Consider the following 144,179-nt stretch of genomic DNA (forward strand, 5'->3'; position numbering starts at 1 on the left):
AAGATTATCCCATATCCTGTATCTTAGCCTTATCACATAGACTGTATTTAAATTCAAAACAGAAAGTTAAACAATAGAGTCCCATATGCACTTCTACACTAATTTAACATATGAAGTTTGGCAAATTAACTTCAGCATCTTCTTCTATACCATGCATGACATACAAGAAATTTTGCCAGGCTTCCCTATTTTATGAAGCTTCTCTGACACATAAATCTCATGACTGATATGAAAGACATATTTTTAAACTTAGATTTGCTTTACTTTAGTTTCATGTTAACTCCATGTTGTGTGCGAAAGGTATTTTTAAAGTAGAATAAAAACATTTTCTCAAAATATGATCCTTGAGTAAAAAGTATTGGCACAACCTGAAAACTTACTAGAAGTGAAAATTCTCATGCCCCACCCCAGACTTCCTGAACCAGAAATGTTGGGGTGGTGGAGAGCAATATTCACTTAATAAATCCTTTTGGTTCTTCTGATGTATGCTACTATTTGAGAACCACTGACATAAAATATTGCACAAATATGCTCACATGCCATGAAACAAAATGGGCATGTTCTCACACAGAAAATAGGTCTTATTCATAGCCAGAAAATTAGACATTCTTCCCTGGCATTTTCCTTTCCACAATACATGAAACTTCAGATCTTATTTTCTTAGAGGAATAATTATTTTCAGATATATTTGGCACTCTATATGAGAAGATCCAGGAATCATTTCTTGGGAAGAGAATAGGAAATTTCATTTCCTGCTGGTTGGCATTTTGATAAAGCAATTTTGCTTGAGAGAATTGATGTCAGAATACTGACCTGCACATCACCATAAATTTGTGTCAATTTACTCAATGAATCATCTCCAATGTCAACAGTCTTCCCTATACTCAAATGCTCTTAAACATTATAAATTCTTGGTCCCAAAAGGATAAACAGTAAAGATGTTATGAGGCCAAAAACAGAACACAAATGACAGAGGAGGTAAGGATGTTTCTTTCTCAGCTGATACAAAATAATACACAAAAATACTTTCCTGCATAATATATTTCAACATATGATATCATCAAAAGAGATAATAGAAATAGATTTGCTTAGTGCCTTTCAACTAAAAAAAAAATCAATACATTATAGCCTGTTAACATCTTTTAGTCTGATTCCCCTTTCATTGGATTTCATCACATTTTCCTATGGCTTGCTTGGTTCAAGTTTTCACAATCAGCATGAGTAGCCATATTGATTTTGTCCTTTGGACTGAAATTTTCCTATAGGTCAGTCCTATAAAGATGAACTGTAGGGGTGAACATTCAATTGAGGAAGCATTGCTCTTTCAACCCAGCTTCTATCCAGGTGTAAAAAATCAAGAGTCTACTGACCAAGCTCCAAGTCTGGCCACTGGCTGACCATGTACTTCTAATTACTTTCCTGGGATTCAGTTTCCTTAACTATAAAAGGGGATCTAATAGTGACTTCTATAGAAAGGGGTCTCTTGCTTGGCTTTCTATAACCAATCATTTTATTTTAATCTCTTCAGTGTTTTTCACAAAGCATCTCCCACATTCTGCCCATATTAGTCCTATGTCCAAATATATAAATATGATAAATCCACTGCTATTTAGTCCAAAAGCCAGTCATAAAATTAAATGCCTAAAGATTAATGAAGTTAACACAATGTTTGCTGGGTATAAAAAAAATGCATGCTAAGTGCTTGGCCTGCCACAAAGCAAACACAACCTAGTTACAATTGACTTTAAAAGCTTCTAAGCATTGCTAACAAAATGTTCAGAAAAAACATCAGTACTTGTTGTGAAACTCTGAAGCCACCAGTTTGCTTTCCTTAATTTAATCTTGGAGTACCACATAGTCCCTGGGAAGATTTTTACTGAAAAAAATATCACAACCGATGTTTCTCGACTTTTTTTCCTACCAAATATGTACCACCTCTCCCTTTCTCTCTCCCACTTTTCCATCCCTATCATACTATTTGTACCACTGGGTCAAGAGATTATCTTACTTTATTTTGTAGTGAAGGTGCACTGGTGAAAGGTCTGTTATTAACACCTTATATTACTTTGTAATCTTCTGGGGCTTGTTGAAGACAGGGTGTTAAGTTGCCCAGGCTGATCTCTAGACCCTAGGTTTAAGTGATCCACTTGTCTTAGCCTCCTGAGTAGCAGGGACTACAGGTGTATACCACTCAGCCAGACTTATTTTGCCAGAGCTGACATTGAGGGTTGCTCTTTGTCTTGCCCATAATTTGGACCTATGCCTGGAATATTTCTAAATTAGCATGGAAGAAGGAACTTCTAGAAATATACTTTTATTAATTGAATTACAACCACCACTTATAAGAAACTTGTATGTTTCTTATAAAGCCATGTCCACCTTTATAGATGACCCTTCACATTTCCAAAGTTGACATCTCTGGGCTCTACAGATAGCAGCCTCCTTTTGAAAACAGGATCCAGTAAAATAGGGTTTAAAAATGGGATCCAGTGAAGTAGGAAATTTGCTATGGACAAAAAGGCAGATATTGGATAGGAAAAAAAAGAGAGAAATATGCTTGTGTTGGGAGATTAGGAAGGAAAAAGCAGGCCTCCAGACTTTTCAAACACTATAGAACACTGATTCCTGTCTAAAATGTTTTTCCATCCTTACGTCCTTATTTACTAGAAGCCGTCATCAGGCTATGATTAACCACACTGATCACTAACTCCTCCCTCCTAACAAGACCAGCAATCAGTCCTCTTAGAGGAAGACTGATTGCCCCCATTGTGAAGGCCTAAATATTCCAGATGGCTTTGCAGAGATTCTTGGGTTTTGTCCAGTTCCGTGGACGGCTCCACTTATTCATCCACAATGGCCTGTGTACAAGTCCTCCCTGCAAGTGTTATTATGCATCCTTTGTCTAGCAATCGTCACCATCCTGAGTATATATTTTCCTCTTCCACGGAGAGCCACAGTGGCAATTTCAGAGGCTGCATCCACATTTCCTGTGCATTAGACTTTTCTCTCAGTCAGCACCAAGCTATACAAAGTCTTTGATGAAGCACATAAGTCAATAACAAAAATAATAATAATAATCTCTGCCGGGTCTCAAGAAAGCCTCCAACTTAGCATCTTTTCTTTTTGTCTGGAGACAGAGAGCTTTTCGTGAGTCATTATGACTACTGTTTAAAGTATCATCATCATTATTAGGATGTCGCTATAGAGAGAAAAGAAAGAAGAAAAAAAAAAAACCCAGAGATCTAAAAACTATCATTGGCAAGGCATACATTTTTTAGATGAGGAAAGAACAGCTGTGGAGATTATGGTGAAAATAAGTGTTCTTCTGTTGACTAGGATGCTTCAGTAGGGATGAAAATACTACCAGAAGCCACAGGTTCTATGCTGCAGGGGCGTATTGGCATCCCTTCATAGACCACACAGACTTAGCATTCCCAGTCATGCCAAGAACCTCAGACCTGATATGGTCAATGGGACTCTGCCTCAGGAAAGTCAGAGACACTGGCAGAGACAATCAGATTCCTTGCTGGCTTCCATAAATTGTCTCTTTCGAATATCCTTGCAAAAGGGCCTGCTGCTGGGTACTTGTCATTTAAAGTATTAATAAAAACTTGGTAAATCCTCGAATATCTTCCATTAGTCCCATCTAAAGTTGCCCACAGAGGAAATACTGGCATGAATTTACTCTAGTAATTGGCCTACCACCATATTCGCATGCCATCAAGGAATTAAAATAGATTAGCCCCTCCAAAATTATATAAATCAGTTAATATGATCTGACAGGAAACTATCGATAATGCTTCCAAAGCCTAGCAGACTGGATCATGGGTGTAATTTAGAGACTATGTTTGAGCCCTGATATTTTTACCAGGTCAATATAGATTACTGAATTAATAATGCCTTCTTCCTGCAAATTCTCTTAAAATGACAGGCCTAACCAAAATGATCTCCAAGAGATCTAGAATTCTGTGTAACAGAATTCTGTGTCACAATTCCTTGATCAAGTCATTTTAGGCCTCAAACCCTCAGTTTCCTTATTTATGAAAATAAATATATCTTTTCTACCTCTCAAATAAAAGTTCAGGTTGTTAATACAATTTTTGAATATAAAATTTCAGAATATTTTTCTTTTGGCAGTGTCGTATAATATCAATTGCCAGTATTTCATAGGTAAAAGGAATTAAGGGTTCTGGGGTTAGAGTATCTGAATTCAAATCTCAGCTTCTGTCCTTTTAAACTGTTGTCATAAAAAAGGCACTTATAACCTGTCTTAGCATAAATTCCTTTGTTTGAATAAGGTGGGGGGAAGGTTTATTCTAAGCACTAAATGAGAAAATCTATCCAAAGCATTTACTATAGTTTCTAGCACTTAGCAAACACTTAAAAATGATAATGATTATTACCTTTATAGATGAGATAATCAGACCAGTAGAGATAAAATCAGGAAACCAGGTGACAACAAAAGCAATGACAGGAACAATGATTTCAGCTGTTGAGAATGTCATGCATGGGGACTATGCTGAGTACTTTGTATGTATTTGTCCTCTGTCCCCTTACTTACAACCTCTCCTCCTCTTCACTGTATTAACAACCATCATGCAAAAAGATTGATTTGGGATTATTTTGTGAATAAAATTATTTTATAACTAATGACACTTTGTTGTGCCCTCTCTCATTGGAGAAACTACCTGGTGGATATTTATCAAAATTCTTTTTATTCCCATTTTTATTCCAAGAGATGGGAAGTTATTAAATTGCATAGCAAATCTTCTGACTCCGAGTCTGGTATTTGTTATTCTTTCACATTCTGTTGCAAAGACTCGCCAGGTGAGCAAATGGCATAGTGCTAATTACTGATGGGCAACTGAAATGGAGTGGTGTCCTATCAAGGAAATCTGAGTGTGCAGACAGCTGGGTGTCTTTTGCATCTTCCCCAACGCAAGGATATTCTGGCCAAGAAGTTATGTTATTCATCAGATGCCAGAGGGTTGAATTTTTATGTAAGCTCAATACTGAGTTGGCTGGCCAAAAGAAGGCAAATAAAAATTGCATGAAGTTTGGAGTAGGCTGGGGGGTAGGTGGCAGGAGTCTCCCTGCTGACTTGGCCTTTGCTGCATGAAAGAGAAAGCCGAACCTCAGCAGGCTTTGTGTGCATCCTTGAGAAACTCATTTAACAAAAATATATATATATATAAACCTTCTGGATGAAGGAAAATTCATGAGCCTACAAAAGCTGGAGAAGCTGACCATCCTTCTTGTTGTTGTTGTTGTTTTTCCTTTAGAAAGAAATGTGAGAAATAGAAACTTTCTCTTTCCCATTGTTCATCCAAAAATATACTCAATGCCCACTTCATCTCCAGCTATATCCTAGGCACTAGGAAACAGAAGAAATATATATTCTTATGCTCAAATAATTAAATACATACAGTACTAATGCCGAGCTATGAAAAAAGCAAAAGGGATAGCCCCAGTCCTGAGAAGCTCACACCTAACAGGAGAGCAGACAGACAGACACTAATGTCAAACTGCAGTACTACAGTTCTAGTGCTTGGCTAAGAAGTATAATAGGTACTGAGAGGAGGAAGAAGATGAGGGAAGATGTGTGGGGAAAGTCAGGGAGGACTTCACAAAGGAGGGACATTTGACAGCACCGTGAGAATATTTGAATATCAAAGTATTTTAGGAAGAAACAAAATGAAGAAATGCTGAAGAATTCAAGAAAGATTTTATGGTGGAGGGAGGGCCCATACCATAGCAACACCATTTTTTATTTTTTTAAAGAGAGAGGTAGGGAGGGAGGGAAAGAGAGAGAGAGAGAGAGAGGGAGAATTTTTTTAATATTTATTTTTTAGTTCTCGGCAGACACAACATTTTTGTTTGTATGTGGTGCTGAGGATAGAACCCCGGCCGCACGCATGCCAGGCGAGCGCGCTACTGATTGAGCCACATCCCCAGCCCCACCACTTTTTATTTTTAAGTTAACATTTCAATGGAGGCTATTGGAGGCCGGTGGGAGTAGTGGAGAGGGAAGAAAATGATTATTATATGATGCAGTGATTACTGCTAATGAGGTACAGCCACATCAGGCACAGAGTGTAGAGCTGGCACTGAAAGTCAGATACCAGCTTCAAATCTCAACGTCACCATTTCTGAGATTTGCAAGCTTCCTTAATTCAAATCTCTCAACTTCAGTTTCCTCAATTGTAAAAGAAGCTAATACAATGAACTTGGGGTTGATGGTACCATACTAGAAGCATATTAATGGTCTCTAAAGTGTAAAGGTAGCTAGTGTTTGGAGGAAAAAAGAGGAGAGAATCTTCAAAGATTTATAGGAACATAAATTTATTCATTGGAATAAAAAATAGACAAAGAAAATAACACAATTTCAATTGCACTATTTAACTGGATATTGCATACATTGAGCGAACGTTCCTTTCTGAGGGCACAGCTAAGCACCAAGCAGAGAAGGAAAAGAAAATGTCAAAAGAAGGCTTTATCCCCAGTTTATTGTGAGCTCTTGAACTGGTGGTTTTGTCATTGGAATCAAAGTGGCCAGTTTTCACGGGCTAAGAGAAAATGTATTTGCATAGGAGTCATGAATTTTAACTAGCCTTTTCTGTCCAGGAAAATAAGTTGTACCAGTGTCCCCTATGGAACAGCCCTGCCTAAAGTAAAAGCAAGAAAGCTAATCAAAACTGTATTCTTCCCAATGCTCTTCCTATTCCCCCAAATCTTAGAATTACCCTTGAATATTTTTCTCTATCATCCCACATTGGTTTTATCGGAAAATACTACCTGCTCTACTTTTCAAGTGTGCCCAGATTCTGACATTTGTCCACCTCACCCTCATGTCTCACTGTGGTAGAAAAGGTCCCTTTTCTACTCTCCTGGCTGGACAATCTCTCTTCCACACCACAGCTGAACAGGTTATTCCAAACTGCGTCATGTGGCTCTTTTGCTAGGATACCATGAAGTCTTCCCACTAAGACCTGTCCTTCTGACTTCCCCCTGCCCACTTGTCCTTCTGACTTTTCTTTTTTTTTTTTTATTGGTTGTTCAAAACATTACAATGCTCTCGACATATCATATTTCATACATTTGACTCAAGTGGGTTATGAACTCCCATTTTTACCATGTATATAGATTGCAGAATCACATCGGTTATATATCCACCTTTTTCTACATCACAGATCCCCAGCACCTTTCTCATGACTTTCATACCAAATCTTTCTTCTACTAGATCACTCTTCTCCTACATGTTATCCTGATCTACTTTTTCATCTTGTTTATGTTCTAATAAAATAGTGATGTTCAGTAAGAGTCCTTCCCCAATGAACATCCTTATAAAAGTAACCAAGCCCCTCCATCGCCTGTCTCTCCCCCTCCTTGATTTTCTTTCACTGCTTATCATTCATGGGGTGAAAACATTATTTTCAATTATATATTTTTTATGATGAGGCAGAAGCTTCAGAAGAACTAACACTTATCTATGTTCCCTGTTGTATTTTCAGTATCCAGTACATATGCCCAAATGTGTTTTGGTTGAATAAACAACCACACAGTCAGTTTTGGGAGTTGGATGTGGTAACTTCAATCTATCTGTCTAACCATCTAACTTCAGGCTCAGAATATTAAAGACCCACCAACCATGTAATACAAAAATCTATTTTAAGATATTGCTGTTCATTGACTTAACACTAAAATGGGAGGCTAAGAAACTGAAATGTTTATTAATATATAAATTGATGTTGAATGAAAGATACAATATTAAATATGTCCAAGAATATTGGGTTTTACAGTATCCTGCTTTATAATAATAAAAGATAGAAGAAAAATTTCAAGCTCCAAGTTAAAGATTTTAGAAAGGAAACTAAGAGCTCCTAGTTTCAGTAGTCACTTCAGAAATCTATTTTTATCTCATTAAAAGTGAAGGTCAACATTTACTGTAAAATTACTGCTGAAGCTGTTAAATACACTCATCTGCTATCTTAATTTATTTAAGCTTACAAGTACGTTAATCTTAGGAAAACATTGAAGATTGTGGAAGTATAAAGTGGCATATAGCCAAACTAATTTGAATTTGTTTTAATTTATCACATGATTAGGGAAAAACATGTAACTAGCTTAAAACTATCTTCCTACAGATATGATTTCTTTGAGAGTAAGGTGATATTTCAGACTTTTGAAAAAGTGGATAGAAAGAAAGATACTAGGTAGGTAAATAACAGTAGAGTTGTGCTGTAGTTAGGATATGAGGTTAATGAAAGAATATTCAGAGGTGAAATAAATCACATTTTAAGAGCTATATCCTAGTTTAAATGGATTGACTGGGTGGTAACTATAGGCAGGTAGGGTGTGGCTGAAGAATTGGATCACTGGGGGTGTACCCTGGAAAGGTGCATCTTTCCTGTGGCCCCTCCACCCAACCCCTCTCTGCTTTCTTGCTGCTATTAACTGACCAGGTCCACTGGTCCCTTCACCCAGGATGGTTATGCCTCACCTCTGGCTGGGAGCAATGGAGTCCATCATCTATGGACTGACACCTCTGAAACTGTGAGCCCCAGATGAACTCTTCCTCCTCTCAGTTGTTCTTGTCAGGTGTTTTGGTCAAAGAGATGAAAAAGCTAACTAAAACAAGAAGTTTCCACGTCATAGAAAATACTGTGAGGGTTGTTTGAAAATCACTGCCATATGGAAAATACTAACATCCTCTTCAAAAAAAAATTTTTAGCCTTGTAGTAACCTATCAAGAAGGTATTCTTAACTCCATTTTTCTTTACAGATAAGATACTCAGGTGAGGTTACATATTCATGATCTCATAGCTAGAATTTTGCAGAATTAAAACTAAATCAAGCCTCCTGACCAGACATTGTGTATTTTTTCCCCAATCCATCATAATCAAAGGTCTCTTCCATCTCTAAACCAATAATGGCCATCTAGGATTAGACAAGGACTGCAAATTGACAATGCATGTTCTGGATCTGGCTCAGACAAAATTCTATAAATGTATACAGATGACTAGCATTTTATACAGACCAAGAAATTCCACGTCAAAACTAGGTTTTTGGCTTCACTTGAAAACTCCAAAATGTCAGGCAACAAATGAAGCTGGGAGGGAGTCCCAAAGATGCTCTGAGGACTGCTAATATCTCCAGTCAATTATCTCCATTTTTGGTAACTGGCAGTTTTCATAGGCATTTTAAACTTTGAGACCACTGGATTACAGGAGCATTATTTCATATTCATTGGGGTATCCTGGTTCTTTTCCTAAAAATTGAATGGAGACACTGGATGAAATGTGATCAAGCTAAATTAACAAGAATACACCCATCCAAATAATGTCTGAGGCAGAATTGGGACTAAATAATCAACTTACACTTCTGTTTATTCTGATACCTATATTCCCCTGTCTTCTTGGTAGAAATAGGCCAGGAAAAGCAATATTTACCAAAGAGTGGTCCACTGCAGAAGCATTTGGAAAGCTTGTTAAAAGGATTTTTCTGAGTCTCAATTTGAGATGCATTTGGTTATGTCTAACAAACTAATCTCCATGCTAGGATCTCAGACCATGTTTGGGCCCAGTTACTTCCAGTTGGAGCTGTGCTCTAAGAGATGGCATTTACATAGGGGGTAATAAGAAAGATGTGACATCTACACATAATAGATGTAATACGAAAGGGGTCTTGGAAACACAATATGGCAGACCTGATTCACTCCCAGATAATGAGGTTTTCAGGAGGCCACTAATAGCTAAAATATAAAAGTAAAAACTTTTTGCAGGAAAATAAGGGAAACTGAGAAACACACATAGTCCTCTGTGTGGATATGGCAACAACCTTAGACAGCAATTTTTGTTTTTTAGCAGTGGCGGTGGGCAGGGCTAAGGATTGAACTCAGGGGCACTCAACCACTGAGCCACATCCCCAGCCCTATTTTGTATTTTATTTAGAGACAGGGTCTCACTGAGTTTCTTAGCACCTCCCATTGCTGATGCTGGCTTTGAACCCATGATCCTCCTGTCTCAGCCTCCAGAGCTGCTGGGATGACAGGCCTGCACTACCATGCCTGGATAGACAGCAATTTTTGACATGCATTAGCAACCATAAATGAGATCTTGATCAATCAGTTCTAATGTGATCTCATTCCAAGTTTAATATTTAGCAGCATCTCTTAAAATCCCAAAAAACTTTGGTCACAGAGATGAAATTATTCTTTTGGGTTTTTTTGGAAGGAATGAAAATAATTCACAGATGACAAAACAATTCCAAAGCTGATTTTCAATCTTTCATTAGCAAGGAGGAAGCTCCTCCCCAACCAAGCCCTGGTGCATCACAGGAGCCACAGGTAAGCTTTTTGATGTCTACTGCTAGAAGAACTGTCACAAGACCTGGGAGTAAGATATACATTAAGGTATTTTCATACCCCTGGGATTCTAGTCTTTTATTTTCTATTTGAAAAGTAATAGAAATCGTAATTCCTGAATTTGGAAGCTTGCTTATAAGCCAGTGATGGAACAAAGCCAAGCCCGCCTTTCTTGCATGGATGGATTTCACCCCCACAAGACTTAAAGGAAAATGTGCCAGATAGCTAAGGCATGCCCTTAACCACCTTCCTACCACATGGTGTGATGTCGATGTCAGCCCTACTAAAGTAGTGAACTTGATTCTTACTTCACTATTTAAATATTCAACAAGAATAAGAACACGATTTGTTTGCCATGCAGGTAGTTAGAAAGCAATTTCGTTCCCCACTCATAAGTGCAGTGAAGACACCTCCAAGGAATAAGACCACACATAGGCTGAACCATACCTACTTAGTTCCCACCTTGAGTAGGCATGCACTGCCCCCTGGTGGCCATGAAAAGAACGCAGTGAAGTGTCCACAATAGGAGTAACTTCAGAGAGTCTGGGAAACACCCAGCAGCACAGGGCCTTTGGCATGATTGATGGTACTGACTTACACAGCTATTTTTTTTCCCTGCTCACCTGGCAATTGCAGTAATTTTCAGGGGTAAGCTTGTTTGACAAAGTGGAAAATCTCAAAACATACACTCCTCCTTTCAGACATGGACAATCTCCCATGATATCGAATCTTTCATGTATCTATCATAGGAACATTCATTTATTCGGCAAATATTTTCTGATTGCCTATCAAGTTTGAAGATTTTTTTCTGATTATTGGGAATATAAGTGGTAAAAACTAGACCTGATCTCTCTCACTTGTTTTGGTGCTTTGTGAGCATTGACAATATCTATGTTAAAAAGGATTATGGTCAAAGTTTACTAATTGCAAAAAAAAAAAAAAAAACAGTCTCTGATTCATATTTAATTCTCTCTATAAACATGGAAAATAAAGCAAGAAAGCATGGTATCATTACCACAAGCTGATCCACCACCCTAAATCATAAACTACTTTTATTGGAAGGTATTCAGAACAAGGACATCGAACCCTTCTTTTGAGTGTTCACAGAATGCACGTGTGATCAAGAATATGAGCTCTGGCTTCCAAGGTCAGGATGCTACATTCTAGCCCTATGGTCTGTGCAAGTCCTATCATTCTGAATCTTTGGGTCGTCCTCATAAATGGGTATGGTAACATTAATTTTTAAATTTGCAGTGAGATTAAAGGGATCAAAAGCCAAAATACCCAGCAGAAGAGCAACGGACAGGACAGTTTCATATAGGCAAGAGGAGCCAGCAGATCAGAGGTGGCAACAGAATTGCCCCACAAACCACTGCTCCTTGTACCTCGACTTCTCATTTTTTATGTAGAGGGAGAAACGCATGAATTTCACAATGTTTCAGAACAAACAGAACTGTGACTTTCAGTTCACATTGTACTTTTGCGTTCTTTCCAAAGGTTTGTCACATTCCAAATCATCACATTTCCTCCTTCCTCAGCACATCATGAGAGCAAGCTTAGGTGTTATACTCAGTCATTTGGGAGGGAAACATGAAGATACATGGCCTCCCGATACTGTTGCCATGGTTAAGGAGATTGGCCCACGTTTGGGCTCAATAAATGTTAGTAGTTAATATTAGAACACATTATTATTCATCTTTCAAAAGTAATACAGGCAACAGTTATTGTCACTTATTACGAATAACATAATTATCACTATGGCTGCTATCACTACTACTCTGAGCACATTTGTTTAAAATGTCCCTCAAGCAACAGTCCATGGTATCTCAAAAATCTGTGAGCTTAGACTAAAGTGTATCATGTCCACATCCTTTTGGACACTGCCTCTAAGAAGTTGATCCCAGATGGAGTCAGGACACAGAATAAAAGTTAAATCCCCCAGGTTTTATAATAAGTGGCTGAGGCAAGCCCATCACAGATGTGTGGTTAGCCTCTCACTCTTACTTAGCCTTCAAAGGTGGAGTGACAAGTCATCAAGTGGTTCGTGGAGGTAAAGTTGAAAGGAGGGCAAGGGTCATCTATTCAGGGGTCACTCATTCATGAGCCAGGTAGATGCATACACGAATGAACGATTTGTCAAAGAGGACCATAATGTACCAAGGAATAAATAAACCCCTGCCCTTGGAGGGCAGCCACAAATCAGAACTGCCTAGTTGTTTTCATGCAAGATCATGAACATGCTCTTATCAGATGTACAGATATTCCAAGAGAAACTGAAACTCTGGAATTTATGCAACATTTTCCATTTTTTGAAACATGCCTTCTTTGTATGCTGGACAAACACATCAGATAGAATAAGAAGGTTCGGCCTACAGATCTCCCATCTGCCATTCCAATCCAGTTAGGTCCCCACAATTTAAAAAAGCAGGACCCATATTTAGAGAGGGAAAGGGACTAGTAAGTTCTCAAGCTCAATCCACAGGCAGGATTGGAGCAGACAATAGAATAATATGCACCTAGAATTATAGAGGTGCCAGTGATTTATCCCTCATCTATTATCTTCATTCCCTCACATATCTTGCTATATCTGGCTTTTATGAAAAATCTCAAGCAAAAGGACACAGAGAATATTTCATGTGTGGTTGTCTCTATGGGTTTCCAGAAAGTAAGTCATAATTTCAGAAACAAAAAACAAGCAATGACTGGAAAAACGAAAACCCAGCATGCCGGTTTGAGTAAGAATGCAGCCCAGATGGATCCAAGGCACTTGGAGGAAAGAAGGATGTATTTAAGCTGAATGATGATGATTATTATTTGTGCTTCTACAAGAAGTTTACATATGGAAAGAGTTATTCAGTTAATGTAATGAGATTTGTGGCCATAATCATCTTTAAATAGGAGAAAGGAATTATAAAGGAACTTAATTACCAATCTAAAATTCCTACTGGGATTTGGGAACTGTGTGTGATATAGCCCCATTTTGAGAAATAACTAGCCAGTGACTTGGAAAAGTCACTTTGCCTCTATAGTCCTCTGGGGTTGATCCATCTCTCTTACCCTGAACTTCAAAATTATTCAACTTCTTTCCTGATGATTAAAACATTATCTAGCAGAGGGGGGATAGTAGAGGATAGGAAAGGCAGCAGAATACAACAGACACCAGAATGGCAATATGTAAATCAATGGTTGTGCAACTGATGTGATTCTGCAATCTGTATATGGGGTAAAAATGGGAGCTCATATCCCACTTGAATCAAAGTGTGAAATATGATATATCAAGAACTATGTAATGTTTTGAACAACCTACAATAAAAATTAATTAAAAAAAAAAAAACATTATCTAGCAAATCTGGCACCTGGGATAAACAACAAAAGCTCAGTGTAATACTGGAGAGATTCATGAAGGACAATCAGTGGGCTCCTGCCCTTGATCTTGGGTGTTGGACTCTGTTTGGGGAGATGCCAGGAGAGAATCATACATAAAACCTTAGCACGTTAAACATATTATTCTTAACAAGTCTGTATCTTTTCAATTTTCAGGTCTCCGAGCCAGTGGACAGCTATATTGGGCAGAAGCTAGTTTTTAGGCCTCTATCTCAAACACTAGCATGAGGTTTTTACTATTCTAAGAACAACTGCTTTATTTTAACCTGTCATACAGCTGGGCAAGAGGGAACTCGGGAGTCCTTGACTCCCAAATATGGAAACAAGCACAGAAACATCTATGGACGTGCCGGAGTCATGGAGCAGGTGGGCATCTGACAGTCCAATATAGGAACTGGCTCCACTCCAAGCTCTGCCCTGCAGCAGCAGCAAATGCTCCTGTGTTGGGAATCAGCTTCCTCCAAGCTCTGCTATCAAAGGGACTTTGGTGACAGTGTTCTAACCTCACACTGGTCACCTTTCACCCTACTGCATGTTTCTAATTGGTACAAGAAAAAGAGAAAAGAAGGGAATGGCTCTTTAAAGCTGGGGCTGAGGAAGGAGGAGTGAGAGAAGGATTAATTGCCTCCCAGCTGTCAGAACAGTAATTAAATTCATGTTGTTGACTCCAGGCTTGCTTCGATTATGTGAAATGAATCTCCAAATACATCCACATCGCCACTGCATTTGCTTTCATGCTGAAAGCAAGATGACCTGAACCACATGCGAAGCGTGTGGCATGCGGGTCCTTGGTCAGCGTCCAACTTGAAGCAGCTTCTCGTTGCTGAGCAGGGTCAGGGGCTCTCTTTCATTGTTCCTCTTAAATCAAAAACACTGGACTTCTGTGTTCATGCGGGGCCATCTTTGAAGGTAATGACGTGAAAGCCTTGGGGAGAATTTTCAAAAGAACACCGGAGCATATTCTTTGCAGGCTCAGGAAGCATAAACCATGGTAAGGGGAAAATAGGGTTTTTAACTGAGGATGGTGAATTATAGATCGAAAATCCCTAGGACCCAGGCTTGGGGGGTCTAGACTCCAGGACAGATTCTGATGTTTACCATGTTTACTTTAAAGATAATATAATTTGTCTCTGGACCTCAGATTAAACTCCCTATCCCTTATGGGAGAATACAATTAGACTACAGTGATTGCCTATTCAGCCTTAACTGTCTTGGGTTCTCCGATCTACTCATTTGCTATTAAAATCCATGTATGTCCATGGGCTGGGATTGTGGCTCAGTGGTAGAGCATTGCCTAGCATGTGCAGGACCTGGGCTTGATTCTCAACACCACATAAAAATTAAGGCATTGTGTTGTGTCCATCTACAAAAAAAAAAAAAAAAAAAAAAAAAAAAAAAAAAAGATTAATTTTCTCTCTCCCTCTTTAAAAAAAAAAAAAAGTCCATGTATGTCTAAATATCCAGGCTCCTTCTCTAATAACATTTGTACTGACTGAATGACTTAAATTTTCATTTAGCCTCCAGGAACCTAAGAGAAGGGATATGAGTCTGTGGTAGTGGAAAATAATAGCCACATGCGCTCAAGAACTTTGATGATTGTAGCCTCTACAAACATGTTCTTCCTATGCCTAGGATTCATTTTGGTGGGAAAACTCCTGCTGTCAGAGTGAAACTTAAAGCATAAACTCTTCAGGAGAAAGAACTCAAAATTGAAATTCCCAAGAAAAAGATGATGTCTTAATATCAAGGAGTGGAGGTGCCATAAAAAGGGGGAAGAGGTCATGAGGAAAAGCAGTGCATGCCCCAGACAAACTTGCAGAAAAAAAACTGGTTGAGCAGATGCTATTTCATTTGTTTTCTGCAAGAAAGAACACAGAGACACTAGCCAGGCTACTCATCAGAAGAATAAGAACAATGATCCCTACACAGAACTATATTGCAAACATATAAAAAGGATGCAATATACTTTCAGATGTATGACTTCACTGGCAAGGTGATGTTGAATATTTGTGGGATTGAATTAAAAAAACAAATAACTTTTTCATTAGAATGCATAGAAGCCAGGCACTCTAATAAGTGCTATAAAGCTCTTATGCATCACCTCATTTAATCCCTTACCAGCCTTGTGATGTAAATACTCTGCCCACCCTTTACCCCTAACATCATCATTTTGTAGAATAAGGAGTTGAGAGGATGTCATTAAAGCAAGGGAAAGCACTTGGAAAATTATGAATCCCATTTACACTTAAGATTTTATGATCTCAGAAACGACATTCTCTGGGGACCCAAGATGGCAGGCCAGAGGGAGGTAGCATTCTGTGTCACTCTGTGACCTGGTTCTCAACTAGTGGGAATACTGCTTTGCTGAGAGTGATAGAGGACCCCCCACACACACCCATAGTTGATTCCACACAGGAATCATGCCCTCTGTGCCATGCAGGCCCTGGGCCTCATTGTTAGAAAAGGACTCCCAATTACTCATCCACACAGGTCTTGCAGGTGGCCTTAGCAGGACCACTGACATCAGCATCTGTGCAGAATTTCCAGATGCCTCTCCCATGAAGGACACTCAGTCCTTACCCATGCACAGGAACTCCAGCTGACACTCCCATCTGGACCCCCATCTACTCATGTGGGGCTCTCCCGGTGGCCTCCGTCTTGGGACTCGGCAGCTGCACCTGGGGACATCACAGGCTCTGAAGAAAGCCAACAACCACAACACTGCATGCCGCAGAGATCATCTCTAACGCACTGCAAAATGCCATTGCCTGGCTCCCCCACCTGACCCCAAACCCCATCGCTGAAAGCAGCAGCCTCCATGTGGGGTCATCTCTGTCACCATCTTTAGTCAGGATAACTACCAGTTTGGAACACCAGATAGCCAGGTATCCGCAGTTTTCTATTTTCCCCCAATCCCCAGCAATCACTAACTCAGCAGAATGACTCTCCAATTGAAAACAGCCCTCCGCAACAGGTGTGCAGCCACCAGGGGGCAACACACAAGACCCTGAGAGAAAGGTTCCTGATTAGGAAATAGAAAGGAGGAGAGTGAGGGAGATACACTTTAGAGACTAGTTTAGAGGGCAGGAACTGTGGGGTCTACAGGTGAGATGAGGCAACAAGACCTGGCGCCCACATCTCAGGAGCAGATCCCAAAGGAGATCCGTGAGGTGCAGTCTCCCAATGGGATTGGTGGGTGCCATACCCCACTTTGAGATGCTCGGCACCCAAGACAAACCAAATACCCTGGTAACCCCTACAATCCTGAGGGCGGAGATACCAACTAAGAACAGACAACACCACCTTTGGATGAGAAGAGAAGCAGGAAAGACACCGATCACCAATCCAAACAATCCTTGTTTCTCCCTTTGAGATTTTTTTTCTTTTTTCTCCCTCTTCATTCTCCCACCCTCATATCCCCAACATATGTGAAACCAAGTACTTTGCATGAATTAGGATATTGAGGACTGAGACGACTGAATAGTATATTACAGTTGTGTTGTATACTCTTTTAAAATTTTTGTGTCTGCAATTTTTACTATTTTCACATTTTTAAATTTTTCTTAATATACATGTGCGTTTGTCTTATGTACTCTATTGTCTTCCCTCTTACTTGTCTACCCCAAATTACTACCTCTCTATTCTGCTACTAACCTTCTTCTTTTGATTTCTCTTTCACACTTCCTAAGATGTAATAACTCTATATCCTCACCTCCTATCTCCTTAGCATAGCTTCCTAAACCTCACCCCGGATTCCTTGTTTACCATCAAAAACAGTAAACCCTTTTACAAACTTATAGATTATATTGTAGATTGCTGGGAGCCATCAGCCAAGTAGGTATGACAAATTCCTTGCCAGCTTACTCCCATGCTGTCTAGTGGAAGGACTTCTGAAAGGTGACCTTGCTCAAGGACCAGGGCAGGATCCGTGTTTAGGGTGTTCCCCCTTTAGAATAGGGCGGTTTAGCATAATAGGAGATTAGGGTGTTCCCCCTTTAGAATAGGGCAGTTTAACATAATAGGAGATTAGGGTGTTCCCCCTTTAGAATAGGGCGTATCCTGCTGCTGAGTTCCTCTTGAGTGCTTAGGGTCAGACAGTATATTTTGGGAGACAGAAGCCCATGCGGAGTGGATTTGGGCAGAGTAGTGGATTTGAGAGAAATGGATTTGTGCAGAGAACGTGGATTCCCCCAGAACGTGTTTGTAGACGGCCGGTGTGAGTTCGGGAAAAAGAATTGCTGTTTGAATCTACAAGCTGTGTGGAGACTCGTGATTTGTGCCCAGCCAGAGACTGTGGCAGTAGATAATAATTGAATTCACAATTTCTGTACATTGTGACCAAACTGTAAACATCTTAATAACAACTATTTGTTTTTAGGTGCTATTTTATATTGGGATCTGTTAACATTTGTCATTTCCTTCAAAGTTGAGGTATTGGAATCCTACAGTAATGCCTCAGATCCACATTGCTAGAAAGAAAGACACATGGACAACATGAAAAGACAAGGGAAGAAAATGACCCAAACAAACCAAGATACTACATTATTAGAATCCATGACCAGCACAGCAGATGAAATTACAGAGAAGGAGTTCAAGATGTACATAATTAAAATGTTCTGTGAATTAAAGGATGATATAAGAGAGCAAATACAGGTAGCAAAAGATCATTTCAACAAAGAGCTACATATGCAAATACAGGAAGCAAAAAATCACTTCAATAGGGGATAGAGGTTCTAAAGAAAAACCAAACAGAAATCCTTGAAATGAAATAAATAATACAAAAATTAAAAGCTAAATTGAAACCATTACCAGCAGATGAGACCACATAGAAGATAGGACATCAGACAATAAAGACAAAATATATAATATTGAAAAGAATTTAGATCACACAGTGGAAATGGTAAGAAACTATAAGCAGAACATTCAAGAAATATGGGATAGCATAAAAAGACCAATTATTGGGATAGAGGAAGGCATAGAGTTACAAACCAAAAGAATTAACAAAATAATATAAGAAAATGTTCCAAACATGAAGGACGAATTGGAAAACCAAATTCAAGAGGCTTACAAGACACCAAATGTACAAAATCACAACAGATCCACACCAAGGCACATCATAATGAAATTAACTAACATACAGATTAAGGAGAGAACATTAAAAGCCACAGGAGAAAGGAATCATATTACATATAGGGAGAAACCAATTGGGTTATGTACAAATTTTTCAACCCAAACCTTGAAAGCTAGAAGATCCTGGAACAATATATATCAAGCTCTGAAATAAAATAGATGCCAACCAAGAATCTTATATCCAGCAGAATTAAGCTTTAGATTTGGTAATGATACAAAAATATTCCATGATAAACAAAAGTTAAAAGAATTTACACCTAGAAAACCTGCACTATAGAACATCCTTGGAAAAATATTACATAGAGAGGAAATGAAAAACAACAATGAAAATTAGCAGAGGGAAATATTACACTAAAGAAAAAGCTAATCAAAGGAAAAACCAAGTAAAGTTAAATAATAAAAATAAACAAAAATGGCTGGGAGTACAAATCACATCTCATTAATATCCCTGAATATTAATGGCCTAAACTCACCAATCAAAAGACATAGGCTAGCTATTGGATTATAAAAAGACCCAACAATATGCTGCCTCCAAGAGACTCATCTCATAGGAAAAGACATCCACAGATTGAAGGTGAAAGGCTGAGAAAAATCATACCACTCACTTGGACTGTAGAAGAAAGCAGGGGTTTCCATCCTCACACCAAATAGAGTTCAAACTAAGGTCAATCAAAAAGGATAAAGAAGAACATTACATACTGCTCAAGGGAACCATACATCAATAAAGCATAACAATTATAAATATGTATGCCCCAAACAATGGAGCAGCTATGTTCATCAAACAAACTCTTCTCAAGTTCAAGAGTCAAATAGACCACAACACAATAATTCTGGGTGACTTTAATACACCTCTTTCACCAGTGGATAGATCTTTCAAACAAAAGTTGAAAAAGACATTATAGAACTCTATAATATAATCAATAATATAGATTTAACTGATATATATAGAATATTCCATCCTTCAATAAATGAATACACATTATTCTTAGCAGCACATGGCTCTTTCTCTAAAATAGATCATATAATATGCCACAAAGCAACTCTTAATACAAAAAAGTAGAGATTCTATCCTTCATTCTATCAGATCACAATGGAATGAAATTAGAAATCAATGATAAAATAAAAAAGAAAAACTATTCCAATACCGGGAGACTAAGTAATATACTACTGAATGAACAATTCTTACAAAAGACATTAAGGTGGAGATTAAAATAGAAATAAGTGAGAACACTGATACAATATATCAAAATATTTGGGACACTATGAAGGCAGTAGTAAGAGGAACTTTCATTACATCGAGTTCATTCTGTAAAGGGAGAAAAAAAATCAACAAATAAATGACCTAACTCTACATCTCAAAGCCCTAGAAAAAGAAGAACAAAGAAACAACAAAAGAAGTAGAAGACAGGCAATAATTAAAAGCCAGATGAAATCAAAGAAATTGAAACAAAAGAAATAATTGAAAAAGTTGACAAAACAAAAAGTTGGCTCTTTGAAAAAATAAATAAAATTGACAAACCCTTAGCTATGCTAACAAAGAGAAGGAGAAAGAAAAATTACTAACATACATGATGAAAAAGGAAATATCACAACAGACACTATAGAAATACAGAAGAATTAGAAATTATTTTGAAAACTTGTACTCTAATAAAATTCAAAATATTGAAGCCATTGACAAATTTCTAGAGGCATATGAGTTGCCTAAATTGAATTGGATGATATACACAATTTAAACAGATCAATTTCAAGGCAGGAAATAGAAGATGCCATCAGAAGCCTACCAACCAAGAAAAGCCCAGGACCAGATGGATACACAGCTGAGTTCTACAAGACCTTTAAAGAAGAACTAATACCAGTACTTCTCAAATTATTTCATGAAATAGAAAAAGAAGGAGCACTTCCAAACACATTCTATGAGACCAATATCACCCTGATTCCAAAACCAGGCAAAAACACATCAAAGAAAGAAAACTTTAGACCAATATCACTAATGAGCATAGATGCAAAAATTCTCAATAAGATTCTGGCAAATTGAATACAAAAACATCAAAAAGATAGCACACTACGATCAAGTGGGGTTTATCCCAGGGATGCAAGATTGGTTTAACATATGGTTCAATAAGCATAATCCATCATATCAATAGATTTAAAGATAAAAATCATATGATCATCTTAATTGGTACAGAAAAAGCATTTGACAAAATACAGTATGGCTTCATGTTCAAAACATTAGAAAAACTAGGGATAACAGGAACATAACATCATAAAAGCTATCAACGCTAAGCTCCAGGCCAACATCATTCTAAATGGAGAAAAATTGAAACCATTCCCTCTAAAAACTGGAACAAGATAGCAATGCCTTCTTTGACCACTTCTACTTAACATGATTCTTGAAACACAGGCAAGAGCAATTAGACAGATGAAAGAAATTTAAGGGATACAGATAAGAAAAGAACCCAAATTAGCACTATTTGCTGACAATATTATTCTATACCTAGGAGACCCAAAAAAATCACCAGAAATCTTATTAAATAAATTCAGCAAAGTAGCAGAATACAAAATCAACACCCATAAATCAAAGGCATTTTTGTATATCAGTGACAAATTCTCTGAAAGTGAAAATGAGGAAAACTACCCCATTTACAATAGCATAAAATATAAAATTGGGGCTGGAGATGTGGCTCAAGCGGTAGCGTGGTCACCTGGCATGCGTGCAGCCTGGGTTCAATCCTCAGCACCACATACAAAGATGTTGTGTCCGCCGAAAACTAAAAAATAAATAATAAAATTCTCTCTCTCTCTCTCTCTCTCTCTCTCTCTCTCTCTCTCTCTAATAAATAAATAAATAAATAAATTGGGAATCCACCTTATGAAAAAGGTGAAAGATTTCTACAATGAAAACTACAGAACACTAAAGAAAGAAATTAAAACAGACATTAGAAGATGAAGAGATCTACCTTGTTCTTGAATAGGCAGAATTAATATTGTCAAAATGACCCTAATACCAAAAGCAATATACAGATTTAATGCAATTCCAATCAAAATCCCAATGACATTCCTCTTAGAAATAGAAAAAGCAGTCATGAAATTCATCTGGAAAAATAAGAGACCCAAAATAGCCAAAACAATCCTTAGCAGGAAGAGTGAAGCAGATGGCATCACTATACCAGACCTTAAACTATACTACAGAGCAATAGTAACAAAACAGCATTATATTGGCTCCAAAACAGACTGGTAGACCAATGGTACAGATTAGAGGACACAGAGACTAAACCACAAAACTACAGTTATCTTATCTTAGACAAAGTTGCCATAAACATGCATTGGAGAAAAAATAGTCTCTTCAACAAATTGTGCTGGAAATACTGGATATCCATATGCATCAAAATAAAATTAAACCCCTATCTCTCACCATGCACAAAAATCAACTCAAAGAAGATTAAGGACCTAGGAATTAAACCAGAGACACTGCACCCATTAGAAGTAAAAGTAGGCCCAAATCTCCATCATGTCAGATTAAGCCCCAACTTCCTTAATAAGATTCCTATAGCACAAGAAATAAAATCAAGAATCAATAAATGGGGTGGATTAAAACTAAAAATTTCTTCTCGGCAAAAGAAGCAATCTGTGGGCTGGGGATGTGGCTCAAGCGATAGCGTATTCGCCTGGCATGCGTGTGGCCTGGGTTCAATCTTCAGCACCACATACAAACAAAGATGTTGTGCCCGCCGAAAACTAAAAAATAAATATTAAAAAATTCTCTCTCTCTCTCTCTGTCTCTCACTCTCTCTTTAAAAAAAGAAAAAGAAAAAGAAAAAGAAATACAGACTATTAAAAAAAAAAAAAGAAGCAATCTGTGAGGTGAACAGAGAGCCTACATGTTGGGAGCACAATTTGAACATCAGATAGAGCACTAATCTCTAGGGTATATAAAGAACGTAAAAAGCTAAACGCCAAAAAAACAAATGGCCCAATCAATAAATTGGTCAAAGAAACTAAACAGATACCTCTCATAAGATGATATACAATCAATCAACAAATACATGAAAAAATGTTCAACATCTCTAGCAATTAGAGAAATGCAAATCAAAACTACTCTAATCTCATTCCAGTCAGAATGGCAGCTATAAAGAACACAAACAACAATAAATGATGGTGAGGATGTGGGGGAAAAAGATATGCTCATACACTGCTGGTGGGACTGCAAATTAGTGCAGCCAATATGGAAAAATGTCTGGAGATTTCTTGGAAAATTGGGAATGGAACCACCATTTGACCCAGCTATCCCTCTCCTGGATCTATACCCAAAGGACTTAAAAACAGCATACTACAGGGACACAGCCACATCCATGTTTATAGCAGCACAATTCACAATAGCTAAATTGTGGAACCAACCTAGATGCCCTTCAGTAAATGAATGGTTAAAGAAAATGTGGTATATATACATAATGAAATATTACTCAGCAGTAAAAGAGAATAAGATCATGGCATTTGCAGGTAAATGTATAGAGTTTGAGAATATAATGCTAAGTGAAGTTAGCCAGTTCCAAAAAGTCAAATGCTGAATGTTTTCTTTGATATAAGGAGGCTAATTCATAGTGGGGTAGGGAGGAGATTATGGGGGGAGTAGACGAACTCTAGATAGGGCAAAGGGGTAGGAGGGGAAGGGAGCGGGCAGGGAGGTAAAAAGGATGGTGAAATGAGATGGACATTATTTCCCTAAATACATGCATGAAGACAGGAATGTTGTGAATATACTTTATATACAACCAAAGATATGAAAAATAGTGCTCTCTGTGTAATATAAATTGTAATGCATTCTGCTGTAATATATAACAAATTAAAATTTAAAAAGGAAAAAAAAAGAAATGATATTATCTAAAGAAAATTGTGAAGGATGAATGAGATTACATAAGGGACCAATCAAATACAAATCAATAGACAAGCAAAAGGAAGTCTACTAGACTAGAGGAAGAGAAGCAGGGAAGGGGAAAATGGGAAGGGAAAGTGGGAGGAAATACAAGAGAGCATGAACAGAAAGTGATTACCATGCATTTAGGAGCTTATTGGGATGAAACCAGCTACTATATATAAAACCATAAAAATCTGATAAAAAAAAAATTTATAAAACTACATTCTCACTTAACAAGAACCCTACAATATGAGTCAACTTCCTGTCACTGGATTCATTAAGCAGAGGAATTAGAATGTGATTCCTACACAGAACTATTGCAAACATCTAAGAAGGATGCAAAATTTTTTCAGGTGTACATTTCCCTGGCAAGGTAATGGCAAATATTTGTGGGATTGGATGAAAAAACTAATAACTTCTTCAGAAAAATGCATATAAACCAGGCACTGGCTGGGTTCTTAAGGAACCAAGAATTACCAAGATAGAGCATCAAGTTTTTTGTATGAAGTAGGAGCCCTCTCAGGGAGACTTCTAAGGCTCCTTCTGAGAATACAGATTCTACGTAGATGGGTTGGACAGTGGTTTAAATGCCAAATGAATTAGTAACATTCCTTAATGGCTGAGCAGAGCAGCGGTTGGAGACCGAGTCACATTTCCAGTAAGATTATTGTCTTTCATGACATTTTTCCATTTTTTTTCTTTTGCAAAACCTCTTCACTGAAATATGGTTGAAATACAAAAGGCTGTATATATTTAAGGTGCACTACAGGTCAGTATACACCTATGAAGCCATCACAATCTGTGCCGTAAACCTTCCTATCAACTTCAAAAGCTTTCTTCTGTACACATTTTTTTTTTTTGGTATGATAAGACACTTAACATAAGATCTGTCCTCTTAGCAAATTTTAAGCTACATAATCTAGTATTGTTAGCTATAAGCACTATGCTTTAAAGTAAAGCTCAAGGACTTGTTAATATTGCATAACTGGAACTTTTTACTCTTAGATTCAAACCTATGTCCCCAATACCTACACTCCTGGCAACAACATTGGACTTTGCTTCTATGTTTGAAGACATTAGATTTTTTTTTCACACAAATAACATAATGGTTGTCCTGCATCTGCCGTTTCACTTATCATAACATCCTCCAGTTCTATCCATGTTGTTAAAAATGGCAAGATTTCCTTCTTAAAGGTGGAATAAAAAGCATTGTGTATCTGAACTATGTTTTCTTTACCAACTCAACCTCCAATAGAAATTTAAACTTCTTCCACGTCTTGGTTATTGTGGTGAATGCTGCAATGAACACAGGAGTATTGATATTTTTTCAAGACTCTGATTTCAACTCCCTGGATTATATACAACATAAATGAGATTAATAGGTCATATATGGCAGAAAATTGTCCTAATTTTTTAGATAAATCTATACTGTTTTTTCCACAATGGATTCACTGATTTGCATTCAGCAAAATCTGTTCAAGATTCTGGTTTTTTTTCCATGTATTCACCAGCATTTTTATTTTTGTTCATTTTTGATAACTATCATTCTAACAGTTGTGAGGTAGAACCTCATTTGGTTTGGGTTTTCATTTCCTTCATGATTAGTGATGCCAAGTACCTTTCCAAATAACCATGGCCATTTATACATCTCCTTTGCAGAAATTTTTATTAAACTCTTTGGCCCATTTTAAAACTGCATTGCTTTTTTGCTATTGAGTTAAGAATATATTTTGAATATTAAGTCTTTATCACAAGTATATTTGTGAATATTTTTCCCATTCTTTAGGTGGCCTTTATCATTTTGTTAATTACTTTTGCAGCAATGTTTAATTTTACTTTCTATATCTTTATAAATTGCTCAATTACCACTCAATTCTCCATAACATGCATTTCCCCCTCCCCAGGTTATTTATCAATTATCCACCATGGGTCATGGTGATCAATCCCTGTGCCCTCTCATTAACCCAATTTTCTTACCTGTGATCTGCAATAAAACCATGACTAACATCACTTCCCTGGCTCTGTGTTATAGGCCCCGCATATCTGCCACCAGTTAATAAGAATAAAAAGGTAATTAATCCACTTAGGCACCATAACTGTTTCAAGAAGAAAAATATCCATTGTTCCTATTTTTAGAAGCTCTAAGATTAACCTTTGTGAAAAAAGTAAATGTGTTTTTAAATGGAAAAGTAACATCCACCCCTCTCATTTTCAATTCAGGGCCCGATTTTAATCTGCAGGCATTCTTTAAGCACCTACTATGGGTATAGGTACTTAAAAATAATGAATTTTGAAGAATTACGGCAAAGTCTCATGTTTTGTGTGTGATGTGGATGGGAAATAGATTCTTGCAAGCAATTTTATAATCAATAAAGCATCTCTTTTTAATCTAAAATTTAAAGAAAAATAAAATGAACTTTCTTTCCTGGAAAATTTCTACATAGCAGTAACATTCTCATCTCCCTATCCAGAAATCATTTACTTAAGTAAATTCCCTTCCCGGTAACTCAGCCCTTGCTTGACTGTGTGGCAATTCCCAGGCTGCACCATGACACTTATCTCTCCAGGGAGCATCCTGCCTTTTGCATCATGGATGCTTGTGGAAATCTTGAGCCTCTTCCCATCTATGCATTTTGCACCACTCTCAAAACACACTCACCCACACATACACACTTACCATGACACATGATCCAGTCATGGTTTCTGCAATTGAAGAGCACTGGCCTTTACCCCATGCTGTGAATTGCTACTTTTTATCTTCTAAATTCTTTTTTTTTCCATTCCAAAACAGAGAGATTTATTTAGGCACTCTCTCATTCTTTGTTAATCACACATTCTTCTTTGTAGGGATCATGGGATGCATGAGCAGGCAGCCTAAGGGGCCCCAATGGCTGATGTCCAGAGATTCCCCCAGGCCTTGGCTGGCATTGGTGATGTGGCTCTAAACCTGTGGTTCCCAGGCACAGCTGGAGCCCTTCCAGGTCTGAAGTGCATCCTGACCTTGGTCTGACTGAAATGGAAAAGTTTCCTTATCTTCTAAGTTCTGAGGAAAAGGTATGCTAGGTTACCCATAAATTTGGTTGCCGACAGTTCCCCCCAGCAAGAGGTGGATCTATTTGAACCTGACCAGCCTGTTGACTTGCTTTGAGCAACAGAACACTCCAGCGGAGATGCTCTGCCAGTTCTGGGGTGAGCCCTTAGCAAGTCTGGCTGTTTCACTTACACTTTATGATCCTTCTTGCTGCACTGAGGCCTGGAAGATGGGAGGTTCTCTTACTCATGCAACCCCACTTAGGACTCCAGGTGAATATAAACCAAATCAAGTCAGCATATACCATATGAAAAAGGACCAGCATAGTCCAATAAACCTGCTATTCATGAAAATAGTTGCTGTAAGCCACTCATGTTTGAGTGGTTAGAAAAAATTTAGAATCATATGTGATGAGGATAAATGAGATCTCAACATGTGTTATTCATACAGTGACCCATTCTTCCTGTAAATTAAATATGTCTGCTGTAGTGAGAGAATCTGATATCTATTTTAAATGGTCTCAAAACTTATTTCTCACCTTATTTACAGCCATCTTCTCTATGATTGCCCACCCTAAACCCTTTGTCCATCACAGAACAGGGACCTTCTCTTGGTCTTTTGGATGAGCCAGACTCTCCCTTATTTCACTTCAGGACCTTTGCATATAAGGTACTGTCCTTGCTTAGACTATGATACTCCTCCTCCTCTTGTCTCTCCCTTTAATTTAGTAATGTCTACTCCTCCTTTCGCTCTCAGCATACAGATTTCTTTTTCTGGCAAACCTTCCCCGTTCCTCAGTCTAACCTACTACTTCCTCCCCAGCACCCTATACGGCTCCATCCTTATTCACTCTGCTGTCCCTTTGTCAGCCTCTTTGCACACTCACAGAGCTCTCTGCATACACAGGGCACACCATCTCCCCTCGCTGTAAGCATGGTCTCAGTTTAGTGGCACTTAGGGCTGACTTGGTGATCCTGGAGAGGGGGCTCCCTGCAGAACAGGCAGCCTCCCCTCTCACAGGCCCTGCTTTTCATCTCCTCACATCACTGTTGACCGGAACTTAGCGCCTCCTCCATAAAGACCTTCTGTTCCATCAAAGGCCGCTGGGTCATCAATCACACAGGGTTTATGCTAATCATCAGTTTTCCCTTGGCTTCCACAAAAAAGGAAGAATTTCTCTTGGGCGTATGTAGAGCAATCTCTTCATGTACACCAAGCCTTCATTTTGTTTCCTCACTCAAGTGCATATGTTGGTGATAATTATTTGTCAAGCTCAAATCCCAGAGGTGACTCACATTTAAATAGGAACTGACTTCTTTTACAAAATGATATCTAAACTCTGGTGATAGAATTTCAGTAGACATCCTGATGCTGGCCAGGATGTGGGGTTGGCAGAGTTATTGAATCCTCTAAAATCTTAACTGGTAGGTGTCTGTCCAGTATCTTGGAGCCTCAGGTTCAGAAAGAAGCCCTAATGCTATGTTTATGATTCTGTGACTACTTTTCAGAGTGTTTTTAAATCTCTACCTCTCAAGCATTTCTGGGTGTGTATCTCTCTGATGGAAGTTGTCATTCTTTCTTATAATTTTTTTTTGTTGTTGTTCTCAATGGACTTTTATTTTACTTGTTTATATGTGGTGCCGAGAATCGAACCCTGTGCCTCCCACATGCTAGGCAAGTGCTCTACCACCGAGCCACAACTCCAGTCCTGAAGGTGGTATTCTTAAGTAGGTAAAATAACTTTTTAAATGGATTGTCTCTTTTCACTCCTGTTCTTTTATAGTTGATTCTCAACATAGAGCAGCTACAGTAACTTTTTTTTTTATTGGACGCCATTTTTCTGTCCTAGTCTCCAATAGCCTATTTCATTATGAGTAAAAGCAAGCTACATGAAGATAGTGAGAAGCCTCTAGGGTGCCCCTGATTACCATGCTGACCTGACTTACTACTCTCACCTCATCCACCACTTTCCAGGCTCAATACCTCTAATCATCCTCACCTACACAGAATTTCTCTCACCTCTTAGATTTTCCAATGGTTCTCTTCCTGGCCAGCCACATCTCAACTCCTTTACCCATTTCCACCTGGATCAATTCTCACCTCTCTCAATCTCCTCTCAAAAAGCCCCTTTCTCAATGAGGTCATCCTTGACCATTCTTTTTAAAATAATACCCTTGCAACATTTTTAATATCCTATTACTTTTCTTCCTACTTTCTTTAGCTCCTCTTTAATCTACAACAAAATTTACGTGCTTATTAGGTTGATCATCTCAGGCTCCAGGATGCAAGTAGTCTTAATGAAGACACATTGAGAGTTTGGCTATGTTTTTACTATCACATATCTATCATGTAGATCGTGTTGCTCAATAAATAATGGTTGAATAAATGAAATAAGTACTTTCACGTATGCTTTCACCAACTTATTACTGTTTTGAGAGTTTATGAAACTCCTAAAACCAAACTCCATTAGTCCCAGCTAATGACAGAATAATTATTCTTGCATTATCCAATTCATGTCTACAATTGACATCCTGTTATTTCAAAAACCCATCTCTAAGTTTTGGGCTACTTGGTAAATCCTCTTAAAATCATTTGACAATTTCCATCCTACCACTCATTCTTCTTACCCTGTATCCTTGATCCCTAAAATGACTTTTTTTGACAGCCTCATTTTGGCATCTAGGATTTGACAGTCTCCTGCATCCACAATGAGCAAGAAACCACTTCAGATATTAAATAACAGCAAAGGAAAAAGACTGTGGTGGGCTAGATAGTGTACATTTTTAAAAGCTAAGGCATTTGTAATAATGAAGAGTTAAAATAGGCAGGGTTTATTGGTGGAGTAGATAAGGCAGAGATCTGTGAGGGAAGTCAAAATGGTGGCCACCATTCTTTACCTAACAAATACACGTCCCTCATCAAATCAGTCCATATTTTTAAAAAAATATTTAAATTTACAGATTAAGAACTGTATGGTGGAAAGAGTACAACACTGCTGATCAGGAAGCCTGCATTCTGTTCTCATTTCTACTCCTGGGGCCATGCAGCCTTCCCCTGTTCAAGTGGTCCTGTGGCTTCTTCCACCAGAGACACATAATTCACAATCCACCTATCTCTGAAAAATAGGAGAATTCAGCTTGAATGTGGGAGCCAGGCTGGTGCTGCTGACAAAAGGAAGATCCCTGACATTCTAGCAAGAGGCCCCCGAATATACTGATTCCATTTGGCAGAAGCCAAGTAGTCGATGAAAACTCCTCTTTCAAGATATGACACGTTCCGTGTGAGCTGTCAGAAGGGAAGTTTACGGAAGGACAAGTACTGTCAAGGATCTAAGCCATCTGGAATGGCCCAATTCCCCATGGGCACCATGTGACTTGGGAGTCTTTATGAGAGGGAAGAAGAGTGATGAATCCAGGTCCCGTGATCAGTTAACTGAAGTAATTAAATCATGGTGCTAAAAAGATTTAGATGAGAAATTTGATTTTCACCACATTGTCAGGTGTAATGCTGTATACTGCATATATCTTGGAAAAATGACCATGCAAAATCTACTCACTCTTCTTCCACCACTCTGCTTTCCACCATGGGGTCTGCTGTTCAGGGTGTGAATCTCAGATCCTCCATTGCTCAAACCCATGGGTGGTTCTTGAGCAGGCATGTAAAATGTGACCCAAAACAGAAAAAACAAAAGTTATGGGAATTTGGGGTTGGAACCAAAGTGAATCCACCCTCCTACCCCCATCTTCTAGATTTAAATGTCAAAGATGTAATTCCAGGAGGTAACCCACTTTTCTGACACCTCTGCCACAGAAAATTCACATAGACAGTGGTGAACTGAGAGGAGAATCCAGGTTTCCTGACTGCCACCCTGTGCCCTTTCTACCATGTGCTACTGAATCTTTAAATTATGGATTGCTCTTTTTAAAATATCAACTGAATAAATGAGTAAATAAATGGATAATGTGATAACAGAACCAATCCAGAAGAAAAGAATATGAGTGATGGTTTATTGTTTCATTATTGGAATCCTGAAGTCAGTCCTGCCTCTGAACTTTTTAGTTAGAGGAGTCAATAAATTCTGTTGGCTTTTAGATTCCTTTGACTTTCATTCTGAGCACTTGCAGTGCAAAGATTCTTAATTGATGCATGGGCTTTTCTGAATGCAGAGTTTTCCCTTAAACCTTTCCCATGGCTTTGCGAGCACAGAACACTGAATATTAAAGAAGAAGCAGAGAAGAATCTGCACTCCACTTCCCCCAGCAGGGAGAAGGAGGGCAAAGTGACCCAGGCCCTGTCCACAATTCCCCAGTCTCCAGGGGATCAGAGGTGGCTGCAGACTCCCTATAAGCAAAAGGCAGACAATGAGGCATGTCATTCCCTCTCAGGGTGGTGGTGAGAATGGCATGAGATACTTGTGAATGAGTGTTGCCAAGTCTGAAGCCTGTGGCACTCTCTGGCAGTAGGACTGTGAGCAGTCTATGCTCCAGTGACAGTGATTGAGAATCACACTGAGCAGTGAGCCACTTATCACCAACATTGAAAAAAAACGTGTGTGTTTGGTGCTGGAGCAGGCGGGATGGAAAGGTCAAATGCTGATTTAAGTCAGTAGTGGTCATTAGAGATCAATAATTGGCACATTTGTAATACATGCTGTTATTTTACTAAGAAGTTCTACAGGAAAAAAAATGTATGACCTTTTACATTGATTTTTCTCCATTTAAAGAAGCTGTCCTTGACTATAAACATTACTGTACCATGATTCTACAAATAAAAGCACATAAACGGAAACATAGACAATCTAAAGGCAAGTTTCTAAGATTCTTAAATCAATTTTTAAAGTTAATGAAGCTGACAAAAACATTTGAAAAACACAGCTATTTGCCAGCACCCCAACCATGGACACCTCATCTACACAGTCACATATCTCCCCGTGTAAGTCATTAACCTCACAGTCTGAATGCCAGTATTTTAGAGGGGGAAAAAAAAAACCCTCCAAATCAGAGATTGACAGCTCAAAAATAGTCAGGATATTTTAAGTCAATTTCTTATTTAGTTCTGAATTTCCAGGGTTTTTTCCTCAAAATATTTCAAGAAATAAGTGCTTTGGACCTTGTAAGTTAGCTACCTCCTAGCAGTGTATATTAAAAGAGAGAAAGGGAGAGGGAGAAGGAGTGAGGAAGGTAGGGATGGACAGAGCATAATTTTATCCCACGTTTAATCACTCACGATCTCTGTTGCAGAAACATTTCTTAACTGTCAGTTTTGTTTTGTTTTAACTTCTTGCAAGGTTAACCTTGGGTTCCATGGCAGGTGCTGATGTTCTCCTGTGGAATCATGTCAGTGGAGAGATGATCAAATGTGGTGGGTAGACGCTGTGATGTGCTCTTTTAGACTCCATGGGCAAAGAAGAAGAAATGGACCCTGTGATGAAAAACAGGGACCAGGACGTGCCTCAGGAGATGGCACTGGGTTCCCTACAGGACAGATCACACTGCCTGAATTTGGCTTGAAAGGGCTCCTGTTTCCTCTTTGATTTCCCCTTACACACACATATTGATTACCAAGCTTTGGGCAATTTCTTCAAGCATGCTAACACATTGGCCTTATCGCAGACTTGACCTTCATGCACCACCCAGATCTACACAGGATGGGATTCAATACATGACTGTCACGTAAATGAGACGGAGAGTCTTGAGCTGGCCCACGGTTTGTGGTTCACACTCTTATTTAAGAATGTCTCTGAGAAACTTTAAAAGTGGAGAAGGGGAGTCATTTTACCCCCAGAAGAGAAAATAATGAAGACAAAGCAAACATACACGGAGCCAAGAGGACTTAGCAGAGCAGGATCTAAAAATTACCACAAGCTTCACCACAGTTGGCTTTTGCCTTGACTGACTCATCATGAGAAGAGCAGTAGTGAGGGAGGAAAGGCAGGTTACAGAATGGTCATATCTATGTATTGTTTGATTAGACAACAGGGTAGAATGGAGTTACGGTCCAGACAAGCCCCTGGGGAGGACAAGCCCTTGGGGAGATGGGAGAAGAGCAGGCAGAGGCAGGAGATCTTTAGAGCAAGCGATGCCTCACCAAATAATGGCACAGACTCTTTGTTCTGAGGTTCTTTCACCTCAAAGTAATTGCACACCTGCAACTTTCTGGTAGTGCTACAACAAATTATAGCACTTGACATGCATATTTGGAGCTATTTTTTTATTATCTTAAAGAGACTCATAAGATATGATATCTTCTTAAACTGTTGACATTCAAGGCTAGGATATAAATATCTGAAATGATCTAGTGGCACATGAAAAGTTCCCCACTAGGAAATATTGTTGCAAAACTGGCCCTATCATTATTTGCCAGTGAGACCCAGGTAACATCTCTGTCTTATGTCCTTATGTTTACACTGAGCAATTTGTCCACATGGACACACATGAAAATGTGTGATTAAATGCATGAAAATCAATGTACATATACATCTAATTATATATAAATATATTTAAATATCATGTAACAGGTACTCGGAAAGCCTATAAAGCACTCTTTCTTTTCATGGAAAATTAGAACAGACAGACAATGCATTAGAGCAGCAGATTTATATTTTCTGTTTAGCAGAGAAAACCATGGCCCAAAGTAGTGGTGTCATTTTTCTACAAAATGGATATTTGCTCCCCTTCTTATGGTGTAATTTTCCTGTGGTTAGTCCATCCCATTCCCAATATTACAGCATGAGGCTCCAGAGTGATCATCCACACTCTCAACTCTAAGGATGATCCAATAACCCAGGAATGGGGCCATATACAGAATATAGAATATCTGGAACAATGAAGAGGAGACTTCAGCCACAGACAACCATAACAACTACAGAGGTAAGAACTGAAGGATAACCACCCTGCCCAGGAGGAAAAAAAATTAGTGAATCCTTCCCACTGGCTGCAGGGATGGGTTCAGAAATGGTAACAAGAAGCAAGCCAGGACAATGTGCAGGGCTGAGACTCTTGGGGAAAAGAAAATTCCTCCTTATTTGGAGGTTTATTGAACTATGAGAGAGGGGATGCTAACATGATTACAGTTATCACTATGTAAATTCTGAGAAGGATGCCAATACAGAGAAGGAAAATAAAAAGAGATGCAGAAACATAAGTTCCTTCTAATAGTGCTTGGTCTCCTGATCAGTTGCACCTAAAGGCTGCCCATGTGAACCAATAATTCCCACTTCTTTTGCTGAATCCAGTTTAACTTTGGTTTTTGTTATTTGCAACCAGTAGGTCCTGAGGAATTGGCAAGTTTACTTAGGAAAAGTGACAGCCAGCACTCAAAACCAACTGTGTCTCCTTCTGTAAAATTGAAGTATCATTTCCACCATATCAGTAGTTCTCATTTAAGGGAATGCAGAAGACTTAGGTGACGGAATAGCTTGCAGGTCATTTTAAAACATAGAGATTAATACATGTGAAAGTCCCTGACCCCAGGGAAACCAAAATGGAAGGGAAGCTGGATGTTGGAGGTAAAAAGGGTAAAAGAAGAGAACAGAAGCAAATTTATTTTGAGAAATCTCCCTTAAGTGATTGATCTCTCTAGCTCTGAAACAACTCTAAGTCATGTGCTGCTTTGCTACATTAAGTGCCAAGGGCTCAATTACGATGCAGAAGTGAGGCTGCAGTTGAAAGCACTGCCTTCCACTTTACAAAGCAAATAGCTGCCTGCTCAGCTGCTACCAGTGAGCAAGGCAGTGGAGACACTTCCCTCTTCAAGGAAATGATTGACTTCTCTGGGTCCCTGGAATGAAATTAATTTTTAGAATTGCAGGAACTAAGTGCACAACAATCATGCTTTTGAAGAGGGAAATGCACCCATGACTGCTGGAGGGCCACTTTGTCTTCTTACCAGCAGAAGTGACAACATCTTCACAGACGGAGAACAAGCAAAGTGCTGGGCCTGTCAGCTCTGCACAAATTTCATGTTCCTTGGATGTTTACATAATTTTGCATGCATTGTAATGCTGCAGCTATCTTGTCTATAACTTTCAACACAAAGGAGGGAGCAAAAAATAGTTTTAAATATTACCTACCATGAAAACCATGGTTACAAATAAGGCATTAGATTGAGGGGGCCAAAGCAAACCTCCATGCAGGTCTGTGCCTAAAGCAAGATGGCAAACAGGGTGATCCTGAGGACTTAGTAGGGCCTGTGAAGAACACCAAACAGCTGTGAAGCCCATCCAGATCCAATGGGAAATTATGCCATGATTGATTAGTGATGTCTGTCAGGGTCACAGAAACGGACAGTGGTAGTCTAAGGGCAACTTCTTTATCCTTTCTGTGCTAAACCAACCACATCTAAGAAAGTTGTTCTATTTTTCAACTTGAACACTCCTTCATAAGTGCTCTCAAATAATTATTTTGGAGTTTGGCCATTTTTTAAGCAACTACCTGGCTTATTTTATAACATAACAATTTAATGACTGTTATCTATCAACAACGAACTTTCTCTCCCCATTTTTCACCTAAAAATAAGTAAATGGAATTGATGGCAAGTTATGACTTTTACCTTTAGGGAGAAACACTATTTTATTCTGGGAAAAGCTACTTTATAGAGACTTAAAATTCTTGAGACCAATCTTGCTTCTTCCAACTGTGATCCTGCATCTTTGTACTGACCACTTGGCCTTCTGAGCTTCAGGTTCATCATCTGTGCCCTGGAGAGAGACTATGTAGAGATGGTCCAATCAAATAATGTATATAAAAATAATTGGAAAAGCACTACAAAGTACAAATTCTGGAGAACTTGTAATATAAAGTTGAAACATAATTTCCAATTACAGAACGCCAAAGCTCTCTATATTTCTTTTACAATTAAATAAACTCATTCCTACCATGCAGGGTGTGGACAATTCAGGTCAGTATTGCTCAGTGACTTATTGGACACTTGTGCTCATTACCCTGTTGAGCATTGTCGTAAATACCACACCCTGCATGGGGCCTGATAGGGCTCTCTTCACATGCTCCCTTCCCATCTGTATACCTGGTCTGTGTATCATTCTCATATGTGAGAGTCAACTAAATTAACCACTCCTCCAATGCGCCATGAAACAGACTTCTCATAAGGTGTTAGCTAATAGGTATGACACATTTCTAAAAAACTTTGGAAAATAGCGTTCAAGCATATTTCCTTCCTTTGTTATACTAATTTATCAGTGCTTTTATGATGTTAATATGCCCCATAGCACTCAAAATAGAAAACCTCTATTCTACTTCCCAAACTTTATGACACACTTATTAGCGTAATCGATCCAATTGACCCACAGAATACAATTTTGGCACACTGTCTTGTAAAACAGAGTACTCTGCAAGCAAACATATCTTAATGAGTTGGGGTTAAATCACAAAATTTTTTTCCCTTACACATAGAGCAGGTCAACCTGGTGCCTTTCGGATATGTTATAGTGCTACATTTAGAAAAATGACAGTCAGCTTCACAAAATCTAATTAAGGAATCGGGATATCTTTGAGTAAAATACCTCCATTCAACCTGTTTTTTTTTTTTTTTTTTAAATTGCTCTGTACACATTGATTTCATCTATAGCCCCTTTATCTGAGGAAAGCATCTGACCACACTCTGAAATTGCAAAACTGTCCTCAACCCACCACAAGCAGGGGCTTATCTTTTCCATTCCACTTGCCTTATCTTTTCCCCCTTTAAGAGAACTCCCTGCTCACTCCGAACTAAATCCACGTAGCCCATCTGTGCTCCATCAATCTCCCTCCCACAGCCCCACTTCTACAGTGAAGCCCAGGAGTAGCAGAAGTTGCCTTGGGGAACCAGGAAGGTAGAAGACCCGTGTTCGCTCATCCTCCAGCCCACTTCCTGAAGACCTTCTCTTCATTAATTTCATGCAAGTTTAATCTGGTCCTTCTTCCCTTTTCACAGTTCAGCTCTCATTTCCAACCTGTTCTCGTGGACTACATTCCAAGCACACTCACTGGAGAGCCACCTCCAGGATTCAGTCCATTCTCTGACATTAGATGGAGAGAAACGGGGAGAGTTTGTCTGGAAAGCAGTAGAGATGTAGTTGTGGACAGACACAGCCACCACAGCACAAGTGTTCCTTCTCAAAAGAAGCCAGGTAAGTCCCCCAAAGTACTGGCCAAACACAATATAATTATTTACTTGAGACTACTGAGGAGCATTTCCAAAGAGTTCAGATTGCTAGTTCAGTTAAGCGAGGCACCACCCTTAGATCAGCATGACCTCAAGTGGGAACATGGGCTTGCAGGAATGGTCTAGGCCCCAATCCTCTTCTTGCATGGAACCCCTGATCACAAGGGAGTTGACTTTATTAGGTCTAATGTCCACTACCACTATGGCCACTTGGATCAAATGTCACACTTCCCAGGGAGGTTCCCATGCTTTCATTATCAAAAATGTTCCTTCTCCAAATGCCATGGTTTTATTCTCTTTTATTGCTGAGAAGATAATGCTAAGTGAAGTTAGCTAATACCAAAAATACAAATACCGAATGTTGTCTCTGATAGAAGGAGGCTGACTCATAGTGGGGTAGGGAGGGGGAGCATGGGAGGAATAGACGAACTCTAGATACGGCAGAGAGGTGGGAGGGAAGGGAGAGGGCAGGGGATTAGCAATGATGGTGGAACGTGATGGACATCATCACCCGAATTACATGTATGAAGACACAAATTGGGTGTCAACATACTTTATATACAACCAGAGATATGAAAAATTGTGGTATATATGTGTAATAACAATTGTAATGCAAAAAAGCCAAAGTACATGTATAAAGACATGAATTGGCATGAACATAGTTTATACACAAAGATTTGAAAAATTGTGCTCTACAGGTGTAATCAGAATTGTAATGCATTCCACTGTCGTGTATTTAAAAAAGTAAAATCAATTAAATAAAAAATAAATTAATAAAAAAAAAGTTCCTAAAGAGCAGGGAAGTCTACAGCACCTCAGAATTCACAGGAGCCCAAAACAAGATAAAATGTCAGCAACTACAAAGGAAACCAGCAGCTCCATGTGGCCCTTCTTCTCCCTTCACATGGACAAGGGCTCACTTCCTGTTGAGTTAATTGGGTGTCCACACAATGACAGGCAACTTGGTAGAAAACACACATGAACCAAAACAGACTGTCAAAGGCCTTGAGGACACCAATCAAAATAACTACAGAATTTCTATACTGGGGCACTTTAGGGTGACAATGGAGATAAATGGGGATGACCCAGAAAAGGGGGGTGGTTAAATGATTATCCTGAATTTTAGTTGGCATAAGAAAATCATCGCTAGGTTATGTTATTTCTTAAAGGGCAAAATTTGGTACACTTGAAAGACATTATGGAAAGGCGACATTTCCCTGAGCCTCTGCTTGATTCTGTCTTTAGAAGCAGGTCTTCTAGCTGGGGAGGTAGAGGACCACATAGGTTACAATAGAAAAAAGAGTTTTATAAACAAGGAACAGCATGCTATACTCAGGGAAACCAAAAAAAGGGACTGGCCAAAGAATACTTTAACCTACATCCAGAAGAGACAATACTTTAAACTGCTATTAGACAGGCATATTATAAACACACACACACACACACACACACACAGTATTCTCCCTGTTGGCCTAGTGAAACACACACTTCATAGGAAAGCATGGTGTCTTTAAGTAATAATAATAATAATAATAGACTGGATTGATAGGTTCCTTTTTATATTCAAATCTCTTTTATAGAACTGAACTGGAAACAAAAGTATAAGTTCTTATACTGTTGCCCCTCAACAAATAATACGTCTTTGAATCTCTCTTAAGGTCTATTATTCTTAATTTCCTTATCCATAAAATGGGAGAGTCAATCAAACTGAAATCCAACCATCTAATGTAAAATGTTTGGTCACTGATGCTCAGTTTACAAAGTGGAACTCCATACGACTTCGACATAACTAGTGACATTGTAGGCATCTTGGTTTGTGTAAATGCACTCCCGGATGCTCACACAGAGATGAAGCAATCTCAGTCTACCTTTCCCAGAACACAGCCCTGTTGTTAAGAACCACACAGCTGTGTCAGCCAGGTCGTCCCCATGGGCTGTAGAATAATACCATTTCACAGTGTGGAACAGTGTTCTTAGTATTTTGAGTCATGGTTAAATAATCAACCTCTGAGTTTCAGTATCAGCTTTGTTAGTGAGGCTGCATAAAGAATCAATTACTCACTCTAGGTCTCACCTCCTTAAACAGAGATAATCATAAACACCCTACAAATTTGGGGACAGGTTCAATGATGTAGTGTACTTAAAATACTTAGTTTCTAGCACCTACTTCCTGCCCAGTACATAGAAGGTGTTTTCAACATTATTGTAATTTTTAAGGTTTATGCAGCATCTATCATAACTGCTGGTGCATAGCACTCAGTGAACTGATGCTGAGCTAGGTACCCAATCCTACGCTCCCTTCACTTCCAGATAAACCCTCCTTGAATATTAAAGATCATTGCCTTTTCATCATTCGCCTTCCTTTAAATTCGCACCTGGTTCTGGTGTTCTCAGAGACTTGTTCATCCAGCAAGTTGATGCAGCACTCGGTAAGTGATCGACACTTCTCTACACACTTTAAAATATTAACACTCAGTATTTCCACAGCCCTTCGAATCAGATGACCTTCTCATTTGAGAGAATGAGATGGGGAGACTGGGGCACAGCAAGGAAAAGGGACATGCTCCTAAGCATGATCCAGCAGGTGGCACATGCCAGGTTTGGATGCAGATGCAGGCTGCCTGACAGGGAATCCGCATACTCACCAAAACTCACTGCCAGCCTCTGCCCTGTCCTTCTCTGATATGACCTTCCCAAGGGCATCATGGGTCCCCTTACTGTCCCCCAGCAGTGAATTTCCTCATTCCAAACCTGCCACCCTGCCTGCACTTCCTAACCCATCACATAGCCTCTCCAGGTGTCCTGAATCTGAGACACCTGTCAAGGCTTATTGAAATTTTCTCCCCATATTGTGTTTAGTTTTTCCTTCTAGTGAGCACTCAGATTTCTCCTGTCTTGTCCCCTACACTTGCAAGCAAAGTGGATCTGAGGGCATGTCCTCACCTCTTGCTTGTAGGACTCAACCTCCCAAGGCTCCTCAGGAAACTAGTTACCACGAGAGCTGATCTACAGCTCCCTGATGCATTGTTTTCTCATGGTCATTTCTCTAAGACAGCCCTGGAAACTTCTTGTGAGTTGAAACAGTAGCATGGGAAGCATTTCTCTGATCTCCTCCTCCATCCCCACCCCAGCCAGCAATTCTGGAAATAGACCCAGCGCTCTCATTTGGCATAAGTTAGTGTAGAGTGACACCTGGTGGCTAGATCCTTAAACGCTTCACAAATACTGTGCTTCCAGGGAAATCGTGTTCCTTAAAGAAAAGATGTGTTGACCTTCCAAGTATAGGTCAGAATTGAGCCACTCTCCAAGACATCAGGAAAGATCAGCTGAGATCAGACGAGCAGAAACCCCTGGACACTCAGTACATCCTACGGTAATATGGAGCACTTTCCTAAAAAGGGAAGATCATTGATACCGAGACCGGAGCCAGAGCCACAGCTCCATTCTCTGGTGATAGCTGTTAGTGCCTAGAGAACAGGAAGCCCTTCTGTCTCTCTGGTTTTAATTTCCCTAATACTTTTTTTTAATGGCAGGGTCAACTTGACCTTGATGCTATTTATTCTTCTATCAAAAAAAAATGTGTCATCTGCAAATAAACACAAAATGATCTCCAAAATTCCAGTGCAAAGATGTTCCCACATCCCACTTAAACACCATCTTTCTTCTACAAACACATAATGACATGGATCACAATAAAGAGGCTAAAAGTTCTCTCATCTTAGAAGTAACAAAAGGACCACTCAAAAGTACTGACAGTTTCTAACTTATTTCTCTAAGTGTCACCTTATGCTATCACATGCCAAAGAGGAGGAGATATTTGCAGCCCTGCTGCACCTTCTGCCCCAGGATGCCTCTGAGGAGGGAAGGGTGAGGATTTCACAAAGCCCCCATAGGGACAGCCACCATAGCTGGGGGCATGGAATCATGAACCTGCCCAACTTGTAAGATTTTAATGTCCTTCTCTCATCTTTCTGCCTGATCTGCTTAACTACTCCACCTGTGACAAGAGGAGCCCAAGGGCAAGTGGCTCAAGGACAAGTCTGACACACCTTCCCCCTGATGTCTATTTCTTCACTGGCACTTAAGTTGGAATTAGGCTCAAACCTGAGGCAGGGTAAAGCCAAACACAGAGAAATATGGGAGCTCTGATGTTAGACTGGATGAATGTGCTCTATTCCCGGAAAATGAGATTGTTTACTATCACTAAAAATGACATCAGAGGCTATGGGACATACTTAAGGTAAGGTCTGGGCTCAAAAAGGAGGTGTGACAGTATGTCGTAATGGGGAGGGAGGAAAGAGGGAAGTCATTTTCTGTTTATGGCTTTCCAATCCAGTTCATTCAATAAATCATGCTTACTGTTCTGTGTCACATAGAACGCCTATTTTGAAATATGAGTAAGCAAAGGAAATAACCAGACACAGAAACGCTGAAAGAATGGAAGAGACATGGAATGCAAGACCTGGTGAAGGAAATCATACACTGCAACTGTTTTCCCCTATTAGGAAAATTGAAGAAAATATCAATAATCTGAAACAGGAAATAAATTACATGACCCAATGAAAAAAAAAAAAAACTAAAAATGGAATAGAATAGTGCTCTGACACAAACCCTATAATAGGGAAGGATCTACACCAAGCAGAATTGTCATTCATGAAAAATAATTGTCAGTGACCAGAGAGAGGCAGGCTTCAAAACATCACAAGAACTCACATGTCCTTGGATGGTTCTTGGGACAAGTCTTCTGCAGCTGGGCCCAGAAGATGTTTGGAAAACAAACATCAAAATAAGGGTCAGTAAAGAAAATCTAAATGAGCAGCAGGAAGGAGGTGAGAGAAGAAAATTGTGTGGATAATCACTCTTCTAAAAACAAAGAAACAAATATGAGAAAAGAAAAATGTATTTAAATTTATGTTGAAAGAGAATTGTGCAGAAATGAAGGTAAGACACTAGCTAAACTTCCATCAGGTTTCTTACCTTCCAGGGAAATAGAGTAGTGATTGCTACAAATATTCCAATTCAGTTGCTATTCTTCAGCATTTAAAGCTTCTTACAATCATAGGGTACAGAAGGAAATGGTTACTGAAACAGAAAGGGTATAGTAGCCCTGGATCAGTTTAGTTGAGAGCAGATAATAGAACTATGCCCGTTTAGTTTGGACAGAAAATTATGTACTTTTAAAATGTTGAATTTGAAAAATGGAAAATACACATTTATTTTCTCTGCACTTCTCCCCTGAACTCCAATCTCCTTCTAGTGCCTGCCTTGTTTCTCCACACAATTATCCACTCAACAGAGCAAAACTTTCAAAACCAAAATCCTGATGTTATTCCTGGAGCCTAAGTCTTAATTCCTCAATATAAGTTATGAAAGCTGTATTTTCAGGTTACTCAGGGGAAAAAGTAAAGGTGGATAGGATGGGGAGAGGAACGAAAGAAAAACCCAAAGAGAGTCATCTTTGACCCCTCCCACTCTTTCTTGCTACTAATCCCAACATCAGGACTATTTGCAAATCTCATTGACCTTGCTGGGAAAGTAACACTTGGGAATCCCACTTGATTAATAACCAACTCCCGGCTGTCATCCTTTTCACACCACTGCCATTTCTTAGCAGCATTGTTAAAACAGCTTCCTAAGTGTGTCTCGCTTTCATTCCTGCTCCTGGTTGTCTCTTTTCTGGGAATTCTCTGATGCATCCTCTGACTCAGTACATTTTGAAGTGAAAGTGGCCAACCACGAAGGCTGGTAGAAAGGAGGTCGAAGGCAGGATAAAAAGGAGTGGGGTGTCCAATGTGATTGCTTAGGGTTCACATCTGGATTCTCTGCTTGATCTTAATGGGGAACTGGGCACACAAATGAGAACAACTGCCAATTATTAATCAAGTCCTGGCCTTTTGGGGCTACTGTTATGGAAGCTTCCATCTGGCTGCCTGGACTACTGTAGGGACAGCTGTGTACTTCATGGAAGGGTGACTCACAGGAGCCCAGGAGTATTAGAGGAGCCCAGGAGTCCAGCTCCCTGGGAAGGCTGCTGCACGTGAAGTTCAGACTCTCATTTTCACACATCTGGCCCCGTCCACTCTCATGTAACTGACTAGAGAAGGTACTAAGTAGTATTGTTCAATGAGTGAATATCATTCCATTTCTATAAACTCCCCAAATTTATAAAACTAAACTCATTGTTTAAAAACAGGAATGTAAAAGATGCAAATATGGAGAGAAGGATGAAGCTTACAAACTGCTACATTCAAGTGAAATGAAGAAAGCTTGCAATAAAAATTAACTATAACCAAAGTTAGGTATTCAAGGGATCAAAATGCTATTTATATCATAAAAGCATCAATAAAATGGATTGCTTTATTGCAATAAAGTTTATAATCCGGGCTGAAGTTGTGTGCTTGCCTAGCATATGGGAGGCACTGGGTTCAATTCTCCACATTGCATATAAATAAGTAAAAAACATAGTTCTATCAACAACTAAAAAAAAAAAAGTTTTACAATCTACAACAAACATAGAGTTACCATTGATCAATCTTTTGGCACTGGAGGATGTAGTACTGACACTCATAAATTTGTATATGTATGTAGATGGTGGTGGAGAAAATCACAAAATAGGAAGAAACTAATTCATCTTTCATAAAATTTGCATTTTCAGTGAGCAAAAATGAATGATGATGATTAAGGGGAACTTAATGACAAAGAGAACACACTCTTTTCACACACCAAAATAATATTTTTTTAAATTATGACCTCATATAGCACCAAGGAAAATTTTATTAAAAACAAAATCATAGAGTAGGAAGAATGCTGACTTGATTTTCTGTTCTGCACAATGAAATAAATAAAAAGCAAAAAAGAAACAGTGAAAACAGTCTCAGCAGTTTTACCAGCAACTCATCAAATGTAACAGAACAAACTGACAAAATGTGAACCTCCCTCCTAGTACTCCTCATGTCACAAAGGAAATCAAAATCTCAAGTACAAACTTTGCTTCTAGCAATGTGGTGGACTAGATTCTTTAATGAGACCTGGTAAATTATAACACACATACTTTTAACTTCATTACTAAGTGCTTCAAGAATATAAAAGAGCAAATAAACAGCAAGGGTAAGCTGACGCAGAGCACTAACCAAACATAAAGACCAGGCTGCCTGCCACCCCCCACCCCCACCCCCGCCGGATGCAGTACCAACAGGGGAGGGTGGGTGGATGGGAGTCTCAAGCTCTTGTGAAGGACTGAGGCTGGACTTGGTCTCCCACATCAAGCCAGGAACCTCCAAAGGAACCCTGATAGCATTTACAAAGGGAACCTCAAGGAATCCTGGCTGCAAAGTTCTTGGTGTGCAGTTTCCCTTGAGAACTGTAACTCAGTCTGCCCATACCTGGGATGGGTGGGGGTGAAGTGGATTACAACTGCCTGGGCAGAGAAAGCTCAAGCCAAGAAAATCAAGGAGTGCCTCCTTCAGCAGAAGGAATTGCAAGCACACCAGGGAACTATGCACCCCTAACTCAAGTCCTTTGCTCTTCTTTGTTTAAGTTCAACCTGAAACAAGCTCATGAAAAACAAGTCAAAACAAAACCAAGGTAACAAATAAGAGGAAATAAGAAATCATAAATAAGTCAGAAACTCTAAACCCCAAGGAGACTTCAAATACTAGAAAAGGCAGAAAAGATTAATCTTTAAACACTGCTGTTTCTAAACTAAGAGATGAAATTAAAATGAGAAGGAAATCTTCAATTGAGGAGGAAGATTCTCTGAATAGAGTGAGAAGGGAGGACAAGGAGAGGGGACAGGAGCATCTTGACACTATGGGTGTTGTTCCCCCTGCTAGGTTGAGGGTAGGGATACAGGTGTTTGGTCATTATTATGCATCATAGTGCACATTAAATATTACAAATAAGCTGTTTTCAAATAATACACGAAATGTAATTTAAATATTTTAAAACTATTTAAGAACTTCTGTGAGCATTGATATTTGGTTTTATTTCCTCCTAAAGCCTCTGAAAAATGGTCCTGAAAATATTTTTAAAGGTGTGAATCAATGCACTCAAAGAGTCCAGGTAAGAGGATAAGACAAAATTGATGGAGCAGGGAGGAGGCTGCTAGCACGACTCTAGGATTGCGCCCCCTGCAGGGTCACTCCAGTCATAGCACTTGAGGTAGGAGGGCTTCTCTTCCATCTGCCCACCCCCGTAAGTGCACCAAAGCATATTCGTGCTGGGCTTCCTTAGACCCCTCAGGTTATCTTCCTAGGAAACACCTCTTTATAATGACCCAATCCCTGCACCCCCTTCAGTTCCTTCCTCCACCGCACCTTTTTACTCAGGTGAGACCCAAACCTCCGCACATCTTCCCTCTAGCAGCTTCATTCCCTTCTACAAATTCAAGTAAGTATCCATCCCTTCCTCCCATCTGGCAGAAAATTAGAGGGTTTTTTCCCTCTGGAAGGGTAAACAGAAGTTCCCTAAACACCAGTTACAGTTAAAAGCAGCACTTCCTAATGCCAACATAAGAATAAAATGCTGTGGAAATCAAGTGGAATAAATCACAAGAAAATCTACAGCTGGGCACAATGGAGAATAAGCACATTCCAATCGAAGAAAAGGACTTAAAAATCATTCGAAGTGAAGAGATGGACTTCCTACAAAGAGTAACAATTAGTCAACTTTTTCCCGACCAAAACCAGATATATTCTCTCTACAGTAAATATCAGTCTACAAATATGTGACCAATACAATCACACAAAAACAGTGTTTTCAGACAAATAATTTTTAAGAGCTTGTCACCTCTTGTTATGGTTTGTACATGATATGTGCCCCTCAAAGGTCCTAGTTAATTTAGAAATATTAGGAGATGAAATGTGTAGATTCTGAGAGCCAAAATGTCATCAGTCCATCCTAATTTGAATGGACTGGATGGTAACTGTAGGTAGGTGGGCTGTGACTGGAGGAGGTGGATACTTATGGTGTGTCCTGGAAGGACTCATCTTCCCTATCCCCTTTCCTCTCAATTCCCATTTTCTGGCCAGCGATGAATGGAGAAGGTTTCTTCCACCATGTCCATCCCCCATGATGCCATGCCTCAACTTGGGCCCAGAGCAATGGACTCAGCCATCTCTGGACTGAAACTTCTGAAAGCCTCAGCCTCAAATGAGCTTTTCCTCCTCTAAGTTGTTCTTGTTGGATATTTTCGTCACAGTGGTACAAAAGCTGACTTACACACCAGGAGAAACTTAAAGAATTTTACAAGGCTATATTTCATGATTATGAAAAATAGAAAAATGACCTAAAAGTAAAATTTATAAAAGAGATTAAAAAATTGGTAAATGTAAAAATTAAATGTAAATATTATGTAAAATGATGATACCAATTTGTGGGCTTCAAAAAGTCATAAATACTGCACAAAATTTACCTGGAGCTCAAAATAATAGTGGTTGGAAATACAGTTTTCCAGAGCCCTGAAAGTACAAGACAGACGTTAAAAAGTTGGTTCACTCTGGACTTTTCCTCATGGATGCCACGGCTCTCTATCCACTTCTGTCTCCATTTTCTCTCTTTTGCTCTGCTCGGTGGGTGCTGCTCTTTCTCTGCCCTTGAATGAAAATCCTTGTAGTCTCTAGACTCCTCTTGTTACTGGTAACTTGTAACCAGAAATCAGGCAACATAATACACAAGACGGTCTCAGATGAGCAATAATCCCTTGCCAATCTCCTGTACTTATAAACACTTTCATCCACACTCAAGTGAATTTTCTTTCCCCTTGCCCAGACCTGTCCAGCTATATAGGCAGACCAACTTTGGGCTGGGAATCAGGGGCAGCAGCTGGTTATCTTTCATTCTTTCTCCTGTTTTCCAGGTTGTGAATAGTGACTGTTGAGTAGGAGTCCCAAAGATCTCTGCTCCATCTGGGCTCAGGAAACTGGTCGCCAGGCCCTTCAGGAAGGGCAGTAGAAGAATGTCCTCTGGTGGTTTGGAGAGACCTGAAAGATATTCTTATTTGGGGATTCCAGAAGAAAACTACCCATCAGATCACTCTGTAAAGTCCACTGGTGATAAGCCCCAGACTCCAGCTCAGAACTTCCTCTGGATTTCACATTGCTCCACAATCAGGAAAACCAACCCAGGGTCCTAAACAGGATCCCCTTTAGAAATATCAAGCCCCAAATATAAAATATGGCTGACAGGAAGCCAAGACTGAGTTAGAAGAAGCTTATACAAAAATCCCACTGAAATCCTTAAATGTATGCAGAACATTAACAGATTTTTCATACATAAAACAAGCAGAAAATGCCAAGGATGGAGGCTATGTTTCTAAAAACCAAACAGAGCTCACACATATGAGAAATATCAGCAGGAATTTAAGTCTCCCCAAAGGGTTAGGAAACAAAATTCAGAAAAACTAGGGGGGGACAAGGAATAGAAAATTATTTTTGAAAAGTTTAAGATCATTCCAACATCTAAAAAGAAACGACAATTAGAGAAATAAATTTAGAGAAGAAAACCACTAATATTATTCAAAAAAATATCTTAGACATTAAGTGCATGTAGTTTCAGAGCAAGAGAAGATAAATCCAAGATGACGGGGAAATGTTTTTTAGGTTTTTGAGTCAGACACTGAGCTTTTTACTAGTCCCCTTAAGCCCACAAGTCTGTTTCTCTCCATCTTGTACATTTTTGTAAATGTCCCTAATGTACCTGCAGTGGCTCAAATATTGCCTCATTTTTCCACCTCTGCTTCATCAGGAAGTCCTGTTGACTCAACCTCCAAAATTTGTCCCCTTTACTCCTTTTCTGTCTCCCCCACCTCCCTCCTTCCCTGATCTCAAACCAACTCCACTCACCAGGTTATAACTGCAGCTTTCTTACTGCCCCAGGTTCCCAGACTGGCCCTCTCCAGCAGAGGGTCTTTTGAATTTGTATAACATTCATGTCACCCTTCTGCTCACACCTCTTCAATTACTTCCTCAAAATAAAAACCCTCCCTCACTATAAAGACCAAAATGAGTTCAAAAAATCTCTTAGCTGATCCAGGCAAAGGATGACCAGAAGGGAGCCCTAGCACACAGCAGAGTTATTCTTGCGCCTTTTGACAAGTTTGGTTATAAGGAAGGGGGAGGGATGGAAAGCAGGAATTCTTCCAGAGGTTACTGTCACAAAGCCACATGAAGAGGAAACTCCCAGAGGGTAGATGATCCAAAGGGGACCGGGGTGTCTCTATAGCACAAGGGAGAGTCAGAGTCAGAGAGATCCAGCAGGTATGTTGTCTATCTGTGGCAGATACTGGGTGTATTTTTACAGGATATGCTGAGCAGACAGGCTTTAAGTGGGTATTCAGCTATGTGATCTCTGGGCCCTTTTAAATTTTATAAATATTTTAGATTATTTTTTGAACAACTTTGTTTTTGTTTGCTATTATTAGTTATACACGACAGTAGAATACATTTTGACATATACATAAATAGAGTATAACTTTTCATTCTTCTGGTTTTACATGACTTAGAATTACACTGGTCATGTAATCCTATATGCACATACGGTAATGGAGTCCAATTCATTTCATTGTTGTTCCCACCCCATAGCCCTTCCCCTCCCCTCTAATTCCCCTGTCTAATCCAAAGTACCTCTATTTCTCCCTAGCCCACTGCCCTTATTGTGAATTAGCATCCACATATCAGAGAAAACATTCAGCGTCTGGTTCCTTAGGATTGACTTATATTGTTTAGCATAATATTCTCCAGCTCCATCCATTTACTGGCAAATGCCATAATTTTATTCTTCTTTAAGGCTAAGTAGTATTCTATTGTGTATATGTACCACAATTTCTTTATCTAATCATATTTATCCAACTTAAGTTGGATTCATAGTTTAGCTATTGTGAATTAGGCTGCTATAAACATTGATGTGGCTGCATCATGATAGTATGTTGATTTTAAGTCCTTTCATCCTAATCTGGGGGGAGAAATGGGATAACTGGGTCAAATAGTGGTTCCATTTCAAGTTTTCTGGGGAATCTCCATACTGCCTTCCAGAGTAGTTGCACCAATTTACAGTCCCACCAGCAATGTATGAGTGTACCTTTTTCCCCACATCCTAGGCAGCATTTATTGTTGCTTATATTCTTGATAATTGTCATTCTGACTGGAATGAGATGAAATCTTAGAGAAATACATATCAAACCTACTGTAATTACTAGAGATGTTGAACATTTTTTCATATATTTGTTGACCGACTGTATTTCTTCTTCTATGAAGTGTCTATTTAGTTATTTAGCCCATTTATTAATTGGGTCATTTGTTTTTATTAGTGTTGAGTTTTTGAGTTCTTTATATATCCTGGAGATTAGTGCTCTGAGGTGCAGGTGGTAAAGAATTTCTCCCATTCTGCAGGCTCTCTCTTCATGATCTTGATTGTTTCCTTTGCTGGGAAGGAGATTTTCAGTTTGATTCCATCCCGTTTATTGATTCTTGATTTTACTTCTTACGCTTTATGATTCTTGTTAAGGAAGTCTGTTCCCAAGCTGACATGGTAAAGACTTGTGTCTACTTTTTCTTTTATTAGGCACAGGGCCTCTGTTCTAGTGCCTAAGTCCTTGATCTACTTTGAGTTTTGTGCCGGGTAAGAGACAGGGGTCTAATTTTATTTTTCTACATACGAATTTCCAGTTTTCCCAGCATCATATGTTGAAGAGTTTTATCATTTCTCCAATGTATATTCTTGACACTTTAGTCTGAGATAACTGTATTTATGTGGGTTTGCCTCTGTGTCTTCTCTTCCATACTGCTGTCTATGTATCTGTTTGGGTGCCAATATATGATATTTTGTTACTATATCTCTGTAGTATAATTTAAAGTCTGATATTGTGATGTCTTCAGCTTCACTTTTCTTGTTAAGGATTGCTTCAGCTATTTTGAATCTCTTTTTTTTTTCTTAGATATTTAATGCTGTCAATTGTTGACGAGAGAGAGAGAGAGAGAGAGAGAGAGAGAGAGAGAGAGAGATTGATTCTTCTCATTCATTCGGAATTTAAGGGAACTGGAAATACAAGCGTGCATAAAGCAGATACAACACAATCCTGGCCTTCGTAAATCTTACCTTGCAGTCCTGTCCAGTGGGCAATGCAGGTAATTGCATCCCAGTATGGAGAGTGCCAAGATGATCACTGCCTGCAAGGGGGACAGCAGGAGACTCTGTGGATACTGATATCTAGCCTAAATCCTAGTGCCAGACGTACAGCCGTTCCAGGGTTGTACTGAGAGGGGGTTTGTACTAGGCCACATTCCAGAGCAGCCTCTGTAGAAGACTGGAGGGGGAAAATGTGTAATATGAAGTGGTTGAACGGAAAAGTCCAAGTAGGAATAAACAAAGCCAAGGATTCTTAGGGAAGCAAAGGCCTGACCAGGAATATTTCCTAACGCATGTTTAACAGGGGGATACCAGACAGCTCAATCCAACCCCAACAGTACCTAGTCAACACTGGAGGAATGCAAGCAGAAGAATGCATGGTGTGGTTTGCAATGGAAAGGATGACTCAGCCTGGGATGTGGAAAATGGATGGGAGGGAGTCCATTCTGTAGACAGGAAGACCTGTGGAGAAGCTGCTGTAGAAACTCAGGAACAATGTTGATGAACTGAATCAGGTCCAAGGGAACGAGAAGGAGTGTTCAGACTGGATTCCAAGATTCTGCATCAATCAGTACACCTCCGAGTGGACACAGATACTTTATGAGCTGTAGCAACAGCACTCCACAGATTCCAACAGTGAGCAGGATGTGAGTATGAGTGGGGAGCCTGTCTCTGCCTTCTACTCATTCAGGCGACTTTACTGTTCCCTCAGCCCAACACAGCAACAGTGTCATGCACATAGGACCATCGAAACACCTCCCTTACAGGCTGGACTGTTAAAATCAGGAAAGAGGTGTGAGCTCACAGGAGCACTTTATATTACCCCATGTTATAATATAGATTTGGATGTAAAGGGATTCTGCAACGTCAGATTCTTCAGTGCCAGTCAACTATCAGAACAAAACACTGAAATCCTAAGCACAAGCAGCACATTTGAGAACTAGAAGGCATCTCAGCGGTGTCGTGGTTTATTGGCCTCAGTGAGTAAGTGAGGACAACGACACCAAGATGGGACGTGACCCAGGTGTGTAAATGACAGATCAGGATCAAAAACTCCATTTCCTAAATCTATTCATTCCAACTCTTGGACTCTGTGTATCAGAAATCAAGAAATAACAGCTGCTGAAATCTGACTCTGCAATTAGAATTCAGGCTTTTCTACCACCTTTGTGATTTGGCAGAAGTTATAAAAAAATAATTGGAAGTTTCAGTTTCCTCAAATTAAAATGACAGAAATTTTCATCCTTAATTCCTGGATCATTATGAGTTTAAATTAGAAAATATGTGAAAGTGCTTAGGTAGTGGCTGTACATAGAAAATACCAGTTACTAGATTATTACCAATGTTTGATAGTGAACTTTTCATATTGTCATCTTAATTATTAGAATCTCCTGTAGATATGCTCTCAACCCTTCCTCTTTGTAGAGACCCAACCAATTAGCATAAGTGTAGGTGCAGAAGTTCTGGATGGATCTCAGTAAGTTGAGCTTTTCTTTTTACTGCCCTGAATTTATCCCTTTTCATGATGCCCTTGACATTTCCCTGTTTGCATCTTCTGCATATTTCAAGACAAACCTCAGTTTATAGCTTTTGTAATGATTTTGTCCTGAGCAACTTGCCTTCTGGAATCTCACATTGTTTCATAAATACTGAATCATTACATCAAATACTTGGTGTAATTGGTCTCCTATCACAACTAGATCACAGTCCCTCACCATGTTTTATCCTTTAAACAATTTTCCCATTCCTTCCTACACACACATGCACAGATACCCCTATAAAATGTCTGCATTCGTCTGAGCATTTCAAATCACTCCAGTGAATAGATTGGCTCAGTACATTAACTTATGTCTATTTTTTTCTACCCTGCCTCTCCAAGTTTTGGTCTCTGCTGTAGTATGTGAGTTGAACATAAAGATAATGGTTTGCTTAGTACAGTAGAAAGAGGTTCAATTTATTTACCTTTTTTTTTTTTTAAATTCAGGCCAGACCATTATAGTTTTAATTATTTTGCTGTTATCCTAAGCTGTACTGAGGGATCCTTTACATTCAGTGGCTCTTATTGTTAATAAACTGCACTTATTATAGCCTCTGATCATCTTTTCCCCACAGGATGAGAGCTAACTTTATTTACACATTTGTCATTTTCCCTGTTTCCAAATCAAATTTAGAGTGATGACCAATGAAAGAGGCAGAAAGAACAAAATCTCTGGCCCTGGGAGCCAACTCACCAGCCTGCCTCCCGGGTGTGAAGTGTCTCTTCAGGGTGTCAAGGCAGGGAGGGGGGTGAGCTGGGTTTACTGTGGCTCAGGAATGGTGAGGCCAACAGATCAGAAGACAGTGGCCACTGAACAGATGGATGGTCACAGATGGATGGTCACAGACTCCAAGAGCAGGGAGCACAGGACACCACAGGGAGCCACCTGGGGAGTGTCAGGATTGGTCAGGAGACAGAGGGAGAGAGGGGAAAGTGAGGCCAAGGTTTTAATTGTGGTTTTCACAAGAGGAGAATGAGTGGGGCAGGGTGAGCAGGGGAGTGGGTATAGGATTGGTCACTTTGAAGAGTTTCCATGTGCACTGAGGCCCAGGTCCTGTTTCTACCTCTTGGCACCTGGTCCTGGGTGGTCCGGGCAGGTAGATTGTGGCCCAGAACTTGAGGGCACCCTAAAGACAATTGTTCCTTGAGAACGTGTTTTTTTTTTTTTCTTTCTTTCTTCCACTAGATGGCATCCAGAGCAAGACACTGATCTCAGGAATAACTAGTGAAAACATCTGTAAGGCAATGGAGAGGCCTTCATATGGAAGTGTTGGCAGCTCACAACCCATTAGCCGTGGCGGAGTGTGTGCGATATAGAAGGAGGGTCAGCTATGAAGATGTGTGGATAGAATTTAATGCAATCAGAAGTCCCACGTTTCTCATGAAACCCAATGTGCTCTTACCATATGATCCAACAATCACACTCCTTGGTATTTCCTCGAATGATGTGAAAATTTATGTATACACAAAAACCTGTACATGGATGTTTATAACAGCTTTAGTCAGGCTTGGCAGCAACCCAGATGTTTTTCAGTAAGTGAGTGGATAAATTAACTTGATGCTTTCGTGCAGTGGAATAGCATTCATACTATAAAGAAATGAGCTGATTAGCCATTAAAAGAGAGGTGACATCAGCAGGATGGCTTACTACAGGTCCGTAGAATGCTTCCCTTCAGAAAACCAAAGACACCTAAACTAAAACAGAAAAATAACTATCATGCTACTGGGATGTTTGAGGCAGAGCATTGGAGTGCAGTAGAGATATGGAAGAGATGTCACCAGGCAGAGACCCATAATGGTCTTAAAAAGAAGGGAACCAAAGACATAGCACCTATAACTCTGCCTGTCCAAGTCAAATCAACTCTAAACCCAGGGGAATCGGGAGGTACCCAGAAGTCATCACTTTTGCCATAGACACTGAAAGCATTTAGAGGAGCCTCAGCCTTCCCAGTCCCCAGGCCAGTTCAGGAAGCTGTTTAGGAATTTATCTTATTGCCTTGTACAAGACAAAGAACCCAGCCCAAGTTGGTCCCTCCACTCCTGGGCCCTGTAATCTTTTTTTTTTTTTTTTTCATTTACAATAATCCTACATATCAAAACGATTTTATTTTTTAATTTAAAATGCATACTTAACGGTATACTTTATATATCTGTGCATACTTCTTGCTTCCTAGGGTTGCATTCAGAAAATCATGTTTTTTTGTTTTTGTTTTTTTAATTTTATTTTTTTATTGGTTGTTCAAAACCCTACAAAGCTCTTGACATATCATATTTCATACATTAGCATACATTAGCTTCAAGTGAGTTATGAACTCCCTTTTTTACCCCAAGTACAGATTGCAGAATCACATGGGTTACACATCCACATTTTTACATAATACCATAATAGTAACTGTTGTATTCTGCTACCTTTCCTATCCTCTACTATCCCCCCTCCCCTCCCCTCCCATCTTCTCTCTCTACCCCTTCTACTGTAATTCATTTCTCACCTTGTTTATTTTCCCATTCCACTTACAACCTCTTATATGTAATTTAGTATAACAATGAGGGTCTCCCTCCGTTTCCATGCAATTCCCCTTTTCTCTCCCTTTCCCTCCCACCTCATGTCTCTGTTTAATGTTAATCTTTTCTTCCTGCTCTTCCTCCCTGCTTTATTCTTAGTTGCTCTCATTATATCAAAGATGACATTTGGTATTTGTTTTTTAGGGATTGGCTAGCTTCACTAAGCATAATCTGCTCTAGTGCCATCCATTTCCCTGCAAATTCCAAGATTTTGTCATTTTTTAGTGCTGCGTAATACTCCATGGTGTATAGATGCCACATTTTTTTAATCCATTCATCCATTGAAGGGCATCTGGGTTGGTTCCACAATCTAGCTATTGTAAATTGTGCTGCTATGAACATCGATGTGGCAGTATCCCTGTAATACGCTCTTTTAAGGTCTTCAGGGAATAGTCCGAGAAGGGCAATAGCTGGGTCAAATGGTGGTTCCATTCCCAGCTTTCCCAGGAATCTCCATACTGCTTTCCAAATTGGCCGCACCAATTTGCAGCCCCACCAGCAATGTACAAGAGAACCCTTTTCCCCACATCCTCGCCAGCACTTGTTGTTGTTTGATTTCATAATGGCTGCCAATCTTACTGGAGTGAGATGGTATCTTAGGGTGGTTTTGATTTGCATTTCTCTGACTGCTAGAGATGATGAGCATTTTTTCATGTACTTGTTGATTGATTGTACTCCACACATGCCATGTTTCATGAGCCAGCCAGGACATGGCACTTCACAGATTGATAAATCCAGCCATGTGAATCAGCGAGGAGGCCCACCCTACCCCTGTGGTCCTATGAAGCCAATAAATAGACATAATACATCATATTAACAGAATGAAGAATAAGAACCACATAGTGATCTTAAAAAATGTAGATAAATCTATGAAAGCAGTTCTAAGAGGAAAGTCCATTGCATGGAGTTCATTGCTTAAAAGAAGAAAAAAATCAAAATAAATGACTTAACATTACATTTTGTTGAGAGTCACAACCAAGTCAAGATAGTGCCTGGCATTTTGCCAGAAGGAGTGGTTGAGGGGTAGTGCCATTGAGCCATTAAGTTGATGATAATTAAGTTAAGCTGTGTATAATTATTAAGATAATGACTGATTGCTGTAACTGGATGATGCTGAATTGAAACAAGCTGTGTATTCAGTTGTGTATATAAACCTCTGCTGTCCAGCAGTAAGGAGGCTCCTGATACCTCAGGTGCTCACTACTTTTGAGTTCTCATGAAGTTCCTGTTGAGTTCACTTGGGTTCTGGAATAAAGTTTGTTCCTGCTTGAATCTACAAGTGGCTCATGACCTCCTGGTTATTTGTGCCCAGCCAGACTTCGGCAACATTTCAAAGCCCTAGAAAAAGAAGAACAAATGAACATCAAAAGTAGCAGAAGACAGGAAATAATTAAAATTAGAGCTGAAATCAATGAAATTGAAACAAAAGAAACAATTGAAAACGTTGACAGAATAAAAAAAATTGGTTCTTTGAAAAAATAAATAAGATTGACAGACCCTTAACCATGCTAATGAAGAGAAGGAAAACAAAAACTCAAATCACTAACATACATGATGAAAAAAGAAATATCACAACAGACACTATAGAAATACAGAAGATAATTAGAAATCATTTTGAAAACTTCTACTCCAATAAAACAGAAAATATCAAAGGCATCAATAAATTTCTAGAGTCATATAGTTTGCCCAAATTGAATCAGGATTGATATACACAATTTAAACAGATCAATTTCAAGTGATGAAATAGCAGACGCCATCAAAAGTCTACCAACCAAGAAAAGTCCAGGACTGGACGGGTACACAGCCAAGTTCTAAAATACCTTTAAAGAAGAACTAATACCAATACTCTTCAATTTATTTCAGGAAATAGAAAAAGAGGCAGCACTTCCAAACTCATTCTATGAGGCCAATATCATTCTGATTCCAAAACCAGACAAAGACACATCAAAGAAAGAAAGGAAGGAAGGAGGAAGGAAGGAAGGAAGGAAGGAAGGAAGGAAGGAAGGAAGGAAGGAAGGAAAGAGGAAAAAAAAGAAAACTTATAAAATTCTGTCAAATAGAATACAAAAATCTATCAAAAACATCATGCACCACAATCAAGTGGGATTCATCCCAGGGATACAAGGTTGTTTCAAAATATAGAAATCAATAAAAGTAATTCATCACATCAGTAGACTTAAAGAATCATATGATCATCTCAATAGACACAGAAGAAGTGTTTGATAAAATACAGCACCCCTTCATGTTCAAAACACTAGAAAAATTAGTGATAACAGGAACATATCTCAACATTACAAAGGCTATCTATGCTAAGCCCCAGGCCAACATCATTCTAAATGGAGAAAAATTGTAAGCATTCTCTCTAAAAACTGGAAGAAGACAGGGATGCCCTCTTTCATCACTTCTATTCAACATAGTTTTTGAAACACCAGCCAGAGCAATTAGACAGATGAAAGAAATTAAAGGGATACACATAGGAAAAGAAGAACTCAAATTGGAACTATTTGCTGATGATATGACTTTATACCTAGAAGACCCTAAAAGCTCCACTAGAAAACTTCTAGAACTAGTAAATGAATTCAGCAAAGTAGCAGGATATAAAATCACATGCCTAAATCAAAGGCATTTCTGTATATCAATGACAAATACTCAGAAAGGGAAATGAGGAAAATTACCCCATTTTCAATAGCCTCAGAAAAAAAAAATACTTGGGAATCAACTTATGAAAGAGGTGAAAGCTCTATATAATGAAAATTACATAAACCTAAAGAAAGAAGTCAAAGAAGATCTTAGAAGATGGAAAGATCTACCTTGCTTTTGGATAGGCAGAATTAATATTATCAAAATGACCATACTTCCAAAAGCACTGTACCGATTTAATGCAATTCTGATCAAAATTCGAATGACATTCCTCACAGAAATAGAAAACGCAATCATGAAATTCATCTGGAAAAATAAGAGACCCAAAATAGCCAAAGCAATTCCTAGAAGGAAGAGTGAAGCAGGTGGCATCACTATACCAGATTAAACTATACTACAGAGCAATAGTAACAAAAACAGCATGGTATTGGCACCAAAACAGTCTGGTAGACCAAGGGTACAGAATAAATGATACAGAGACTAACCCACAAAATTACAATTATCTTATATTAGACAAAGGTGTCAAAAACATGCATTGAAGAAAAGATAGCCTCTTCAACAAATGGTGCTGGTAAAACTGGAAATTCATATGCAACAAAATGAAATTAAACCCCTATCTCTCACCATGCACAAAACTCAACTCAAAGTGGATCAAGGACCTAGGAATTAAACCAAAGATCCTGCATCTAATTGAAGAAAAAGTAGGCCCTAATCTCCAACATGTGGGATTCAACCCCAACTTCCTTAATAAGACTCCTTTGGTGCAAGAATTAAAATCAAGAATCAATAAATGGGATGGATTCAATCTAAAAAGTTTCTTCTCAGCAAAAGAAACAATCTGTGAGGTGAACAGAGAGCCTACATCCTGGGAGCACATTTTCACCCCTCACACATCAGATAGAGCACTAATTTTTAGAGTATATAAAGAATTCTAAAAGCTAAGTACCAAAAAAATAAAAAAGAAAAAAGAAAAGAAAAGAAAAGAAAGAAAACGAATAACCCAATCAATGAATGGGCCAAGGAACTGAATATACACTTCACAGAAGAGCATATACAATCAATCAACAAATATATGTAAAAATGTTCATCATCTCTAGCAATTAGAAAAATGCAAATCAAAACCACTGTAAGATTTCATCTCACTCCAATCAGAATTGCAGCTATTATGAAGACAAACAACAATAAGTTTTGGCAAGGATGTGGGGGAAAAGGTAGACTCATACATTGCTCTTGGGACTGAAATTGGAACAGTCAATATGGAAAGCAGTATGGAGATTTCTTGGAAAATTGGGAATGGAACCACCATTTGACCCAACTGTCCCTGGTCTATACCCAAAGGACTTAAACACAGCATACTACAGGGACAGAGCCACATCAATGTTTATAGCAGCACAATTCACAATAGCTAAACTGTGGAACCAACAAGATGAATGGATAAAAAAATGTGGCATATATACACAATGGAATATTACTCAGCAATAAAAGAGAATAAAATAATGGCATTTGCATGTAAATGGATGGAGTTAAAGAAGATAATGTTAAGTGAAGTTAGCCAATTTCAAAAAACCAAATGCTGAATTTTTTCTTTGATATAAGGAGGCTGATTCATAGTGGAATAGGAGCATGGGAGGAATAGATGAACTCTAGATAGGGCAGAGGGGTGGGAGGGAAAGAGAAGGGGCATGGGCTTATTAATGATGGTGGAATGAGATGGACATCATTACCCTAAGTACAGGTATGAAGACATGAATGGTGTGAATATACTTTGTATACAACCAGAGATATGAAAAATTGTGCTCTATATGTGTAATAACAATTGTAATGCATTTGCTCTCATATATACATAAAAAAAATAGTAAAAAGATGTAGATAAAGCATTTGACAATTCAACATTTCATCGTGACAAAAATATTGTTACAAATTAGGTATAGAGGGAAGTACCTCAACAAAGTAAAGGCTGAATATCGCACCTCCAGCCAACACCACACTGCACAGGGAAAAGCTGAAATTTTATCCTCTTACAGGAGGAATGGTACAAATTCTTAGCACTCTTCTTTAATATAATGCAAGTAGTCTGAGCCAGAACATCACGACAAAATATAAAGGACACTCAAATTATAAAAGCAAAAGTCAAATTTTCTCTCTGTATATGAGATAATATCATATATATGAGATATTATTATATATATGATATATATATACACACACATACACACACACACACACACACACACACACACACACCTAAAGCCCACATTAAAACTGAAAAATGATGCAGTAAATTTTTAGGATACTGAATCAACATATAAAAACCAGGACCATTGCTACTGGCAAATTATCTGAAGTAGAAAACAAAAGAGCAATCCCATTTTATTACAGTACCTACACACACACACACACACACACACACACACACACAGCAGGAATGAATTTGACCAGTCAGGTGAAAGATCTCTAAAATGAAAATTATAAAATACTGATGAAAGAAATCAAAGAGGACACAAAAGATAAAGAAAGACATCCTCTGCTCCTGGTTTGGGAGAATCTGTATTGCTAACATGCCCATATTACTCAGAGTAATCTACAGATTAAAAGCAATTTCTATCATATTACCCATAAAATTTTTCACAGAATTAGAGAAACCAGTTCCAAAATATCTAATATCTCACACAAAACAAACAAACAAAAACAACTAAAATTGTCAAAGGCATTTTAAAAAATTGTGCATTATAGTGATTCATAACAGTGGGGTTCACATACATAGAATACAATTCATTCTATTAAGTCCCCAGTACCTACTCTCTAGCCCATTTCTTCCACTTTCTCCCTCCTCTATTCCCCTAGTCCTCTCCCATCAATTTATTATTTTTATGAATTTATATTTCAGAAGTACATAAAGTTTTATAACTGTGTACTATATATAATATATATGCACACATAATGATAGAATTTACCATGGTACATTCACACATGTACATAGCATTATTTGGTCCATGCCATTCCACTGTTCTTTCTCTTTTCCACCCCTCTCCCTTTGCCCTCAACCCCCTTCTCCATTGCACTGATCTCCCTTCCATTTCCTTTCTCTTATTTTGCTCTAGTTTGTGCATATGAGTGAACACATTCAACCCTTGACTTGGGTCTGGCCAAAGCCATCTTAAACAAAAAGAACAAAGCAGGAGGAACTACACTACTGAACTTCAAAATACAATGCAAAGTTATAACAATCAAAACAGCATGGCATTGTCACAGAAACAGACACACAGGAGAGAGAGAACAGGAGAGAGGACCAGGAGAGAGAGCCTGGAAGGGAAACCATGCATCTATAGACCTCTGAGTTCTAATAATGGTGCTAAAGACATGCAATGCCAAAGGACAGTCTTTTCAATAAACAGTGCTGTGGACATTGAATATATGGATGAAGGAGAATAAAACTAAGTCCCTACTTCAAACCAGTCATAAGCATCCACTCAAAATTGATTGCAGACTTAAAAGTAAAACATGAAACTACTACAAGAAAAGAGAGGAAATGCTTCAGGGCACTGGAATCGACAAGAATAATTTGGACAAGATCCCACTAGCCCAGAAATAAAACAGATAAGTGGGATCCTATCAAGCTAAAAAGCTTCTGCTTTTAGGAGAAGGAAACAATCAGTAAAGTGAAGAGATGACCTACAGAATGAAAGAAAATATTTCCAAATGACATGTCTGATAAGGGGTTGATATCCAGACTAAATAAGGAACTCCAAAATTCAACAGAAAAAAGAAATAAGACAATTTAAAAATGGAAACATATCTAAATGGATCTAAATGTATTTAAGTAGATGTTTCTTAAAAGGAGACCTACAGAAAGTCATCGAGTATGTAAAACACTCATTATCACTAATTATCAGGAAAAGGCAAATCAAAACCATGATGAGCTATCACCTCAGCCAGAAACAATGGCTGCTATCAAAATGACTAAAAATAACATATACAGGTGAGGGTGGGGAAAAGTGAGACCCTGCACACTGCTGGTGGGAAGAGAGATTAACATAACCATCATAGCAACCAGTATTGAAGCTCCTCAGAAAATTTAAATAGATGTACCCTATGACCCAGCAACTCCAATACTGAGTATATATCCAAAGGAAATAAAATCAGTGTTTCAAAGAGACAATGTACGCCACGTGCATTTCAGTACTCTTCACAGTAACCAGGAAATGGAAGCAAAGTAAGTGTAACCAGGAAATGGAAGCAAAGTAAGTGTTTATCAACTGATTAGTAGATAAAGGAAATGTATATATACACATAAGAATCCATTCAGCCATAAAAGCAATATTTATGTGGCTATTTCTAACATTTATGTTGTCATTTCTGACAAGATAGATAGAACTAAGGATAATTACCTTGCATGCAATAAGCCAGAAAGAAAAGTACTGTCTGATCTTACTCCTATGGGGAATGTTTAAAAAAAGATCACATTGAAGTTCAAAGTAGGATGGTGGTTAAGCAGAGGCTGGGTAAGTGAGGGGTTAGGGAAGGTTAGGAGAGATTGATCAATGGTTACTCAGTCTTAGATAGGAGTAAGGGGTTCTGGTGTGTTGTTCCACATAGGGTGGGTACAGGTAATAATAATCAACCACTCAAAAACCTAGGAAACATCATGTTGAAAGTTTTCTCAGTAAAGAAATGTCACATGATTGTGGAAATAGGTATATTTAACCTAAATTAGATATTACTCAATGAGTACATGGATCAAGACATCACCTGGTACCCCACAGATCTGTACAAATGTTATGTCTTTAGGCATTAGTCGAAAATAAATTTCATATCTTAAATTCAATATAAAACAATCTTATTCAAACCGGCAAATAGGTTCTTAAAAGAAGTTATGTGAGCAAGTCTATAAAAAAATGTTCAACATCACTTTTCATCACAGGACTATGAATAAACATGATAATATCATTTTATCCTGGTTATGATGGAGATAATCAAAAGGATTTAAAAATAACAATGGAAATTATGCATAACATGGGGAAATCTTATAAACTGTTGATCAGAATTTCAATTGATACAGACATTGTGGAAAATAATAGGAAGGTAACACAAAACCTATAAATAGAGCTTCCATGTGATCTGGCTATCCCACCTCTCTGTGTGTAGCTGAAAGAAGTGAAATCTGTAGCATAGAGATACCCACCCTCCCATGTCTACTGCAGCAGTCTTCACAACAGCCAAGGCACGGACTCAACTGGGGTTTCCACTGATAGGTGAATGGATAAAGAAAATGCAGTGTGTGTGTGTGTGTGTGTGTGTGTGTGTGTGGTATGTGTGTGTGTGTGTGTATGTGTGTGTGTGTGTGTGTGTACGTGTGTGTGTGTGTGTGTGGTGTAATTTAACTATAAAAATAATTAAGTCCATTAAACATGGATGAACTGAGGACATAATGTTAATATAAGCCAAGAACAGAAGGACTATCATTTCACATTCTTACACTTTGAAGAAGACAAAAATGTTGATGTTCTCAAAGTACAGAATAGAGTAATAGTCACAAAAGTGTAGAAGGGTTGGGGAAAGAGGCAAAGAAGGAGATTGGAAAATAGGTACCATAAAACAATTATGTCAGGTGAATAAGATCTAATGGTCTACATCACACCAGGGTGCCTGTATTTCGCAACAACTTGAGATGTACTACATAAACCACAAGAGAAATTTGAAGTTCCCCAGCATAAAGAAGTGAAATATGTGCAAGGAGAGGAAAGGGGTACTAATAATGATTCCATCATTACATATTGCATACATGTATCAAATCCATCACTCTGAACTCTATAAATATATACGAGTGTCATGGGTCAACTTTAAAAGACCTGGACAGGGATAGGGTTGTGGCTCAGTGGTGGAGCACTTGCCTCGCAGGCGTGAGGCACTGGTTTCCATCCCCAGCGCCATATAAAAAAGCTACACAAAATAAAGGTCCATCTACAACTAAAAATATTTTTAAAAGAAAAGACATGGAAAAAATTAAATACATATCACTCTGTGAAAAATCCAATCTAACATGACTATATGTTGTATGTAAAATATGGAGACATGAAGAAAGTCAGTGGTTGCCATTGGTTAGGGGAGAAGGAAGTCTGAATGGTTGAAGTAAGAAAGATTCTTATGGCAGTGAAATCACTCTGTATCATATTAAAATGTTGTATACGTGTCTTTATCCATTAACCAAATTTCATAGAATATACATGCTATGGCTTAGATATTAGGTGTTCCCCAAAAGTTCATGTGTGAGCCAATGATTGGGTTATGAGAGCTTTAACCCAATGAGTGAATTAATCCCCTGATAGGGACTAACGGAGTGGTAAGTGAAGGCAGGGGTTTATATTTTGTAAGCTGAGCTCAAGTCTCTCACTATGCTTCCTGATCATGTGAACCACTTCCCCCCACCACTCCCTCTGCCATGATGCCCTCCCTCACCTTGACCTCTGAGGAATGGAGGCTGCTGTCTATGAACTGAGACTTCTGAAACTGTGAGCCCCCAAATAACCCTTTCCTCTTCTAATATTGTTCTTATCAGGTCTTTTGGTCACAGAAGTGGGAAAAAAAAATGAACAAAACAGTATACCACCATGAGCTAACCTGAAAGTAACTGGATTCTGAGTGACAAGTCAGTAGATCCATTATTGTGATGAAGGAGGTGGATAGAAGAGTGGAGGAAGAGAGGGACTCAAAGAATGAATTTACTTTCCCCTTAATTTTGCAGTGCACCTAAAACTACTGTAAAACTCAAGTTTATTTAAAAATACCACAAGACGTTAATTCTTATGTCTATCCTTCACCCACTTAAGCCCAATAGACCGGCCAGCTATAAAACCTGTCAATCACTTACTTCATCTATTCAGAAACTTCCTTGATCCTATCCTCAAAAGAAACTCTGAACATGACCTCTGTCTCACCACCTTCCCTGCCACCATCCTATCCTACCTATCACCGGATTGCTGCATGAACCTCCAACTTGGTCCCTCTGCTTCTGCTCTCCCCCTTCATTGTTAGAAGGAATCTTCTTACAGCAGGAATTAGATCATATCCCTCCCCATAATAATCTTCCTGAACAGGCTTCCAGTTGTAATTAAAATAAAGCCCAAAGTCCTTAGCATGTGGCCTATAATTCCCAAATGGTCTCTGCCAGGATGCCTGGCTTTTTTTTTCCATAACCAGGATATTTTCATTTACTTGTGATTCTGCCTATGTGCATGTTCTAAATTCTGAATCTTTTTCAGGATTCAGGCCTCAGCCATTCTACCTTCCCAGAGAGATGTCTCCTTACCACTCTAGCTAAAATGTCCTCACCAGTGACTGTCTTTTCACTGTTCACTATTAGATTTATAACCATCTGATATGTACAGGTGTAGCCTCTGGATCCTCACGTTAGTATGACTTAGTGGACACACTCAAAGGCAGCTGCCAAACTTCCCACCTTCTGGTGTTCACACCCTTGTGTGCTCTCCTCCCATTTGAATGGGGGTTGGACCAAAGACTTGCTTTTAACAAGAAAATAGAAGTGACACAATGCCCCTTTGTTATGATATGTGATAATAATGGAATGTCATTCTCGCTAGATCTCTCTCTCTCTCTCTCTCTCTCTCTCTCTCTCTCTCTCTCTCTTTTTTTGTCCTTGAAGAAATAAGCTGTCATGTTGGAAGATGCCATACGCACAATACCATGTGAGGGATAACTGAAGGTGGCCTCAGCCCAACAGCCAGGAGGAAGCCGAGGCCCTCAGTCTGGCAGCCTGGTCAGAAAACTGTGAGTTTGGCATCAGAATCTTCCAAAGCAGAGCTTCCAAGTGCACCCACCTGAAGATAGAAGTAGGATGGGAGAGGAGACTCAGGGTTCCAATGGTGTGTGTGGTAGGGGGAAATGAGTCTCTTCCTGAGGGACCAAGGAGTTTTCTGGGATATTCTGAGGAAACTATCAATGAAATGTGTTGGTGGATGATTTACCAAGCAGATTGATCTTAGGGCAAAGTACAAAATGTGACCATTTTTCTCTACATCTTAAACTAATGCCATGTTGTTGTTGTTGTTGTTGTTGTTTTTAAGTATTTCAGTTTTTAAACATAGTTCTCCATTCCTTTTAGTGCTAATTCCAGTTTGGGTTAGGAAAATAAAAGATCAAGCTGGGACCACTTGACCCAAAAAGAAAGGATATACTCACATATGACAGAACCCAGGAGTCTTATGTTGTCCCAATTTTGAGAATAACTCTGGGGCTCGGAATGTGGCTCAAGCGGTAGCGCGCTCACCTGGCATATGTGCGGCCCAGGTTCGATCCTCAGCACCACATACAAACAAAGATGTTGTGTCCGCCAATAACTAAAAAATAAATATTAAAATTCTCTCTCTCTCTCTCTCTCTCTCTCTCTAAAAAATAATAAATCTGGCAATGTATTAACATATTTTGAATAAAAATGCTATAGTCTTGACTCAGAGAAGGTAGACAAAACAAAAGTTATTAAAATACTGCCAGTTAATCAAGGCAGAGAAAAGAAAATTACCAGTTTTCAACATTCATGGCAATAGCCAGTCCAGCCAAAGTTTACACACAAGTGTGTGTGTAAAACTGTTCATCCTAAAAATATTTTGAGATACAGTGCCCCCAGTCTCAAAGAATCACCACACAAATTATTTAGCAAGTGTAACTAGGAAAGGCACCTTTACAATTGAGAAACCTAGTAATAATCAACTTGAAAAGTATCAAACTAACATCATTAGTAGTTATAAAATGTCTTGTTTTACAATGCAGTGAGAAGTATACCACATATTCTGTAGTGTTCTAGCCAAAAATATGTGAACTGATTTTAATTGTGAGTAACACATATGTAGACACATCCAAAATGTGGTGTGTGCTACAAGACAACTTTGACTGTCAAAGAGTTGGAATCATAAAAGATAAAATATTTGACTTTAGAAATATCATTATAGAACACAAAAATAAAGATACATAATAATCAAATACAATTTACTAAGTTTGGTTGGATCATGGATTAAAAACAGTAATAATGTAAAAACATTCATGATACAAGGAAATTTGAATATAAACGGTTAAATATGAATATAAACATTACAGAATAGTTACATTAGATTTGTTCATCTCATACTGGAACTGTCCTCATTTTTATTGGATGCATGAAAAAGAATTTAGTAATAGAATTTGTGATTTGTACAAATTTCAAATGCTAACAACTAGAGAATCTAGAAGAAGGGTCTTTGAATATACAATAAATAATTTTTCAACTTTTCTGCTGGTTTGAAATTTAAGGATCAAAGATAATAAAAAAAATTTAAATGAAAGCTTTTAGAGATTCAAGATGGTAGATTAAAGGAAGGCTTTGTTTCCACTTACTCTGGCTCAGATTCAAGCAGCAGTAATGCTGCTTCTCAGCAAGGTAAGTGTAAGAAGGAATTCACTGAAATTCAATATTAGACATTCAGAGTCTCTGGAACAACAAACAAGAAAGGGTATATTGGAGCCAAGTCAGCAGTGGCAGCAGAGCCAGTTCACTGCAGAGAGAAACATGATGGACAAATTTGGCACGGAAAAATCTGTAGAGCAGAACAGCAGTCTGAACTTAGCTGATCCAGATGTTGCACAGTAAACTCCTTGAAAAGTGCTCTGTTTCTCAGCTGGCAATCAGAGAGCTGAGGTGGGGAGCCATCTAGAGTGGGCCACACTGCAGCTTGCTACTGCGGGAACCCTGCCGATGATACCAAACATTGTTGTGCTGTCTTAGAAGCACCTACTGTGTGTCCTAGGGTGTACCTCATAGAATATGAGTGAAATTGGCACACAAAACATATTTTACCCAGGGGGCTTCAAGTCACAAATATGGAGAGGAGTGCAATTCACTTTCCCTTTGAGTCTGGTGACTCACATGACCAGCTAGAGAGTCAGGAAACTGAACAGATGGATTTGGTTCCTAGGAGTAAGTCAGTGAAAACCACACTGGTGGGCAGTGGAGTAAGACCTGGTAGCAATGGCTCCTCTGCCCACTGAAAAAAAATTCTTGGGAGGATCCTGATATCCATGCTCCCAGCCGAGGTGGGCATCTGCCCAGCACTATTTTCTCCAGAGCAGATACCAACCAACAAAATCCCTAAGGCTTGATTATAGCTAAGTCCCAGCCACTGTATCTCCCCACTTAGAACTCTGGAGCAGCCCCACCCTGGTACTGTATCAATCTGATCTGTCAGGAGAAAATGCCAATCAACAGCACTTTCTATCCTGTCCTACTTTATACGGGTGAGAAGGAAAGTTAAACTTTTCAATCAGCTTCAGTTTTAGTCCATTCCAGCTATCAGCATGGTAAGCAAAATAAAAATAGAAAGGGTTTAATAACCCCCAGGCGTGTTCTCCCCCTCTCTCAGTACATAGCTGACAAACAAATAGGAGAGTCAGGCATAAGCAGTGGAAAGCCATCTTCATCAACAGTTTTGACCACCTCAGTGGAAATCATTTTCTTCATTGCATTTCTGTTGCAACCCCTCTTCATGGGTTCTTGCTGTGCTAATTGGGAGATTATATATAGTTTATGTATATAAATTACATTATATATGATATATAATCCCCATTTATGTTATTTTTTTCTTGTCTTTTGAGGGTTAAGTTACTTGGTTAATTTTGTTTTGTTTTTGTTTGTTATTTCTCTTTCTCTCCTTTCTTCTCCCTCTAATGACCAAGGTCTCTTGTTCTTCCTATGTCCCATTGTCTAGTTTTTAATGTTTTTTTCTTCTCCTTAATTATAGCCATCCATTTTTATATCTCTCCTGTTTTTTCTCTATTCACGTTTTTTAACTTTTTTTTGGCCTACTATCACATTTTCTTTTCTTTTTATGAATTTCATGTTCACCACATTTTAGATCTGTTTGGTTCATATAACAAGTGTCTCCACCCTTCATGTTGTAGTTATTAATACTGTGGATGGCATAGTTGTCATCTGTTGTTTGCTGTTTGTTTTAATACCAGATGAAGTTTGTGGTTAGTTTTTATATTTGCTGTTGGGAATTGCGGGCCCCACCATTCCTACGTGTGTGTATGTGTGTGTGTGTGTGTGTGTGTGTGTGTGTGTGTGTGGTTATTAGAGATGTGGATGTAACACTGGCACTAAGCATATAAATGCTGTGAATTCTTTGTTTCTGTTGTTTCTATTCCTTGCTTACATCTATTCTGTGAAGTTATGAGATACCATAAATTCAGAGAGTAGAGATCGATGCTGCACTACACTCAGCCAAGTGGCAGCAGCCCTTGCCCCACATACAAATCAACCATATTCAAACTTCAGTGATACCTTTAAAACAAAGAATAAAAGAGAAAAAAAGCCATAAAGTAACATGTATTCTCTAGGAATGGATGGCTGGTGGGCACCTCAGCTTCTACTCATGGACATCCATTGCTACAGCAAAAAAAAAGAACTAATATAAAGTCTGTGAATATCACACCAAAAAGGAGTCTCAATCTAGGTCACTCTAGGACACTTTGGAAAGAGAAGACTGTACCTCATAAAGCCTGCACATAAGAATGGAAGAAAAGCCTTTTTCTACACATACATAAAAGTCAGCATAGAAGAACAAGCAATATGAAAAAAAAAAGTAACACAATGCCTCATGATCCACCAGCAACTGACTTCCAATTACTGAATTGGATGAAATATCAAATAAAGAGTTGAAAAGAATGATTATAAAAATGATCAATGAATTTCAAAGGTATACATAATGTCAAAAGAATGAATTCAGTAAGTCAATGAATTTCACATAAATGAGAAATTCAGTGAGGAGATAGAAATAATGAAAATGAAACAAATCTCAGAAATGAAAGATACAATAAGTGAAATCAACCATTCAGTTGGAAATCTAATAGATTGAACCTTGCTGAAGACAGAACCTCAGGGCTGAAAGACAAAGTGACCAGCCTGGGACATTCAGATAGCATTAAAAGAAATAAAATAAAATAAGTAACCATGAACATGCAAGGTTGGTTCAACATACAGAAATCAATATATTTAATTCATCACATCAATAGACTTAAAGATAAGAATCATACCATCATCTCAATAGATGCAGAAGAAGCATTTGATAAAATACAGCACCATTCATGGTCAAAACACTAGAAAAATAGAAATAACAGTAATATAGCTCAACATCATAAAGGCTATCTATGCTAAGCCCCAGGCCAACATCATTCTAAATGGAGAAAAATTGAAGGCATTCCCTCTAAAAACTGGAACAAGACAGGAATACTCTCTTTCACCACTTTTATTTGACATAGTTCTTGAAACACTGGCCAGAGCAATTAGACAGACAAAAGAAATTAAAGGGATATGTATAGGAAAAGAAGAACTTAAATTAGCACTATTTGCTGATGATATGATTCTATAACTAGAAGACCCAAAAAGCTCCACCAGAATACTTCTAGAATGAATAAATGAATTCAGCAAAGTAGCAAGATATAAAAGCAACACCATAAATCAAAGGCATTTCTGTATATCAGTGAAAATCCTCTGAGAGGGAAATGAGGAAAACTACCCCATTTTCAATAGCCTCAAAGAAAAAATACTTGGGAATCAACTTAATGAAAGTGGTGAAAGATCTATACAATGAAAATTACAGAACCATAAAGAAAGAAATCAAAGAAGACCTTAGAAGATGGAAAGATCTACCTTGCTCTTGGATAGGCAGAACTAATACTATCAAAATGACCATACTTTCAAAAACACTATACAGATTTAATGCAATTCTGATCAAAATCCCAAAGGCATTCCTCATAGAAATAGAAAAAGCAATCATGAAATTCATCTGGAAAAATAAGAGACCCAGAATAGCTAAAGCAATCCTTAAATGGAAGAGTGAAGCAGGTGGCATCACTATACCAGATCTTAAACTATACTACAGAGCAATAGTAACAAAAACATCATGGTATTGGCACCAAAACAGACTGGTAGACCAATGGTACAGAACAGAGGATACAGAGACTAACCCACAAAATTACAATTATCGTATATTAGACAAAGGTGCCAAAAACATGCATTGGAGAAAAAAGATAGCCTCTTCAATAAATGATACTGGGAAAACTGGAAATCCATATGTAACAAAATGAAATTAAACCCCTATCTCTCACCATGCACAAAACTCAACTCAAAGTGGATCAAGGACCTAGGAATTAAACAATAGACTTTTTGATGATGGATTGTAGAGGAAATCAGAGGAGAAAATTTTAAAATATCAAAAAAAGAATAGTTATACAACATACCAGAAATTCTGGGACACCTTGAAGGTGTTCTAAAAGGACAATTTATAGATTTGAGTGCCTACACAATAAAATCAGGAAAATACTAAATAAAAAATGTAATGATGCATTCCAAGACCCTTGAAAAACAAAACAAACCATTTCTAAAATCAGTAGGAGGAAGCAAATAATTAAAGTCAGCCCCAATATCAATGAAATAGAGAATAGAAAACAATACAAAGGATCAATGAAAGGAAGTTTATTCCTTGAAAACATAAAGATCAAAAATACCCACAGTAAAAACTAACCAAAAGAGAAAAGACCAAGATTAATAAAATTAGAGATTGAAAAAGGAGAAATCAAAGACATCACAGAAATCCAGAGAATCATTGGAACTATTTTGAAAAAATTATACTCTAATAAGTCAGAAAAAGTGAAAGAAATGGTGAGATTTCTAGATACTTATGACCAGCCAAGATTAAATCAAGAGGACCTAGAAAACCTAAACAGATCAATAACTAGCAATGAGATAAAAGGATTAGAAGTTTTCCAATAACAAAAATAAAAAGCCCAGCCAGATGGAGTCTTAGCTGAATTCTACCAGACCTATAAAGAGAAACTTAATGCCAATGCTCCTCAAATTATTCCATGTAATAAAAAGGGATAGAATATTTCAAAAATTAATTCCACAAAGCCAGTATCACCTTCATTATCAAAACCAGAAAAGGAAAGAAAACTACAAATCAATATCCCTAATGAACTTAGATGCAAAAATCCTTAATAAAATATTAGCAAATCATAATCAACAACATATTAAGATTTTTCATCACGACAGAGTTGTTTCCACCCCAGGGTTACAAGGACGGTTTGAAATAAACAAAACAATGAATGTAATTCACCACACAAATAGAATTAAGGAAAAAAAATACCACTTAGTCATTTCAATACATGCAGAGAAAACTTCAACAAAATTCAGCCCCTATTCATGTTAGAAATACTGAAGAAACTAGGGGTAGAAGGAACTTAACTAGCATCATAAAGGGAATATATGACTAACTCAAAGTCAACAGCATAGTAATGGTGGGAAACTGAAATTCTTTTAACATCTAGAATAAGACAAAGATGTCTTCTCTCACCACTCTATTCAATATAGTCTGTTTTTTTTTAAATTAGTGATTTTAAGTTATACATGTCATTAGGATTCATTCTGATGTAACTATAAAAGCTTGAAATATAATTTGCTCTAATTCATGCCCAGTAATTCTCTTTATTCACCCCCTCCCCTCCATTCACTTTCTTCTATTCTACTGACCTTTCTGCTACTTACTTTCTGCTATTTAATTAGCACTTTGTGAAAACAATACTGAGATTCACTATAGTATATTCATATGTGCACAATTATTCCACTGTTCTTCCCTTATTCCATTCCTGCATGCTACCCCCCCACTTTAATTCCCTTTTTGTGCACCGTTGGTCTTTCTTATTTTGATGGAATTCCCCTTTTTTTAATCATCCTTTTTTCTCTAGTCAAAGCAACCAAGTTTGAGAAGGAAATAAAAGGAATATAAATAGTTAAAGAAGAACTCAAATGGTGGGCATGGTGGCACATACCTGTAATCCCAGCAGCTCAGGAGGCAGAAGCAGAAGGATCACAAGTTTAAAACCAGTCTCAGCAACAGTGAGGTCCTTAGCAACTCAGTGAGACCCTGTCTCTAAATAAAATACAAAAAAGAGCTGGGGATATGGCTGAGTGGTCCAGTGTCCCTGAGTTCAATCCACAGTACAAAATAATAATTATAATAATAAGTCAAATGATCTCTACTTATGATGTGATCCTGTATCTAGAGGACCAAAAACACACTCCACCAGAAGACTTCTAGAGTTGATTAAAAAATTTAGCAAAGTAGTAGGTTGTAAAATCAACATACAATTATCAATAGTTTTCCTATATGCCAATAATAAATCTGCTGAGAAAGAAATTAAGAAAACCCATTCACACTACCCTAAAAAGGGGGGGGGGGATAAATCTAACAAAGGGGGTTAAGAACAAGGAAAAACCTGTAAAAGACCAAAGAAAGAAATTGAAGATATTAGAAAAAGGAATGATACCTCACTTTTGTGTATAGAATATTATTAAAATGGCTATATTACCAAAAGAAATATAAAGATTTAATGCAATCCTCATCACATTTCCAATGACATTCTTCACAGAACTAGATAAGATAGTGCTAAATTCATTTGGAAAAATAAAAGACCCAGAATATACAAAGAAATCCCAAGTAAGAAGATCAGTACTGCAGGCATTACAATACCTGGCTTCAAATTATACTACAGAGCTCTAGTAAATACCTGCATGGTATTTGCATAAAAAAAGACACATAGAACAATGATATAGAACAATGGTATAGAAGATACAATGCAGGCCAGGAGAGATGGTGCACACCTGTAATCCCAGCAGCTCAGGAGACTGTGGCAGGAAGTTCTCGAGTTCAAAGCCAGCCTCAGCAAAAAGGAGGCGCTAAGCAACTCAGTGAGACCTGGTCTGTAAATAAAAAATACAAAATAGGGCTGGAAATATGGTTCAGTGGTGAAGTACCCCTGAGTTCAATCCCCAGTATAAATAAATAAATAAATAAAAATTTAAAAGGAGATGACACAAAGGAAGAACCACAGAGATAAATTTACCTGATCCTTGATAAAGATGCAAAGAACATGCATTGGAAAAAAGATGGCCTTTTTAACACATGGTGTTGGGAAAACAAGTTACCCATATGCAGCAGAATAAGATTAAATCCTTATTTCTCACCCTACATAAAATTTAGTTCAGAATGCATCAAAGACCTAGGAATTAGACAAGAAACTATGCAACTCCTAGAAAAAAAACATAGGATCAACATTCCAACACATACAAGTGCAGGCAATGACTTTCTGTATGGTGCCCTTATACTCAGAAAATAATGCCAAGAATCAGCAAATGGGATGATATCAAAGTAAAAACCTTCTCCATCATCAAGGAAACAATGATTGTGAAGAGAGAACATATAGGGAGAAAATATTTGATAGCTACTCTGACAGATAATTATTATCCAGAATACATAGAACACTCGAAAAATAATAAGACTCCAAATAACCCAATCAATGGGAAAAGAACTTAAAAAAAAAAACTTCTCAAAAGAAGAAATACAAATGGTCAATAAATATATGAAAATATTTTTGAAATCTTTAGCAATTAGGAAAATGCAGTTCAAAACTATACTGTGATTTTATCTAACTGCAGTTAGAATGGCAGTTATCAGGAACACAATAACCTCTTGGGAAGGTGTAAAGGAAAAAAACACTCTTACACTGTTGGTGGAAATGTCAATTAGCAAAACCACTATAGAAACTATATAATATATAGTATATAACGTGGCCATATAGTGGGAAAGACTATAATGAAGCCAGTATATGGCCACGTTATACCTCTCTTTGGTATTTATCCTAAAGAAACAAAGTCAGCATTACTAGAGCAAATACCCCTGTTTACCCATGTTTATAGCTGCACACTTCACAATAGCCAAACGATGGAACCAGCCTAGGAGTCCGTGACAAACGGATAAGAAAATATTCATCCATAAAGAAATACTAAGTCATATCACTCACAGGACAATGGGTGCAAATGGTGAGCTTTATTGTTAAGTGAAATAAGTTAAACTCAGAAAATCAAGATTCCCATATTTTATCTCATACATGGGTGGTATAGAAGATAAAGGAAAAGAAAGGTGATAGGTGACCTCATGGAAACGGAGGGAAGACAGGAGAGGAAAAGACCAGGGGAAGGAAGAAAAGGAGGTAATGGGGAACTACAGCAGAATGATATTAGTCAAACTGTATTGTTATACCATGTGCATGCACAAACATGTAACAACAGACTGCACCATTGCAAACAATAAAAATGCACCAATAAAAAAAATGGAAAGAAAGCTTTCATCTCAGAGAGAGGGGATGAAAAAAGAGTAAAGGAGAAGAGGAGAAGCAAGAGAGAAAGAAAAAGGAAAAGGATATTCCTACATAATCTCTTATGATGCTTCCAGTCTTTTAAAGATCACAAGAAAGACCCCTGAGCTCCAGTGCACTCACTCACCATCTGCCCTGGAGATGGAAAAACAAGAAAAATCTCCAGGTAACACAGCCTGGAAGGAACAGGGTCATGACATAAAACAGGAGCCCTACTAGTCCTGTGTCTTTAATGTCTACACTGACATTTACAAGTGGAAAATATCTTCATTCCTCTCTCCTCTAAGGCCTTTGGAGATGTGGGGCTCACATCAGAAGTTAGCATCTGAATGGGAATACAGCAGAAGTCAGCAAAATCAGAACAGACTGCCGTGCTATGCTCTTCAGAGGTGTGGCGTTTACAAACCCCTACACAGCATATGCACAGGTGCCTTCAAACCCAAGTAAGATACTGGTGTGTCAGAAATCCTGAGTTAGTGGGGCCTCCACGGTGTGCATAGTCTCAGAGGTATTTCAGTGAGAATCTGAAAAGATTGCCACTGTGAAATCCATCTTCTTTTCTGTGAATCCAGAATGGCTAAATTGGGAAAATGGAAATAATTCGGAATGGATTGATTTTTGTGTTTTGTGTGGTGAATGATAATGACAGAAGTATGTCTTGGAGGAATGCTCACATCACAGACAAGGGCCCCACAATCCCAGTCAAGGTCATGACCCAATGACCCAAGAGACTCTCATGAAGCACCCCCTTTTGAAGGCCCAGAGCATCTTCCAAGAGTGGGAACGTGGAACCAACCTTCAATACATGAACTGTTAGGGAATATTAAACATCCAGTGATAGCATATAGCTATAAACTATATAAAAATATAAAGAGTGGATGTGGACTTAGGTGGCCTGGGTACAAGTTGTGACATCCACGTGATCCTAAAGGCATCATTGTCCTCCTATGGGAATGCAAAAAGAGGGGATTAAAGATGTTAATCTTGTATTCTCTTTATTGTTACCATGCTATGTATTTAAACCTCTAAGGTGTACAGTGATCCTCTCTGATACTTCTCAACTCAGAATGCAGGAGGACTATTGCTCTGAGCTTGTTTTTGCTTTGTGTTTAAATCAATTACCCACTTGTGTCCCTTATCATTTTAAATGTCTCACTAAGCCACGCCTGATCTTTTTCAGAAGAAGTTAATTCAAAGTCCACTAGATGGCAACCATTCCCATTTTTTTCCAACCCCTAAAAGGCTCAAATCCAGTTTGCAACATTTGCAGTACAGGAGTTACATGATCAACACAGAGGGCCTTAGTCCCTGACTCTGCAGACATCATGATGCAATAATCTCTCTGAAAACTCAATGTCATCCATTTAATTAAAAAAAAAAATCAATACTTGTACAAATTCTCTCTATACAAGTTCGGATGTGAGGTGTCCCCCACAAAAGCTCATGTGCAGAGATGAAATGATTATGCATGCATTAACTCATCCGATGGATTAAAAGTTTGAATGAATTACTAAGTGGTAACTGCATGGTGGGGCATGGCTGGAAGAAGGTTGGGAGGGGCCCTGCCCTTAGGAATTGCATCCTGTTTCTGGCTCCTGCTGCTCTCGGTCTGTGTCCTTGCTGCTGTGAGCTGATCAGCTTTCTTCTGCTCTCTCTTCCACACCACGATGTTCTGCTTTACCTCTTGTCCAGGACAATGGAGCCAGCCAACCATGAACGGAAGCTCTGAAACTATGAGCCCCCAAGTAAGCTTTTTGTCCTCCAAGTTGTTCTTTTCCAGGATTTTGATCACATCAGCATAAAGCCGAGCAGCCTGATAGTCAAGATACAGCATTATTGTGATTATGATTAAACACTGAAATAAATCTCCATCACGGAAAATAAATCAGTAGGGAAATATAAGTGCTTCTAGTACTTCTTAGCCTCCCTGTAATTCTCCAATTTCCATTTTTAATGACTCCCTTACACAGCTGGAGGACAGAGAGGACCACGGTGCCAAACTTGGGAAGAGAAGGTGGGTTAAAAGTCTCTGACACTAAAAAGAAAGGGAAGTTCTCTGCCACGGTGTTAGTCAGTGTTGGATTTCTGTAACAAAATAACTGAGGCAATGAAATTATGAAATTTCATTTAGCTTGCTGTTTAAAAGTTTAAGTCCAAGGTCAGATGGCACCACTGATTTGCACCTCTGGTGAGGGTGGCACATCTGGCAGGAGTGTGTATTAGAAGGAATGCTCACATCACAAGCAGGTTGCAGAGAGAAAGTATAAAGAGAGACAGGACTCCCCAAAATCCCCTCAAGGGGTTCCCCTAAGACCTGAGGACTTCCCTAAGGCCCACCTCTTAAAGGCCACACCATTTTTCAATAGTGCTACCCTGGGACCAAGCCTTTAGCACTTAGGTCTTTGAAGGACATTCAGCATCAAACTACATCAGCTGCTAGCGACTGAGACCTTGAGCAAGAATAAACTCTTTGAACCAAAACTTACTTCTAGGTCAAATGAGGATAACAGACTAATGCACAAAGATTATGAGAATCAAAAAGACAGCATAAGATGAGCTTTCAAAATAGTGTCTGGAAAATAAGTGCTCAATAAACAGTATCTATTTCTGCTGTCACTGCTACTATTACTAGTGTATTGAACATAATAATTATAATCATTCTTTTTGTGGATTATATTATTATCATTAGTGACTGACCAAATAACTATTGAAATATTATTGGGATAATTGAGTACTTTGCATCAACTATCTCATTTAAGCCTAAGCACCTTACAGGATAAATGTAATGTCTATGTAAGGATGAACTGAAGCTCAAGGAGGTGCACTAACTTGACCTAGTCACATAGCATTTGAGGGTAGACTGGGAATGCTAATAAAGCCTTTCTGACCACAGAGCCAACATTTTAATCTATAGAACTAACTGAACAATAGGCTAAAATCCTGTGATATAGAGGAAAAATATAGAGACCTTCATTTCATATTCTGAGTTTCAGGTGACCCAGAGTGATAAATCATGCTTACCACTAGAAATCAAGTCCCTTATACTAAACACAGTGTGCTCAATTATTTGTTTGTTTGTTTGTTTGTTTAGATGCTGGGGATTGCACCTAGGGGCACTTTACCACCGAACTACATCACAGCTCCTTTTGTTATATTTTATTTAGAGACAGGGTCTTGCTAAGTTGCTTAGAATCTCTTTAAGTAGCTTAGAGCCTCAGCAAGTTGCTGAGGCTGGCTTTGAACTTAAGATCCTTCTGTCTCATCCTACCAAGCTGCTGGGATTACAGGTGTGCACCACTGTGCCTGGCACAGTGCCTTCTATCTTGAACTAGCATTACTCAAAATGTACAACAAATTGATTGACTACGGAAATCTTATGCTAAATGCTATCCTGCAGGGTCAGTGTGCTGTGGAATACACACATTAAGCAATCCTATATACTGGTACTTTTCTTAATAACCAGAAACTGTCAAGAGTCCACCAGGCAGACTCAGTTCTGGGTGGTTAGTGCTAGCACTCCAAAGCCTTGGTTGACATTTATGTAAATAGAAATAGATGAGTTCATTGTGTCCAGCCTCTTTGACTACAACTAGGAAGAGGCCCAGAAACAATGTAAGAATATTGATGGCAAATAAATCCCAGGAGGGCAAAAATGGTGTCAAGGGATGAGGGTGGACTGTTATGAACTTTTAAAAAATTGACTTCAAAAGTTCAGAATCATTTAATCACAAAAATACTAAGATGAAGAATTCTGCTCAATGTTTTATCTTAGATGTGTCCCCACAGAAGGCCAGAAGAAAGCCATAGTCAACATTTCAAGCTAGGTGAGCATAAAAGAACTTTCATAGAACTTCTACAATCAGGAACTGCACTTGGATTTATTTTCTTGCTTAGAATTTTAAGATTTTGGTGAAAATAGAATATTTCATAGTTGCTTGCTGTGCTCTACTTCTACATGTGTATTCTTCTCAGTCACCTCTCAACTCTCCCACTCCTTTCCATCCTTTGTGCAATCTTACCATAAATTGTAGCTGCAACTCCTCTGGTGCTTGCAGTCTCTCATACGCAGGAAAACAGCAAGCATAAGCAATTACAAGTGGACGCCCTCTGCTGGTGAGCCTCAGCAACAGCACAGGGAGCATGAATTCATGGTCCATGGAAACACTCCTCAGAAATCTCATCTCTGTCTTCAAACTCACCATTTCTCATAAACTACACCTGCTTAAAAATATTTTTCTGCCCAATTAATCTCAAGGATTGGGGAAAATATACATACCTATTAGAATTTAAAAAGCTTTAATAGATGAAGCCGGGCCGTATTCCAGGGCAGTAGAGATCTATCTCATCTTTAGAAAACCCTGGTGGTAGGGGAGGGTAAGCAACTTTGGAACCTGAACTTTTCCTAGAAACCACACTTTATCACTCTTGTCCTATGCTTTGGTTCATAGGTAGAGTCCACAGCAGGGTCTTAGCTCAAGTGCCCAACACTCAGTAGAGGTGAGGTTTTTATCTACTGTGCAATGTCTAACTGTTTTAGATTGATTCAAAGCGTAGCTGATGATCTTATCAATGAAAACTCAATTGAAGAATTCCCAGAACCAGATTTCACCTTCCAAAAACATTCAGTATAGGAAATATTCATAGCAAGTTCCACTGAACAGTAAGATTTAACCCCAACCTGTATTTCTCCCTCAAAATGTACATTAAAGATTGAGGGAAAAAATTGCTGAAGAATTTTAATATACAGAAATTGTTTGCTAAATAACTTTATCATCATTTCTTGAACTTGAGAATTTTCTATCTTCTAAATTCTACCTTTCTGTGCCCTAATAATGGGGTCATTTCAGACAGATCATTTCTAGAATAACCACACTGGCTATAACTACATCATAAAGTCATTCAGCTCAACAAGTAAGATCATTTTTATAACAGTATTCATACTATCTCTGTGTGAAAATTTAAATATATATACTTTATGTTTAGAACTGATGGCAAAGTTAATAGGTTAACTGACTTGGTAGAGCTGAGATTACTCAGAGAACCTAAACTACTTATTTTCATGTCTTAGCCAACAAGACATCTCTGACTTTGGTGGTGCTGGGGATCTACCCTAGGGTCTTGTGCCTGCAATGCAAGTGCTAACCACTGAGTTACATCCTAAGCCCTGTTTTCAAATTTTATGTCAAGACAGTGTCTAAATTGCCCAGACTGGCCTCCAACTTGCAATCCTCCTGCCTCAGCTTCCCTTGCAGCTGGGATTACAGGTGTGCCCCACCACTCCTGGCTGACATTTGCTTTTTATTTACACTTTATGTGGCAGAATCTGCATTTATCTATGGTAGCCATCTTTCCTCCCTTTCTTTCAGTAGTCAAATCTCCTGAGTTTTCACTGGGAATATGGCTCCCTGGGGTGAGATGATGTTTGCCATCTGCCTTACCGTCAGTGTAGGCACCTGAACAAGTTTGAAAGTGATGTGCAAAACATCCAATTGTGTCCTAAAAAAAATGGATTTGCACTCAGGGATGTTCTTTGTTTTCCTCCCTGTGTACTGGAAATGAGGATTTTACCAACCTTGGGAGTTTGCGCCGCTGCTGATGGAGTAAGACCATTAGATTCACGCCACTCATCTGTGAGCTTTCCCGTGCAACAGGAAGAAACTAAATGTTACCTAAGACACTGTCGTGGAGAGTCTCTTTTTTCTTAAATAATACATTCTATCTAACACCAGATTTCACTCAAATAAGATTCTCACGTTCAGGCTCATTCAAAGAAAGATGACTTCAGAGAAGGACTGAGAGGCAAGGTAGCTAGAAATTACCTCCCAGGAGGTACCACGTGAAAGGCAATGGGAATATATAACCTAAGGGGGGGGGGTGGAGACACCAGGGGAGCCCTCTTCATATTTTTCAAGGAACATTGTGTGTGAAAAGAACCACACTTGCATCCGTATATCACAAGGAAGCTGGGATTAACTTACACAAGCCCAGTCGGAACAAATTTCAGCCCCATTATAGAAGAGATTTCTCATGAGCACAACAGCCCACAGAGATTCAGGGAGGCCCTGGAAAGTGACAGGCCCAGTGAATGTCCTGTCAGTGGAGAAATGCAATCAAACTTTATGAGAATTCATAGCACAGGATTCAGCTAGAACTAGGTCCCATTATGTTCTTCTAATTGTCACCTCTCATTTAACATTTATTATCCAGTCTTTCTTGATAAAATGAAACGCGTTTAATATTTAATAGAATTAAAAACAATACATCTGAACAACTTCCAAAGGAGATGCTAGATTATATGACCTACTGGGGATATTGAAGGATGGATTAATTATTAGCTAGGGAGACAGAAGGACAGACTTGATGAGTGACCCAACAATTTTGTGCTTCTGAAATACAGCAATTTATAAACATTATACTTAATTTTTTAAAAAATGGCCAGAAAATAAAGTAAACAAATTGTTCTTCCTTCTGTGAATTTGTTTTGAGTATAATTAAATTGAGGGACATTGACTCACTCTCCATCCACATTCCCACATTCATGGGAAACTTTATAATATTTAAGCAGCTTTGCTTCCCTGGATACCCAGAAGTTGTCAAGTCAGTTTTCCTGTTTGACTCATATTTGGTCCAAAACCTGGAGAAGTGAGGGGTTCTAAGAGACATGGGCTCTGGTTGGAAGACTGACACACACTCTCATATCTTGAGTAAGTTTCTTCTTTTGTAGAAGTGGATCCAAAAGATAATTGAAAGGATCTTGCAAGTTCATATCCTACAATTAACATTCATAAAAAGTAAGATAATCCACTCCTTGGAAGTCTGAATCTCTCTCCTCCAAGTGCACGAGTAACTGAAGCCCCAGGGTAGAGAACCCAGGGCAATACCTGAAAATCCAGCACACACAGCACTGCAGAGAGGGTAAAGTTCCATCAACTGATGGCGTTTCATTAAGCAACTGAGCCCATGTGCAAGGATATTAAGGCCCTTAAATCTCAAAAGAGTTGCATTTGGGGTGTGGGCAGGAGGCTGCTCATATGGAACCAGGAGGTGACTCTGCTGGGTGCTAGCAGTGGAGGATAAGGTGTGCCACCTGGAATGAGTCACACTGGGTAGAAATCCAGGTCCTGCTACGTGCATTTTGGGTTACCTTGGAGAAGTCACTCTCAGGGCCTCACATTTCTTCTCTGAAAAAGGAACACCTGATTATTTGGGGCTTCGGTTTTAAAGGAAGTAAAGGCAGTAACAATTGTAAAATTCTTACCACTTTACTGGGCAATTTACCCACTGGCCTCTTATGTATTGGAGGGTAGGGGATATGATCATCTCGTCCAATAGGACTCTCAGAACACAGTCCTCATCTGGTACTCAGTAAGCACTCACAAAAGTTTTTATTTATATAATGTCTTACAGTCTGTTGTGTTACCTCCGAAGTAAACATTATGACCATCAATCCTAGTGACCTGATCCCTAATCTGACCCACAGAAGGAGACACTACCACTGCTCCTATTCCGTCCTTTGTCCTTTTCTTCTTGGCTGCCAGTGTGTCACTACCCTCATCTACTGTGGGCATGGCACTTGGGCCCATCTAGATGGTGCACATTAACATCACTGTCCTTAGCCATAATCCAGAGTGCAGCCTTAAAATTCTGGAATTTTAGAACCTGTTTTCCATGGGTTAGATGGATTCTTTATTTTGGTTGGACACTGATGGAATTCAGCAAAAGTAGAATAAGTCAGATGTAGCAGCAAAATCTAAAAGCAACAAGAGGATTCATTAGAATTATAACCCGGACTTGTAGAGCCTTACCATCCACAAATAGGATTCCAAGTCAACTCTGAATATATAGTTTCTACCAAGTCATTTGCAGATTCATGGGAACTGAGCTATTTCACAGAGCTGGAATTGAACACAAACAAATAAAATCACACTTCTGTCTTGGGACTCAAGGAAATTATAACCATAATTCCCCAAAACATTAAAAAATTTCTACTTTTTAAACTATCAACATCACAATTATAATTATGATGTCAACAAAATTGAACACTTTCAAAGTAGTGGGCTTTTATAACCAGGATATTATTAAATATGAATTCCAAAAGGACAAATTCATAGAAGAATAAACAATGTGTTTCATTTAAAATAGTAACTTGTTAATCTATAGTACATTTAAAGAACAAAAAAAACACTTAACACAATAAAAACAAAAAACCCAATTAATAAATAGGCTAAGAAACTGTACAGACACTTCACAGAATTAGGATCAGCCAACATATATATGAAAAATATTCAACATCTCTAGCAATTAGATGCAAATTAAAACTACACTTAAGTAACAATAAATGTTGGTGAGGATGTGGGGAAAAAAAGGTCCTCTCATACATCCTGTTGGGATTGCAAGTTGGTGCACCCACTATGGAAAGCAGTATGGAGATTCCTTAGAAACTTGAAATGGAGCCACCATTTGACCCAGTTACCCTGTTCCTTTGTATATACCCAAAGGACTTAAAATCAGCATACTATAGTGATGTAGCCACATCAATGTTCATAGCAGCTCAAGTCACAGTAAGTAAGCTATGGAACCAACCTAAGTGTACTTCAACAGATGAATGGATTAAAAAAAATGTGATATATCTACAATGAAATACTACTCAGTCATAAAGAAGTGAAATTATGGCATGTGCTAGAAGAATGGAGCTGGAGAATATTATGCTAAGAGAAATAAGCCAGTCCCAAAACACCAAAGGCCAAATATTCTGATAGGTGAATGCTGTCTTGCAATATAAGGGGGTTGGATTGTTAACCTGAGTTGGACAGGGCAGAGTTGGTGGTAATGGAGGGAGGAGGGATGGGAATGGGAAAGACAGTATAATGAATCAAATGTAGCTTTCCTCTGTTCATATGAATACACAACCAATGAAATGCCATAGCATGTACAACCACAGAAATAGAAGTTATACTCCATATATAAGTCAAAATAAATTATACTGTCATGTATAACTAAAAAAAAATTTAAAAAATGAAAAAATAAATAATGATTTGTTGACAAATTCTTCTCTTAAATAATGTAAATTATGCAAACCAATCTGGTTTTACTGGTAGTAAAGTCTTTTTGTAAAATACTTGGAAATAGTTTTTAATAACTTCACAAGTATTATAAGGGAAGTCTATTTTATTTTATAAGATAAAGATGATTATGTGTTAACTCCTATAAAATTGTACTCAATGCTCACAGAACAGCTCCTTCTCCTAGCAGCAATCCTTAGTAGAAATCCTGTCTTAATAAATCTACTGTTCAAAATGGTAGGCATCAGCCACATGAGCTGTGGACACTTGACATGTCCACACTAGTAAATGTGACTAGTAAATGGATAAATTGAACTTATTTTTTATTTATTTTAATTTAAAGTAAAAATTTAAAACCAATGTAATATAAAAATCTTATTACACATGACTTTGTGGTTTCAATTGAAAATTTAGGATCTAAACTGAGCCATGCTGAAGGTACAAGCACCCTTCACTCCAGATTTCAAAGTCTTTGTTTATTTCAACTATTCCAAAAGAACTGAGTTGTATATTGGTTACTTGCTGAAATAGTAATGTATTAGATGAGTTGATTTCAATAAAATATATGATGATTAAAGGCATCTTTTCATGTCTTTGTTTTTTTTTTTTTTTAAATTGAGGCTATGAGAAAGTTTTAAATTGTGTGTGCAGCTCATATTATAGTTCTGTTTAGCAGCATTCACCTTGGAATCTAGAAATATCTACATAATCAAATTTTGAATGTAGTAAAGTTTATATCAGACCTAAAACAAGAATCATTTTATCATGAAAAAATAAAACCTTTGCTGATCTGAGAGTCTGGCAAAGCCCAATCAGGATAATTACCAAAAGAAAAAAAAAAAAAAAAAAAGCCTAGGGTACTCCCTTCAGCTTCTGATGTCCAAAGACTGACAGGCCATCCTGAAAGCAGCCAGAGATAACAGATGAATGTTTCATCAGCAATATGAACAACGGTCAATATCTTATCAAAAACAGGAGGGTCGCTGGGTGCAGTGGTACACACCTGTAATCCCAGCAGCTGAGGCAAGAAGATCTTGAGTTCAAAGCCAGCCTCAGCAACAGTGAGGTGCTAAGCAACTCAGTGAGACCCCGGCTCTAAATAAAAATACAGAATAGGGCTAGGGATGTGGCTCAGTGGTTGAATGCCACCAAATTCAAGACCCAGTACTCCCCTTTGGCGGGAGGGGGACCTGAAGGGTAGGAGAGATCAATTTTAAATAGTTAAAATTATTTTTCTCTGAGTCCTTTGTCCAGTGAAAATTGAAATTGAAGACAAGAAACATCTATTGAGATGAGTAGAAACTGCAAGAAGTTAATACCAGCACATCTGCTCTGGGGTAACACTAATGCATGTTGTTGAAGCTGAGAAAGAGATTTAAAGTCAGAATGACAAAAACTACTGCAGACCACCAAAAAAAATTATAAAAAATGAGGTAAGTAAATGTCAACTTATTAAGCCATTTTTAAAAATAGACATAGCAACTCAAAGGAAAAATATTAATATTTTAACACTATATAATAGTGCCATATATCACAGAAGCAGTACATATATCAACAGTCAAGAACAAATAGTTACTGCATAGAACAAGAGAGTTAAGATGCCTCCTACTATGTGGAGTCTACAATATGAACAGAAGTTCAAAGAACAGTGGGTAACGAGGGTGCAGAGGGTAGGGGCAGGAGGGGTGGGAAAGGTAGTGGGTACCGAGTCATAGAAGGAGCAAGAAGCCCTGCTGTGCTCAGTAGGTGACTGCAGGTAACAATAATGAATAGCTTAATTCAAAAGAGTAGAGGAATTTTGAAAGTTTTCATCAAAAAGAAATGATAAATGTTTGAAGACAGATATGTTTACTCTGATCATTGCATAATGCATACATGTAACAAAACATCACATGGAACTTCCTAAATATGTAAATTTTATGTCGATTAAGTAAATAATACTCTGATTTCTCTTCAGATCATATAGATTTTTTGCCTTTTACTAAAGACAAGTAAATAAAAAGAATACTTCCTGTCTATCACAGGAGAGTAACAAGTAACACCACCAGCCCACTCCCTCATAGGTGGAGATTTCCAGGGATCCGGTCAGGTTTCCTGGAAAAATACTAGGCCCCAAATAGCAGGGGCTGAAGATGGTAGTGTGAATGTTTTCTTGGGAACAACTACAGATGCCCTGTGTCAACTAGATTGTTTTTAATAGGTTTTAGTTGTCAATGGGCCTTTATTTTATTAATTTATTTATAGGCAGTGCTGACAATTAAACCCAGTGTTTCATACATACTAGGCAAGCACGTCACCAATGTGTAAAGTGCCATAACCTCAGCCCCCCTCAGCCAGATTATTGGTGAATTTGTCCCAGTGGAAGAAGAAAAGGGTTCTGGATTTTTCTTGGGAGGGTGCAGTTCTGCAATGGTGCATGCTGTACAGTGGATCTGGGGGAGGAGCAAAGACCTGGCTTCAGGGACAGTCTCTAGTCCTTCCCCAGGGCTTTCACTGTCACTGTGCTGACATCTGACTGTCTCTCCATGCTCCTCCATGTATGTGTCTTGAGCTGAGGATCAACACCCCCAGACGACCTTAAAATAAACACGTGTTATTTTGTCAGCCATTTCGTGACTCTTCATCAAGGCCAAGAAGCAGTCCAGAATCTCGGGACAGACACAAACTCACCTTGCTGCAAGTGGGCTATTAAGCTGAAACAGTGAGCCCAGGATTACCTGAACACTGCAGATGATATTTACCCATGTCCCAGAGTCACATAGGGTAACCTGGATGCACATTCACTATACACAGATTTCAACTCTGTATTACAGAATAATTCATCCAATAACAAAACTCCAAGTTCCTAAATTTCTCCAAGTCTCTCCTTGAGAGTTTTATTTGAACAGATACAGATCATATTTAATTTCAACTAAAAGATTTTAGACCAATACAGGAAAAAAAAGTTGTCTCACATTACATTTCTGACCTGATCCAGCAGTTGCTCTATTCACAGTCGTGGAGGGACTCAATGCTCTTTAAAGTCTCTGAAATAGACATACGGAGGCCTTTACAGATATACTTCAGTTCTACTGAACAGGGCATGGTTTTGTGCTGAATGCCAAGAGGGACTGAATGGGTTTCTTTCTTTTTTGCTAGACATTAGTCCACCAATGATTCCTGTCTAAGAGGTCCATGGGAGATGGTGAGTGTTACATCCATTTAAAGTGAGCCAGCAAGATAGAAAAATTCAATAACACAACTGCCCGGAGAAATTAATCTCAATGTTAATATTTCCACATCCCAGATTTTTCCAGGTCTGGGATTGAAGACACTGTGGCAGAGCAGAATGTTATCAGGAGAATGGCTAGAGCAATGGAACCCAGAGACAACATCAGAAAATCTCTTTCATGACAGAGTGGAGCCGGGTGAGAACCTGGCCACAGGTGTGATGGCTTTAAAGTAAATCAACACAGGACCTTTCCTGACACCCGTGCCCAAGCTCCAGTGGGGGAGCAGGCTTCAGTCTAGAAACTTAGAGAAATGGCCATTCCTAACTGTGTGTCTCTCCCTGAGCACATCTGTCAATCACAAGCATGGGTGGGGAACCACGGACCTGCTTAGCCCTGGAAATCAACAGAAAGTCATCAAACTCAAATGACACTGATAGGATCCAGCATTTACAGACAAGTTTCACACAAAATATTCTATTTCTGTATTTAAGAAAATTTGTCTGTAAAGTTGGCATGGGAGAATGAGAACAGATGATGAATATTGCTGAAACAATCAGCTGAAAATATTTGACTATAAATTTATATTTTGAGCAGCATGAATTGGAACTATGTTAAATTGATTTGCACATTAAATTTTCTCTATTTAAAAACATATGGGATGCCGACGACGGTACACTGCTGGGAGCTACTGAAGACACAATGATTAGCTTAATAAAAACAAGAGGCTAAGCTCTGCTCTCATGAAAACCATGCTGTGGGTTGGGAAAGACAGTTATTAATCAATTACCCTACTGATGAAGGCACATAAAACTGAAATGAGTGTCCTTAAAAGAAAAGAGTTTTGTTTAGAGGATGAACATGACCTGGTAGTGGATGATGGGAACGCGACCCTGGGCAAGTCTCACTGAGCTAGGTAGGAAAGGACAGATATGCCTGCCCTTGGAAAGACCTGTTACCCAGATCACCTCCTCAATATTACAGAAACAGGTTTCAAGGTTAAGAAAACTCTTTTAGATCTTAGTGCTGGTAAGCAGCTGAACTCAAATCCAGGACCCTCTCACTCCAGAGCCCTCAACCTCAACCATTCTACGATGCAAAAATACCCCTGGACTCAGCAGAGGTTCTCAAAGGGCACCCCAGGATGCACACATCAGCTGCACCTGGAAGCTTGCCAGAAATGCTCGGTTTTCCTTCCCATCACAGCCCTGCTCGACTAGAAAGTGTTTGCAGTGGGGAGCAGTGACCTGTGCTCATCCTTCCAGAGGACTGTGGTGCAGTTGGGTGGAGAGCAATCACACCATGATGTTTCAAGGGCCACAAGAGTAAAGAAGATCACACAGGCTTGTCTCCTGTGCTGACTGGTGTCCCTGAACCTCCTCTCATCATAGGACTGAGTGAAGCTTTTCCTCCTGGACAGCTCTTCTCTCAGCATCTCACTGCGTTCTGTCTGAAAACAAATCTGCCTCTTTCCTAAAAAATAAAAAAATAATAAAAAAATCCTGCTTCCTTGTAAAGTAGAAAGAATTCTGATAGAGATAATCTATAAAAAAATAGGTAAAGGTGGCTATGACATGAGGAAGCCTTGTGAATTATAAAACAAGAGCATCAAAGAACTGGGTGAATCAGAGGCCTTTGAAAATTAAACATGATCCAAGAGCCACAATCTTGGATCCAAGTCTCCCCAGGTTTATCACTGGTAATAAGAAACCAGAATTCCAAGTGCAATGTTTTATTTAAGGTTGATATCTGTGTCAGTTGTAAGAAATTGGCTGTTTTCATTTGAGCCATAATATATTATACAAAATTGAGTTTACTCACATGGGCTTCATTTGAGCTAAGGAGCCTGTGGTAGTGAAGCTGCTTCTCTAAACTCCTCACTTGTACTGACATAACAGGACACACCTACCACACCCAGGGCATGTTCTCAGCATAGGACGCTCCAACTGGTTTGCACCTGCAGCCATGGGAAGTGATCCTTCCATTAAGGAGGGCAGTTTGACAGTGTTCAAAAGCTTCAAGAATGTTTGTACCCTATGAGCCAGTAGTGCCTCTTCCAAGAATTCATCTTCAATATTTGAACAGAGAGAATGATATTTATACGTACAAGTCAATTCCTTATAACCCTTATAGGAATGAAATAAGGTAACCTAAATTTCCACTTTGTGAACCATCAAAAAACTAAAACACGAATGCAGCTACTGAATACCATACAGCCCATGGGAAATGGGAAATGAAATATCCACCATGATAGCTCTACCTCCCTATGAGCATAGGAAATTATTTTTTTGAAATTACATTCTGATCTTTGGTCTTTAAGGGCTTTGCACACATTATTACACATGTTCTTTATCCTGTTTACACAGATAACCAAGGAAAATCATTTTTTAAAACTCAAGAAAATGACATGGGCTCTTTGAGGAAGCAGGATAGATGCATTGGTAATTGTCGAAGGTCTTGAATGATTCCAATGTGCAGTGAGGATCACAAACTACAGTCTCATCTCCTTTATCCTCAGGACAGCACTAAGTATTATTTGTGTCACCACCTTGTATAGATGAGCTCACCACAGACAGGTTAACCAAGTTGCCTTCTAACAGGATAGGTTTCACCCCACCTAGGGCTTCTGACCTTAAAATCATCATGTTGACAGTGACGTCATTGCCTTGTAGGGTCAACATGTAAGGAACTTAGGAGCAAAGCAAAGTGGGAAAAATCAGAAGACATATAAAAGCATAGTTATGTCTCTGCATGGATAAATTACAAACAATTTAGTTTTCCTTTCTTACAAATTTTAAAATGTTACTTTTAATAAACATGCCCCCCATCGTGTGCTAAGGAAATATAAAATGTGCTTTTTCAAGAAGGCCCTAAGCTTTTAAAACAGAGCTCCACAACTGTCAATTACCTCATAATATAGTTTTCAGAATTATGGCTTTTATTGATTATCCATGATAGGTTGTCCTTAAAAATTTTCCCATGTGTACTGTCCAAGAAGCCTAAGGGGGGCTGGGGTTGGTGGGGCCCAGGGCCTCCTCTCAGCAGGAGCTGCTGCCCTGACCACCCTCCTGGCAGACCCCACCCCTGCCCCTGACCTCCTGCCTGGCCCAGCACAGTGGCTCCATCTTGAGCGGGACCTTTCTTTCCAGGGAAAGCCCAGGGTAAAAATGCTTGAAAGCCACTGATCTGAAGCAAGTCCTGCAGGTCTGGAGAGAAGACAGCAGCTCACACAGCAGAGCAGCTTCCAGAGGAAAGTGCCCTCAGACCAGGAGCACCAGGGAGGCCCTGGACCCTCCACCAGGAGAGCAGGCCCAGCGGGTTCCCACGTGCTGCAGTAAGGACCTAAGCCCCGGTGGCTTAAAGAATGCAAATGTCACTGTGGTACTTCTAAGCTCTGAAGACTGACTTGAGTTCTCCAGGCTGCTCCTTCCTGGAGGCTCCAAGGAAGGAGCTTTGACTCTACGTTTCCCAGTTTCTCGGAGCTGCCTGCCCTTCTTTCTGTGTGGCCCCCTCCTCCATCTTCATTCAGCATCAGTGACTCTAGAGAGTTCTTCCCAAACTGCTGTACCTCTGGTTCTTTCTTCCATAGTCATGGCTCCCTCTGAACAGAGCCAGGAAAACTTTGCCCTTTTAAGAACTTAGGTGATGAGCTGATGCTCACCCAGATAAGCCACAGCAATCCTTCCTTCTCAAGGTCCTTCATTTAATCATCTGAAAAAAAAAAACAAAACCATTTTGTTACATAAGTTAACATTCACAAATTCTGGGAAATTAGGACATGGGCCCATGTTTGGGAACAAAGCACTATTCTACCAACTAGAGTATGTGTCAATATGTTCTCTTGTATCTGCACGAGTGAGAGACACCACACACTGATTGACACCAACATGCCAAAGGACAACGGTCAAGCATAGAAATGCTCACCCTGTAGAGGCCCATGAAGTCACGTGGAGGTAAGAGTGAGAAATGAGCATTCAAAGAGGTTTCTTTATCGCAGACTATTTTCAGGACACTATAACCCTTGACACAAGGGCTTTACCAACATTCATGGTTGGTATAGTCTTACACACTACTGCTATAAAACACATACAAAGAAAACATTTTACAGGTATAGATACCTATAGAAAGCAAAAAAGCAGGGATTGGAATATTTCAATAAACAGTCATAGATTTTGATTTGGGGCTCAGCAGATTAAAATGTCCTTGCTGTTCACTATCACATTTGATTTATTTCAAATAGATCTTTTGGGAGAATGTGAACTTCATTACCGAAAAAACACATCGTCTTAAATGTCTATGGAATATGTTATCACTTTTTAAAAAAAAAAAAAAAAAACTGGTAAGCCAAATTCCTGAGTGCAGAAATGTCAAGTCTCCAAGCCAAATAGACCTTTCCATTAATAAGATGTTCTGGTAACATTACTCAATAAATAAAAGGCTGTGGTAATGCTCAAGCAGAGGTAGAAATGGTCCACTCTCATCTCCTCTGCACAGCCACAGCCCCTCAGCACAGTCTTGGCCAGTGCTATACACAAGACAGAGGTGGCAGCCACTTCCATGGTCCCCTCTGGCCTTCGTTTGAAATACCCAGGTCTTCGATCCTCTCTCCATCCTTCTTTCAACCTCATAAAACACAGCCAGGCTTCAGTGATGCACGCCTGGAATCCCAGCCACTCAGGAGACTGACACAGGAGGATCAGAAGTTTAAAGACAGCCTGGGCAATAGAGCAGGACCCTGTCTTAAAAATAATAAAAATTCTCAGTGGTAGAGCATTAGCCTAGCATGTGTGAGGTGCTGGGTTCCATCCGCAGGACTATGAAAAAAAAAAAATGTGCTCTATATGAGTATAATGAATTGTAATACATTCTGCTGTCATGTATAACAAATTAGAATAAAAAATGAAAAACCAAACAACAACAACAATACTCATAGAATATCTAAATATGCTTCCATAAGAAAATTCTTTCAGATCTGCTCTTCTTTTCTGTCAAACACAAGATTTAGAGAAGGTAAAATCATGCTTCAAATATTATTCATTTCCATTCAGGATATTTCTGCAAAACCACGGAGGAAGATTATTTTGCAAATATACCCCGAGAACCTGTTGTTTTTCTAAGACCCCACAGCAGCCCTTCTCAACCTTAGCTACTTCAGTGTGTCTCTCTCTACAAAAATACCTGTTTAGGGGATGGAGGAGGAAGCACATGCCAACAGGGGGAACTTGTGACTCCAAACCTAGAGATTCAGATAAAAGTGGAGTCACCCTGGGAGGTGGACTGGAAGGAAATGTCCGTGGTTTTTCTGCACACCACTCCCTTCCTGGTGGAATCTGCCTTGTGGAGTAGAGGGGTTGCAGGTGACTCCTAGGTGGGCTGGGTGATCCTGCTCTCAGAGCACACTGGGAGAATCCACGTGGAGATGACAAAGAATTGGGGGGCAGCAGCCACCAGATGAACAGGAAGGTGCCCTCGGATGGGCCTAAGAAATCTTAGGGCCACCACACAAGTTGAGAACCAAAGCGCAGGCATAAGACCTAGGCCCTACACAATAGCAGGGAATGAAGTGATTTCCTCAGGGACAAGAGCGGGTAAAACAGCAGACCTGGAATCCAGACCCAGAAGTCCTGATTCCTGTCCTGTCTCCACAGTGTCTCTCATTTCCTTCACTATAAATACCCCCGTGGAATCCTGGAAACAGGAGCTAGTCCACTGAACAGAGAGCAGACTTACAAGCTGATCAAGGGCTTTCTGTCCTGCTGAGAAGACAGCGATTCCAGGAGACAGAGACCTGCATTCCTCCCCTCCTGTAATGGAGAGGGTTTTCACAGAAAGGCCCTGGCCAGGCTGGTTCCCTCCTCACAGACCCTGCAGCAGGACTGTGGGCTGCTCTCCACTAGGGGTCAAGATGTGCAGCCACTGTCCACTCTACTCCTCATGCAGATGAAGGAGAAAAAGCAACAAGTTACCAGGTTAGGCCTCACGATTAGAGGGTCGATAAACATATGCATCTAATTTTGAGGCATTTAAATCAAACTGTTCTGTGTGTGCATAACAGAAATTGCTACTTTAAATCAGTTTTGAAGAACAAAAACGTCAAAGTTGACAAAAGCCTTTATGTTTTATTCAATCTCTATTTAATCTTTGCATATTTAACTCAAACAGTCCCCTGCTGCTGGATCATGCCCTACAGTGAACACCTACTCCCCCAAACGGCGATTGCTTCAGGGACTTGATTCTCCAGGCTAATGACCCCTTGCCCCCTTATCAAAAGATAAAAGGAAAAGGTATTCAAATGTACTCTATCAAGTAAGAGTGGGAGCCATGGGACTTAGGAGTAAAGTTTCAAGAAGCCTCTTGGCAAATAAGGATGTGATTCCAACAGAAGAAACCCTTTTTCTGATCATTTGGTTAATACCTGCTCCTAAATTTATACACCCATCAACCTAATCCTGACCACTAGACACCTTTTGCTGAATATCCCCATGTGGACGTCTCCTGGGGTGGTGGTTCACAGGGGTGAATTTATAGCAGCAAATTCATTGTGGTACCATCAACAGGCAATCTCTCAACAGGCAGATGGAAATGAAAATGTCTCCCTCCAACCCAGGATGGGGAGAAGGGCCTTTCACATCCTCTCTTTTCTTCCCAGGGACAGGAGAGTGAGCCAGATAACATCTATTTTTCTCATTCACTTGTGCCATTTAGGGCAGTCCTGCTTGGAATACAGCCATGGAGCCTCTCCAGCTTTTCTTGTCACACCTGCCTGTCCCCTTCCACCATCTCATGTCACAGTTTCCTAATTATCTTCTCTGCAGGGTCTAGTTTATTACTTACCCATAATCCATCCCTAAGCTGCCCCCCGCCTCTGTGCTCCTCTTCACCCTTGAACTCTCGCCTCCTTCCTTTCCATCAGCCTCAGCTCCTTTGTCTTTGGAGACCTCTGGCTCCACTGCCAGCTGCTCTCTGGTCCTCTCCACCCAGCTCATCTCCAACATTTTGGAAGCTTTGCTCCTTGCACCTCAGGTCACGCTGCAGACATGACCAGGCCTTCTGCCACCCAGAAGAGAATCCCATGGGCCTCAGCTGTTCCTTGGTTGAGAGATGACAGTGGTCCCCCACTAAGTCATCGAGTCAGCAAGAACCTGCACACAGGGAAGCTGGATGAGCCCCTCTGCGCTAGCCCTGAACTCAGGGACTTTTCACTCGAATCTCACATCAAGCTCCTTGGCAAAGGTTTCCTCTATCACAGCCAAAACAGATAGCATTTTATAACTACAGTTTGTAATTTGTAGATGAATTAAGTAAAAATCATTTCTATTAAGGATACATCTAAAAGGTTACCACTGCACCCCAACGTGACTCTCTTTGTTTTCTCTTCCCTGTTAGTTTGCACTAACAGTGGGAAGGCAGCACCTGATCCTACAGCATCCACAACCCTCCCAGCTAATCCCATTGTCTTCCTGTGTGGACCATCAGCCCTTAGCCTGCTTCAAAGCTCTGATGACATACAATCCTCTTGCCAGTGGACCTGGCAGCAAAGTACCATGTGCTGGCTGAATGACCTCAAGATAAAACTGAGATTTCAATACTCAGCTCTCATGCTGTCAGGCATTTGCCTCAAGGGAAGGAGGGCTCCAGGGAACACAATCAAGCACTCAGCCACCCAAGTGTCACCCTCTTCCCAACCCCCACACAACAGATGTCTCCAATCAATCAAAACTTCAACATGCACCAGCATGAGGTAATTAAAAAAAAAAAATCCCTGATTCCAGATAATTCCAAACATATGAGTACTTCTCTCTCTCTGAGACTTCCAAAGACAGCCCTGGTTGCAGTCATTGCTGACTGACTAGCTGTCCAAATCCAAAGCATGCCCACAATGACTCCAATTCCTGTAAATCTGTTCACTTAGGGAGACTCCCCACTGCAGATTCAGTCACCCCCAAAGACCTCCATGTCCCTCACCTGTCTGCCCATGCAGGTGGGTTATTAAGACCTCTGTGTCAGAGCCAGGAAGAGAGTGGGCCATTGCTTACCTGAAAAAAAAGGGAGAAAACTCCGATCTCCAACCCAGAAAATCTAGGTCTCAGAAGTTTCCCCACCCTGACTGGAAGGGGAGAAGGTGAGCCTCAGATTTCCTGGTGACTTACACTAGGTGTGAGGAGGCCAGGGTGCCTCAGAGAATCCCCAAGTCTCCACATGAGCAACGTGAGATTGCAGGGCGGTTTTCAAAACCCCAGTGTATAAGCATCGCCTGAGTTAACCACCTGTGGATTTAGAAGCTTCACTCACAAGATTCTGCTCAATGACAAACACTTGGGTGACTTTCCAGCACTAAGGAATAGACCTAGAATAACGAGGAACCCCCCAAGGCAGCCCTTCACCTCATGGGAGGCTTCTGTTCCCACCTGCAGAGCATCCTCACCTCCTGGCTGCCTCAGTGATAATAGCAATAAACAGCTGGCATTTTCTGTCCTTGTTCTGTCAGGTGCCCTGTCAGGGTTTTGACAGAAAATATTTGGTTTATCTTCACCGGTAGATGCAGATATCATCCCTGATTTATAAAAGAGGTCTATTGGGGATTTTTCTATGCCTGAGGTCACTCAGCTATAAGTAACTACAAGCAAAGGCCTTGGTGGGGCCATGAGAGATCACAGCCCAGGAGAATGAGCTCAGGCAAAGCTGTGGAAGGTGATGGTGTGAATGTCATCTTGGTCAAAGTCCCTACAGATGAGATGCTGAGTTCTACATGAGGTCTCTCATTTCACATTGACTCCTGTATCACATCCTTGTTGTAGATGAGGATTCACTGAGGTTGAAAGAAACTTCCAGTCACATGAGACTGAATATACAAAGGCAGGAGCAGATAATAATATGATCTTGACCACCACCTGCAGCAACCTGCCCTGGGAAACCATCTCAGTTCACCACCCAGGAAGCCAGCCTGCTACCACATAGACTTGTGAGGATTTTCTTTGCTACTGTTAGTAACAATCTAGAAAGCTAAACATCAATTTATGAAAAAAATCAACCTCAGATGGCCAGGATTGAACAGATGAGAACTTCCAAGCCTCTGCCCCCATTTTCAAGTTAGGATGCAAATCAGACATGCACTCTAACCAATTTCCATCAGAAGGCCCATTTCTAGTCAGCCTGACTCAAGCTGCTATGCCAACATCTCAAGTCAAGCCTTCCCTGTCCTTCCCTGCAAGACACTCCTACCCTTGTCTCCCTTTTGAGTCTCCCAAACACAGGTGATGATAGTTAAATCTCACACTGCAAACTCTCAGTGAAAATCCTTGCTTGTTCTCATTGGTTGGTCTCCTTCTCCTCAGTGGCTTAAGACAGCCTGTTCAGAGGAAGAACTGGGATTCAGGACCAAGCTCTGGGGCCCCAGATTCCATTCTCTCAGCCCTGGCTGAGAATGCACAGAACCTTCAGCTGGACTCTCAGATAACCAGCTGCATCTGCCAAGCCTTTGCAGGTGGCTAGCTTCCAGAGTAATCTTCCAACTTGGTTAGCCTGAGGTTCTCAGCATGAGCACTGTTCACAATGTTGACTTGCTAGTCTTCTGTTCTGGGCTGGGGGTCTGTCCTGCACATTGCAAGATACTAGCACATCCCTGGCTTTTGGCTACCCAGGTGCCATTACCATCCTCCCAGCTATGATAACCAAAACTGTCTCCAAACAGTGATATGGTTGGGGTGGGTGGAGCAAAAGCTACCCTGACTGAGGACCGCAGATCTGGAGTGCTGCTTCACAAACCTCTGATGTGTAACTAATCACCTGGAAATCTTGTTAGAAATGCAGAGTGATTCACTAGGCCTGGGTGGGGTCTGAGAGTCAGCCTTTTCAACAGCTCCCAGGTGATGACCCTGTATCTGGTCTGAGGACAGCACTTTAGAGGCTAAAAATCTACATTACAGTGTTTTCCTTAACCTATAGATGGCTTCAGCCAGCCTAGAAGATGCTGGTTCAGAGGACCTGGGCCGGGGCTTAGGCACCTATATTTTAACAAGCACAGTTAACCCTCCTCATGTTCTAGTAACCATGGTGCCAATGCTCCTGGTTCAGTTATTCAGAGCAGAGCCTGGAATCCCACGGAAATGACATCCTAAACACAGTGTGCGGTTGTGACAGGAGACAGTGTCCCAGCAGTGGTAAGTGGGCTTGGCTTTCTGCCTCAAGGGGAGGCTCTTGGTTGACACAACTGGAGAGAGGCCCTGCAGGAGGTGGTGTCTCAGGGCTCTGACTGCAGGCAGGAGGAACTGATTCTGGCTTCCTGGGGCAGTCATAGGCTGTGCTCAGGGTAAAGGGGACTTCACAGAGGCTCAAGGAGGAGGTAGGGCAGGGGATGCCACAGCAAGGCCAGTCAGGAAGGCTCCTTGAATTAATCCATTTCCAGTTTTTCTTCTCTAGAAGTGTACTTAGCTTAAGACTGAGGAAGAGACAGAGAAGCAGAGGGACCAATACACATATACCAGAGAAAAATATTTGCCTGGTTTGGCATTGGGCATATAGATTGTTCATCAATTATTCTGCATTTTTCACCCTAAGGGAATGGATTTTCTATCAGGAGAATTGATATAATGATTCACTCTATTAAGATCTTTTAGTTAAGCTGGGCATGGCGGTGCATGCCTGTAATCTCAGTATTTTGAGGAGGTTGAGGCAGGAGGATCGCAAATTCAAAGACAGCCTGAACAAAAGTGAGGTGCTAAGCAACTCAGCGAGACCTTATCTCTAAATAAAATAAATAATAGGACTGGGGATGTGGCTCAGTCGTTGAGTACCCCTGAATTCAATCCCCAGTACTCAAGGGAAAATTTTTTTTAAAAAATCTGAATCCTTGAGTTAAAATTGAGTTTATTCATATTCAATGTAATAATCTAACAGATGGGAGTATGAAAACAGAGAGGACGGATCATAGACAGACCAAAACCTAATTTTCTCTATTGTTAATCTGATTCTCCAGTAGGACCACATCTTAAATCCTCCTGAATACAGAAGTCCAAAAGGAATAACCATTTAAAGATATCCCTGTGGTGTAGCTACTTTATTTACTTTATCTAATTTATCTTGGAACAACTCTTTTGTGATAGATTTTTTTACCTTCATTTTTCAGAACAGGAGACCAAATTTAAGTAATCCTTCCAGAATTTAAGTAATCCTTCCAATATCCCATGGCCAATGAGACTGAACCTGAGGGTCCACCTTAATATCTCTCTCCACTACATTCATTCAATTAACAACCTGCCATTTGCTGTTCTACTTATGGCTCGGAGGTCCACAGGTGCAGCAGCAAGCCAGGCACCACAGCTGAGAGAGCCTCCTAGTTGGTCTTCTGTCTACTGGTTTTGCTGTCCAGCAGTCTGCTCTCCAGAGAGGCACCAGAGTGGCATTAAACTGCAAATGTGATCATGTGACACAGCTCCCTTCTTCCCCAACCCTTGCTTCATGCTCAAATGCTTTCTACTGTCCTTGATATAAACCTGAGCTGCTTATTTGCTTGCTAGGCTAGGATTTGCCCCCTACCTTACATCTTCTCCCAACAGTCCCCTCCCTCCCTTGTTCCCTGTTCTCACATGCTGTCTTCAGACTGCTCTACTTCTTTCCTTTCAGCCACTCTAGGCTCTGTGTCATTCATGCCATTTTTTGTGCCTGAAATGCTCTCCCTGGTTTGTCTCCTCCCCTGGGTAAGTCTGACTATCACCCCAAGCATCCCTTCCTCAGGGCCACCTGTGGCCATTGCTCTATGTTCCCCTGGAACCCTGTGCTTCCAGTCACAACACACAGCACACTTTGTCATGGTGACCATGCAAATCACCTCTGGGATCCCTGAAGGAGGAATGTGAGCTTCAGGGACAGAGCACTGTAGACACCTGCCCACCAGCTGTCCCCAGCCCAGGACACAGCCCTTTCTGGTGGGTGCAGGATGCCTCTGACTGCTGACCTGGCTGCAGGACTCAGCAGCTTTACCAACACTTCATGAGAACCACATGGAGAGACACTTCTACACGTGTTCCTGGACTCCTCTCCTCCTCAAGCGTCAGGGTGTACTGTGGCTGATGACTCTCCAGGCTCTCCAGCTCCTCCACTCCCTTTTCCTTCACAAGCACGTTCTCCAGTAAATCTCCAGATGCCTGGTTGTCAGAGGTCTAGGACTCACAAGCTCTTTAAATTCCCTCTCCTCCCTAGAATATGCATCATGTGAAAGAAGGAGAGAAGCCTGCCTGTTGACCACTGTGACTTCTGTGTTTAGCACATAGTAACCGCTCAACAAATATTTGACAAGTACATGTCATTAAATGAAGGTTACATTGAATGCTACTTTCTGACTTCAAAGCCCATTCCCTTTTTTAAATCTCAGTGGTTCTTTCCCACTGCTCCTGATACACACACACACACACACACACACACACAAACACAGCTAAGTATGATGAGATAATCAGATAGAGAAAGCAATGATCTTTACTCTCAAAAAGGTGCTTGGAAAGTGGCAAAAGATCAGCAAAGTCCCTTTTTGAGGTAAGAATTAGGGAGGAGGGGAAAGAAAATAAATATCTGGATACATTGTAATAACATACTAAACCACCAAGACTGTTTAGTTCTGCATTCCTAATGCTAATAATGATGCCTGACATATTTAAGAGTCATTGAATACATTTTAGCAAAAATGGATGAATGAATTAATTGAATAAACCACATTTTTAAATTTTTCCCTCTTTTTTTCATGCATTTCAATGCCCTTTGGACAAAAGTTATAGAACTGACACAACACAGTTACAATAGATGAGTGTAAACTTAACTTGTGTTTTCCATCTTATTGATGACATTTCTCCACATTTTGTTCTGGAGGAAACACAACACTCCACAAAATGTCTCTAAGGCCCTTGGAGTGTTTCTTCTGACACATTAGAATCTTGTTCTTGAAAGTCTAGGAGGTACGCTTCAGACATTTCAAAGTAATAGTTTAGAAAATAAACTACTACCAGTTTGTCCTCAAGAAAGTAATGAATTTTGCTAAATCAAAGCATCCCTATTAAACTCATCCAACCAAAGCACCATCAGCGCCCACCATGCCCAAGGCATGTGCTGAAAAAATTGAGCCATAAGAAGAGGAAAATGTGTTTCCTGTCACTGATACCTGATATGGAGAGGACCTCACAGATGCATAAAGTCCCAATCATCTTTGAAGATGTAAATATGTTGCCATCTTCTTTTATTATTTGAAGAGTAAGAGTCACCTTAAAGCTCCTGATTTAATGCAGGAATATTCAGAGGTGAAATAATGAGTTTATTGAGAGCTATAACCTCATCAGTTGATTAATCCATGTGATGCATTAATAATTTGGATATAACACTTTGTGGCAACTGTATGCAGCAGAGTGTGGATAGAGGAAGTAGGTCAGTGGGGGCATGACCTTGAGGAGTATGTCTTATTCCCCTGGTAACACTCTAATCCCTGGGTGCAATGAGCTGACAGCTTTTCTCCACCATGATATTGCCACCATGATATTCTCTCTCTCCTCAGACCCAGAACAGTGGAGTCAGCTTACCACAGACTGAGACCTCTGAAACCATGCCCTCAAAATAATGTTCTCCTTCTCCAAATTATTCTTGTCAGATATTTTCATCATAATTATGCAAAGGTGACTTACACAACTTCTATTAAGTCTTTCCCAAAAGCCTAACTTTGGAATTAATCTTCTCCTTCTATTTCTCTTTGCATTTTTGATAAGGAGTTTGTTGGTCATGTGCTTATTATTTATTCAGTGTTTATATAAATTTATCCAAGATACATTTCATTTCATTTGCTAGGCATACTAATAACCCATAATAATTCTAGAGCACTGTATAGTTAAAATAATTACTTCCAATTCCAAAATTTCATTTTCTTCTCTATTCTGAACAAAACACTGTGAAGCAAAAAAAAAAAAAAAAAAAAAAAACTAATACATCAATAAACACTTTACAGATTATTTTGTTGAAACTGGAAAAGGTTGGGCTTTGATTTGAATTATAGCTCTGCCATTCACTAGCTGTGTAACTGTTCATTATATTGCTGTGATCCTTGGTTTCTTGTAAAATGTGAAATTATGTTATGTCTTACTTGATATAGTTATGAAAAGCAAGTGTATTTGTTTATGTAAAGGTCTCAGAGTGCCTAGTACATAAGAAATAATTATTTAATAAACAGCAGTAATCAATGAATAAATGTTTATCACATGGCTAATTTGAAGACGTGTTAAACCCAGATCTAGCTCCAAGTCCAAAGTTCTGTTGAGGACACATAGCATTATCTAGAATCAGCTTCTTTATGGAAGAAAATAATTTTCATTTTCAAATCTTCAGAAAAGTCTGGCAGATTATTTTTCAGTTTAAAAGAAGTAAACATAGTTAATTTCAATAGATATTTCACTGAATTGCTAATCATCATTAGGCACTTCTTGAACATCCCAGAGACCCCTGTATACAGCACCACTGCAGTGTGCCTCAGTTAGCTTTGCATTTGGCAATGAGCAACAGCAAACATGACCACAGCAGCTCAGCTGCATAGGGGATTATCTCATGCAAACAAAGATGGGGCAGGTTCAGGGCTTGGGCAATAGGACAACACTGCCCGAAGGAACCAGGCAATCTGAGAAACTCAGGAAATCTGAGAAATTTGTTCCATATAAAATTGCATAACCTATTATATTATTTTATTATTCTTTAATCAAGAAAAATGTACATATGTTTTAACACCCTCACCTTCCAGGGTGATTGTTTTAATTAGTTTTTTCTTTATAGGCCAAACTCTATGTGCCTTGGCCAGACAAACTCCATTTTACCCTGAGGCTTCATTTCATATAAGAAATGCTTTTCCCATGAGAAAACCCTACCTCTGCTATCCTGCTTAGCACACCCTGTTTATCGATCATGGGGGTTGAAAATTGTTTCTGTTATTCTTATACAATGTATTATTAAGAAATATATTTGTAAGATGTTCTCATTTTAATTCCCATTTTTCTGGGGGAGTGTGCTATACCCTGAACTGGGTATCATTGTGACACACTTCCTACATTGCTATGGTATTGGCTCACTGGTGACTTGTGGGTTTTGGCTATAAAAGAGATGTCCTACCTTCTACAATTGGTCCAAGTTTGCAGGGGCGACTTGCCAGCTGCCCTTCCTTCTTGCCAGTGAATAAAAGTTCCGTGTCTTGCTTCAAGACTGACCTGGGGATTTATTTCAAACACACAGCATTTTCATCTCTGTGACCAAAAGATCTGCCAGAATGATTTTAAGGAGGAAAAATTTTATTTGGGGAGATCTCCGTTTCAGAGGCCTCAGTCCACAAACAGTAGCTCCATTTGCCAGGGCTCCAGGTGAGGCAGAGCATCACAGTAGAAGGTGTGGTGGAGGAAAGCTGTTCACAAAATGATCAGGAAACATGGAGAGACTCCACTTGCTAGACACAAAATATATACCCCAAAGACACGCCTCCAGGGGCCTACCTCCTCCAGCCACACCCTAGTTTCTGCTCAATGAATTCTTCTTGGGGGATTAATTCACTGACTTGGTGAAGGCTCTAATAACCCAATTATTTCATCTCTAAACTTTCTTTGGTCTTACATGTGAACTTTAGGGGGAACACCTCATATCTAAACCCTAACAATGTTGATAGATTAAAAATTAGTCTCATTTTGTAGTACCTCTCTAAATTCATACATTTATTGCAGTCCTGGGTGGGCGAGGGAGTAGGCATACCTTGTGCCATTAAAAAAATATATATATTCTCTAGTTTTCTATCCTTCATGTCTGTCATTAAATATCTCATTAATTCATTCAATATCTGGACTCGTCTCAGAAACATTTTGCTAAGTAAAGGATTCCAGAACCAAATGTCTACATACATTGTATAATTACATTCACTTATCAGTCTGAAAACTTGCATAACCATAGAAACAGAAAACAGATCAATATTTCTCAGTGGAGGGTAGACATAGAAGTAGTTGGATATAAAAATGGATTGGAATAAAGATGAAACATATAGGGAGAGAGTTAGCCAATATAGTGTTTCTGCCTTAGGAAGAAAGTTTGCAAATTTTTTTCTATTTTAAGTTGCATCCAACATTAAATTATTGGGACTAGGGTTGTAGCTCAGTAGTGGAGTGCTTGCCTAGCATGTGTGAGGCAGTGGGTTTGATCCTCAGCACCACATAAAAGTAAATAAATAAGCCAGGTGTGGAGGTGCCCTCCTTTAATCTCAGCAGCTGTGGAGGCTAAGCCCAAAATGGGCTCCCAACATCCCAAACTGGAGAAATTAATGCAACAAAATATACACTAACACCTGGGATCATAACACAAAGTATAAACTATCGAACTCAAAGCCAGCCTCAGCAACAGAGATGTGCTAAGCAACTCAGTGAGATCCTGCTCTAAATAAAATACAAAAGAGGGCTGTGGATGTGGCTCAGTAGTTGAGTACCCCTGAGTTCAATCACTGATACATAAAAAAACTAACTAAATAAAATTTATGCCGCAGTCTCTGGCTGGGCACAAATGGATTCATACTAATGTCACTAATCCAGTGGCACAAGTATAGTGTAGTCTTTTGTTCTTGCTTATTCATAATTTTCCTCTCCAGTGGTGGAAAACCCGAAATCTACCAGTATCAATTATTTACCTATTTTTTTTCAATACCAGTATACACATCAAGTAGTTTCAGAATTGTTGTCCTGTACCTCATGCTTTTTACCAACTAAAACAGGATTTATTGTAGAGTTCTCTTTTTCCTTCTCTTATCAATCTCTAGTATAAACACAACTTCCCTAAGTTTCTTAGGTCATCTCTTTCTTTTCCTACTCTCTATAGTGTCATTATGTCATATATTTAACATAAAGGCATTTTTTCATCTACAACTAAAACTATTTTTAAAAATATTAAACAATTATATTATTTTGAGGAAACTGTATGGTGATAGAACTCTTTGATATGGTATCAGAGTGGTGGACATAGGATTTCATGCATTTGTCAATATCCAGAGATTTCACATCCTAGAGGATGTTATTCTACATAAGTGATAAAATAAAGAAATAACCATGGAATTTGGGGGATTCCAAGATGAAATGTAGATGGTGAAAATTAATCTAATCATATTATAAATATATGAATCCATATTTATCTTAATGTGCATGTAGAGATGGGCAGGTACAGGAACAATAGTAGGTAAGGCTAAATGCCTGGCTTAGTGTACTTACCTGTGTTCCCTGGTTCTGTCTCCTGAAAGAGCCTGGAGCCATGGTGTTCCAGCAACAAGGATCACTCCCAACACCCAGACCTTGATTTCAAAATACCATCCTCCAATCACAGGAATCTGGGCTCCTGAGAGAAATGGATGACTTAGGGTGATGGTAGGGGAAATGCAAGTTGAACCTGGAACATAAGGTATCACCAGTGAGATAGGAAGTGCTCAAAACATAATGATGGAGCATCTCAAAGGAACACAAGAGCTGAACGAAATGGGCTCCCAACATCCCAAACTGGAGAAACTAATGCAACAAAATATACAAATATCCACTAGCACCTGGGATCAAAACACAAAGTATAAAGTAACTATAAATGAGCACATGCTAACATAAATGGCTGAATACATCAATGAATGGGGAGATCAGACACATCTGCACGATGGGTCACAGAACTGAGAGGGACACCCATGGCACCCTGTAGTCCTCTTGCCTCCCTAGTGAGGCCAAGGTGCATAGCCTCTTGAGAGGGGAGTGTTTGTATACAGAATCACAAGCTACTAGAGCAGAGAAACCCTTAGTTAGTAGGACTAACGAGGTATCTCCAGTGAGATAGTGGTGACTTCTTCCCTCTTCCCTGGAAGATGAGGAAACAAGGCCCCAAAAATGGTCCAACCAAGAGGCAGACTGGCTGAGCTGGAATAAAAACGATTTTTCCCATCTCTTTCTTTGACAAGTTCTGCTTCTCCCCACCCCCCCACACACAGAGGATTGAATCCAGGGGCACATAACCACTGAGCCACATTTCTAGCCTTTTTTTTTTTATTTTGAGTTAATGTCTTGCTAAGAATATATGGGCCTCAATAAATTACTGAGACTGGACTCACAGGTCCTCCTGCCTCAGCCTCCAAAGCTGCTGGGATTACTCATGTGAGCCAACATGCTCAGCAAAATTCTGCTTTTTAAGTCAGTCTTTCAAAGAATCAGGCTTGTGTTCTTCATTGGGAAGGAAATTGATGGAAATGTAGATGAGCCTGGAGATCTCTTCCACTGAAAACATTAAACTTGTTTCAGTCATTTGAAGCCAGTGACCTGAGCCTCCTAATGAAGCCTGGGTCATGTGGAAAGTGCTGTTGATGGACCTGAAGCCCCAAGGAGATGGGCAGCGTCAGTGTCAGGAGCTGGCTCCTCAACAGGATCAGTTGAGGAGCCAGCTCAAAACCACTGGCACAAGGCACCCTTTGATATGTTTCTTTCCTTTCCTTCTAGAGCTCAAGTGTTGTTTACAATGAGTCTTGGTGACTTCACATCCATAGGATGACATCAGAGTGTTATTGTGACACTGCTTTAGTTAAACAGGAATAGTGAATCTGGGAAGATTCATCTGTTTTGCTAGAGCAGATGATTTATTTGGGTTTTGTACTTCTTTTTATAGTGGTAAAGGCTGCAGATCCCAAGGGCTTCTTGTATGGGAAGAAACATAAAATTAAAACTGAGATTTTAGGTGCTCCAAGAGTTTCAGAAACAAATACTGACTCCCTGTTCACAACAAAGCCCCTTAAACCTGTCTCAGCTTTTCTTTTCGGATACATACATCAGGCTCAGAATCGTGTATCTTGTTGGGATTATTATAGGGAAGAGAGCTGGGCAAGGGGCTGTCACCTTCCTAGACTTCACTGAGCACCCCATGTGTGTTTGTGTGACTAAAGAAATGTTCCTTACCCATGGGAACAGGTCAGTCCAGATTTTGTATTTTGTATTTGACATTCCCACTGTGGATGGCAGATGAAAATGGAAGAGAAAATCGACTTGGTCAATGTTACCATGCACAAGTCTGGAAACCTGTGCTTTGGCCTTAGCTGGGTTTCAGTCTAGCCTTGCGGATTTTGAAGAATTCTTCTTAATATGCCAAAAAGAATGGTGTCATTCCTCAATTGAAAAATGCTTCATTAGCCCCCCATTTGCTGTTAAAATAAATTCCAATATCTTCAACGTATTCTGCAAGATCATGCAGTCTGGCCCCTGCCCATTTTTCCTACTCATTTTTCTCCATTTTTCTATCCCACCCAAAGCATTTCAACAGCATACTTCATTCAGTACCAACCTGCCTTTTGTCCTGCCTGAGGATCTTTGCACAGGCAGATCCTTCACATTCTGCCCTGGGTCCTTGAAAACCTGCCTTCTTTTCATTGTTTAATTCTCATCTTAAATGTCACTTGTTAGAGAGACTTTCCCTCAGCCCTCCCATAAAGCAAGTGCCTGGTATATTTTCTCTCTTACTTTTGGTTTATTTCCTTAACAGAAATCTCAACTTGCAGTTTTTGAATAAATATTTTCTTTTATGGTGTTTACTTGATTTGTCTTATTGGGTCAGCCTACGCTTTTGGAATATAAACCCCGTGAAAGTGGAGACTGTATTTATTTCACTTATGGCTGTATCTCCAGCATCCATCACACTGACTGGCATGTGGTAAGCACTTAAAAACACTTGCTAAATAAACACATGAATGAATGGATAACTTATTCTCTATACAAGTCTTAGTTCATCTTAGATGAAAATATGCTACCCTGTTCACTCTAGCTACCCTGTTCACTCTCCTAACCTCAAAGTAAGAGGTGATTCTTCCCTTCTGTGGCCATCACTTCCCAGCCTGCTGCTTCTCCTTTGTATTTTTTGTCACATTTTTTTCTCCCTCTGCTTGAGATAAATGTTCAATTTGCTATGTAGATATTACTAAGCTAAAATTGTAGAGATGAAACTGTATATTGAAAGTCAAAAGATCTGAGTTTTGCACTTAAATATGCATATGTAGTTCACAATGTGAACCAAGAAATTAGCTGTCTAGGGGACGGACCATATTTTTTTACTTTTTTGGGGGGAGGGGGGTGTTCCAGGGATTGAACCCAGGGGCACTCAACCACTGAGCCACATCCCCAGCCCTATTTTGTATTTTATTTAGAGACAGGGGCTCACTGGGTTGCTTAGCACCTCACTGTTGTTGAGGCTGGCTTTGAACTCATGATCCTCCTGCCTCGGCTTCCCAAGGCACTGGGATTACAGGTGTGAGCCACTGCAGCAGGCATTCCTTTCTTTACTGTTTATGTTGAAAAGATTTGAAGATATGCTAAGCCCAAAATACTTTTTGCTCTTGGGAAATCACCTTGTATTGTTTGTTTACCTTTCATTCATTAACCTAGGAGCCTCATAAGATGGCTCCTTAGTTTAAAATAGCAATAGCCACCCAGATTCGTGTTTGGATATATTCACTAAAAATAGAAATCTGATTAATTAGTTTATATTTCAGTTGCAAAACTTATAATCTCAGAGGAAAATCCAAGATTCCAGATGCCTTGCCAGTGAGCAAATATTCTACGTCCTTGCTGTGTGCCTGGTGCTTTCTAAAGTGGCCTGGGAGCCATGAAAGTTGGAAAAATGGTGGAACAGAATTACATCCTCATGTGGTTCTCCATCTGCTTATTTTTATAGGTCTTCCAGAATTTTCCTAGCATGGTTTTCCAAAATCGTTCCTGTAATTCCCAGATTATACACAATTCCACCCTGGCAGGATGGTCTGCATTGAGAGCCAGTTTTGGAGAGTGGAGGTGTCAGACATGCCCGGGTTCTTAGCATTGTATCCAAAGTAGAACAGAGGGTGAATGGACATGTGGTTGAGAGATTTCAGAGCTTGGAGTTGACTCTCATGTGATTTGTGATAATGATTTAAACATTTTAAGATGAGTTTTCTTATCTTTGAGAGAAGCATAATAATAATTAAAATTGCACAAGTTGTTGACTGGGTTAAAGAAATAATCACATAAAATATTTAGTATACCCTTGGCCTGTGGCCCTAATTCAATAAGCATTGGTTTTGTTTGTATTTTTTTCTATAACTTGACTAAAAGCTAAAGAATTCCAATCTAGATCAAGAAGTTCTATTTTGTATTAGCTGTACCCAATATATTGATTTTCTGTGTCAACACTGTAAAGTTGATGTTTAGATATGATCTTAAAAGTTCTCTGAAAGTCAAAGTGAATAGGCTAAATTATATTTGGCATCAGAAGAGGATAAGCTATAGATACCTTAGTTTTTCTAAGTTACCTAAAGTCTCTTGAGTGTTAATTATATAAAAAGTGCATATTATATAAAAATAGCTTTGGCCATCTCAGAGTTATGATTTGGATATGAAATATCCCCCCAAAGTTCATGTGATAAGTGCAGGAGGCACAATGATTAGATTAGGAGCTGGAACCCAACCTGTTCATCCTGATTTCAATGGTGTTCACCTGGGTGTTCACTACGTGGAGTTGTGATGTGACTGGAGGAAGTTAGGTCACTGGGCACTTACCCTTGGTGATTATGTCCTGTCCCAGGTTCCTCCCTCTCCCTCTCTGCTTCCCAGCATTCATGAGCTGAAGATTTAGCCTCATCTCAGGCCCAGGGCAGTGGCATTGGCTGACCATGGACTGAGACCTCTGAAACTATGAGCCCCAAATGAACTTTTCCTCTTCTAAATTGCTCTTGTCAGGTATTTTGGTCACAGTGACAAAAAAAGCTCACTAAGACAAAGAATCCCAGAGAGAATCACAGAAGCCAGAAAGCAGTTGTGCAGCAGCACTCTGAGGCAGGTGACATTTTCAGGAACTCCAGGCCTCTCAGGGGTCCCCTCTCCTGGATGTTTCCTGAGCATCCTAGCTTTTCTCTTGTGCTGTTCTGTATCCTCCCTTTGCTTATCTTTATTACTGAATTATATGCCTCATGTCTAGCCATAAAATGCAAGCTCTTGCTTCCTTTTAAATAAATTTCATGCTCGAAGCAGGCAAGAGGCTATTTCACCTGAGCTCTGTGAGAGTGTGCTGCTGGCCAGGGCCCTGATTGGCTGACCTACTGGCAGCTACTATTATCTCTCATACTTGGCAGACAGATCAGAGAATCACGATGACTCTTTCATACCAGTGAAGTGGCCAGTTATGTAATCTTTACACACTTGTGCTTCTGGCTTCAACCACTAACTAATATTCCATCTCATTCTCGAGGATCCTGGAGTGTCTTCTAGACTCTACAGTAAATGATCTCAGATTTCCAGCTGCAAAACCCTCATTTTACTGATGGAGAAGGAGAAGGAGAGGTGGAGAGTCAGAAGATAAGGCACAGTTTACATCCTCACAACTAAAACATGACAAAGCTTTCTGTCACAATGTGTGAACTATTATTACATGATACACTTCTTGGAGTCTCATTGTTGTGTATTGATTGATTATGGTTTAATATGATCCTGCTATTAAATTTGCTTTTCTGTAGGATAGGGATCATGCTAAATCGGCAGTAATTAATACTTTATTCAGGCTAGCTGAGAATCAGTTGTTAGATCAGAACAAGACCAAACAAAAATCCCTGGGCCTGAAGGACCTGACAGGATGTGAGGAAGTGCAGAACTGACCTGGGTCAGGCAAGGTGGGGTTTGTTGTTGACCTGATATAGTGGCTCCCATACAGTGGTGAGGAGAAAATGTATCCACAGTGGGTTAAATTGTAAATCGGAGATGAGGGAGGAAAATGATACCCATGTTTTCTGGAGTTTTTCTCTGAAAGGAAGTTTACAAAGAAATAGCTGGAGAGAGATGTCAGGCCAGATGGGCAAATCATAGTATACTTGCCTGCTGTTGGAAGTGATTCAATATTTAGAAGGAAATTGATAACAATCAGAAAGAGATATTAATCACAAGAGCAGTGCCTTGCATTGGAAATTGGTGTTGTGACCCAGTGCACTTAATGAGGGCTTAGCTTCATAGAGTTGAAATCACAGAGCTTTTTGGCAGACAATTGAGATGTTCTGTGACAGAAAGACAGAATGGCTCTTTTTTTTTAAATGACATAAAATGTGAGACAGGAACTGAGAGTAAAGGGAGAGATTCAGAATGTTGGAGATTTCAGAGATTAAAAAAAGAATGTGGACATCCATCTCAAAATTGAAAAGGAAACGATTGGGGAAATATGGTAAAATTGCTTCATAGACCTGAAAGTCCACTTGAGTTCCATAATCAGAAATTTAAAGAGACAAAGTTGACCTTTAGTGATTTATTTTTCTCTAGCCTTCGTCAGCTTCTTGAGTGTGGAAGAAAAATGAATGGAATATTTAGGTAAAGTTGGGGTTTTGGCAAATACATTAAAGGAGGAGAGAGGATCAAGGGGCTGAGAGTTTATAGAAGGAGTGGCTAAGGAGATTGAGCATGGAATTTAGGAGGAAGGAAGGGACTGAAGACCTGAAGCAGATAACAGACAACGCAAAGTGGTGGGACCTGTGGGTGGAAGTCTTGATGAGAGTGTAGAGGAGAAGGTAAAGCTGATAGCATTGTGAAACTAAGAGCCTGTGTTTTGTAAAGGTTTCAGAAGATTTGAGTCTTCAACAACGATGATGTGTAGTGGTTGGCCATGGAGCAGGGTGACTGAGAAGGAGGAAAGGAGACAACTGGAGGTCAGTGAGTTAAAGGATGAAAATCAGATGTAGACCATGTCATTGGTATGGAAACATCTAGAATGCCGATACAGTACAGGGTAGAGGAAGAGGAGACCAGCCAGAGAGAAGAGGTAAGTAGTGAAGGAGAGGTGGAGAGTTAGGCAGTGACTTCCAGACTTTGTCTTCAGTGAGTGAGGAAGCCCATGAGGGAGGCTAAGGACTGCCACAAGGTGGTATAGTAGGTGACAGAGACTGACTGTCAGCACAAGCTTCAGAAGAGGTAGGGATGGAGGAAATAATCACATTACTTGATTATGAGGAGCTGGGAGGCCACCTAGCCTCACCTCCAGGCTCTGTGGGATGGAGGAAGAAACAGCCCTCACTTAAGAGGCCTGTGAAGGAGCAATTTCCATGGAAGGAACCAGGATTGGCAGTGACACCCCACTGATGGAGAAGCTAAAAGGAGGTTGGAAGAAATAGGTTCTTTGTCTTTCCTTTCTCTTACTAGACCACCATTCGTAGAGCACCATTGCACAATTTGGGAGAGAGAATGTTTAATAGTAGCTGTGACATCACAGTAGAGAAGGTGCACACCTATATGGGTCATGATATGTGATCAAGAGCCATGCTTTCAATCTTCAATGAATATGCAAATCCCTTGGGGATCTTGTGACCATTCAGATTCAATAGGTCATTAGGAATGAGTGAGGGGATGCTGAGATTTTGCCGAAGGAAACCAATTCCCAGTTAAAGCCGTCACTGCTGATGCCTAGAGGTTCTCTGAGAAGCAGTGTTTTAGACTTGGACCAGCATGAATAGTGCAAGGGTTGGGACCTGGGGAGGAGGGTCAAAGACTCATTTAGTCAGGAATGTTTATTTATTTATTTTTTGAGCCAACATTTTTGGAACCTCAATTTTACCCCTTTGTTCTTCATCTTTCCATCTCTGAAACTGAAGCTTGTGTACTTAGCATATATTTTCTCCAGTACATATACCATTTTTGTTCCATTGGTGGGTGCCCATTATTCCAACAGGATCATTTGGTGCTTAGAGCCAGAGATGTGACCAAGAGTGGAACATTTTTGCATCATGAATTGTAACACCTAATTTCAATTCCCATTCTGCCATTAATCAGCTATGGAAAGCAGTGGAAAAAAATTATTTTCTTTCTGATCATTTTTATGTGTGTGGTGGGGATAATCATGCTTAGAGGCCAGTGTAATGAAATTCAAATTAGATACTTAATATAAAGGTGACTTGCATCCTGAAAAACAATATAATAATAAGTTGTTGAATATTGTAGGTATAGTATTTCTCTGGAACATAGTAGCATGTCACCCTGGCTGGTGCATTGTCTGACAGATCAGTGAACATGTCTTATTAGGAGCAAAATACTTTTAATATGAAACCTGTGAATATGAGGTTTCACAAGTGGTGTTATTTATTCTGTTTCTTCATAAAGTACTAGCAGAAAAATGGCAAAAAATAAATATCAATTAAAGAGTTGCTTTAACAAGGTAAGTAGAATATATGGACTCCTGAGACAGGTGAGTAAAAAGTGCAAGTACTTACAAAGTTTATTTGTGCATTCTTTGTAATGTTGACTTTATCTGAAAGCTCTAATGTGTTAATTCTGTTCCCCTCAAAAATGTTTAAAGTCACCTCAGTCATTTCTTGCACTGCTCCCTCTCGAGGTCCCACCTCTCTCTCTGCAGTTGATTGGAGTCTGAATCCTACAGGCTCACCTACCCAGAGAAGAATGCTAGAAACAGACAAGCTGTGATTGCTTCTCCACTTATTTGGCTTGGAACAGATGTTCCAAAATGTGTTGTGGGGACTCAGGTCAAAACTTCTTCAAAGACAACAGGAGCTCTTACACATTGCGGGTGAGGATGCATGATTGTAGAATAACTTTAGAGAAAGACTGTCAGGGATCCAAGATGGCAGGCCAGAGGGAGGCAGTCACATGGGACTCAAGTAGTGAGAACACTGCTTCTCTGTGAGTGATATTCCTGCTCCTGTGCAGGAATCATGGCCATTGTGCCCATCCAGGGCTTCAGGCCTCAGCGTCAGAGTAGGTCTCCCAACTACTCGCCCACACAGGACTACCAGGTACCAGACACCACTCCCACGCAGGACACCTGGCAGCTTTCTGCTTGACACCCACCCAAGCAGAAACCAGACACCACTCCCACGCAGGACACCTGGCAGCTTCCCACATGCGGGAACTCTGGCTGTCACTCCCGTGTGGACCCTCAACTACCAACATGGGGCTCCCCTGGTGGCCGCCATCTTGGGACTCTGCAGCAGCAGAGATAGTCCCTTATTGGCAGTTTCCTGCCTGCACCCAAGAACTTCACATAGGCTCTGAAGTCATCCAACAGTCCCACACTGTATGCCACAGAGCTTGTCTCTGAACTCATTGTCCAATGTCATTGCTTAGCTCCCCACACCTGACCCGACACCCCATGTCCGAAAGCAGTCACCTCCATCTTAGGTCACCTTCATCACCATGTTCAATGGGGACAATTCCCAGTTTGAAACTCCAGCTGGCCAGGTACCCAGTTTCTAACTCTCCCTCTCCCCAGCAGCCGCTAGCCTGGAACAGTGACACCCTGGTTACCTTCACCATCCTGAGGGTGGAGATACCAGCTAATAGCTGACCCCACCTATTGGATGAGAAGGGAAGCAGGAAAGATACGAATCTCCAATTAAAACAATCCCTGTTTCTTCCTTCAAGATTTTTTCTTCCTCTCCCTCTCTCCCGCCCTCACATCCCCAATATTTGTGAAACCAGGTACTTTGCATGAATTAGAATTTTGAGGACTGGGACATCTGAATAGTATATTATAGTTGTCTTGAATATTCTTTTTTCCCTACAAATTTCTACTATTTTAACATTGTTAAAATTTTTCTATATATATATATTTGTGTTTGTTTTATGTACTCTACTATCTTCTCACTTACTCATCTAAACAAAATTACTTCCTCTCCCTTCTCCTAGGACTTATCTTCCTTTTTAGATTTCTCTTTCATGCTTCCTAAGACATAATAACTATATCCTAACCTCCTACCTCCTCAGCATATCATTCTATCCTTCACCCCCAGTACTTTGTCCACTATCAGAAACTGTAAACCCTTTTAAAAACCTATTGAGTATATTGTAGATGATGATTGAATTCATCATTTCTGTACATTGTGACCAAACTGTAAACGTCTTAATAGCGAACATTTGTTTTTAGGGTATATATTGTTTATATTGGGATCTGTTTTTTTAAAAAAAAATTCACCTCAAAGGAGAGGTATTGGATCCTTAGAGAAAGACTTTCAGTTTCTTTCAAAACTACACAAACCACTTCCATACGCCTCACCCACCCTCTCTCTCCAAGAGAAATATTGTGCAGCTCTATGGTGCTTTATATACAAATGTTCACGTCTTCTTGTCTAACAGCCTCAAACTGGAAACAATCCAACTTTCCACAACACTGAAGAGTTAAACAAATTGTGGCTCGTCCATGTATAAATACTACTCAGCAATAAAAGAAACTATTTATGCACACACTAATACAGGTGAATTTGCGAAGAATTTTGTTGAGTGAGAGGACCCAGGGAGAAATAGTGTACTTGTATGATTCCATCTATCCATAATTATGGAAAATGCAGAAATTACATAAAGCAGATCAGTCACCACTGGATGGGAAAGGAGTGTGGACAGACAGGAAAGTTTTACGGGGAGACAGGAAGTTTTCAAGAGAATGGACATGTTCATTAGTTTGATTGTGCTAAGCCTAGTGGTAACATCACAGGTATATATATGGGTACAAACTTATCAATGTGCATGACAAACATGTGGAACTCACTGTGTGAATTACACCTAGAGGCAACTCTTGAGAAATAAAGAACATACAGTGGCGCCCGTCTCCCTTTGCCTTCCCTGTGCCTCTCAATGTGGAAAGCTCTCTGTAATCCGGCCCCATCTTAGTGTGAATCTTGCTGATTACTGAACCTTCTACTTATTCTAGACTGTTTTCTTCACTCCCCCTTCTGCAAGGCCAGATGGTGTCTGCCTTCTGCCTCTGTTTATGTCATTTCCCTGTGTGAAAGGCCGGCCCTTTGGTTATCCTGATAAGCCACATTTGCCCAAGACATTTCTGAACTTGTCATTAAACACACATCCACTGGGAGCCAGTTAGGAAGCCGACGTGAGGATGGGGCTGGGCGTCCATCAGGGAGGAAGGCAGCTCTGGCTCCTGTTCTTCTGGGGCTCACAATCTGGCCAGAGACACCATCAAGTCAATTTCTGTGTAGTTAATCAGACATTTCATGATTTCTTCCTTCATAGCCTTTCTGTTATGGAGCAGGTCCCCACTGGGGATTGTTGGGAAGCAGGACCCTCTTCTCCCTGAAGCTCTTTAATTAGATCAGATGATCCTTTCACCATGCCCTGGGTACAGGCATGTGACCTGGATTTGCTAGTTAATGCTCCTGCCTTGAACTTGAGGGTTTTGATAGAGTAAAGCAGAGATAGGTCGAGTCAGGTGAGGTGATTGGTGACAGTGGTGGTACTTAGCAGCAGCAGAGCAAGTGCCCCCCAGGTGGGCACTTGTTCTCCATTCTCTGATAGCTCCTGGTAACCTTCTCATTCATTCCTTTTCTCTCCTGGTTACTTTTATTGATGTATTCCTGTCATTTGTACAAAGACCTGTGACCGTCCAGGGGTGAGGCACTACCATTGGGTATGGTGGGGGAAGTCATTCACCTCTGGAGGAGAGGGCCCAGCTTCTCTCTGACTCCATTTGCCATCCTACCATTTCTATTTTAGCTAGGAGGAGAATGATTAAAAGCCTCAAAATTTGGCACCTGAGCTTGTGGTCTTCTTCCTGAACTTCTAAAGAAGGTAGAAAGAGGACATATCCTAGAGTAGGAATTACCCTATTTCTGCTCCATCCGTCTCCATTCACATCCAGGAGTAAACATGTGCTAGATATAGGTGACAATTATCAGCTCCCCTCTTCTTCTCTCATGATGGTACTGCTCAGGCCAGTGTCTGGTGGCATCTATCTGCAGTAGTGGAGGATAAACAGATAAAGACATCCCTATTCTCTGAGTCTTTTAGGCTAAAGAACAGGGGCAGGAGGCACAGCACATGTAGTCATGATCAACTTATCAACATCGTCATTTTGGGGGCCAAATCCCAACTAACACTGGGCCCATTTCCTTTGCATTCTTCGAGTCCTCCGAGTCCATGTGAATCTAGATACAGATACAGATCACCTGTCACTATCTCAGGGACTCATACGAAGGCAAGGTCATGACTTGAGACACACATATTAAATAATAGTATCCAAGTCTCCTCGTGTTTTTGTTTTAAAACATAATGCAGTGGGAAATAGATTGGAGGGACCCATAACTCTGACTTGGGTGAAGAGCGAACATTTCTTAGAGGAAGGGTAAGGATATGAGAGATAGTGGGTGTATCCTATGCAAATGGGGTCTTGGTGGAGGAGATCAAGAACGGAAACAAAATTTATCCAAGTGAATAAATACCTGACTTGGTTTGAAGCTGCCGCAGCCCAGCTTGCTGGGCAAAATAGCCGGAACTTGTGAAGATTGATGCAGCAGGAGTGGGAGCCGTTTATTGTAGGACAGGAGGGGTATATATACATTCCACACAGCTTATCTTAATTAACATAAACTAGATACAGCAGTCAACCAATAAGGAATCTCCACACTTAATGGCTCGCTGGAGTTACTTCACAAACCACTCCTTCTGGCAAAATGCCAGGCGCCATCTTGACTTGTTTACAGACCCTAACATGAAGCTAAGAGTAACTCAAGAGTTCAAGATCAGTTGACACTTATTTGGGTTTCTTGCATTTAAATAGAACTTCCAATGTAGTTATTCACCTTCTCCCTTCATTGGGGTTCTTCCCCCATTAGTCTTACATGGTTCCATGCATTATTTTTGTCATCTAATAAGTCTTTTCAACAGGAAGGGTAGCATAAGGGTTAAGAGCCTGAATTCTGAAGTCAGACTGTAGGGACTTAAATCCCAGCCCTGTCAACTTGCTGGTCTATTTAACTTCTCTTAGTTTTAGCTTCAGGGCATAATAGTGTCTGTCTCATAGACTTGGTGTGAAGGTCAGGGAGACAGAAACTGAAAAGAACAAACAGCAACCAAAATACACAAGGTGTACAACCTGGATCCAGAGGAAAACCAGAAATTATGCTGTCACAGTTCAACCAAGACTCAGGGAGCCAAGCCAGCCTACAACGAGTGTCCTTCTCAGGGTAATAAGTCAGGCTCACTTTGGGTGATGATTATGCAATGGGAAAGCTAGACTAAAGTGACATCTGTCTCAATGCTAAAATGACAATTTAATTCAGAGCTCAGTCGTTTGCCTGCTGAGGAGAAGCATGTGGTTCTCCATTGGAAAGAAGTAGATGTTGTGAGACCTGAGCCAGCCTCGGGGAAGTGACTCTTGAGACAGAGAAAGGCAAGAGAGTTGTGGTGACTAATAGACCAGAATACACAGAAAGTGCAACTTTATTAATTTGTCCTTTTTACATTTTTCTTCTTAGCTTTTTCGCATCTTAAAACTGGTGACCCAGTGGAAATTGGGATAGAGTAACATGTTCAATATTTTACTGAAACATTGTAGCTCATTTTTGGAAAACATATTAACTTCATTGGACAGTTAATGAAAATAATGACCCCTGTTCAGCAACATTATCCCAGTATCATGATGTCAGTTTTAAAGCCAATCTGTAAAATATGCAATGCTTAAACAATTTAAGAATAATGGGACATCACTGTCCCTCTTAACGAGCAGAGCCAGAAAGACTTCTATTATTGTTATAGTTCACATACAAGGTGTCTATCAGGAGCTCATGTGTGAGACAATGCAAGAAAGGTTAGAGGTGAAATGACTGGATGACAAACACCTTAACCTAATCAGAGCATTAATCCTTTGATAGGGATTAACTGGGTGCTAGATGTAGGCAGGTCCAGTGTGGCTGGATGAGTGGGTCACTGGAGATATGACTTTGGTGTGTATATTTTACCATTGATGAGAGGAGAAATCTCTCTTGCTTCCTGGTGCCATGTCTGGGCTGCTTTCTCTGCCATATCTTTCCACCTTGATATTCTGCCTCATCTCCAGCCCAGAGCAATAGAGCCAGCCATCTATCGACTGAGACCTCTAAAAAATGAGTCCCCAAATAAACCTTTCTTCCACTACTTGTTCTTGTCAGGTCTTTTGGTCACAACAGTGAAAGAGCTGACTAAAGCAGTCATCGTGCTAATTATCTCCTTGGCCTGGGAACGGATGGGCAGTGTTTTCCCAGCAAGCCTAGGGGAACACCAGCTGTCCCAGACACAGCCCCTTCCACACTGGACGGCAGGTAGGGGCAGCAAAGGGAAATACGTGGAGTGCTTCATGAAGCTGATATTTTTGCAGTGATGGAATCCACTGTGTGCCAGATCCTGGCTACTGTCCCCACTCAGGATATCCCCATGTCCAGGCTTCGGCTGGGAGAACCAACATCAGCAGATAGGAATAGGAAGGAACTGAATGTGGACTAGAGGAGACAGCTGTCAGAGAGGATCATTCATGCTGAGGCTCAAGTTTATCCCCACCCTAGCTTCTCAAAGTAGGCCACTGACTCCTTCAGGCTCCCCTGTGGTTAGCCTCTTTTCCTCTCTTTGGTTTCATCTCTTAAACTGTCTGCATTCATCTCTTGTTCGCCCTCCTGTGTTTCCCAGTCTCCCTAAGAACACTGGGTACTTGAGAGTTCAGAAGATGAACAGGAGTCAGTCCCAGCACTGAGGAGTATGGCACCAGGGCTTACAACAGTAACATCCATTGGTCTAGATGATGTTGAGCACATTTCTATGTTTCTTGGGCCTCCATATCTTATTAAAAAACAAGGAACTAGGTTTAGTGTTGTAGCTCAGTTGGTAGAGCATTTGCCTTGCGTATGTGAGGCACTGGTTTCGATCCCCAGCACCACATAAAAACAAATAAGTAAAATAAAGGCATTGTGTCTGTTTACAACTAAAAGGAATATTAAAAAGAAAAAGCTAGGAATTAGAGATGTTTTCTAACGTTTTCTTAGCTCTAAAGTTTACTGACTTCTAGATACTATAATGGTCTAGACACTCAGATAAGAATGGTGTTTAATTCTTATAAACATGAGTTTAAACAAACTGCAAAAGGTAGCTCAGCCAGCTAGTAAGTGGAGAAATAGAATTTAATCCCAGGTAGTCTGACTTCATACAGGGACAATATATCATTTGGCCTGTTTTGAAGCTACTGGGTTTATTTTATAGCTGGCCCTAAAAGACATGGCCTAGGTGCATGGGCTCTGATGTCAGAATCCCTGTTCAGACTATGGTTCCATCTCATTCAAACTGAGCATCTTTGTCAAGTTGCTGAACCCTGGTGTGCCTGTGTATCAGGCTATCGGTAAGCAATTAACACATTTTGGACTAAAAATCATTGCCTTGCTAGGCTGTGCTTTATGATTCAGTAGCCATCCATTTCCTGACCTCTAGAATTTTGCCATCCTCTCTGTTTAAGTTCCATATTACCTAAAATTTCACTGTCATGATGTCAATTCTTCAAGCAAAGCATTATCCTTCTAGAATGGACTTCTTATTAGTAAGGAAAACATTGGCAAGCACTGAAGTGTTGCCAGGATTTAAAAACCTGTGTGTCCATCATCTGATTGTTTATTCACAACAAGCAGTTGGCATTAAGAGAGATTTACTGCATGATTTCTCTGAGTGGCGCTTCATACAGAGAGATGAAGAGATGACTGGGTAAAGAGTGAGGCATGGAGTCTAATGGGGAAATTGAGCTTCAAATGCGGAAAGTGTGTGTAGGACAGTAGAGTTGCCCCTGGTCTTTCACACAAGTGCCTGGCCTTGGATGCAGCAGAATTGTTTGTCAGGATTGATCACTTGACTATCCCATGTCCATCACACCTCAAGCTCTCAGACTTAAAGTTCTTATGAAAGAAGCATGTACCCATCATGTGACTCCTGCTCTGCAGCATGATTGTCCCTTGAGAGTGGAATGGTAGTGGTGGGGAGGGGGTCTGCACATTCAAACCTGCGATGCTGGTTCTCTGTCTTGCAGAGAGGATAAGCCCCTGCCCTCCCCTTTCATGTTCTGTCCTCATCTTTTCTCTGATCCTGAAAGCACTGGCCCAGGTGCTAAAGTCTATTTTTTCATAATTCCATTCCCTTATTCACTCACTTCTTTGTTATTTCAACCATTATTTACCAAAATTCCTGTGATGTGTTTGGTCAGTCCTGATGGGGCTACAAGTACAGTGAGCAGAGAGCATGTGACCCCCTGAGGAAGTCTGAACAGGGGCCACCAGACATGATGGTGAGAAGGAGAAAGACCCCTTTTGTATTTCTCTTTCTCCTTATTTCAAACATATTCAGATGTGTGGTTTCTTTAATACAGCAGGGTTTTCCTTCATCTTCATGATTTAATTCATGTTTAATTCACCAGATTTCACAATGTCGTTGTAGTTGGCATCGGACACTTGGTTTTAAGGCCTGGCTCTCAGTGACATGTAAGATCTTGGGCAAGTTTCTAAGACTCTCTAAGAATGAATGTATTCATTTCTGAAACCTCTAAAATCATCCCCAAAGTGACAATCAGCAGGTACAACCACTTCCAGGCTTACGTGCCACCAGTCAGGGCTTTTTCTAAGCATGGTTTCTAGATCACCTGCATGAGCCTGCAGGTATGCCTGGTAGAATTGCACATTCCTGGGCCCTCCAGATGCAGAATCTCTGACGGTGGGATCTCAGAGTTTTCATTTCTCCAAGTGATTCTCTCATGTATTGAAGAACCACTAAGGAATTTGGAATAGTGTTTAATCTGTTATAAGGCATGGATTATATAAATGTGCTTTTCAGAATTTTTATTCCCTCCTCTCCCCAAATTATCCTGGTCTTTACCTATCTTTGATCCAAAATCTCCCTAACAACCTACATTAACAGGGTCCTTGACAGCATGTGGCTAGGGTAAGGACACTTAGCTAGAGTAAAATAGCTGCTGGACTAAAGTTCAGTGGTTTGTTTTAAGCTTGATTCACCAGCCTTTTCAAAAACTTCTATGATGCTTTTGAGTGTGTGGAATAACTGGATGGGGATTCAGACAGAAAGACAGAGATGCACTGTTGAACAAGAGAAAAGTCCCTGAGCTGGAGAAAAGCAGAATGAAGTTGAGGCCAGGGTTTCAGGCAGACGCAGGACCTGTGCTGTCATGCTTAACACGTCTAGTTTGCTCACATGGAGAGTAGACACCATGTTTCTGTCTCATCATCTCCTGTCTAGGTTGCTGTCATCCTCAGTGGTCCTCCAGCTGCCTGACCTCCCTTGAATCTGTTTGTGGCTCTGGTGGGGGAGGAGAACCCAGGTGAACTTCTTCCCATGACTCTGGCAAGAGGATGCTGGCTTGGTTGAGTTGGGACACCCCTCCTGTGACAGAAGTAAGCAGGTACCAAGACTGAGGCCCCCAAGTCATGGACCAGCACTGCCTGCCCCTCAGGAAAGAAGTGACCTCAAGATTTGCCAGAGTTTGTGCTGCATGAGGACCAGAGTTTGTGCTGCATGAGGACCTGGTACGCTGTCAGGCCCGCAGACTCTGAAAGCTCAAGAAAGACCCGTGTGGGTTCTGACAGCCCATGAACAGGGTTGTCCTGATGGAGGCTCTATCTTTGAGGTCTACTTTTGCATCCTTCATTTTTTTCCACTAAAAAATTAGAGTTTTCTTTGAATGAGCACCAGAATAGAACAGGGAAATGTCTGCAATAGCTGGATTTATCTTAGAGGTGATTGCTTTTCAACTCATCTCGGCTAAAATCACTGCAGTCTTTTTCTTTGGGCCCTTTTGGAATTTACTTTCAATTTAGACTGTGTACCTGTCAAAATAAGATGCAGAATGATATTGCAGTTTTAGGGAATAAAACTTAGACTGTGCCATGCTGATAAACAAAACCAAATGCTTTTGTTACAAAGTCTGGTTTAGATTCCAATACCAATTTTCTAACCGCTTTACCCAAGAACTCTATTGACTCTTTGCTCTGTAAGCCCCACTTCAGGGATCTTTATAGACCTCAATGTTACTTTTTAAGACTTTCAGGAGATCCAAAGTTTCAGCACAAAAGAACAAGGAACCTAAATTTTAGTTTTGATTCTGCTTATATCTTTATCTCATCATGGTCAAAGCTCTCTCTAAGTCATTTAGGGCCTGGCTAAATTGCTGAGGCTGCCTTTGAACTTGGTAGCAGCTTCAACCTCCAGAGCCACTGGGATTACTGGCATGTGTCACCACACCTGGTCTAAAATATTTTTAATACATCAGGTTCTTTCCTCCTGGTTCCAGGATTAAGTATTTAAGAAATGTGTAATACCAAAATCAAAAAGAGAATATATTCAAAAGCTTGTGATTTGATTGCAAATCAGGGACAAAGTGGAAAAAAGGAGACCTAGGTTGGCTCAGGATCTCTGTGGACTTGGGAAAGTCATTTAACTCATTTCCCCTCTGTGTTCTCTAATCTAATGGAGTTCATCAGAGTTCTTTGGCTCCCATGAAATTCCAATTAGCTGTACACACAAATAAGCTCTCTTAGTCACATCACTTTGATAACCATGCAAAGCAGATTTCAAACAAACTTTTAAGTACCTTTAACTCTTATTATGAAGTATTATCAGGGATGGCAAGTTAAGAGTGAATTAATGTAAGAACAAAAAACTGGCAAGATTTTCTTGATCTGGTGTGTTTATGTGCTAAGCAAAGCCAGGTCTTAAGTGGCAGGTTAGTTTCATCAGAAATTTCAGTCAACAGCAGTGACTGTTGAATGTGGTATTGAAAAGAAAGCTAAGAGAAGTCTGGGATCCATTAGCCATGCCTGGCAAGCAGCTGGGACTCTGCAGTGGCAGAGTGAGCCCCACCTGTAGTCTGATGAGAGTCTGACAAGTCCACCTGTTTGGGAGGACCCGTGCACACAGATGGAGTTTGAACAGAGTTTGGAGAGCCTGTCTATTATTGGAGTCTTTGGAGTATTTGGAGAGTTCTCAGCCTAACTCAATGAAAAGCATGAATTAGGCTCATGCACCTGTGAGAAACACATGTGCCGTGATGGAAAAAGGTGAAGTTCAAATCATCTGCATTTCCTTAACCTAGAATTTCTTACCCCTATTTCTTATTTTGAAACCCTTTTTCTGATGTTTCCCTGTCATGATCCAGTTCATATCCCAGCCTTTCCATGAAGCTCTTGGAGGGGATCGTACTAATCTGTTCTGTGTAAGTGTCATGGAAACTTGCAAAGGATTGTTTAATGCAGTAGGTCATCAGTAAAGGGTGTTTAGGGTCATAGTAGATGATTCACTAGCTGTGTATAGGCAAGGAATAGCATATGCAGCTATAATGTAGAGAATACAAGTGAATATTATCAGCAGTATCATGATAAATGTATAGTATTGATTTTATTCTTTATTTTTAATTTTTTTTTCATCTTGAGATCGGGTCTGACTAAAATGCAGAGGGTTTTGCTAAGTTGTTGAGGTTGGCCTTGAGCTTATTATCCTCCTTCATCAGAAAATCCATACCCACAGAGTGAAAGAATACCAAGCCAGGAAAATATTTTTCTCTGGGATATGCATGAATTGGTTTTTCTGCTTTTCTGTCTCTTCCTGAGCCTTAAGCTAGGAAATGCTTCTACAGAAGAAGGTCAGAAATGGATTCATTCAAGGAGCCTCTGTGAAGTCCGATTTACTCCGAGGACAGTCCCATTCTACCCATAGAATCCAGAATCAGTTCCTCCTGCCTGGAATCAGAGAAGCCTGAGACACCACCTCCTGCAGGGCCTCTATTTAGTGGTATAAATCAAGAGCCTCCCCTTAGAGGCAGAAAGCCTACCACACTTAACCACTGCTGGGACAATATCTCTTATCACAGCTGTGCACTGTTTATGATGGCATTTCTACAGGATTCCAGGCTTGGCTCTGAATACCTGAACCCTGAGCACTGGCCACATGGTTACTAAAACATGAAGAGGATTATCACTCTTGACTGTGCTTGTTAAAATACAGGTGCCAAAGCCCCACCCCAGATCCTCTAACCAGCATCTTCTGGGATGGCGGGAGGCATCTACACATTAAGGAAAACACTCTAATATAGACTTTTGCCTCTAAAGTGCTGTCCTCAGACCAGATACAGGGTCATCACCTGGGAGCTGTTGAAAAGGCAGACTCTCAGACCCCACCCAGGCCTAGTGAATCACTCTGCATTTCTAACAAGATTTCCAGGTGATTAGTTACACATCAGAGGTTTGTGAAGCAGCACTCCAGATCTGTGGTCCTCAGTCAGGGTAGCTTTTGCTCCACCCACCCCAACCATATCACTGTTTGGAGACAGCTTTGGTTATCATAGCTGGGAGGATGGTAATGGCACCTGGGTATCCAAAAGCCAGAGATGTGCTATTATCCTACAATGTGCAGGACGGACCCCCAGCCCAGAACAAAAGACTAGCAAGTCAACACTGTGAACAGTGCTCATGCTGAGAACCTCGGGCTAACCATGTTGGAAGATTACTCTGGAAGCTAGCCACCTGCAAAGGCTTGGCAGATGCAGCTGGTTATCTGAGAGTCCAGCTGAAGGTTCTGGAGCAGGCTGTGCATTCTCAGCCAGAGCTGAGAGAATGGACTCTGGGGCCCCAGAGCTTGGTCCTGAATCCCAGTTCTTCCTCTGAACAGGATGTCTTAAGTCACTGAGGAGATGGAGACCAATCAATGAGAACAAGCAAGGATTTTCACTGAGAGTTTGCAGTGTGAGATTTAACTATCATCACCTGTGTTTGGCAGACTCAAAAGGGAGACAAGGGTAGGAGTGTCTTGCAGTGAAGGACAGGGAAGGCTTGACTTGAGATGTTGGCATAGCAGCTTGAGTCAGGCTGACTAGAAATGGGCCTCCTGATGGAAATTGGTTAGAGGGCATGTCTGATTTGCATCCTAACTTGAAAATGGGGGCAGAGGCTTGGAAGTTCTCAGCCATTAAATACTGGCTGTCTGGGAATGATTTTTGCATAAATTGATGGTTAGCTTTCTAGATTGTAACTAAAAAGCAAACAAAGTCGTTACATTGCTGAGACACCACCTCTTGTAGGGCCTCTCTTTGGTGGTATAAACCAAGCCTTATGTGGTAGCAGGCTGGCTTCCTGGCTGGTGAACTGAGATGAAAATGTGGTTTCCCAGGGCAGGTTACTGTTGGTGATGGTCAAAATCATATTATTATCTGTTCCTGCCTTTGTATATTCAGTCTCATGTGACTGAAAATTTCTTTCAACCTCAGTGGATCCTCATCTACAACAAGGATGTGATACAGGAGTCAATGTGAAATGAGTGACCTCATGTAGAACTCAGCATCTCATCTGTAGGGACTTTGACCAAGATGATGTTCACACCATCACTTCCACAGCTTTGCCTGAGCTCATTCTCCTGGGCTGTTACTTCCTGTGGCCCCACCAAGGACATGAGTCAGAGGCCTTTGGTTGTAGTTACTTTTAGTTGTGTGACCTCAGGCATAGAAAAGTCCCCAATAGATCTCTTTTATAAATCAGGGATGATATCTGCATCTACTGGTGAAGATAAACCAAATATTTCCTCTCAAAACCCTGACAGGGCACCTGACAGAACAAGGTCAGAAAATGCCAGCTGTTTATTGCTATTGTCACTGAGGCAGCCAGGAGGTGAGGATGCTCTGCAGGTGGGAACAGAAGCCTCCCATGAGGTGAAGGGCTGCCTTGGGGGGTTCCTCGTTATTCTAGGTCTATTCCTTAGTGCTGGAAAGTCACCCAAGTGTTTGTCATTGAGCAGAATCTTGTGAGTGAAGCTTCTAAATCCACAGGTGGTTAACTCAGGCGATGCTTATACACTGGGGTTTTGAAAACCGCCCTGCAATCTCACGTTGCTCATGTGGAGACTCGGGGATTCTCTGAGGCACCCTGGCCTCCTCACACGTCGTGTAAGTCACCAGGAAATCTGAGGCTCACCTTCTCCCCTTCCAGTCAGGGTGGGGAAACTTCTGAGACCTAGATTTTCTGGGTTGGAGATTGGAGTTTTCTCCCTTTTTTTTCAGGTAAGCTATGGCCCACTCTCTTCCTGGCTCTGTTATGTTAATAACCCACCTGCATGGGCAGACAGGTGAGGGACATGGTGAGGGACATGGAGGTCTTTGTGGGTGACTGAATCTGCAGTGGGGAGTCTCCCTAAGTGAGCAGAATTACAGAAATTGGAGTCATTGTGGGCATGCTTTGGATTTGGACAGCTAGTCAGTCAGCAATGACTGCAACCAGGGCTGTCTTTGGAAGTCTCAGAGAGAGAGAAGTACTCATATGTTTGGAATTATCTGGAATCAGGGATTTTTTTTTAATTACCTCATGCTGGTGCATGTTGAAGTTTTGATTGATTGGGGACATCTGTTGTGTGGGGGTTGGGAAGAGGGTGACACTTTGGTGGCTGAGTGCTTGATTGTGTTCCCTGGAGCCCTCCTTCCCTTGAGGCAGATGCCTGACAGCATGAGAGCTGAGTATTGAAATCTCAGCTTTATCTTGAGGTCATTCAGCCAGGTCCACTGGCAAGAGGATTGTATGTCATTGTAGCTTTGAAGCAGGCTAAGGGCTGATGGTCCACACAGGAAGAGAATGGGATTAGCAGGAAGGGTTGTGGATGCTTGTAGGATCAGGTGCTGCCCCCCCCACCCCCCGTCAGTGCAAACTAACAGGGAAGAGAAAACAAAGAGAGTCACGTTGGGGTGCAGTCGTGACCTTTTTGATGTATCCTTAATTGAGATGATTTTTACTTAGTTCACCTACAAATTATAAACTGTATTTATAAAATGATATCTGTTTTGGCTGTGATAGAGGAAACCTTTGCCAAGGAGCTTGATGTGAGATTTGAATGAATAGCCCCTAAGTTCAGATAGTTATGTAAAGTTGAGAAGCAGATACTAACCCGACTGTATATTAAAAACAAACTTTCTTCTGTGGGAATCACACGTTTATTAGCCAAGAGACTTCTTGAAACTCCTTGTTTGTTTGTTTGTTTGTTTGCTTTGTTTTTGTTTTTGTTTAAGAGAGAGATTGCTTATTAATCACTGCAATGGTGAATTTTCTGCTGTAAACTTCACCCTGTGAACCACCACCAAAGGAAATGTCTGCCTGGGGATATTCAGCAGAAGGTTAGAAAAGTGGGCAAAGGTGGGTTGATAGTTGTGTAAAGTTGAGAAGCAGATATAAACCACACTGTATATTAAAAACAAAGTTTTTTCTTTGGGAATCATAAGTTTATTAGCCAAGAGGATTCTTGAAACTCCTAAATTTCCTAGGTCCATCACCCTAAATTGATGGAGCATTAAAATAGCTTTTCAATTTATCTTTTGATGAGGGGTCAAGGTGTCATTTATCTTGAGAAAAAAAAATCACTAAAACAATTGCTCTTTTGGTGAGAATATGTTCACTGTCAGGCATAATCCAGCAGAGGGGGAATGTTTTGTTGTAGTTATTTATTCAACTGCTTGACCTTTAGGATAGGCACCTATATTGTTAATGTGTTAACCTAAGAAAAAAGAAGATACAGCCTCTTTAGAACCTACTTACGTACAGAAGTTTGGGGGAGATCACTGTGGACATATCTGTCACCTGAAACATGGAAAGATTTATTTGGAGGAGTTATCAATGACACAGTCAAAGACAAGGGAAGAACTATTCTGTATTAATATCTACTAAATTAATCCAGGGAACATTTAAGTGTTTGGATAGCAACTCTAACCCTAATGTTCCCCCTTACCCCTCATAAATAGAAAAAAGAGCATAAAACATATAAAATAAGAGAAGCTATGTGCTGCAACAAAACTCTTTGAAAGCATGCTAGATAGAGTAAATTACAATTTAATTTGAGATTTGATGGATGAATGACAGCACAGGCTAGGGTCTTTGTGCTTCCTAGGATATTCCAGAAATATATGAGCAGCTGGCCTCTGAGAAACTGCCTAGAAGTAAAACTTACCTAGAGAGTATACTATTAAAAAAAAGTCAATAGAGTTTAAAAATTAAACTTGGAGTTAAAAATGCAAAGATTAAATAGAGATTGAATAGAATGTGAAGGCGTTTGTCAGCTTTTCTTTGACTCTTGTTCTTCAAACTGACTTCAAGCAACCATTTGTTATACGTGAAGCATATACACGGCAATCTGACTTATTTTGTGTATGTGAATTTAATTATTTAAAAAAACAAGCCCCAACCATGCATCCTTCTTCATTCCTGCAGATACAATACCACTATTTGCAAAACACACTGGATCTTGGATATTTGAATGTAACAATATCTTTAAATACAGTCAATTAAGATTATATACTTCTAATGACTAAATATTGCCTGGATTGTACACATTATATAATAGAATACATATTAATCTATCAATTCAGAGGAGTAATTATTATGGAATTTACCTCAGTTTTGTAATATTGTTTTAAAATCCTCAGAAATTCAGAGCATCATTCCAAATGATAAGATGGGTAAGTTGGTATTATTTTTATTATGCTATTAATTTAGTGTTTTATTTTCAGAACTAGATTATATAAGAAAGTTTTATTGTTTTTTTTTTTAATTTGGCATTTCAGGGAATAGGAATATAGCTCAGTTGGTAGAGTGCTTGCCTCACATGCATAAGACCCTGAGTTCAATCTCCAGCACCACCAAAAAAAAAAAAATGGCATTTTAGAAACAATCAAACTAAACTCCTTTTAAAAACAATAATGTTATTCTTTTTTATTAATTGTCATTTTTATACATGTTAGTAGAATGTATTTTGGCATATTATACATATAAGAGTACGACTTCCCATTCTTCTGGGTGTACATGATGAACAACATTGGTTGTGTATTTTTATACGCACATAGTAATGTCTGATTCATTCTACTAACTTTCCTTCTCCAAATCTCCCTCTCTTGCCTTCATTCCCCTTTGTCTAATTCAAAGTACTTCTATTTTTCCCTATCTCTGCCCTTGTTTTGAGTTAGCGTCTGCATATCAGAGTGAATATAAGGTCTTTGGTGTTTTGGGATTGGCTTATTTCACTTAGCATGATAGTCCTCAGGTCCAACTACTTACCTGCAAATGCCATAATTTCATTTCTCTTTATACCTGAGTAATATTTCATTATGTGATGTATACCACATTTTCTTAATCCATTCATCTGTTGAAGGGCACCTCAATTGGTTCCATACTGTTGCTATTGTGAATTGAGCTGCTATAAACATTGGTGTGGCTGTATCACTATAGTATACTGATTTTAAGTTCTTTGGGTATAAACCAAGGAGTACAATAACTGGGTCAAATGGTGGTTCCATTCCACATTTTTTTTAGGAATCTCCATAGTGCTTTCCAGATGCTTGTACCAATTTGTAGTCCCACCAGCAATTTATGAGAAACTTGTTCCCCCACATCCTCACCAACATTTATAATTAATTGTATTCTTGATAATTGCCATTCTGATTGGAGTGAGATGAGATCTCAGTGTAATTTTAATTTATATTTCTCTAATTGCTAGAGATGTTGAACATTTTTTAATGTATGTGTTGACCAATCATGTTTCTTCTTCTGTGAGTGTATCTTCAGTTCCTTTGCTTATTTTTTGATTGGATTTTTTGATGTTAAATTTTTTGAGTTTTTATATATCCTAGAGATTAATAGTTTATCTGAGGTACTCGTGATAAAGATTTTCTCCAATTCCGTTGCTTTGTCTTTCTGTTATTGTTTCCTTTGCTATGAAGAAATGTTTAGTTTGATTTTATCCCATTCATTGATTTTTTATTTTACCTCTTGCACTTTAGGAGTCGTGTTGAGGAAGCCAATTTCTAAGCTGACATGATGTATATTTGGGCTTACTTTTTCTTCTGTTAGGCACAGGATCTCTGTTCTAATGCCAAGGTCCTTTATCCACTTGAAGTTGACACTTGTGCAGGGTGAGAGATAGGGGTTTAATTTCATTTTGCTGTGTATAGATTTTTAGTTTTCCCAGCACCGTTTGTTGAAGAGGCTGTATTTTCTCCAATGTATGTTTTTGGAGTCTTTGTCTAGTTTGAGATCATTGTATTTATGTGAGTTTGTCTCTGTGCCTTCTATTTTTTTTCTGTGTCTTCTATTTTATACCATTGGTCTACATGTCTGTTTTAGTCCCAATACCATGCTGTTTTTGTTACCATTCCCTTGTAGTATAGTTTCATTTGGGCACTGTGATGCCTCCTGCTTCACTTTTCTTGCTAAGGATTGCTTTGGCTATTTTGGTTCTATATTTTTCCAAATGAATTTCATGAGTGCTTTTTTTTTCTATAATGATTTCCTTTTGGGTTTTAGTGGGAATTGCACTAAATATGTATAAAGCTTTTGGTAGAATGGCTATTTATGGCAGTTAATTCTGCCTATCCAAGAACATGGGACATTTTTTCATCTTCTAAGTTATTCTTCAATTTCTTTTTTTTTAGAGTTCTGCAGTTTTCATCATAGTGTTCTTTTACTTATTTTGTCAGATTTACTCCTCCAAAATTCATTTTTTATTTGAGGTTATTTTAAATAGGGTAGCTTTCCTAATTTTCCTTTCAGTAGATTGATCACTGATGCATAGAACACATTTGATTTATGGTGTTAATTTGACATCCTGCTACTTTGCTGAATTCATTTATGAGTTCTGGAGGTCTCCTGATGGGATTTTTTGGATCTTCTAATTATAGAATTATGTCATTGTCTGCAAATAGTGATAGTTTGAGTTCTTCTTTTCCTATTCCTTTCTCTTTAATTTCTTTCTTCTGTCTAACTACTCTGGCTAGAGTTTTCAGGACTATGTTGAATAGAAATGGTGAAAGAACATCCTTGTTCCCATTTTTGAGGGAATGCTTTCATTTTTTTCTCCATTTAGAATGATGTTGGCTTTGGGCTTAGCATATATAGCTTTTACAATGTTGCGGTATGTTCCTATTATCCATAGCTTTTTTCTTTCTTTTGAAGATGAATGGATGCTGTTTTTTGTCAAATGCTTTTTTTTTGCATCTAGATAATCATATGATTCTTTGTCTTTAAATCTATTGACATGATGAATTATGTTTATTGATTTCCATATTTTGAACCAACCTTGTATCCCTGGGATGAGCCAACTTGATCATGGTGCACTATCTTTTTAATATATTTTTGAATGTGATTTGCCAGAAGGTTATTGAGACATTTTGCATCTATGTTCATCAGGGATATTGTCCTGACCTTTTCTTTCCTTGATGTGTCTTTGTCTGATTTTGGTTTCAGGGTAATATAGTTTTGTAGAATGAGTTTGGAAGGGTTCCCTCCTTTTATATTTCATGACATAATTTGAAGAGTATTGGTGTTAATTCTTCTTTGAAGATCATGTAGAACTCAACTGAGTATTTGTCTGTTCCTGAGCTTTTCTGGGTTGGTAGGCGTTTGATGGTATCTTCTATTTCATTGCTTGAAATTAATCTGTTTAAATTGTATATTTCTTCCTGATTTACTCTGGGTGGGTCATATGTCTCCAGAAATTTATTGATGTCTTCAAGATTTTGTATTTCATTGGTGTAGAAATTTTGAAAATAGTTTCTCATTGTCTTCTGTATTTTAGTAGTGTCCTTCATAATATTTCCTTTTTCATCACAAATTTTCATAATTTCAGTTGTCTCTCTCTTCCTCTTTGTTAATGTGGCTAAGAATTTATGAATTTTATTTATTTTTTTTTCAAAGAACCCACTTTTTCTTTGGTCAATTTTTTTGAATTGTTTTGTTTCAATTTCATTGATTTTTAGCTCAGATTTTAATTATTTCCTGTCCTTTGCTTTTAGTGGTGATTTGTTCTTTCTTCTAGGGCTTTGAGATGTAATGTTAGGTTATTTATTTGCTGACTTTCTATTGTTTTAATAAATGAGTGCAATGCAGTGAACTTTCCTCCTCACACTGCCTTCAGACTGTCCCAGAGGTTTGATATGTTGTGTTGCTATTCTCATTTACTTCAAATTATTTTTTTTTAAATTTCATCCCTGATTTCTTCTGCTATCCATTAGTCATTCAATAGCATGTTATTTAGTCTCCAGGTGTTAGAGTGGCTTTTATTTTCTATTTTATTGTTTGCAGGAAGCCATCTGTGAAACGTGTGAGGACCTTTTCTTGGCATCACAGCCAGGGAAGAGATATTCTGGCATTGGGGACTTCCTGAGGCATTCCCACTGAAATAGACCACCTGTCTGCTCTGCTAGAAAGGTCCTTGCAGCAGTACCGAAGATGGGCATAACCCATTAGGAACTGAGCACCTGCCTGCCCCGACCTTTATCCAATTTTGGTGAAGAACTTTATATGGAAAGCCTTTGATATTTTGCAATATAAATAAAGAAAATGTGGGCTGCTTTCTTTGTTAGAAGCTGGACCCATCTGGTCTGCTTGCCCTTTGTGTCTCAGTTTTGAATTTATTTTCTGTGTTCTGTGATTATTTTGCCAATCTATTTTTCCCTAGCTTTTATTTCTCAGCCAGCCCATTCCATCTAGAGGGGACCCCAAGTCCACCGCCCATGCGGAACATGGGCGGTAATTGTTGATTTCTAATTTTATTCCTTATGATCTGATAGTCTTCCTCAATTTCTTTCTTCAGTGTTCTGTAGTTTTCATTGTAGAGATCTTTCACCTCTTTTGCTAGATTGATTCTCAAAAAAAAAATTTTTTTTTGAGGCTATTGTGAATGGGGTAGTTTTCCTAATTTCTCTTGCAGTTGATTCATCACTGATGTTAGGAGCACAATTGACTCATGGGCACTCATTTTACATTCTGCGCATGGCAGTTTGGTTTGAATGCTTTAAAATAACATATTTACATTTTCATCAAACTTCTTATAGCTCGGCCTAACCTGATAACTTTGTAGCCTTTTCTTCAGCTGCATGAGGAGGAGAGTGGGCAGGGGCTGCATATTTTTATCCCCTAATAAGAGAAGCCCAGAGTTAGTTTTAGGGTCCATGAGGAGGGAGCCAGCTTAGCAAGGGCCTTTCTGTCAAAAATGTTCCTTATTAAATGAGAGGCAGGTCTCTCTCTCCTTTTGGAATTGCTCTCTTCTCCGCAGGACAGAAAGCCCATGGTCAACTTGTAAGTCTGTTCTCAGTTCAGTGGAATAGCTCCCATTCCAAGGATTCCATGGGGTATTTACATCAAAGGAAATGAGATACACTGTGGAGACAGGGAGGACAGGAGTGAGGACTTCTGGGTCTTTATTCCAGTCTTTCATTTACTCACTCTTTCCCCTGAGAAACTTACTTTATTTCTTGCTTTTGTGTGGGGCCTGAGATCTGTGGCTTTTGTTCTCACCTTGTGCTGTGTCCCTAAGATTCCTTAGTTCCATATGACAGCAACTTCCTGCTCATCCTATAGCTGCTGCCCCAAAATTCTTTGTCATCTCCACTTGGATTTTCTGTGTGCTCTGAGAGCAGGACTTCGCAGCCCACCTGAGGAGTTAACACTGTGCCTATTCCTGCAACCCTTCTCTTCACAAGACAGATTCCATCAGGAAGGGAGTGGTGTGTGAAAACATCGATAATTTTACTCCAGTCCACATCCCAGGGTATTTTTACTTTTATCTGAATCTGTAGGTTTGGAGTCACAGGTTCCCCCTGTTGGCACTTTCATCTAAACCTGCTGGTATAGAATAGAAGACACAGACACCATGTAAATATGGTTACCTCATATAGACAGAGGCACCAAAAACTTACATTGGAGAAAATATGGCGTCTTCAACAAATGGTGCTAGGAAAACTGGAAATCCCTGTGTAGGAAAATGCAATCAAACCTCAATCTCTTACCTTGCACAAAAATGAACTCAGAGTGAATCAAAGACTTGGGCACCAGAACAGAGACCCTGTGCCTAAGAGAAATAAAAATAGGCCCAAATCTCCATCATGTCAGCTTAGGAAGTGACTTCCTAAACAAGACTTCTAAAGCACAAGAAGTAAAATCAAGAATCAATAAATGCAATAGATTTACACTAAAAAGCTTCTCAGCAAAGGAAACAATAATGTGAAGAGAGAGACTACAGAATGGAAGAAATCTTTACCACATGCACCTCAGAGTATTAATCTCCAGGATATATAAAGAACTTAAAAAACTTAACACCAATTAAAAAAGAAACAAAAATCAAAAACCGAAAACAAAAAAATAAATAACCAAAAAATAAATGAGTCAAGGAACTGAACAGACACGCGGAAGAAGAAATACAATGGATCAACAAACATATGAAAAAGTGTTCATCATCTCTAGCAATTAGAGAAATACAAATACAATTAGAGAAATACAAATCAAAACTAAGATTTCACCTCAGTTCAGACAGAATAACAATTATCAAGAATATAAGCAACAGTAAGTGTTGGCAAGGATGTGGGGGGAGAGGCACACTCGTACATTGCTGGTGGGACTGAAAACTGGTGCCACCACTCTGGAAAGCAATATGGAGATTCCTCAGAAAACTTGGAATGGAACCAACATTTGACCCAGCTATTCCACTCCAGAACATGTTTGAAAGCTCGGTTCTCTCCTTCCCCTCAACTCTGAGGACTCTGCCTGGTGTGCATTTCTATACTTAGTTGTCATCCTTTAGCATGTTGGTGTGAATGAGTGTGTTTTGTCTCTCAGTTGTGCAAGACAAGAGAAAGTATTGACACTCTTGCTGGTGGGCAGAATAAATCCGTGTCCCCTCACATGGGCACATGTCCAAATTCCCAGAATTTGTGAATATTACTTACACAGCAAAAGGATTTTTCAGATGATTAAATGAAGAACTTCAAGAAGGGAGGATTGCTGTGGCTTGCCTGAGTGAGCCCACGCTCATCACCCAAGTCCTCAAAAGTGGAAAAACTTTCCTGGCTAGAGTCAGAGGGAGCCATCACTATGGAAGAAAAAAAATCCAAGAGATGGCGGCGTGGAAAGGGCTCACTCTAAGGTTGCTGGTGCTTAATGGAGATGATGAGGAGGGGGCCATGCACAGAGAAGGGCAGGCAGCCCTGAGAAGCTGGGAAAGACAGGGCCACGGCTTCTTTCCTAGAGCCTCCTGGAAGGAGCAGCCTGGAGAACTCAAGTCAGTCTTCAGAGGTTCAGAAGTACAAGATTGACATGTGTCCTTAAACACCAGGTTTAAGGTCCCTGCTGTAGCACTTGGTGCCTGCTCTCCTGGAGGAGGGTCAGGGTTCTTTCCTGGTCCCCAGGGCACTTTCCTCTGGAAGCTGCTCTGCTGTGTGAGCTGCTGTCTTCTCACCAGACCTGCAGGACTTGCTTCAGATCAGTGGCTTTCAAGCATTTTTACCCTGGGCTTTCCCTGGAAAGAAAGGTCCCGCTCAAGATGGAGCCACTGTGCTGAGCCAGGCAGGAGGTCAGGGGTCTGGGGCAGAGGTGGGTCTGCCAGGAGGGTGGTCCTGATGAGAGGAGGCCCTGGGCCCCACCAGCCCCAGCTTTGAATATGAGCATTTGGCTTCTTGTGTAAAACACATGGGAGAAATACAAAGGTCATGTCAGGTGTATAGTCAATGAAAACCAGAATTCTGAAAATTATATGCTGTGGTAATTGACAATTGTGAAGCTCTGTTTTAATAGCTTAGTGTCTCAAGAAAGCATATTTTACATTTCCTCAGAAGACTAGAAAGAAAGGTGGGGTAGCATGTTTATTAATGTAACATTTTTAAATGTATATGAAATAAACACTAAATTATTTGTAAGCCCTCCATCCAGAGATATAAGTATATTTTCATGTCTTCCGATTTTTCTCATTTCTCTTTCCCCCTCAATTCCTTACATATTGACCCTAGGAGACAAATGACATAACTGTCAACATGATGGATTTTTAGTCAGAAGCCCTAGGTGGGGTGAAGTCTATCCTATGTTATAGGAGGCAACTCAGTTAGCCTGTCTGAGGGGTGCTCATCTATATAAGGCAGTGACACAAATCATACTTAGTACTATCCTGAGGATAAAGGAAATGATGCTGTGATTTTCCATCTTCCCTGCACATTAGAATCACTCAAAATCTTTGACGTTTTCCAATGTATATGTCCTGCTTCTCCAGAGAGCCCAGTGTCATTTTCCTGAGTTTTTAAGAATGCTTTTCCTAGGTTACTTGTGTAACCAGGACAGAGAATATGTGCAATAATGTGTGAAAGCTCTTGCTACATAAAGAACAAAAAATAAAGTTTTTAAAACATAAATGGATTAATAAAACATGTCCCATAGCAAGGTACAGGTACAGCTCTCGTATAGATATTTGTACTGACTTTATTTGCATTTTTCATGGACTGGATGGTATTTGGTAGCCCCTTCATTCTAATTTTTTGATCACAAATTGTAAATTTAGATGATTTTGATTATTTCACTCTTCTAAGGATTACAGGGAATAATATATAAAATAAATGTATATGTATATATTTGTTTATATGTATATATTATTATTATATATGTATAGCATATATGTTATATAATATATAACCATCCTTCTCTCTATTCAAGTATTCAATATAAATTTGTAGAAGAGTTACCATCTAGGGGTGCTGATTTTTTTATCTCCATTCAGCAAAGAATTGAAGAACAGGACACAGAGATAGCAAGCAAGAAGCATGTTTATTTCAAAGGCAACAGAGATACAGAAACAGACTTTTCTAAAGAGAAAGGATGCCAGAGCTGAGAATCTGGTGGGAGAGTTGCAGCCTGTTCTTTTTAGTCTTCGAAATTTCCTCCTTTCCTTACCTCCTCCCCTGTCCGTGAGCTCCTCACTATTATTGATTGATGCTCCTTCTGTCCACATGTCTGTTTCAGTTTTTCTATTAGATAACCCATCTAGGAGTCTAAGTACAGAAGTGTCTGTCTGATTGGGTACCCTGCTTGTGTTCATGAGCACCTCTGTCAAGCAGGAAGTTAACCTCATCAGAAGACCCCTCCATGCTCCTGTGTTCTCACCCTGCCTCCAACCACCTCACTCGCCATTTTGCCCTGACTGCTTAAGCTGTTCTACATCTCACTCAGAAGAAGAATTGCTGGCTCACAGGGTAAAAACATTTCTGAAGCTTATGTAAAATGAATGGAATGATCAATAGCATGTTGCATGTATTAGGGGTAAAAAAAGAAAAACAGTTTAAATTGACTTAAACCCTAAAAGAGATTTACTGGGTCTTGTAGCAGGTAAGGAGTGATTATGCAAGTTTTGAGCATTTCAATAATATCCTGAGGACCTGTCCATGTCCCTGCATCTCTCCCTTAGACCACTATCGTTGGTACATTTTCTGTATTAAAATAGAACTGCCAGCATTTCCTGGGGCAGCCTTTTTCCTGAGACGCATATGGAGAGACAGGTCTCCTTAAGAAGCTCCCCAGAAGAGCAAGGAAGGTGCTTTCCTCAAAATTCCAGCAAGCCATGCCTCCCCTCTTACTGATCTAGTTTTGATTGATCAGGGATGACCATGCCTGATTAACTCAGTCAGAGGGGTTGGCCCTGCCCTTAAAAGAGAAGCCAGCCCTACGGGCATCCTGCAGGATTCCTAGATTGCAGGGGAGCTGACATGACCTGAAGGAAGGGGTCAAGAGGAGGACAGTGTAGACTGAGGAGGCACCTACAGTGTCCAGGTGAGTGGCATTTGAGAAAGTGAAAGCCCGGTGTGTTCAGGGTTGAAAAGAAGGGAAGAAAATGAAGTGGGATTTAGCAGTAGTCCAAGAAAGTTTACCATAAGCAGCTGGTAGAAGTTTCCACTGCTGCACGGGCAAACTAGTTGGAGTGTCCTGTGCTGAGAAACAACCTGGGTATGGTGGGTGTGTCCTGTTATAAGCCACACGATTGGGGAGTTTAGAGAAGCAGCTTCACTACCACACGTTCCTTGGCTCAACTGAAGCCAATGTGAGTAAGTTCAATTTTGTATAATATTTTATGGTTCAAATAAAAACAGCCAGTTTCTTATACTTGACATAGTAGCAATTATAAGTAAATTGCATTTGTAGGTCTTGTTTCTTACTAACTTCTAGTAAACCTGGGGAGAAGGACTTGAAAGCAAGATTGTGGCTCTGCTTTAATTTTCAAAGGCCTCTACTATACCCGGCTCTTTATTGCTCTTGTTTTATAATTCCTGCAGCTTTATAAGGTCATGGCCACCCATTCTACCAGAAAACCTGGTACTTTGGACTTTACAAGGAAGCAGTAATATTAGGAAAGAGGCAGGTTTGTTTTCAGACAGAACACAGTGAGATGCTGAGGGAAGAGCTGTCCAGAAAGAAGAACTTCACTCAGTCCTGTGATGAGAGGAGGTTCAGGGACGGCAGTCAGCGCAGGAGACAAGCCTGGGTGATCTTCTTGACTCTTGTGGCCCTTCAAACACCATGGTGTGATTGCTCTACCCCCAGCTGCACCATATCCTCTGGAAGGATGAGCACAGGTCACTGCCCACCCCCAAACCCAATTTGCGGTCCAGCAGGGCTGTGGTAGGAAGGAAAAGACCAAGCATTTCTGGCAAGCTTCCAGGTAAAGCTGACATGTGCATCCCGGGGGTGCCCTTTGAGAACCTCTGCAGCAGTGCAGGGACATTTTTGCATCATGAAATGGTTGAAGGTGAGGGCTCTGGGGTGGGAGGATCCTGGATTAGAGTCCAGGTGCTTATCAGCCCCGCGATGGGGGAAAGGCTCCTTAATCTTGAAGCCTGTTTCTGTAATATTGAGGGGGCGATCTGGATAATGGGTCATCCCAAAGGACAGATATGCCTGTCCTTCCTGTCTGGCACAAGTCTCTTGCCCTGAGGAGCCTACCGTCCACTATTAGGTCACTTTATCTCTTAAGTACAACAAAAATCTTATTTTAAATTCATTCCAGTTTTATGTGCATTCATTAGTAGGGTAATTTGAGTAATATCTGTTTCTACCAAAGTATGTTTTGCATGAGAGCAGAAGTTAGACTCTTACTTTTATTAAGTTAATCATGGTGTCTCCAGTAGGTCTCAGCAGTATAATGAAACCTGCTTCACATATATTTTAAATGGGCAAAATTTAGCATACAAATCAGCATAGTTCCAATTCATCCTTTTCAAGATATAAATTTATAGTTAAATATTTTCAGCTAATTGTTTCATGAACCTTCATCATCAGCTCTCACTCTCCCATCCCCAATTACATCTACATTTCTTAAGGATATTGGATTGTTGTGTGTGAAACTTGTGTATAAATGGCTGAATCTTATCCGTGCCAGGTGATTGATGGCCTTTCCAGTGCTAAGCAGGTCAGTGGTTCCCAGTTAAGGCTTGTGGTTGGCAGGTGTGCTCACGGGGAGATACACAGTTAGGAATGGCCATTTCTCTAAGCCTCTAGATTGAAGCCCCCTCTCCTGCTGGAGCTTGGGCATCAGGTGTCAGGAAAGGTCCTGTGTTGATTTACTTTAAGGCCATCACACCTGTGGCCACCTTCCTTTTAGGTTCCACCTATCCATGAAAAAGATCTCCTGGTGTCTCCTCAGCATGCTGTTGCTCTAGCAATGCTCTTGATAACATTCTGCTCTGCCAGTTTCTTTAAGTCCAGGCTCAGAGGCATCTGGGACATGGAAATATTAATATTTAGATTCATTTCTCCTAGAAGCTGTGTTATTGGATTTCTGCCTCTTGCCAGCTCACATTAAATTGGTGTAACTCTCACCATCTCCTCTTAAACAGGAAGCACTGGTGGACTGATGTCTAGTTAAAAAGATTATACCCGTCCAGTCCCCCTCAACAGACCTGAAATACATCTGTAAAAGCCCCAGTGTGTCTATTTCAGGGGACTTTACAGATCATTTAGTGCCTCCAGGACTCTGAATAGAGCAATTACTTATTGCTTTATTCAGAGTCAGAAATGTAATTGTCAAGATATATGTGAGCTAACTTTTTTTTTTTCCTATACTTTTTCCTACACTGGCTTAAAACCTTTTAGTTGAAATAAAATATGCATGGTGTCTGTTCAAATTGAACTCTTAAGGAAGAGTCTTGGAGAAATTTGGGAACTTGAGTTTTGTTACTGGATGAATTAATTCTGTAATATAGAGTTGAAACTTATTTGTGTACAGGGAGTATGTGTTTAGTTCCACATACTGAAGTGCAAGAAATACAGTTCTCTGTATCCCATTAAATCAACTCTGAGTCCCATTTTTCCAGCTTCCAAGTTTTGGTGGGTCCTCCATTTCCTGGCTGTCCTTGAGCAGAAGGCCTGGGCTTTGGTGTAGAAATGTTCCCTAAATCTCCCTAGCAGTGAGTAGCAGTTTTTCTTGTTTCCCTAAGAGACCCGTTTTCTTGATAATTCCAATCCTAGCAATCTGTCCCATAAATACTGGGGTAAATATTAAACAACATTCATGAAAAAAAAAATCTTGCAACATATTGATAAAACAAGATAATGGAAACATGAAGTAACAGAAATGTGGTTGGATAAACGGTATAGTTATTCAAAAGTGCTGGCACTCATTAAGTATGTTGTCAAGGAAGGGGTAGAGGGCTTATGGACAAATAGAATTATATTCAGGTTCTGTTATCACAGGGAAACCCAGGTGCAGAATTCTGAATAGGTTAGAATGTAGAAGCAATGGTTAATGTCACAGGTCCACTCAGCTCAGGTGTGTCTCCCAAAGCCTGGGTCCAACACTAGCCTAGACAGTGCTTGCTGTGAAGGCATTTTGTAGATGTGGTTAATATTGATAACTAGTTGGCTTTAATTGCCGCATCTTACCCTGTAGATGAGCCTCATCCAATCAGTTGAAAGACTCAGGAGTAAAAACAGGTTTCCTAGAGAAGCAAGGATTCTGTCTGAAGTTGGCGGCATAGAAATCCTGCCTGCCGGTGGGTCCTGCTGGGCTGCCCCACATGCTACAAACTTACTAGCCCATATGTTCTTGTAAGGCAATTTCTGAAAAATCTCAAAGTCGGTATTTATATATCTATATGTCTACCTCTCTCCTATTGATTCAGGCTCTCTGGGGAATACTGATAGTTATAGCAGGTAAACAGATTGATAGATATGCTGTCTATTGCATATAAGGTGAGAAAGTAGAAGGATAAAGTAGAAAATACTAAAAATATTAGCTAGAAGAGGCAATGGAAATAAATGGGAGAAAAATGAAAATAGATTCATTTAAATAATATAGGCATATTATTTGTCTTTATAAAAAAGGGCAAGTTTTTGCTGATCTTTGATTTTGAAACTGGAAATGCTTTTTATCTCTTCAGGAACTAACATTTCTTTGCCTTTTAAAAAATTGCTACATAAATAATTGTGAATATTAGAACAACATACTGGTTAGCTTATAATATTTTGTGTTTATAAAAATGGCATCCTTATTTAGAAAGGGGAAAAAAGGTGCTATTTCTGAGATCAGTCTGTGTTATTTTTTGTTCCCTTTTCTGATACCTAGTATAGAATTATGTGACTCTACCAGAGGTTCTTAATTTTTCTATTAATTACATTTCAATAAAATTTCTTAAGCAGCTAAGTTATTGAACAAGGGCAAGGTCCTTAGTCTGTTTGCCCAAGGTCAGAATGACACAATTGCTTGGGGACAAGAGTGTGAGCCCCTTGGATTGATTATGTAAGGTCAATTTGGTTTTCCGGTTATCAATTTGCAGTCCCAACAGGAATGTGAGTCCTCATTGCTCTGTGTCCTTGCTCATACCTGTGATCGACAGCTTTTTACAATTTTGACAAACTGATATGTATAAAACTGTTGAACTTTAAAGTTCAAGGATGTTATTGGTATATAGGCAACAGTTCAGTGACTATTTATTTTTCTCATTTTTTCTATATTTTAAAATGGTTTTTCCTTTTTAATTGTTTTAGGAGTTTTATATACATATATAAATCTAGGTATGTGTAGGTATACAAATATTTATGTATATATTTGGTTTCCTATTATCTAAAATTCTTTCATATTTTTACCCATTTTATTTTTTTTAAGGTAAAACATTCTCTTTTTTTTAATCTTTATTTTATTTATTTACTTTTATGAGGTGCTGAGGATCGAACCCAGTGCCTCACACATGCTAGGCAAGCGCTCTACCACGGAGCCATAACCCCAGCCCCTCCATTTTATTTTTATTATCTCTCAGGCGATTTCCTGGTATGCTTTATATCTTTTATTATCTGCTTATTCCTGTGATGTTTTATCTGTAGCATTCTTTGCTACATGGATTCTGTGTTTTTCTCCAGGGTAGTTTGTGATAGACACTCCATGAATCCCAGCAGCTGGGGACCAGTTTTGCTGAGGTACTTGAGTTGGGGGTCTAGGACACACTTGCAGAGTGTGTCAACCTCTCTTCCACAAGGAGCATCCACTATAGTGATGGTTTCTCAGTGGAGAGACTTTGCCTGAATCCATGGCCCAGGCCAAGAGAGAATTTTCTACTGCTTCCTGTCTTTGCATCTCTTTGTTTCATTTTGTTTTGTTTCCCTTCATCCCCTTTTGCTGAGAAGCCTGAGCATCCTAGCTTTATGTAGTGATCCGAGTTATTGGCGGACACAACATCTTTGTATGTGGTGCTGAGGATCGAACCTGGGCTGCATGCATGCCAGGCGAGCGTGCTGCTGCTTAAGCCACATCCCCAGCCCCTTGCCTTGCTTAGATTTAGGACCTAAACTTCTATGTCTGGGCACTAAAATTCATCCTTTAGTTACAGCATTTCCTGGGGCAGCCTTTTTCCTGAGACGCATATGGAGAGACAGGTCTCCTTAAGAAGCTCCCCAGAAGAGCAAGGAAGGTGCTTTCCTCAAAATTCCAGCAAGCCATGCCTCCCCTCTTACTGATCTAGTTTTGATTGATCAGGGATAACAATGCCTGATTAACTCAGTCAGAGGGCTTGGCCCTGCCCTTAAAAGAGAAGCCAGCCCTATGGGCATCCTGCAGGGTTCCTAGATTGCAGGGGAGCTGACATGACCTGAAGGAAGGGGTCAAGAGGAGGACAGTGTAGACTGAGGAGGCACCTACAGTGTCCAGGTGAGTGGCATTTGAGAAAGTGAAAGCCCGGTATGTTCAGGGTTGAAAAGAAGGGAAGAAAATGAAGTGGGATTTAGCAGTAGTCCAAGAAAGTTTACCATAAGCAGCTGGTAGAAGTTTCCACTGCTGCATGGGCAAACTAGTTGGAGTGTCCTGTGCTGAGAAACAACCTGGGTATGGTGGGCGTGTCCTGTTATAAGCCACAGGATTGGGGAGTTTAGAGAAGCAGCTTCACTACCTAGTCTCCCTGGTGGATATTTCATTGTTGGTTTGGTTTCAATTTAGTTACTATAAATCTATATATTCAGTGGAGAACACTAGAAACTTTATGGTCAAAAAAAGCACAAAACTTTAAAAATAGTACAAATTTAGTATTGATGTTTCATATAATTTTACCTTTAGAACTTAATTTTTAAAGGGAACAGATTTAAAGATCCATTATCTACTTTTTTTTTCCAGTTGGAATAAAAATTCTTCCCATGATGAATGTCAAGATAAAAATAGCAAGACATTGCGACATTCCATCCCCAGACAAGCATCTTTCCTTTTGTCCCTAGAGCATAAAGCTTTGGCATCAAAGTCTTGTTTTTCAGAGGCACATTACTTTTGTCTATACGTGCTCCTTAAAGTGTGTGTGCGTGTTTCTGTGTAGAATTATTTGAAATGAATTTGTCTCAGTAATATCAGTAAGTTTTTAGTAAATAATGTAATCATATATAAATTTATGATACTCTCACTGCTACAAAGTTTTGTGCTTTTTTTATTTTCTAAACATTGTAGATACATGTATATAGTTAAAATGCTTATTAGTATACTAATAGGCTTTTTTTAAAATCATGCATTTATTTACTTATCAGGAACTAAAGAAGTGCTGGATGATTATTTTAAAATGATTCCTTATGATTTATTCAGTGGAGAACACTAGAAATATAGATTTATAGTAACTAAATTGAAACCAAACCAACAATGAAATATCCCCCAGGGAGACTAGGTCCAAAGTTCAAGTGCAGGATGTGAACTTTATGGTCAAGAGTTTTTTAATGTTCCCTTTTAGTGCATCTCCATCCTTTCTACTCTTTCCTTGGTGAAAATTATAAGAGTCTACACAGACATTTGCAGAATTCTGCATTCAACAGTAGAATTCTCATGCATTTTTTCTTATCTGTACTAACTTAGGCTTTGACAAGTTTATATTTTTTCTTCCAGGTTGTGTTACAGGACATTATATTAGGACCTGTGTGTAAGGAGTATTTTTTTCCTAAAAATAGTGTGGCTCTTAAATTTCCAATTGTTATGTAAAACATTCTTTCAGGAACTGTTTTTCTGCTTCTCCTTCCTTCTCAAAAAGCAAAAGTTTACTTGTAAACTCATGTTAAAAATATAAATCAAATAATCTGAAGGTTAGTAACAAAGCAAACATATTTAAGAAATAAAATAAACATTGTTAAACAGGCAAGAACTGTTTTCTCCTTAGAACCCTTTCTTTAGAAAACTGCACTATTTTAAGAACATTGCCCATTATATTTCTTTGCCTAGAGCCAATGAAACTCGACCAGTTATAACTGCAATCAGACACTCAGACTCACAGACAGGACTGGCAGGTGAAAACCAAGGGTGGGTGGGGAAGCTGACCCAAGAACAAGACCATAGGTCATTAAAATTAAAATAAGGCTAAAAGCAAGTACCTGTTCACACAGAATCAACCCTAGGTTTGAGGGACCCCCATATGTTAGTCAGTTCTCATTGGGATGTTACTTGTGTCCAAAGACCATCCCTGCCTCACTCTGTCCCACTATCTTGAAGTGACCTTGTTACAGCATCATCACACCCTTTCAACATTTCCTGGTTATTTGCAGCTGCTACTACTGTTTTGAGCTGTTATTGGAAAAATACTAAAACCATACTGAACACTAGTTCTTACTGGGGGTTATGTGTGTATGACTTCACTCTAATCCTGACATCAATTTATAAGGTAAATATTACAGTTATCTCCATTTACCAACTGAGAAATTATAGACTAAGTAATATGCTTGAGAATCCATGG

This window comes from Callospermophilus lateralis, chromosome 5, assembly GCF_048772815.1.
Source record: "Callospermophilus lateralis isolate mCalLat2 chromosome 5, mCalLat2.hap1, whole genome shotgun sequence".
Taxonomy (NCBI): Eukaryota; Metazoa; Chordata; class Mammalia; order Rodentia; family Sciuridae; genus Callospermophilus; species Callospermophilus lateralis.